General features: G+C 36.8%; 2 protein-coding genes across 4 annotated transcripts; both read right to left on the bottom strand.

Annotated features, from left to right (window-relative positions):
* Positions 1-10,235: 10,235 nt before the first annotated feature.
* On the bottom strand, positions 10,236-24,265 carry inka2 (inka box actin regulator 2). 2 transcript variants are annotated; one of them, XM_007548242.2, is made up of 2 exons: positions 23,824-24,265; positions 10,236-13,375 (listed from the first exon to the last, which is right to left on the bottom strand). In XM_007548242.2, exons 1-2 carry the CDS (start codon positions 23,893-23,895, stop codon positions 12,116-12,118), a joined length of 1,332 nt encoding a protein of 443 aa, XP_007548304.1. In that variant the 5' UTR covers positions 23,896-24,265; the 3' UTR covers positions 10,236-12,115. The 2 variants fall into 2 exon arrangements, with proteins under 2 accessions (XP_007548304.1, XP_016525319.1); XM_016669833.1 differs by lacking the exon at positions 23,824-24,265 and adding an exon at positions 14,737-15,153.
* Positions 24,266-30,373: 6,108 nt separating this feature from the next.
* LOC103135478 (potassium voltage-gated channel subfamily D member 3-like) lies at positions 30,374-119,167 on the bottom strand. Of its 2 annotated transcripts, XM_007548228.2 has the most exons (7): positions 118,562-119,164; positions 116,157-117,323; positions 47,514-47,676; positions 40,918-41,019; positions 36,529-36,621; positions 34,769-35,028; positions 30,374-33,729 (listed from the first exon to the last, which is right to left on the bottom strand). In XM_007548228.2, exons 2-7 carry the CDS (start codon positions 117,257-117,259, stop codon positions 33,492-33,494), a joined length of 1,959 nt encoding a protein of 652 aa, XP_007548290.1. In that variant the 5' UTR covers positions 117,260-117,323; positions 118,562-119,164; the 3' UTR covers positions 30,374-33,491. The 2 variants fall into 2 exon arrangements, with proteins under 2 accessions (XP_007548290.1, XP_016525314.1); XM_016669828.1 differs by lacking the exon at positions 36,529-36,621 and having other exon boundaries at positions 118,562-119,167.
* Between the last annotated feature and the right edge of the window lie 10,598 nt (positions 119,168-129,765).

Genomic DNA, 129,765 nt, shown 5'->3' with positions numbered 1-129,765 from the left:
TTTTTTTTTTTTTTTACATTTTGTTATAATTTTTTTTTTAGAAAGAATAAAATACAAGTGGCATGTCAGACTGTAAACACGATTCAAACTCAACTTCTTAATGTTCTTGCCTTATGATACCATCAGTTTTGTGAAGTGCGCCAGTTCACACAACATAATGCTGCCACCACCATACTGCGCCAGTGTTTCCATGCTTGCCATCTTACCACTTTTCCATTCCAGATGTGATGATGTGGCTTTTCGGGCAACTCCTCCAATCTGAGCTTCATCCAACCAGATCCTAGTCATGAATGCATTTTCAAACTATAATTCTGTATTTCATGCACCTTTTGGAGTGATGGCTTCTTCTTTATTGGTTGTCTTTTCACCTCATGTTTTGGTACAGAACTTGTTTTGTTCTGGGTAATGTGACTGTCTCACAGCCAGCATCTTCACAAGATCTTGTGTTTTTGTTCTGAGGTTGATATAGACACTTTTTATCAAAATGTCAAGAACTTAGATATCTTTCATGCTGTTCACACAACAGTTTGAACAGATGACATCTTCAGGTATTTAGAAATTGTTCCCAAGGACGAAACAGAATTTTGAAGATTCATAATTATCTTCCTCCTTTCTGATTTTTAACTTTTTTTTTAAACTGTAATCACTCAAAAATATGCAAAACAAAATCCTGAATCAGGTTAGTAATCATTTTACATACATTTTTTTTTTATTAAAAGGCTGCTACTTGACCTTTTATTTACCACTTCAAACAAATTCTCCCAGATTTGTCAAAAGAAGCCAAAAACACTTTCTAAAAGAATTTCCTGCCTTTTCACCACATTTTGACCACATGATAGAGTGGAACTGATCCACCCCTGGAGAGCTTCAGCCGTAACCCTATTTTGAATTTGCTAGACCAGTCAGCAGGGCGGCTGGACCACAGTGGTATTTTGAGGGTCCTCTCCAGCTGCAGCCGGTTCTGATCCTAGTTTCCGGTTCACCGCGCTTGGCGCTCTCTAATTGCCAGACCGCAAAATCTGCTCCGACTTTGGGCAAAGGGAGCCATGCTGAGCTGCTTCCCAAGGGTTAAAGTTGAAACTTGCATCTTTAATTTAAACTATACGATGGGGAACTAATTACAGAGTCTGGAAAAGGTCATGTAAAGGCCATTTTTATGCACGATGAACATGTTGCGGTTGTGTGTGAAAACATGCAGATTCTTCCCCCCCAAAAAACTGTCTTTGGTTCTAGATGTAGTGTCTGAATTTGAGTTAATAAAGTCATTAGAATATTTAAAATGGCGTAAAGTTACAGTCACACTATACTCATCATGCTTCTGTGTCCTGCTGCTCCTCCCCAGGGATTGTAGTAAACGTCTCATCTCATTCCATCACCCCTTTCTCCCTTTGCTCCCTCCTCTTCTTCCTCACATTCAGGCTAATATAAAGGGCAGATACGCTCCTGATTCTTCCCTTCCTGTCCTCCTCCGTCTGCTTGCAAATTCCTCTTAAGCTAAGCAGACTTCTGTGGGCAAAAGGAGTCAAAATCTGAAGGCAGCACTCTGTCAACTCCTTCATTTTTAGGGAAGTTAAAACATTTCAGACGATTTTGCATGTTCTCTAGTGATGCAACACAAAGCTCGAATTAGCGATATCGCCTCAGCCTGACTGTCTGCTGCTTCTGTCTGCAAGGACGGCTTTACTTTGAATCACTGAGGACAGAGAGCTTAGACAAACAAACATAATGCAGCAGGTCTCACGTACATAGAAACTGCTGGGAAATGAATGCTTAAGCACATTGTCTTAATGATTTAGGAAAATAAAGCAGTGTTACACAGGGCCTTGCAAATGATAAAAAGAGCTATTCTTTTAATTTATGTTTAAATAATAATCTGACTAATGTATTCCCACTAAGTACATGCTTTGTAGAACAACCCATTCTTCTCTGCAAAACAGCTCTGACGTTTAAGGTTATTTTTCTCATACGTTAGCCTGCAGCCTTTTTCTTCCTCTAACAGGTTTTCCTTCAGGATCATCCTATACTTAACTTCCTCCATTTACCAAACAACTCTGTCCCTGCTGCAGGATTTTGGACTGCAAACGTAACAGCTGTCCTTTCCTCTGTTGATCTCTGCAGCTCCTCCACAGTAGTCATTGGCTTCTCGATTGATTCTCTTAGCAATGCTCTCCTTGCTTTGAAGGCCACAACTTGGCATGTTTGAAGTAGTTCTATAATCCAAATTACTTTTTATTGGTCACATTTTGTTTTGTTGCCATAACTCAACTAAGACATAAAAGCAAAACTGAAAGCAAGATTCCTCAACTCTTTGTTTCCTTTAGTAGGACTTTTAGTAAAGTGGCATTTCTGATAAAGATAAAAACCTCAAACATTCCCATGTACTATAAAATAGCAAAAAAATGAAGAAATGATGGTTAAAAAAACAGAATCTTCACAAGTTTTCTTTACTTTTTGGAGGGTGAATGTTGCTTAGTGATTGCTTAGTGGATGTCTACAGATCTGCTAAACTGTGACCCCCTTTCAACCTGCATCTTCATCCATCTCGCCAGAGGAAGATCAAACTTTAAAAAGCTAAAACAAGTAAATAAAAAATTCAGTTGCATTTCCCATACAAGTGTATTTATAGAATCATGGATTATTTATAGCCACTTCCCTGAAAGAGTGTATTGCATTACATTTTAATATTACAATGCAGAGTGGAGAGAGAGCGAAAGAGAGAGAGATTTAAAAGTGGCATTATGTTGTACCTGTTTAGAAGATAAAAACATGTATTTATGCTTTTATGTTTCTTCTATCCTACCCTGATTTGGTACATTTTTCCCTATAAAACATTTGGATACATCACTTAAGTCACATTTCACTCTGCACTTTTGTTTTTGCCTTGAGTCTTATCTTATTTTCTGTTCAAAGTCAAAAGGAATAGATGTGCTGAGAGTTAGCTGACGGGACTAGCTGTGACATTTCAGCCGTAACTACCAGAGCCCATCAGGCTTCTGCAGAGATATTCTGAGTGTTTTGTTTCGACTTGAGGCGACTGCGTGGACAGAATGATCTGAGAAAACAGACACAGAAAGGTAAAGAGCATTCAAAGGAAGAGAGTCAGGTAGAGATGGAAAGAAGATGGATGGAGAGACTGTGAGGCAGCGGGTCAGTGACAGAGCAGAGAGGAAAAGGACACATTAGTAGTGGAGAAGTTTGTTTAATGGTCCTGTAAAAGTACGGAAATCCTTTCCTCCTTTGCTCATTTATAAGTCAAAAGTTTTTTCCTTCTATTATTTATTGAAATCACATCTGTAGTAGATGGCAGATTCTGATGCAGGAGGCTGCATGAATCTGGGTCACTGTGAGTGAAAGTGCTGAGTCACTCTTACCACGGTAGCTCACACTAGATTTACACACTGCAGTTAGTTGATGTCCCTGTCAAAAACATATTTCATTTTCAAACTCCAAATGCTTTGAGGAAAAATAATACTGGTTTTCCTTTCAGAAAGCTGGCAGAAAATTCATGCATGAAATCCCAATGTTCCAGCTCCAGTGTGGAGGAAGTATCTTCTGGACTGAAAATTTGCAGAAATGAAACTTGACAGAAACAGACATGAGTTCAGTGAGTTTCTTCCTTAAAAGCACAAAGAGAACAAGGCAATAAAAAACCTGAGGTAGTTTATTTTAAACCTTCCCGAATGCAATTTGTGCTGAAATGCAGATTAATGTCTTAAAACATTTATATCATGTGCTGCTGCAGCAATTTGACTTTCGCTCATTACACTTTATGTTTTATTAATACTGTGGCATGGGTTATGTTATGAGAGGAAATGTCTGAATTTTGTGCAATAATCTTCATATATAGAATTGAACATGGCAGCAGTAACAGATAGAAATAAGCAGCCATGAAATAGAAAAAATAATCAGGAAATTTTGAAGTAACACCTTTTTCTTTTTTTTTTTAAATACAGAAATCACTGGCATAGTTTAAGTATTTCTATGATTGTATGAGACTGATGGACTTTATTTAGTGTAATTAGACAGGAAATAAGGAGAGGAGCAGTAAGAGTCTCAAGGTCAGGATTTAAACCCTTTGGGCCCCATTTAAGGACTTCCTTAAATCCATGATGTCCTTAACTGGAGCAAAAAAAACTGTAGCTTTTGCTGCAGTTTATTACAAAGACAATAAAAAGTTCTATGCAGGCTATAGAGGCATTAGCCGACTGCTGCACAGCAGCTTTCTGTGTGTTTATATTATTTTCAAGTTTACACTATAGATCGTAGAGTGTTTGAAAGAATGTAGAATTGGTAATTCATTTATTTTTTTAAAACAAATTTTTTCTCCTGCAAAGTTTAAGCTCCAATAATAAAACCATGCAGCAGTTTCCTATTTTGGATGCACCAAAGGAAATGACTTTCCGTCTTCCTCAGACCTTCAGATGGGAAACACATTAACTGAAGGAGCAATGTTTGACATCCGGCTTCTCTTCGTCCCACTACTTTCTTTAAAAACTGCCTGGAGGAAGGTGACAGATGTGGATGTGGAGAGACAGCAAGGACAGTCTGGTTGGCTAAGTTCACTGGGACTGATTGAAATGTCAGACAGATGAGATGAAATTAAAACAAAATGGCTAAAAGAGCACATCTGAGTATGTAAGCTTTAAATTAGATTTACATGCATATGTTATTATATGCATGTAAAACTCATTTATATTAACATAACCCAGATAAACTGACTGCTGCAGATGACTTGTGTTGAGCAGCAGCATGCAATCTTAAATAACTGTGTGACTGTGAGTCAAAACTAGAGATTTGGGTTTAATCTGGATTAATGATGAGGAAGAGCCCCCACTGGGTTACAGTTTATGACTTAATGATAGCAGAGCCCCCTGAGGTGCTCTCTCATCTTCTTCTTCTCTTTGTAAGTGTGTGAAATTAATAGAGAAGATGGTAAAGAAGAGGGCAATGTGTGTACTCAATCTGTGCTTGTGTTTAAATGGGTGTTTGTACAACTAAGCATTTCATGAGAGCAGTGGCCTGCCGAGAAAAGATTGGCTAAATGTACAAGGTTCAACTATTTACCATCAGAAGGCTTTAAGAAAAAGCCTTCTGTCATGGAAATGAATTTGAGACTGTGGCCTCAGAGCCGTCTCCAGGGTCACCTCCAGTCTGATTAAATGTGCTACATTGTGGATGGAGGGATTTTTCCCTCTGACTGTGACTGGCAGGAGTAAAACTAGCTCCTGGTAAAGGATGCCAAATTATCTGACACAGTTGAGGGAAGAAATCTGCGCTGCGGCTCTGCAGGTGCTCCGATTTGGAGTAGCTGCTTCGAGCCGAGCTCCCGAATCTGCACAGGGATAATGAAATGTTGTGTTTCTGTCAGTGTGGGAGGCCACAGGCTTCATGCTGTGTGCTGTTGACTCAACTAGAACAAGTTAATTTATTGCTGTCATTTCTGCTCGCTGTTACACTGTTGTGTGGTTGGTATTTCCACCTACCACAGCAGGGATCAGCAGCTCCAGCTTTAGCATCCACCTGGGATTTTAAACTGGATAAAGCAGGAAGATGTAAAAAGCACTGCATGATTTAGATACTGCGGGCTGGCAAAAGTTTTCATAGCCATCAAAAATTTTATCAACAAGTATAAGGAAACTGATGAAAGCTTTTCAGCATATATGTATTAGAACAGTCTTTTAATGCAATTTTACAAAACGTTTTTTGGGTCTCTACCAGCATAGTACATCTAGATGACTTGCTACAGTTCTTCCCTTAAATTTAGGCCTGAACTTTCACTTGGCCATTGCAACACACAAATAATGGATTGGTCTAAACCAGTGGTCCTCAATCTTAGTTTTCAGGGTCCAATATTCCTTGGTAGAGTGTTCAAGTAACAGCAATAGTCAAATCCCAATAAAATACGTGGAAATTAAATTGTAGCTCGAATGATAACGTGTGGCAGGACATACTTTTATGAAAATAGGGTATGTCTTTTCCTATATTTATATATGAGTAGCTCTCTTCTATAGGGCGAAGAACAGATGTTGGACATTAATTAACTATAGATCACTGAGCAATTTTTGAAATATCAAATTATTTCCTTGTGTTTCCAGTCTTTAGAATTTTATTTTCCTTTTACTTTGTGTGTGTATGATTTAAAAATGACTTTTCTTTCTTTCTTTTTATTTTTTACAGATAGCACCTTTAATGTTTGATGTTAATTCTTAATCCGTGCTGTACATTAAGCAGAGGGATCAGCCTGTCAGTGTTTGTGTTTTCACCCCCCATGCAGACACCATGTTCAGAAAACAGCAGGAGGCAGCTGCTGAGAGCCCTGAAACAACAGCCTGACGGCACTTCTGTCAGTCAGCTGCAGGAACGTCTCACCACATTTGTACAAGCACGCTTGAATTCCTTGGATTGAGAAAAGACTGGCAGCCAGGGAGAAGATCAAAGCGTGGAAACATTTCTGTCTGCTGGGTTCACCTGTCAGAGGACCTAAAGACATCAATCACACGCAGCTTCAGAGGAGGGTGGTCTGCAGGGAGCTCTGTGCTGCAGTCTTGACTTCAAAAAAAAAAATAAATAAAAAAAAAAAAAATTGGCGGTTCGTTCAGTCAAGATAAAATATTCAGCACTGCTGGAATCAGACTTTTACGTTAGGAAGCTTTTTCCGCTCACTGAGATCATTCGATAAGATTGTATTTGCAATAAATCATAAATGGCAGGCAAAATATCAGCACTGTTCCAGCAAACAATGCAGAAACACTTTTTATTAGTGCAGCTCAGCAATAAAGATGGACGATTTGAACCCTGACTTTAATTAAACTAAGACATATAAAACCAGTTTTACTGCTGTTAAAACCACCTTCAGACTTACTGTATTACTCCAGATGTTTTTACCCTACAAGAATCTCATCAAAGCTACTTAAATTCTGTTTTATCAATTATTTCATCACTGCAAGTAATTGAAAAGTTAAACATTGTTTTGGTAGAGAAAAAAGGGACACTGTTAGCCAATGAAAGTGGCATCTTTGCTTTATTTTTTGTCTTGTAACATCTCTGCTTTTCATCTTCTCATGAGCCAGGGTTATGAGAAGATAACCCTGGCTGATGAGAATCTTATGTTTGTGCTGTTGCGCTTTTTATACATTAGCAGACTAGCAGAGTGTGAGACTAATGGTGCTTCACTGCAGAGCAGCCAGATGTTAAATCCCAAATAATTCTCCCAGGATTTAACTCTTGCATTTATCTCCCGGACAAATCTGTCCCTACTTTGTGGCTTTAAGACATAGTCTTTCATTTCTAAATGTCTGTGGGGGTGTTCATGTGCGACTACACATGACCTCTGGTTTCTGCACAGTTTTAGCCTGGCTGCTGAGCGTGCACATATGAAGTGGTCTCGTGTTTCTTGTGGGAACCTGCAGAAAGCTGCGCTGGGCGACGGTTGTGGACTTTTAGCTGCCGCCGATTATAAAAAGTGAAACGTGAGCGCATTCCTGAGGGCCAATACAGAGCCCTGCGGCTGCACAGCTGAGGGTTTATTGAAAGATGAGCACTGAGTAGGAAATTAGCCTGCAGTGGGATCCAAAGGTGCATGTTCAAACACCACAGTCCCTTATCAGCTTCCTTTACTAATACAGAGATCCTTTGTTTTCCTGCAAACATTACACATTTTAACCAGGCTTTGAACCCAAGCAGATTCTGAGTCAAGCCATGACCCTGTCTTAATGCTTCGCAAAGCTGCAGACCTTCAGACTTTTAAAGTTGCGTTCAGGAATTATTTGTGCCCCAGATTTGTGAAAGGGAGTACAGAGTTGTGAGTTTGTGGGAGTGTGACAGCTGACAATCTGGGCCCTCGGAGAGGAGGGAGGGAGGGAGGAGCAGGAGGAGGATGTGGTCAGAGAGCGTCCACTGCTGGGATCCCTGGGGAAACTGAGCCATAGGAGACGAGTGTACATTCACAGCTGCTGTGGAGAGCACAGAAACACACATGGAGATTATAATTATCCCAATCCACATGAAGCCGGTGTCTTTATTATTTTTTTTTTTATTTAAAATGCTCATTGACCTGTTAGCAGAGTTATATAAATCACTTAAATCTTCCAGGAAACAGAGGGAAAACTGGGAAATCTTTTTATAACACCACATGCGGTTTATAAACTCTATTTGAATGTGTTTGGCTGTAAGGATGAAATTAATCAAACAATTTTAATGTGTCACAATTCCTCGCTAATAAAATAAGCGTTAACAGTTTATCTGACGGGGTGTGCATAAGACTGACTTGATACTATCATGAACATGACATAACACCTGTCATGAACATAAAGAAGTCTTTATGAATGTTTATGACAGTTGTCATGAAGTGCCATTTGGTAAATAATGACACTTTTAATGCAAAGTTGCTCTAAAAGTTGCATTAAAAGTCCATTAAAAGTGCCAACTTTGCATGATTTCATAAATTATGATAATCTAATGCAAAGTTGGCATTTTTAATGGACTTTCAATGCAACCTTTAGAGGAACTTTGCATTAAAAGTGTCATTATTTACCGAATGACACTTCATGAAAACTGTCATGAACATTCATAAAGACTTCTTTATGTTCATGACAGGTGTTATGTCATGTTTCTTCCACTCGAGTGTTTGATGGTTATAATCCTATGAAGATAGTCATACATATCTCACACAAAAACATAACTGTCTGAGAAAAAACAACTAAAAATAGTAAATTGCCCAAATTGTAATATATATATATATATTTTTACAAAAAAAAAAATAAACAAATGGACTGTAAATGTTCTGGAAGAACCCATAATAAATTACTCTGCAGATGAAATTAAACCCAGGAAGTTAGGCTTTTCTGTTCTAATCTCATGATCTTAGCATTTGCCATGTCTTGTTTTGACAAAGTGCTCAGCGTAGAAATATAAACTGACTGTTGTGGTTTGATGTGTATCTCGTAAAAAGCATCTTCGGGATTGGATGTCATGACGTGGCTGTGATGAACTGCCAGACTGCAGAGTTCATGTTGCTGTTTTATTTATTAAAGTCACTGATGGGGTTGTGGGACAGATTTAGAATCAGTTTAGTGCACAGTTGATGCTCGGCCTGTGACTGACATGCTGGCTTTTACTCGCGATGAGCCTGTTAGTCACGCAGCAGCGCCGTTCTGCAGAGCGGACGCAGGCTAAGAGCTGCAGATAGCAGGAGATATGTCAGGACTTCACATTAGTTACTTGGAAATGTGAGCTTTCCCAGGATAGATCACAAAAATATGCACATATTTTTTGAACTGATGTGCAAAAGGAATCTTTGCAAAACTTGAATTAAATATTAGCTCTAGGGCATTAATCAGGGGAACACCCAAGATCTTCATTAGAACTCTGTAAACGTTATAGAGATTCTCAGCTCAGGGAGGAGAATTTGTAGCTTTGTTTTTCACAAATGTGGCCTTTATGGCAAAATATCATAAATAAATTCATTGTTGAAAGAGAATCTTAAGGAATCCTATTTGCATTTTGGCACAGAGCATGTTTAACATGCATAATGGTGAAACAAGGTAGTGGCAGAATCATTTGTGTGGAAGTACTTTTGGTCACAAGGGACAGAGAAGTTGGTCAGAGTTTACGAGAAGATTGAGCTAAAGACATGGCAATACTTCTTCAAGAAACTGTAAAAATTGTAAATATAAACTGTGTGTGAAAACAGTAAATTTACTGTATGATTTAATATTTTTATACCTTAATCTTGAATATATTTTTTTCTGCAGGTGTTTGATGTAATATGTATTGTTCTTGCACTGACTGCAGCTTTAAATTTGATCTCAAACGTAAAACTTTTACCACACTTAAATTTATGTCATGCTGATCTCATCCATTGTGTTGTCCCAACCCAAACCTGGCAGTTATGTTTTGTCAACATGAGCAACATTGTTGAACTCCAGCCATGCATAACAAAATAATGATTGACTGTAAAACTGAAAAGACATTTAAAAAGCCATTATGTCTTGGCTTCTGTATGGAATTGTAACATGTAATTAAACAAATGTTAGTTTATATAACTTCTTTCCTGATTGTCATAATATTAAAAGACACAGGAAAAACAAACAATATAACTTTTTTATCTTGCCGTTTTTTGTATATGTAGTAAAGGTGTGAAATTGCTGAAAATACCTCAGAAGAGAGCATAGGTTACTTTTAAGTTTTGCTGTCATAATTCTATCTAAGCAAAAAAGTAAAAACACAGAGAAATATTTATTTCTGTAAAGCAGATTTAATTTAAGAAAGTCAGAGACAGATTTACAGCACACAGGACACATAAACACTATAAACGGTTCGCAGAACCCCGGTGAAAAATACCAACAATATCACAAAAAAATTACACGGAAGAACATTTTTACCAAGAAGAAACAAATGTTCCAATTACAAAGACAAACTGAGTGATTTAACAGTTCAGACTGCTGTGTCTTGTTTTAGCTAAATCTGTATGTGTCTGTGTGAGTGTTGGACCCTCTGAATGAGCAGAATGTATTGACCTGAATACTGAGACAATACGCCATATGGATCTTCTGGCCAAGACACTCAAAAGACCTCTTAGGCCTAATCCCTGCTGGCTGAAATGGTTTGTCTGTTACCCCATTTAAGACACACAGAAATAAAATATTCTTCTTCTACAATAAGTGAAGAACGTCAGATTGTCCTTGCATAACAGTGGTCCTCCATTATCAGCAGAGTGTTGTGAGTGAGAGTGGGCAGTGTGGTCTGTAATCCTGAGGGGGGTTGTGAAAAAAGCTGTTGATGCTATTTATGAAAAGTAATATCTGTAAATCCGAGTACTGTGGCATTCTTTACATGCAATGTTGTGACCGTATTTTAAATACTCATATCTGCACAGAATAATGAAAATCATGCAATGGCATATTACAGTAAGTGCTTCTTATTGCCGCTGTTTGTTTGGTGACAGCTATGTACAAATATCTATACATCAGGTACGTTGACCTCAAATCGCTTGGATGGCTGCTGGTCATTTTTTCCAACCATCTATTATTTCATCTCTGTTACAGTTCAGCATGTGTGCAACATGTAACACCACCATTATAATCCCGATCATTCATAAAGCTTTGGGATTAAACAAGCTTGTTCTGCAACTTTTTCAAGCCACAGACATGATTTCAGTAACAGCTGGGTACCAGATGGCCGCCGGTTAGGCAGTGTTCACAATTGGCTGTGCCATCTTTCACCTCCTCCCCCTTACTGTGAGACAACGCTGTCAGCAAAACTGAAAAGAAAAGTGATTCTGTCCATTATGAAATTAAGCTCAGCAGTATTTATTTAGTGCAGACTTTGAATTGAACATGCATCATATTGTGTCTGTCTGAGCAAAGTTAGATCCAAGGAAGAGTTTACTAACATATATTTGAGACTGATTGAAGTGTGGCAGTGTCTACTTGTATTTTTTCAGTTTTTAATTCCTGAGCAGAGTGAACGAGGCTGGTCCAGTTAAACCTGACTTTCCAAGGCCTTTTTGGAAACAAAAGGAAGCTCAGGACTCTTTAGTGGCAGTGCAATCAGTCGAAGCTGTAAACAGCTTCACATATGGAAACTGTAGCAATGCAATTTGACTCCTGGTGGTTGCTGTATATAGATGCAGAGAAGTAATGTGAGTCATGTCGGAGAGTGTAACAATGAAAAAAATGTCTGTTGTAGCTTTTATAAAGTTTCTGGTGACATTCTGAGAAGGATGTTTATGTCAAAAGTACCATCTTCTGGGACAACCAGACAATCCGTGTGCACACGTGTGAAGAGATCTGAAAAATACAAAACTTAAGCATAAATCCTGAAAAAGACTCAGACACACTGCAGCACATTTTCAGTCACTCGTAGAACACAAGGTTCTCAGATTGTCATACAAATGTTCGAGACTCACTGTTGGACCTGATAATCTCTGAGTTGCAAGAGGGACATATGCTGGAGGTGTTGGAAGTGTACCAGATCATTTCTGAAAGATGTAATTATACCCCAGCCTCTTATTCATCCATCCATTCACTCCTTCCATCAGAGCCGCTCGTACCCCCAGCACCTGTCTCCTAGTCAGTCTGGCAACATTGGCAGCCTTTTGGCTCGAGACTCACTGTTAGACCCACACAGCTGTGTTATAGTCAAACAAGGGTTGCCTTTTCTCCAGACCCATCTCTGGCTGCCTCCTGTCTAGATAAATGCCTGGGAATGGTTGCTGGTAGAACTGGGGGAAGGGCTGGTACGGTTGCTGTTTTCTTTCGGCTTCGGCTAGATGCGGACAGGGCCTCCCTTTGCCCTGCTGTCCGTTTGCCCAGAAGGGCAGATAAAAGCTGCCTTTTGACGCCTTAGGAGCCGCTTTTTTAGGCCTTTTGAAAAGGTCACCCTCAGACAGCTCTGGAGCCATCCAGCCAGGCCTCTCTTTGAGGAGTTTGTCCCTGTCGGGCCGAACGCTGCGCAGGAACTTCTTGAAGATGTTTGTGGTAAGCGAGAACTTCTTGCAGATTTCCTGCGAGCGGCTGAGGCGAAGAGGGTGGGCTGGTGTGTCGGGTCTATCCTCTCCTCCTTCTGTTGTCCTTTCCTCTCTTCTCTTCCTCCTTGCCTCGTGTTCTCCGTCCTCTCTCTCCACCTCAGGCAGGTCAAGCCAGTTGCCTACAAGATCTGCAAATACATTGTCGCCAAGCACCAGGGGCTGACGGTTGCGGCTGCGGCTCATGAGCGATGATGTCCAGTCGCTGGCATCGTCTGCGCTGTCCTGGGAGTAGTCGCTGTCCAAAGAAGGTCCCTCTTTGGAGAGGCTGTACAGGATCCCAGGCAGATCCACCACCTGAGCATGACGAGGAGCCTGGGAATGAGGGTATTGCTCTGGCGGTGGGTTTCCCACCATTGGTCCATAGAAGTCTACCTGAGGGGCAGTGTAGCCAGACCACCTTTTGGGTATTGACTCAATGTTGTTTTCACTTCTTGTGCTTGTACCACTTCTTTGACTTTCGCTCTCACTCTCACTCTCCAGACTGGAAGCTGAAGAAGAGAAGAATCCCATGCTGCTTCTGTTTCTTGATGAAGTCTGATCATCCCTACTTAGGGAGTTTCTGCTGTCCAAGGACAGCCTAAGACTTGGCACCGGACTGGTGCTGGGTTCCTCTGGCATGGTTGGTCTTTGGACGGACTCGTGCTTTTCACTTAGACCCAAAGCTGATGCAGCTGATAGCTGAGCGGTAGTTGAAGCAGGATGTGGGATTCCCCGGTTAATCGGGCGTCCTGAAATGTCTAGGCTTTCCAGCGCTGTCTGGACCTGAAGGAGCTTGAGTTCTTGGAGAGCTCCCATCATTGAATTCATCTGAGCGTGGAGGCCATCTCCAGCTTCTCTCATAGACAGCTGCAAGAAAAGAGAGCAAAGAAGAAATAACGATGAGAGGTTAAAAACAGCAAAGACTTTACTTCAACTTTTAGTAGCTACAGAGCCTTGGCATAGGATTTCTACCTCTTTAACCATTTCTCATTTTGTCACATTACAATGACAAACCTTAGCACCAATTCACACATAAGCCATGGTCATCTGTGGCAATCTTTTCTTTGACAGGGAAGCTGACTAACATTAGTAGGTTGATGGTAGATGGTTTGAGCAAACTCCTGGTTTTCTCAAGTAAGTATCTGTCAGAAATTTAATACTAGTGTATAGAGGTACAACAACTCTAAACATACAGCTAGAGCTTTATTTTATAGTAGTGATGGTGTCCTAGCACTATTACAGGATACTTTATATTGGACATTAAAGTTTATTGTTGTAATGTGACAAAATCTAAAAAGGTTCAAGGCATGTAAATATTTTGACTATCTTACAGAGTAAAAACCGAGGTAAGAAAAATAAAAACATGCTCTGATTTTAATCAATAAACATAAAAAAAGTTGTTAGACATTATAAACAGGCTTATTAAATACTAAGCGTACAAGGTTTTGAAACCATCAGATCAACCCAGTGCTCCTCATTTCCAGTTAAAATGTGTGGTCATGTGACCTAGTTTTGGATGACGATATCCCATATGGCCTCCGTATGAGAGGACCCAACCAGTGACAGCTGCAAAACGCAGCAGTTTCTTTGTTCTTCCTCAATTTCTTTATCTTCATTTTCTTTTTCTCTCCTTCCATCTGTTTGACCACATATTCGCTTGCTAATTTGAGCCACCTTTGTTCCCTCTAATCCTGCACTAATAATATACTTTTATCCTGCTCTCTCTCTCTTCCTGCTCTCATGTGCTTCTGCCATGTGACTTGGACTAACCGTCTTCTCCTGAAGGCAGATAAAAAAAACCCAGAGGCAACACTCTGACCTGTGTCTTAACTTGCAAGCATGAGATTCTACAAACTTCCTCAGCGAGTTTGAATTTTCCCTTAAACTGTTGACACAACAGGTTTATATTAACATTGTGAACATGCATGCACTGCTGAAAGTAGCAACTTGATGATGACTCAGCCTGCAGGTAAGCATGCCCTACTTATTAAAAATAATAAAACGTTGGTGGGAAGAAGAAGGTAAGAATGCAAAGAATTGCAACAACATGCCAAACTGTGTGGGAAAAGTCAATGTGAAACTTCTGAAGCATGCCTACAAACTGTCATCCGCATCAACCAAACTGCCAAAGTAATTACTATGACTGACAGATATGGGAGATAAGTAGCTATTGTGAATGCAAGTAACTGAACAAATTCTAAACTTAAGCTTAGAAAACCCCGCCTTACCTCACCAGACAGCAGATACAGATAGCCCTGTCAGCCTACACCTCTGCCAGTCAGTCAGTGTTGCTCACCATTCAAACTGATCAGTCTGCCCCCATATATAGTCATCCCCATCCAAAACAGAGACACCGTTGGGCTTCACAGCCAATCAGCTCTGCCTGTCTAGACTATAATCCCCATTCAGAGGGCAATGGAAGTGGTGATCAGTCAGGCAGAAATGGATTGACAATGAGATGGGGTGGAAGAGCGACAGCAAGTGAGAGGGGTGGTGAGAGTCAGCCGGGTGATCAGCAACAGAGAGAGGTGGGGCTGATGGGAAAGGATTCCTCACCATATGTTTGGATGTTCAAGGGAAAACTGTTGATGGATTCAATTATGGATGACACCATAAGAACACCAGGGATGTGGTAGGGGGTTAATATGGGAACAACAACACCAGGCTGCTATAGACAGAGTGGAAAGAAAGAGAAAAACCTAAAGGACATGGAGAGGGGGAGAGGCGGTCGGTGACATAGCTTCTAATTTAATGGGAAAATGGCTTAAAAAAGTAAAAAAAAAAGAAAAGAACTGTCATAAAGTTGCCTCATCCATAAGTTAGCTGGTTTTCTAACTGTAGATCTGTAATCTTACATTCGTCTTGCAAAATGACAACAAAAACGAGGTTAGATTTAAAAAATATCGACATTTCATTTTAATTTTCAACATAGAGCAAAGATTTCTTGCTTTCTCACAACTCATATGTGTTTATTCTTCTGGGTTCAAAAAATGCTGCCACACACCTTGTTAATTTTACCAGCAAGTTGACTGCAACTGAGTTCATTATTTATGAACATTATGAATATTATCAATTTAAAATAGCTTTGTGAAAAAGAGCAAAGAGAAAAGAAGCCTGTACCAGAAAAGTTAGAAAAATTACTATCATTACAATCATTGTTATGTGCATTTTAAAAACTGTAATAAGCATGTAAATCTTCTTGTTTTTTAACCTCAGCTTGACACTTAAACAATGTAAAGACCCGGTTTAAACGCCTGCCCTCTGGCATATGACACATGAGTGGGTGCATGAAACACCTCGAAGATCAGATAATAAGGCCATTAATGCACATGCTGAGAATAAAAGCCTTCCAGCTTCCTGCTGGCTCTCTGAATTAGGCAGTAAAGGTACATGTAATTAGCACAATCAGGCTGTCTCTTGTCTCCCTGCCTTCTACATATGGCTGACTTATTTGCCATAATTGTCTGTGTCCTGGGAGAGGCAGAGAATCAGCAGATAATCATGGTTTACTTTACTCCACATCAAACATCAACAAGACGAAACACAAGATGACAGAAGCAGCTCTGTTACGTTGGATCCAAGGCAGAAACGAGCCTTTAGTAAAGTTTATATAGGGAGCAGGGATTACTGCACTCTGAGCTGCCGGTGAAACCACTTAAATTTATTAAATCTGTTTTGGAAATATTATCTCAAAAGCCAACTGTTCTCAGGCAGTCTAAAATAACCTCACCTGTCTGGAAGTGCAAACTGGAACACTCCCATACAGCCATAGCATTATCCCCAAAATGCAAGCATTACCTACAAAAATACAGCCATTGTTTACTGGCAACTCTATTCCCAGGGAATATTAATGATTCATGCTGAACTCTGGGGAACAAATAAAAAAAATAAGCCCCATTATGCTGACTAACTCTGGGCGCTCCTCTGCTGCCACTTCAGAGCTGAACTTTCTGGCCCAAATATGTCAGACTTTTCAACCTGCATTCTTATATTTGCTCAAGAGGCTAAAAAGGCAACTTTAGAATAATATCCTGCAGCAGTTTCTAGTTTTGGCATGAATGTCACAGACATTTTCAGAAGCCCTTATGATTACAATGTGTGAATCAGCTAAGGGGCCTATTAGGAACAAGACATAGAAGACCTGACACAACCTACAGAAGCTGCTGTAGTAGAAAAAGACGCAGAAATATGTCAAAGCTTATTAAATAAGAGAAGTGGAATGAAATTGGGCTGCAGGAAATCTCACCCAGAAATGCCTGCATCATTAAGACAGTCTTGCAAAGTTTAGCTAAGCCTTCTTTATGTGCTTAAGCCTCCAAGTATTTCAGTGATTTAATCCATCAAGCATATATTTCAATGAGAAGATCTCTTTTTAGAAGCCCAGTCAAGCCAGTCAACCCCCACGTTTTTCTTCTGGCTGCAGTGGAGTCGACCAAGCGCACATAATTGCCAATCAAGAGCAGAATGCTTCAGTGTTTAAGGACAAAGACCGCCAGAGTTAAATTAGTGCAGAATGAAAGCTTATTAAGAACTTCTGAGCCATTTTATCTAAGAGAACAGTGTAATCTTTATTGTTTTTTGGTAAGAAGTTGGAATATGTGTACAGATGCATCAAATTCCTGCATGTGGTAAGAATGCAGGAAGTAGAAACAAAGCAATGCTCTTCCTCTCATACTGAGCTTCAAACATGCTCAAGCTTGTCCCATTTCATTGAACTCTGTGTCTTCTCTTAAACCAGAATGACTGCATGAAAATTCACTGTTAGTGGAAAACAGAATGAAAAATAAACAGAATTCTTGTTTTTGGCTTCGAAATAGAGACTTTTTACTGCTGTTGCCTGGTATTGGCTGGAGGTTGGGTAAACAGAGGAGACCCTCCAGAGGCCGAGGTCATCAGCCCCAAATAGGTCTTCCTGTTTGCAAGGAGCTGACCAGCAACCACATATTTAATGTTCTCAACCCTCCCTCCAGACCCAACCAAAATTTAAAAAAATGAATGGTGAGGCTGTGTGGGTCACAAACAGGAATGGACTGTCCGTCTGCGGGATACAGAGAAGGTCTCTGTGGCTGTGGAGGGGCCTGAGGTTATGATGATGAAGCACAGCGGCAGAGCTGAACAGCATTGAGTGAAATAAAATAAATGACTGTGCTCAGGATAATGAATGCCTTTTTGGTGATGAAGGCTTTTAGAGTGACTCTGGTCAAAATGCCTTCAGGGGCCATCAGTCAGGACAGAAACAAGCATGAATCATTTGAGCAACAGAACATCGGACATAAATGTCTCTTGCACGATGTCATGACAAATTTTTGTTAGGAATAGATGGTGTTCAACGCTCACTCCTGCAGGGAGTGAGCGTTGAACAAAGAATCTTTTTTATTTTAAATATCTACTTCTTGTAGTTTCAAAAAGATTTTAACCAGTGTCTGGCACAGATGCTCAATTAGAAGAGTTAAATCTGGGGAGTTCAAACCCAATCGGCATTTTCACATGCATCAAAGACCCTGGGTATTGCTGCTTCTACACTTTTTCCTTCCTTGGGCCAATTTTATAGATACTTCACTTTTAGAAATGCTCTGCAGTCATCTATTTATCCCAGCTTCACTCTTGTCAGAGTCCTTACACTTTCTCATTCTTCTTGCTTCTAGCACATCAAGTTTGAGGGCAAGATGTTAAATTGGTGCCAGATACGTCCCACCTTTTAACAGGTGCCTAATCATGAACAAAGCTGGAACCTTAGCTATTACTCGGTTTGATCCCATTCATTTATGTAAAAATAGTAGTTGCAGCCAAGTATCACAGAAAATCACAGAGGAGGAAAATCTGAAAAGCTCTGTAAGTGAAACGTAAATATAATCTCAGCAGCCATTGCAGTGTCTGTTTTTGTCTTAGTAGGTGCTGATTATGCATCATATTAATCTTACTCTGCACTAATATAATCAATTACATATTTGATATTCAATTTAAGTTCAGTTGTTACCTTTAAAAACAAACCAGAAACATTCATGTTGATGTAACTCAACTCAATGTTTATCTGGGGATCTGTCCACAGTAACTGGGACACAGGCTCATCCTGATGCCTTTTTAAAATGTGCCTTTCTTAAAGCAGTGAACACCTCCACTCTACCTGGCTAGAAATGAACCAAAGGAAGGCTAGAAAGTCACAACAACTATCCCTTTAAAATAAATCAGTTCAGACCCAATCTAAAATTGCATCTAGAACCTGCCGCCCAACACTTAGACTCTGTGATGGTGTTCTCAGAAACAGGGAGGTGGTTTAACGACTTGTTTCCTGTGAGAGCTCGTTTATAGCATCAGAAGTGACGCTGCTGCTGTGGGAGGCTGGCGATGATTAGGATCCGTATCATCCTCTTTGGCAGATAATATGTGGGGAGCAGGGACAGAGTGGGACTCTATCTGTTGTCTTTCTTGGCTGCAAATCTTCACTGGAAGCATCAGTCCCTACGTAGACCTTTGATGGCGCTTCAGTTGACGTCAGCGGTGTGTGTGTGTGGGCTGTAAAATTCCTCAGCCCCCCTCTCACATCAAAAGGAGTGCAAAATCACAGAAGCACTTTCTGAAGAGCATGGATGTGACTGCTGATGACTTTCAGCTTCACTTTTCCAGACGTTAGGAAGCTATTACTGCTGTTCAATTTGTACTAAATGGGCCAGCGTACCAAAAAAAGATATTCACAAATACACAAAGTGTTTGATGTTTGTTATTTTGTATCATAATACAAATACATTTGTAACACTCCTTTAAAATCAAATGAAGAGAAAAATCCAGGAGATGAACCATCGTCATGCTCAGAGAAGTTGACGATGTTTTACTTTGGATATAGAGGCAGGAGGTTGTGTGCCTGCAGAGATTTTCATGGGTAAAACAAATACTCAGAAAAGAACATGTAAAGGATTTCAGGCCAGAGTAACCAGGGTAGAAATGTAAGGCAGTGAGAAAACAAATGCCGTTCATTCGGCCAATGTAACATTTTTGCTCAGTAGACTGCTGTAGGCATTTCTTTTCCGTGTGATTGATCTTTATCAGCTTATGAGTGAGTAATCGTTGGTGAAAATACTTTCACTAACAAAGTATTTTGCAGCAGTGGAGGGAAGTATGGTTCACTGCAAATGGTAGCAAGGCCTAAGGGGAGCACCACAGGCACTTCAAAAACGTTACAAGTTCTCTATGGCTCATTTGTAAGTGCAGTCAGTGGGAAAGAGGCATCCTGCTGTGCCGTGTACAGTAATAGCACTGTAGGAAATAAGTGCCATTTACTGCACTTGGTGACTTTGAAGATTTATTTTTTTTAAACTAATCTGGACTTTACTGGATTATCTTTAAGTTAAATCTCAAAATATGTAAACTGGTCACATTTGAACTTGGTGCTACTTCGATTTAGAATATAGTCTAAGATTTATTAAACTGTGTCAAAAACACAAAGATAGAACAATTTAAGTTTTTTTTAGCACAAGGACCACCTTAGAGTGAGACAAGTCTAAAACTCTTTATAAACCTTGAATTACCATTTCAAACTACAAATACTTTAGTCACTCCACGACTTTACTGATTCAGTTGATTTTTCCATTCATATTTATTGTTGCTTTCCGTGATCATGCAGCACTTCCAACTTAATAGCTGAACAATTTTAGATTTTCTGCAGGCCAGTACTAAGCAGTATGGCGATGCAAACATGTACAAGGAATACTGCACTAAACCTCAATGACATCAGAAACCACAAGAAATGAAAGAAGGACGAACTGGACTTAATTATGCACCATGTGTGGCCACAGCAGCAGCATAATTACCCACTCGACTCCCTCAAGAAAAAGAGCTGAACTGTGGCACGTCTTGGGTACGGCCATTCAAGTTTGTGAGCCATGAAAAAAAAACAGGTTATGTACGCTGGCCCGCAGTGATAAACATGCTTTGTTACAGGCTTGTGGCTCCGTCTCAAACACAATGATCACCCAGGCAAACCTCGCAGCTGCCACCGAGAGCTGGGCCAATTTTAGCCGAGGGGAAGGAAAGGCAGAACAGGAGCCACGAGGGAGGAACAAAACAAACGGGCTTAGAGTTAAACCACTACCTTGCTTTGTGAAATGTTTTCTGATTCAACGCCCAAACATGGCGAAGGTGAGACTTTCCAGAAGGTTCCACAGGTTTTCTGCTGGTGTTTCTCTTCGATTAATGACTTTGTGTTTGTTGGCTTTGTGTTGAATTCCAGTGATAGTTGGCTTAGAAATTCCCCTCCGGTATGACAGGAAAAAAAGATGATAATGACTATAAATCTACCTCAGCAGTCCTGATAGTGGAAAGCCTTGATCTGTGTTTCTGTGTCTTCAGTAGTGTTGTTAGACAGGTGTAAACCCCACGTTTAGACAACATGAGTCAAAAATATGTCAGTGTTTGTATTTTTTATCTTTGAGTAGGCAGGAAGGGCTTATGCTTTATTTTTTTGAATGACTCTTTGTCTGCTATAAGAATCATGATTCATGCATGCGTTTGAAAATGTCTCACTGCTGTCTGCACAATGAATAAGAGCCTAGTTAAAAGAACAAAGTGATATTGACAGACTTTTCTCAAGAAGAAAGAAGAGCGACGACGACACATTCCTGACAAGAAAATGGATTTGTAGGAAAAAGGTTGTTGGCAGCTTGACTGAGTTAAGAAGTTAGGAAAAAAATAGCCATAAACCCTGTCGGTGTTAGGGTCAGATGTCTGAGGATGACCTGACTCTGACCTACACAGACTGGTACTGCTGACCCTTTACAACATTAAAGCGCTTTTATCTAAAGCTAAAGCTGTGAGTTTCACAGGGTTCAGCAGGACTTTAAATGCCATTCTCACATTTTTATCTGGTATTTGAAACTGCAGACTTTACTATGCTCACTTTACAGCATGGCAGAATAGATCAATGTACCTGCTCAATAATGGAAAAAAAAATTGCTTATTAATAGAGGCTTTGGTCTATGCTGAATTTATTAAACCTAATTACTGAGTTTAGAAACACAATGGACTTCTTGTTCTTAAGGAAGTGTCAAAATGATTTTAATAACAGTATTTTATGATTAATAAATTAATTGTGTCTGTTTACAACTAAAACTATACAAAATAAATGAATGTTCAGGTATGTATCATTAAATTTAAAAGGTATTTGTCCATGTTTTGGTATGTTTGACACCTTGATTAAGCTTTGATATGTTTGTCTTCACACTTTTTTGCTATTTCCATTCATTTTCACACAATATGCCTGTACAGGAGGATTTTATAGTCAGTCACTCAATAAAATCTGCTATATTTCTATACGTATATAACTTTTATCAATTAACACTACATGATCACCTGAACTGTATGGTTTTGTATTGTTATGTGGACAGAAATGAACTGAACACAGGTTGCTGTGCAGACTGTTCCAGCTTAAAATAAAAACTCTGCCTTGAGAATATTACAGCAATTTCTTGGATTCTGCTTAATGTTTTCCAGGATGGATATATCACTCCCTGCTGCTTTCTGCTGACAACATCTCATCCCCTCCCCACATTAAAAAGAGAGTATAAAGGGAGAGTCAGTAATGAGCTGAAACTAATTGACCATTCAGTCTGATTAACAGGGTGCTTCCTTAAATTGTGCAACCCCCTTATTGAGAAATAAACTGCATCGTCTTCCTCAGCATTAGAAATGATACTCTTGTATTGCAGTGCAATCAAATGAAGCTGTTTTGCAAGAACGAGAACATAATCAAGCTGAGAGGCGTATCATTTAGTGGTGAATTTTGCCCAAATCAAAAACTGCTTTCTGGTTTCATGCCTTGTCAGGAACCAGCGTGCTTCAGATGTGTCCCTAACCTTCTCAGGTAAACAGGGAATCTTCAAAAACATGCAGGCAGTGGATCCAGATGGATCAGGATGAGGTAACACTGGTTTAACTGGCAATGATTTTGCAATGACTTGCTAAAATGTGTCAAATAAATGCATAATGCTTTAATATTGCATAACAGTGGCGCAGTGCAATAATTCACTATCCATGTGAGCTGTAAGTCTGTTATCAGATTTTTTGACATGTATTTTGCAGTCAGAGCACAGATTCCTTCTCGTTCGAGTATTAGATGGAGACCAGTCGCTGTGGAGGAAACACTCCCAAACCTGGCATAGACACCCTTTATTTTCTGAACAACAGATTGCACCCCACATGGTCTGCTTACTGGGGGACACTGCCTCGGTTTTTAACCGGCTTCTGCTCTCTGTTCTTCTCGTTTGATCCTCTGCATGCCACGACACTTTTTTTCCACAATGTTACCGAACTGGGATGCGACAGCAATGACACAACACGTCACTCTGGCATCAGCGCCACCTCAAGTGCCACTTCACAGACATGGGACTAATTTGGAGCCGCCAGTCCTGAAGATTAAACTTAAAAAAAAAAAACAAAAAAAAAAACAACATAAAAAAACACACACAGCCATCCAAGGATTTTCAGGAGGCTGGTGGCCGACCCAAGAGGAGAGAAAGAGAGAGAGAAAAAAATCTGTCTTTGCTTTGAAGTGGATTCCAAATGAAATCTGTGCCAGTTAATGCTCCTTTGAATCTGACTCCACAGCACATCCCTGCCAGATGATTCTGGACGCAAGGGTTCCCCTCACAGATTTTTATATCAAAACGAGGAAAGAGTTAGCAAAACTCGAGCTGAGATCAAACACGTCGGGTCGCCAGTGGACAGATGTTAACATATTGAATAATGGAGTCTAATAAATTCAAATCAGGACATGAGGTTGTGATGAAACTCAACACGACTGCCAGTTGTACTCACACCTCTGAACTCGCAGGAAATCAATCACATTTACTACAACATGTGTGAACAGCATGAAAGATATTTTAAACGTTCAAGAATTTATAAACCCTTGCAGGGTAAAAACGACTCCTGCTGACTGGGAAGAAGGGGCAACACAGAGCTCATTAGGGCTTGAAACATCTGCCCCAGATGTGCAGACAATGAGCGGGGATGTGTGCACATGTCTCTGATGTTCTCACTGCCTTAAGCATGCAGGTTAATGCATTCATAAAGCTTACATGCAATAGGTGCACATGCTAAATCAAATAAAAACAATAGCAGCCAAAGAAACATAAGAGTTTGATATGCAGAACTGTTTCAGGATACAGTCTGCAACAAGGCAAAAATATTTAATCTCAAATTATGATTTAAAGACAAATTATTAAACTGTCACGTCTTCTTAATGACATGTAAGTTAAAATAGCTCAGTTGTGAAAAAAAAAAAAACGAAAAAGAGAAACACCAGAGGTGTATTAACCAGAACCTACCAGTTCCTGCTTGAGTCTTCTCAGACACGCGTCCATGTTTCTGGATTCCGGTTTGGAGTTCTGCTCTTCCATTTGACTTATTTTTGTTATTTTTAATTTCAAAGTGTCAGATAAAATGCTTCACCAGCTCGAACATGACTGAGAGGACCTATTTCCCTGTGCAGAGATATTTGAAATCAGCAGCGGACTGTCTGGAATAAAAGAAAAAAAAATGCGCAAATCCTGCTGAGGAATGCGCGTAATGACGCGATGGCCGCTGATGACGAAAATGTGTTTACTCCAAAAAATGATAATGAGGTCCGTCCGTGTTATGGCTGCGATGGTCCGTTCCTCCTCTCCCGCTGTAAAGCTGATGGTCTCCCTCTGCCAATCTCTGTGTATCTCCTGTTTCTGTTTCTCCTCCTCCTCCTCTCATATTTTACCATTCAAGACAGCCGCTTACGTTACCCATCCGGTTCCCTCCAATGAGAAAGCCTCTGAGAGCAGAGCGAATCTCATTCAAACCAGGATGAACCAGAAATCCATCATTTATCACTGGCGAGCAGATTTATCCGCTGTAGCTTAAACAGATTTTAGGGAGCTTTGAGTAGAAAAATCAAAACCTCTGGAAATATTTCAGTCAAATATGATATAAATATAAATATGCTATGTAATTATAGATTTACAGAGTCTGCTGACTCTGTTGGTGTAGGAAATTAAAGGAGGATGTTTCCATAATAACTGTGCCATAAAAGGAGCTATAGGGACAGTTTCCTGGCCACCTTCTCTGCAGACTCTAAAGGGAAACACCTGATCCTGGAGCTTTTGTTTCACTGGCTTGGATTTGAGATTTTATTGGCGGGGAAGAAAGAATTGTATATGCAAGACAGGCAGTCTGGAAGATATTTATATTCCTCCAGTCAGCTGAAAAGATTGCATGGGCAGCATATTAATTATCCCCTATTAAACATCTCGAAGAGATGTTTAATAGGGGAGCTGACCTGTCTGGTTTACCCTGAAAAATGCTGACAGGGAAAAAATGCCTAAATAATCCAACCAGGTAAAATACACTGCCATGCAAACATTAAAAGCCTCTTTTCATCTGAAACCCAAGGTAACACTGGAGGAGCAGCAGAGATTCACAGCTCAGGTGGGTGAATTTAATAATGATTCTATGAATCTCTTCTTCTCTTTGGAAAAGTGGCAAGAGGAAAACAATTACCTTGAGAAATTCAATTTACAGTTTAAAACAAATCAAGCAGGGCAGACAGCATACAGTCATTTTTATACAGAACATAGTCAAGTTATATGGGTCTGACATACTATTCTAAATGTCATATTTACATTTGCTGTAAGTGGAAAAGCCTCACAATTAACAGAAATAGATGCTTTCAAGCAATCTCAATGTAATTAATCTATAGAATGTGTTTCATGTAGTGACAGAGTTCCTGACATAATTCATTGAATGGGTCTGTGCATGTGGAAGAAAGTGCTCTGGCCAAAACAGAGCAGTATTGAACTTCCTATATTGTGAAACACAATGTGTGGCACAAACTCAAGTCAACACATCACCCTCCAAACAACATCCCTGTTGTGAAACATGGTGGTTGTTGCATCATGCTGAGGGGATGCTATTCTTTAGCAAGGAAGGAGAATATGGTAAGATCTCATAGGAAGATGGATGCAGCTAAACACAGGATAATCCTGGAAGAAAACCTGTGAAAGGGTTTTCTTCCTGCAGAATAATGACACATTTATTATCATTAATCTCTTCATTGTCATTATATTAATTAAAGTATATTTATTTTTAAGCAAAGCTCAGCGAATGTCTAAACCTAAATCCAAATGGGAATTGGATGAAAAAGTTAGGTTTCTAGGTGTGGTAAGCAGGGAAAGACATTTCTCAAAAGATTTGTGCTGAAATTACAGCGACTTAGTTCTGTAGTATTGACACCTGGGGGCTAAGTAACTTTTCAGATCTACATATGTATTATTATTATTTTTTTACATTATTAAATATATTCTGGGTGTGAATCACAATTCACACTAAATATTATATAAAGTTTACTCTGCCCCTCATTTCTTATCTTATTTTTCAGTTTTGTCAAAGAATTCACTCTTGGCTGCATGGAGTGTCTGTTTTATGTGCCCCCTGAAAGTAAAATGCTGAATGACGTTTCACAGGTGAACTAAAGAATGAGGGATACTCTCAGCTTTCAGCCCTCCTGTCCTGATTTTTGTCATCTGGAAGTTTTAAAATTCAGCCCAACCATCCAGATGGACCGACCAATAAAGACGTCCTGAACCTGCTGCGCAGATGGGGAATAAACACAACAGCTTTAACTGGTTTTGATTCTGTCAGCCATCATAAAACTTTAAAAGTTTTAAGCTGACATTTTTCTCTTCATTAAACTGTATCCACGTCATTTTATTTGTGGTTAGCAATTTTTTACAATCACTAGGCCATCCTAATGACACTTATTAAGACATTACAAACAGATAAAGAGATCACTAAAGTTTAAACAAAGTGGTGACCCTTTTAGAGAGAGGGTGCAGAAACGAGCAGCAAGCTTTCTAGAAAAATAAAAGTAGCTTATAGAGGAAAGACGTGTGCTCTATGCAGGTGAATAGAACGAGATTGTGATCAGCACATAACCTACTTACTGCAAAGCTGCAGGAAAGCACAGTCTTCCAGAAACAGGAAGCATTTTTTTCCACTTTATTTATTCTAACTTTGAACCCAATTCCTTCAGGAAATATTACAAGAGAAAGACATGAACAATGTTTACAACATATATCAGATAACAATTTTCTTCTAAACAACTAATTTCCCTTTTCCCCTGAGCTAAAAAGGGTCAAAAATAAACTCTGTTGATGAAGCAATATTGAGTAAGTGTTTATTTAAGCAAAGGTCTTGAACTATAATGATACTCAGGTAATCAAATATTCAACATCTGTTAGTTGAATGACACAGAAAACTGAAGTATTTTTGATTTCTTGTTCATCAAAGGTCTTTTCTCCCATTTGCAGATTGAATTTGGTTAACCACTGACGAATGTTTATAATATAAAACTCTGAATAAATGGTTCTGACTGGTATTAAAAGTTCATCCCCTTCAAAAAATAAATGCTGGAGGTGTTAAAACTGAGGTGAGGCTTGGTGTTTTCTTTAAGTCAGCACTGAGATGGTGACACATCTCAGTGTTGACTCTTCAGACAAGTTTCACTGTGATTCACAGGATAGATTCAGCCTTACTGAGACCCCAACCTGCAGCTGTTTCTTGTCCAGGATCTTTCCCCTTTGCTTCCTCCCAGCTGTCAGCATGTCCACCGCCCTGGATAAGGAAACATGCTTTCAGATCGCTCAGCGTTGATACCGGGACAGAGTGAGCAGCAGCACCAACTGTCTGACTTGAGACGACTTTGTAATCCTTATTGTGACTCATTCAGAGTAAGAGTTTTGTGTTCAGGCCAAAACTGGATTAAGAAGTGACAAAGCTTCATTATACTTTACAATGAAACCATACTGTTGGAGGAGAGTCTGCATTCTTTAAGTCATTATACCTTTGTACACCCACACACATCCTGTGTGTTTTGGCATTAAACAAAACTAAAGAAGTAATTTAAAACCAGTAGCTACTCGTTTCTTCACTGTAAATGCAATTGGGTATCACCTCTGAGTATAATGCATTTAGCTAAAGTAAATCACTGCATGCTGATTAACTGATCAGTTTGAGAAGTTCAATTTGAGATTCTTCAATATATTCTATGTTATGTCATTTCTTTTCACTTCACACATTTTAGAGAGAAGCCATAATAAAGCGTATCCTCTATGAACAGGATGACGTATGTTCATACTTTGAACATGAGTATCAAATACTGAATTGACGTAATGTCTGACTTATTGACTGATTGACTTATTTTACCAGGGATAAAACCACACTACAGAGAAAAAGTTGAGGTCTTTTTAGCTTTGAGGCCTGACCGGCTTTTTTAGAGACGTTTGTAGTGAAAGGGTTTGTAATTGTGATTATTTGTGTGATACATAATTTAAGTTTAAAGACAATAAAGTTTCTCTGGTAATCTTTTGAATAAGACGTATGTAACTTTTCAATTTTTTTTATTACTAATTCCCAGAATTCCTTCTGATTGATTATTGCATTGTCATATACTCTTCTGAAATTGAAAATAGCAATTGCGACGTTTTCAGATTTAACTCTGTAGAGTCAGGTATTAGTTGTTTATTCCAATCAGTCAACAATCTGAATCTCAACTATATGAATGGTTCTTTCTACCAAAGCTGTTATTGTGCTGCCATCTAAAGGTTTATTTTACTCACTACAAATCTCACAATAAACCAATTGTTCCATTTTTTTTAGCATAAACTTACTTAATTTTATATCCAGTCTTTAAAGCTGGTTACATGTCTGTCCCTCTTATAACCCTTATAGAAGTGCCAGTTTCCAATGATTATGTCAAAAGACAGATGTTTGCTGGAAGAAAATATGGTTTTATAATTTTATCTCGAATAAATTCTAATATAACTTGAGACAGAACAGTCAAATAATAAATAACAAATATGTTTAGACTATTCAACATAAAACACATAAAGATCAAAACAAATTACATTCCATATTTTCTTCCAGTTGCCAAACTTATTTTTACATTATGTGTATATAATGACAGATTATACAGCAAATGCCTAAAACAGAAGACCATGTTTTCTCTATCTGATGTGCTCCTTGAGCTGCTTCTCCTTGGCAATAAAACGGATTTGATTAAAGCAGCTTGATATGTGCGTGTTTGCCTCTAAGCTGACCTAACTGTGTTTGAGTCATCTCCTCCTGCGTGCGATGACGTCTGCCAGACAGCCACTAATAACAGGGTTCGGGCTGCACAGAGATCATCGGAGTCACACATGTGGTTGAGAGAGAGCGTAGTCAATGCACCTGGTCCAGCACATGAAAGAGTTTCAGAAACATAACGTGCCTCGGACCTGGTGCATCATATCAGCCAGGTACGAGTTACTGCAGTTACATTTTTCTTCTGTTTGTAAGTTCATCTGCTCTGTTTCCGGAGAGTGTTAGTCATTCTTAATGTGTAAAAAGCTTTCAAATAAACTAAAGTCCTCATCCAGCTTTTTTTTGAGACAATTATGATCATTTTTAAACTTTCTCAGTAGGGCTTAAATGAGTTTATATTTCTGCCTACTTCATTTTCAAACAAATAATTATCAGAAAATGTATAATATGGTATTTAAATTGTGAATGTGAGTCATTTTGGATGCAGGTGAGCTGGTAAGGGGGATTTGGAACAGCTGTGGAGGAAAGCAAAACAGGGAGAGGGGAGAGAAAGTGAATAATCAGCACACAGGAATCTGAACTAAACACAAAGGAACATGATGACAAAGACATTTGAACAGGATCTCTTCTAGACTAGATTAGCTGGATTTATTGGTTGAATTCATCAAAGTCAGAACACAAATAATGTTTTTATTTGGATGGGATTATCAACTTTAATCGTATATGACAATGAAACATATAATTCCACTATGTCAAGCTCTGTGAACTGCTGAAAGAATGTGACAGGCGAAGAAGATCGAGGTTTGATTTCTGTGACAGATTTTAATTTTTCTCTGGCACTTCAAAGCTGTTATAACAAACAAACAAACAAACAGACACAATCCTGTATGCACATCAAAAGGACAGAAAAGTTAAGTTTGAAAGGAAAAATTGTAAGAAAAACACAAACAGGAGTGCCAAGACTTTTAAAAAGTGACCAAATGATGCATTTAAAGGTTAATCTATCAGAGAAGGAAGAATATTATTAGTCACTTTAACATGAGGACGGCACTTTTCCCTTAAACTGTTGAAAGTGATGCAAGATGTTACAAAAAGCCTTAATATGAAGATTTTGTTCCAGTTGTGATTGTTTATAAATGTCATGTCTCAACTGACCCTTAATATTTTAAATGTTAACAGTGTCAAAAAAAAAAAAACATATTTAAAGGACTTTTAATATTGTTCAAAGTGGCAGAAGAACTTTGGGTAACACTTTATTTGAAGGGGGTTGAATAAGACTGACATGACACTGTCATAAACATGACATAACACCTGTCATGAACATGAATAAGCCTTCATGAATATTTATGACTGTTGTCATAAAGCGTCATTCGGTAAATTATGACACTTTTAATACAAAGTTGACATTATTCAAAATGTCTTTGTTATGACAACTTGACATTAACCAAGAAATCATTACTGACATAAATTTGTTATAAAAGTATTACTGATTGCACTTTAAAAATCAGGTAATTTTATGTTATTAAAGGTAAAGTTTAAACAGTAATGATTTCTTGGTTAATGTCAAGTTGTCATAACAAAGACATTTTGAATAATGTCAACTTTGTATTAAAAGTGTCATAATTTACCAAATGACGCTTTATGACAACAGTCATAAATATTCATGAAGGCTTATTCATGTTCATGACAGGTGTTATGTCATGTTTATGACAGTGTCATGACAGTCTTATTCAACCCCCTTCAAATAAAGTGTTACCGAACTTTGCTTTGTTTTTTGTTTTTTTGTTTTGTACAGAAGATAGAAAAGTGATCAATTTTGGCACAAACACAGAAAAGTAACATAAAATACACCAACACTGCAAAAACACATTCACTTCATGATTGATTCAATACATTAAATAATTCAAGCAGCATTTGCTACTGCAAACCAAGCAAACTTAAAGGTGAATTAACACACTTTTTGAAACAAATAACTGCATCACAGTTGGCAAATATTCACAAATTAGCTTAAACAACAGCTCAAATGGTCATCATTATGCAGCATGTTGATATAGAAAAATCCAGGAATTTTCAGTCATTTTCTGCCTGTGTTGTAATACTTCTATAAAGACTCTCAGATTATAAATCAGTCTCTTTATAAGTTTGATATTGTTAAAACAAATTCTCCCTCCTCCAGGGTTATTTATTGGCTTTTTGCAGCATAACCAGGATTGATATCTTTTACCTGTTGCACTTGGAGAATTTCTTATTAACAAGTTGAAATTAGAGGAAAGTTAGGTGCAGGCAAGGAGTGAATTTTAACTTGAGTCTCCTCTTGCAGTTGTAAGGTTTCACATTCAATCTTTTAGCTGTTTAGCTGCTGTAGAAGGAAAAAAAAAATCCTAACCCAGACCAGTAAATAACACATTGGGCTTTAACATAAACATCTATGTTATAGTTTTGCATGGCAAAAAGTTCTTGCAGTGACACAAATGTTCAGCTTTTGTGATGAGGAGTCATCCTGTGAGCACGTGTAAACTTGTGAAAGTGTTGTAATTCTCTGATCAGTCTAATCAATAGCATGATTGCCACAGAAGAGGGGAAGATAAGTGCTTGAAACCATCGTCTTACTGTGTTACCAATTGTTACCGCCACCAAACAGCATATTCCTTCATTCCTCTGCCTTAAAATATTGCTACATATATGAATAATTGAAAGAAATGTTGTCTGAAACTGTAGTGTGAGAAGTGCACCAGTAATCAAGAAGACTTCACGACATCCATGAGTGTCCAAAAGCACCAGAACCATCTCCTCTTTGAAGGTTTGCTACAAAAATGTGCTGCCACCGGCGCAGATCTCATCAAACACCATCAGCAAGTGGGGGTAAGTGCATCTTCACACAGTAATACCTACTACTGCTACAAATTATTTGGGAAACTTGTAAAATCAACGAAAGCCACCACAATTACTGTAATGTGGAAGCATCTTGACGATCCATTCGTGCGGGGGCTTGCCATCCAGAGAAGTGGACTTTCTTCCAAACCTCCTGAAAGTACTGTCATGAATAAAGAGTGTTATTGAAATGTCCTCCATGTCTAATCCCTCCTGCAGCCCAGGCACATTTTGGTGATCTCTGTATTGTAAAGCATGATGGAGAACAAAGCCCACAAGGTAAATGGCTCGACAGCAAAAAGCCATCGAAGTGAAATAAAATCTAAGCACTAATTAGTCAAGAATACTTCATTAATAGTCATGACTTTGACCAAAATTAGACATCCAGCATGAGACAGAGAACTGAACAGCTACTCTGTGGACAGTCTTGAAACTTAAGAGCTTCTCAAGTTTTTAGCACATTAGAGAAACATGTTACAAAAGAAATGCTGAAGTCACAAAATGCATCCTTTGTGTCACTGCAAAAAATGAAAAAAAAAAAAGTCTGAATGTTTTTGGTGGTTGTTCTTATCTGTTTATGACATAAACTTGCTTGTTAAAAGGTACTGAAAAAAAATCCTACAGAAGTAATAATAAACCTTTTGGTGTCCAGAATTTCCTTTTAAATGTTTTAGAAATGTTTTTTTTCCCTTTGGTTTAAGTTGAATCATATTAATAGATCTGTAATCTGAATTTGAAATATTTATGTAAGCGTATAAACCACATAAACATGTGCTTCTCTTTCAAAACTCCATACATCATTAATTATTTTAGATCTACAGTGTTTATTTGAATGACTAATTGCAACCACAGCATTATAAAACTTTAAAATGTTTGTGCCCAATATCCACCTCAATCCTATTTTTTTTTTTAAATATATAAAACTTTCATCAAAAAGAGTTATGCTGTTGAGGAAAGGTATTGTCCCTTTTATGGATTTCTTCAGTATTTTCTGTGCCACTTCAAGACCTCACTGACTCGCCATAATGGATGTAAAAAAGATGTTTTCTTTCAGAAATTATGCAGCTTTAAACTCAATCTCACTCTGGAGCGGGATTATTAAAAAAAACAAACAAAAAAAACAACAAAATTAAAGCTTTTGTGTGGCCTAGTCAACATCCAAACTTAAATCCAATTGAGATGCTCCAGTGTAGTTGAATTAAAATATGTCTTAAATGAACAACAGGTTGAAGTTTCTCTACAGCGATGTAATAGACTCAAAGCTTTATAGCGGTTGTTGCTGCCAAGGCTGAATCTAACAGTAAATAGACTAAGGTGGCAATTGCTTTTCATATTTACTCATGTTATCTTTGTAAAATTTGATTAAAATAACAAAAATTTGAGGAAACTGGTTAAGGGGATGAACACTTTTTCCCCATCAGTGTTTACTGTTACACTTTCTTGGACATTTCCTTGAGTTTGAAGAATTTAGAGCCCAATCTAAGGCAACTAAGACAGTCAGCAGCTTTGGGCAATGTGAATTGAAAGAATAAAGAAAACTTCTAATACATCTCTGAGGCCAAAAGTACTTTAACACAACAACACAGAGCACAAACAAGAGCAATAAAATTACAATAAACACAATCAACATCTTTATCTGTCTTTAATATTTAAAGTCAAATATCATTGTGATGATTTCATTTTAAACTTAGCTTGTGTCAGCCTGTGCTGAGGCTCTAACTGCACAACTTTTGTTCTTTTTCTTTTCTTTTTTTTTACCAGTAAGACATCTGATTTAAGAAACTATTAGAAATGCATCAAGTCTCTCCGTATCTACAGTACATACACAAAATGACAAGTGCGACATTCTCAGTTCAAATTTCTAAAGTCCACGAGTGATTTCTCCTCAGTTCTGGAGCACAGCTCTTTGATCGCCGACCCTGTGAGCAGGGGACACAGTGCATTCAACAACAGCTGTTGTGTTACCTCCTCTGTCCCTTCTCTGCCTCCTGCTGAGTGACATCAGCCCAGCTGGGAATCACAAAGCTGAGACTTTGACGATGTTGGTACCAGCGGAGCTTGTTGTGGTCTGGATGCTGGGAGCCGCTGGGTGACCCAGAGGCGGCGGCGGCCTTCTCTGCGGTGGCCCGTGGAGGCCGTCAGCGTCAGGGGCCAAAGCGGGAGGCCTAGGGAGGCTGATGATGGCCGTAGTGATGCGGCCGCTTTTGCAGTTGACCCTTTTGCTCTCGTCAGTTCTCAGATTGAGGTTTGAGCGGCTTTTAGAGAAGAAAGAAAAAGAGACCATGAGTGGCTGTTCAAGAGTTCAGTTAGAAAATTAAAGTTAAAATTTTTGTTGAACTTTAAATGACATGTGTTTGATAAATAAACAAAAAAAAAATAATAATCTAAAAACTCACATAAACTTGGTATAGATACTAGTCATGGAATATATATGTAAAATTTTCAACTGCTTGTTGAATTTATCTCATCAAGTGGTTTTTCCATCCAAACTTAAAGTTCTTGACGTGAATTCAAAGACATTTATCTGTCTTTCATAGCCTGTCATTTTTTTATGTGTAGAACTTTTTGTGTCGTATTTATTGCTGCTTCAAGTAAAATCTCTTTTTTGTTGAAAAATAAGTTTTTAATCTCAATGAGGTTTTATACTGGTAACATAAAGCTTAAATAATCTATTTTTAAACCTCTCATATTAGGAGAACATCCTATTTTCTATTTCCGTATTTTCAAGGTGCTGTTGTTTCCAGATGTTTTAGAATCAACATTCAGTAAGGTTGCAATATAAGCAGCTAAACAGTGTCCTCTAGTGGATTGATTTGCAATTACAACCCTTCACTTATCTTTTGGAGTAAAGACCTAATATTCATTCTTTCACCTACCCAGATATGCATTTATGGTTAACATAAATCCTGTTTATAAAATTAATGGCACTCTAAACCTATTCTATAGAATTAAAGGCACAAAATAAATGTGAACACTGACACATAAGTTCTGTCACAACTCCGGTATAAATAAATTACAGATATTCAAATATTTAAAAATGTCCTTACTAATGTTCTCAATTTAGCATCTCTTTGAAATATGCATTACCTATGCAACTTTATAATAATGTATTATGACCAATTATTGTTGTTGCATAAATAAACTTTCAATGGAGTGAATAAAAAATAAAAAATAACCCTCAAATTTATGAAAGTGAGGTCTTTGTGGCCAGTTACCACAAGTGACACAGTTGACTCAACATCCTCAGACCTAAAACCCTGCTGAAACTTTCAAGCTTTTTCTGCTCAATTTCACCTGCTTGTGTGTGACAGTGGGTCAGCGCTCTGTATGTGAAGAGCGCTGAGCTCCTGCAGCGGGCCCCGGTGTGATGGGACTGGGTTCGCAAGGGGCAGGTTGGCATTGGGCAGTGGAGTATTTTTCTTTCCACTTGCGCCACAGCAGGTCACCGCAGGACTGTTGTGGCTGGCTATTGAGGGACTGTGTGATGGATAGGTCTGCAGTGCTGTTTCCAAACAGTTCTGCTCGTACACCTGCTCATCCACAAACTCATGGGCCTGAAAAAGACACAACGGTTCCAGAAAAAAAAAAAAAAAACGGAGCACAATGTTAAATGCAGTTTATTTTCAAATGGAAACTTTTAGAATGACTCTCCTCTAAAAATATTTTTTTAGCTTACTATTTTGGCTGTTTGTCATAAAGCGTAAAAAGTGATTGCCCCCTTACAGATCTCTTCTGTTTTTGTTTGTGTCACTCTTGGTCACCACACCTGCAATCTTCTGCACTGGATTATGGCTGAAGAACTGGTTTAATTCAGCCACAATTTGAGCATGAACAGCTAATTTCAGTTTAGGCCAAATGTCTCCATGAGATTTTTATCTGGACTTTGAACAGGCTACTCCACAATCATCCTGTGGCTGTTTTTTTGTTCATCCAGAATGTGACTTTCTAGTTATTGCCTCATATTCTGTCTTAAGGTTTTCTGCTAGAGACCAAAATTCATGATTCCTTCGATTATGACAATTCTATAGGTTTTGAAAAATTAAGCTTACATCACAAAAATGTGGTTAATCACATTAATGATAACTAATTCATTATGTAACAAGAGTGGCATTATATTCACACTAGGCTGGTTGGGGGAAACTATTTATGTTAATAAGAAAAATTGTAAATTAAGTACTGCATTTTCTATTCACATGGGCAGTTGTTGGATATCAGAATGTGCTTAATGATGGGAAGCATTAAAATGGCAAAACAGAAGACATTTCTATGGAGGAAAATATTTTTTTACATCATTGTTTAATGTTTTAAAATGTGGTTTGTGAAAGTCATAAAGATAGCTTACTTTCAGTGATAACAACTAGTCTTTTAGTATGAAAGACCTATAATATATTGATACTGGCCTCTTCCAGTTTGTTTCTGTCATTTACTCTCCAGATTTAATTGAAGGAGGACTCCAGACTACTGCTCACACAATATGTAAGTTAGCGTACATCTTATGCAGCTAAAGACCTCCTGAATTAAAAAACTTTGTTGGTTTTCTATTCTTCTCCCTCAGTAACCGTTGATAACATGCATATTCCGCACATTTCTCGCTGCACAGCATAAGTTCCTACTACCTTTTCTTCTCCGACAGCCCCGCTGTGTCACATGTTCACTGTCAAACTGACATGTAAACATTTTAAAGTATTTCTCCCAACGCTTCCTTTTCTGCTTCTGACTGACTTCGACACTCAGATTCAGTGAGTGGGTTAACTGTACTGTCAAAGTGATAGACGTATCTAACGGCAGCAAAACTCCCTCAAGTCTTTTTTTAGATCTACGCTCCCAGCGTCAGTCAATGTCAACACTTCCAACAAGGTACCATTACATGAACAAAAAGTGTTCATTGCCTGTCACAGCGAGAAGAGTCTGCAGCGCAGCTGAACTGTATGCCTTTTTTTTTTTTTAATATTAAATATGTACTTCCAGCTTAAATAGTTAACAACCTGTTTCTGAACAAGATGTGAATAAACACTTGAGTGAGTGTTTAAAGTGAAACAGAGAGGCGTTCTCACTGTAGTTTTCTCCAGACAGTGCAGCAGGTGGTGGTGTTGGCTCTCTAACAGGGAGGTGGACTTTATCAGCTTCTGCTCATCTTCTTCTGAACCCTGAGTAACAACACACAGACAGCTATCTTATCAAAATGAGTCAAATGACATGCCACAGTCTGGATAATGTTCCTAAGAAGAGGCTTTAATAATTGCTCAATCAAAAATATGTAGAAAGGAAAATTACGCTTTCTTTGATTCCTTTAACTTGTTAAACCTTTTGTCTTTTCATAATGAGCAATAATTGTACTGATGTAAATAATTACTTTTCTGCTTGATGGGCATTGATGCTTTAGCCATAAATATTACTTTTTTGAGTTTTTTTAAAATACTTACTTACCTCTGTGTTTCCTGTGATCCAGTTACTTGAAAAAAAAACCCATCAAAACAATTTCCACTTTTATTTTATTGAACAAAAGGCATTAATTCTAAAAAGGTGTTATTGTCAGCTTTCTCGCTAAATTATTGATGTTCCCACTGAGTGTTATTACATGTTACATTCAGCTGAATAGCTACTGAAGTCTAAAAGAGAGGAAAATAACTGTTGGAATGGCTGATGGAAATTTCTCCAAACAGCACTTGTTTTTGAGTCAGCATCTCTAATAAAGCTTAGCCTCAAAGTAATCAGATTTGGCAAAAAACGAAAAGAGAAAATAAATTAATTATCTACTTGCAGCTTTCATTGTTACTCAGGAGGATTTGGGTAGGAGGCTTTGCAGTCCAAGGACTCTTATTCACATTCCAGGAACATGAACAATACAGTGATGTGGGCTGCAGAACAAAACAATTTCTGATCAAGTGATGATTTGTGGCGCTGTCCTCCAAACACAAAGGTTTAAGGCTCGACGCTCCATCTACAATATCATCCAGATCACAGGAAAAGGATAATATCTGTTGCTGGTAACTGTTTGGATTTTCACTCTGTTTACTGGTCAACTTTTTCAAAACTCTTTTCATTTTATGGAATGGAAACTATTTGTGGTGGACTGAGTGCCCCATCTGCTCAAAAGTTCCACTGTGAAAGCTGGTGAAGTAAAGGTTTATTTCATTTTTATGATCTGTTCAGTTTGGCAGTCAAGTTAGCCAAGCGGTGATCATCCTCTCTGTCAACTGTCTATTTGAAAGTCAAATAATCCTTGTTCTTGTTGAAGAGGACAAAAAAAATAACTTCAAATAAAGTCCCAAATGATGGCTGCAGGGAAAATAATTTTCTTTCTGAAAAAGAAGAATCCAAAAAAGCAAACACAAAACTAGCTTCACAGACGAAATGTCATTCATGGTACTTTCAAAACCTGTTTACAACCTGCTGACAGCGAATAATAAAGCTTTTCATCTTCCTGTATTTGTTTGTTTGCACGTGTGTGTGTCTGTGTGTGTGTGTGTGTGTGTATACAGAGGACTATTCTGTCAAAACCAAGTTATTCTCAATCCTGTTAACTGATTTGGCTCTTTAATAACAAGGCATCTGAGCATTGAACCATCAGCTGTAGCTTGCTGCAGGAGACAAACAAACAAAAAATATCTAATTAAATTTGAGTAAATATTTTATAAAATTGGCCAGCTTTTTTATTATTTCCATCATTGTGAAAATTTATGAATTTAATTTGATATACAGTAACTGGATAAGTTGCTGTGTTTTTCCCAGTTGTGGTAAATCTCTGTTAACTAACTCCACCACAAAGTGGAAGTTATGTGCTTAGCTGCCTTGAGGGTTTTAAGATTATGTTTCAAAGTATAACATATGCCGTAAAAAAACAAAAAAGAGTAATAAAAAGCTCAAATATGGAATCATATTTGCAGATAATAGTTGGTCCAAACAGATAATAGTTGGTCCAAAGAATTGTAAATAAAGAGGGCTTCAACAAAGATTTGTATTTCAAGAGTACATACATATTAAAGCTAAATTTAGGCTAATTTGCAAAGATCTATGGAGAAAAAAATGTTAGTCTCTAAATATACACGACTGGTAGAGATGAAAATGATGATAAGATAGCAGAAAAAGGTGGTTCAACAAACTTTTGACTCTGGTCATCAGTTGCTTGAAATAGGATAGCAGTCTTAAACTGGCCTAAATTACACACTTTAAATTTTTTAAATGGGCCATACATGTTATAGTTTAGTGGTAACTTTAAGAATTAGTCAAGTCAAGAGATAAATGAATAAAGGAGTTTCACCAAAAAGGAGCTTCTGCTTTCACCTCTAATTGAGACAAACAGGGAGCATGTTTGGTTAACATTAGATCAGCAAAAAGATTGCAGCTCTTAAAATATCTAATCACTACTCCTCTCTGCTGCCCTGAAACATCACAATGATCTGCCTGCTTCCAAAACAAAGAAAAAAAAAACATCCATCATGATGTCATTCGAACTTGCTCAGAAACAAACATGCTTGTAGCATTTGATCCATCAGCAGCCAGGCTCGAAATGTGAACACAAAGGCAACTGTGTCACTTCGATATGAAAAGCAAATATTATGGTATCAGCATTCAAATGGATAAAGCTGTAATGGCCTCCTAGAGAGGTCATCATCCAGCCTGACAGCATAATCGATAAATCCCCCTCTGTGAAAATGAGCTCCTGATTTGTGTAACCAATAAACGGCTGTCAAAGTATGAAATTACCCGAATGCAAACAGACCTGCAGTGAACTTCTAATCTAACTATAAGCTGTGAGAGAACCAGTCATTTTGTCATATATTCCACCCTCACTTCTACCCCAGACCCATGAAGCGCCACTGACTGACTGTCAGCGGCGACACCACTGTAATTTGATGCACCAGGACGCTGGCAGCCACATCACAGACCCACACAGAGGGACGGGCTGGTTTGCTCAGCACTCACAGATGGGATTTATATGATAATTCCAACCACTTCCAGACACCCAGGAGCTTTCACACTGGACTCGATTAGATCCAAATGGATTTTGGTAGCCATCTGCAAATCACAGAGTATGTCACTGAAAGCAGGAGTGATGCACTGGATGGGAAGGATATGGGCAATTTGCTCATGCATTACCAAACACATTTTCTTTCCATGGTGGTTGTGAGGTTTTTTTTTTTTTAAGCTAAACATAAAAGTGGAAAGGAGCAGGGCTGAACATCTGCTGTACCAAAAAAACAGGTTGCCTGATATGTGCAGGTGGATACCGATGCATTTAAAAGCATATGGAGGAAATAGTTTGACAGCTGAAAAAACAGACCTTGAGGGCCGGTGTCCTGCAACTTTTAGATCCTTCTACACAAAGCATTCTGCATGCTTTCTAAAGTTTACTTAACTTTAGTAGTTGATATTAATTAATTTTATTCAGGATTATCATCATAAGGAGAGTTGAATACAAATGCATGCTACAGTTTACAGATTTTATTAAAACATAGCCAAACCAGACACCCACCCACTCTTAGCTCCAAATATTTTGCACAGCATCCTGATTGCAAATTCATGGTGGAAGTTTTTCTTGTTAGTTTTACCGTCAACAAAATAATCAAATATTAAAACTGTGTACTGTCTTCAAGCTACAGTGTTCCTTCATCCTTCTGGCTCACAGGAAAAAGCAGTTTTTTCTTTCCTTCTCGTTGTTGGTTCAGTGTTTCTCAGAGCAGGCTGTAATCACGGTGAACATTTTGGAAGCAACACTGTAAATTATGACTGACAAGCTAATAGCTCTTCGCTTACACCAAAGGATTTTTATTTTTTTTTACCCGAGTCTGAGAAAGCAGAGTGCTCATGTTTCGGGAAAGAACAGGGTCGAAACAAAAGCTCCACTCTTTCCAGTATCACCCTGTTCAGTCACAGATTTATTTTCACATTTTCTATAACCTTTTATTGTGCTAATCATTTAATTATCATCAAGAGCTCCTCAACAAGCAACACAAAGCAAATCCTATTCTCATAGGTCCACACAAGGGAATTAAATCAACTCTCTGAAAGACAACAAGGAAAGGCACTCAGTGTGATTATGCCGATAACACAGACTGCAGAGGATTATACACATAACTCCCTTACTATCAGCCAAGCCCAGTTTGACGACAAGAATTTAATGACTTCTGATTCTGCTGCTCTTTTATAGCCTCTAAATTACTTTTAAATTACTCTTTGGTTAATTGTGGCAATAATTGTTGGTGTTTTGCTTGTGTATTTGTTTGTAGTTCATATGTGAAGCTGTTGCCTCCAAGCGATTGAGTTGCAATGGACTGAAATAATTAGCAGAGGGTTGTTTAACCAGGAACAATAATATTAATGTATAAAATGGAAATACAATCTGCTGGCACAGCACATCAGCTTTAATGAAAACATCTGAAAATGCCTTTTCTTTCTTTCTTTCTGTTTCTGTGTCAAAGAGCATCGGAGGGTTTTCTCACCGTCAGCTCCAGCAGCTCGTTGAGGAGTCCGTTGTGCTTGCTCTGGAGGAAGGCGTTGGCGCTGCCAGACTTGGCTATTCTTATCCTGGCCAGTCTGGCTTTCTGGAAGTGGGAAGAGAAGGAGGTCAGATTGTCAGATAAGGTGGACGGGAGGTCGTGGAAGATGACTAAGGCTTTATTTAATGAAAAGAGTCTGCCAACTATTCACCAAAACTGCATAGTAATTTTCGCAGCTGTCCAAGAAGTGCTGCTTGCTTTTCGTTGGGGTTTTTCTTCTTTTAATGTGATGAAAGCCGTCTCTGTGTCTGGAGGGGAATGCTCACTAACATCCTTCAAAAAGTATGTGGTATCAAACATAATTCATCCATATGGGATTGCTGAACATTTAGTTTTGGGTCCATGGACATTTTTATGTTGCTGTAACAGCATCCTTTTGCTACTTTTCACTTTTCTACAGACACAGAGACCTTGCAGCAGGGATTAACTTCCATTAAAACCACAAGAGTAAGAGTGATGTTGGGCCCTGAGGCCTGGCTTATCCAAAATGAGTTTTAGAGAATGTCTTTGTGCAAAGCAAAAGAGAGAAAAAGAAAGTTCCCTCACATGGCAAACTCTAAATAATTTTTGAATGGGATGTATTCTGGGATTTCACTAAGTTATAGCAATGTGTTGCCACTGAAAATCGTCTTAAACGTCTGAAACGGAAAACTTCAGTGAGTGAGGTCAGCTTATCAAAACACAGACTTAAACTGAAAGAGAAGCGTTCATGTTCCTAAAGTAATATATTATATTTTCATCCAATTAATATTCTGCAACTTCTAACAACTAACAACTTCTAACAACAATTTCATGGGAAGAAATACATTTTCACGGCACTGTGAATGTATTTTACTACTTTCGTTTCTGTCCTCTTATTGAAAATGTTTGAAGAAAATCCTAACATTAAAAGTTTGTCATTTTGAGTCTGTCGTATCTATGGATTTACCAGAAGATAAACGTGTTTCAAAGTGCCGATGTGACAACAGAACAAAGCAAAGGAAACAGACAAGAAAGAAAATATCTCTTGTTCCATAGACTTAGACGATCGATTCTTACTTTCTGCTATTATTGTCTTATTTTATTGATAATATTGTGTTTTGATGGCAATATATCATGCGCCAATTCAATGCCAAGTCTTAATATGCATCATATACATGTGGATTGTTTTCATGAAAATTTGGACCAGGATTATTACCAGGAAACAGTGGATCAACGTTTTACACTGGTTAGACTTTATACTGTTTGTTTCAGTGATACATACATCAGCCAAGAACAACTTCAAGTGGTTTTCTCAAAATGAAGAGACATTTCTCCACTGCAAGAAACTAAAAGTGATTATTAATCACAAGATGATAAAACTTTGAGATATTTGCCTGGGAAAATGTAACAGATGAACATGTTTTAAAGATCAGTGGGGCCTGTCTTCAATTAAGTTTGATCAACAGTACTGGCATAGTTAGGCTAGTTAATCCACGCTTGGAAGAGCTTTCTGTGGCTACATATGCAGATGGACTATGATAGCACAAGAAGTATCACTTGTAAATGACATAATACATTTAAAATCCTATTAAAGATTCATCCATGTTATTCCAGTGTAAAAATGAGAGAAAACAAAAACCACACAAAAGCATGTAGAGTAGGAACATTCATTGTTAGTTTTTGGAGCTCAGCAGACATTGATGCGAAACAGAAACTGTTTCTGAAATCCACAACCAGAAGAGCAGTACATAATTTGTTGTTGATTATGTATATGCACCAAAGCTTGGAAAGCTTCTGTTACTGATGAGCCACGACACACATTTTGCAGCAATTTATGATCAAGTCATGTAATTTTTGAAAATTTGCAAACTAAGTGCTGCTAAAAAGTCCTCATCAAATCCTCGGTTCCACTCAGTTTGACATTAGGAAAGCTGGAGCTCCATCTGTGCTGCATCAGGTAGCAAGTCAGAGTGGAGATTGGAACTTGGACTTGATTTGATTCTTTTTTTTTTTTTTTCTTTTGCACTTTTGGCGCAATTTACAATTTCTCTGAATTGCTTTGTGAAGCTAACAAGAAACCACAAAGCTTTAGGGAATTAAAACAAATCTTGTTTGTTTCACAACTATTCTAGGTTATCTGTTTTTTCAGATGCTAGCAGACTATTTATCTTAAGGAGGAAATCACAAGAAAAAGACACTTCTACACACTTGGTGTGGTGCTTAAAATATTTAATTATCCCACTCCATCTGCTGATGAGGACATCACAAATTGATGTTATTTTTCTCCACATTCAAACATATTACTTTAATTCTTAAGGGGAGAAAAATCTGCATTTAACTTTTTGCATAGATCTTCCTGGTTCTGAGGGAAGAAGATAAACCTGTTTTAAAGTGCTGGTGTGATAACAGAACAAAGCAAAGGAGACAGACAGGAAATGAGAGGAATAGCGTGGGCCATTTTTTAAAATGAAGAGGATATTAGGGTGACTTCCTCCCCAGCTCGTGGACGCGTGAGTTGAGTGATTTCTTTAACCTTGTCCTGCTTGCCCCTTCGTTCCACTATAAACGTATTTCGAAAGTGGGAGACAGACGGAGCAATTTCTTCTTCCAAGACGTGAATCAAAAGTAATGAAATAAGTTTGGATGCCTCAGAAGTTGCCAGTCAAACCCTGGATTCTGTGAAGATGTGTGGAAAGCTTCGACCTGATATGTAATGTGTGTTTCTGCGTGCGTGACATGTGAAAATAACGTAATGAAGCAAGATGAATCATTCTTTCTTTGTTCATGTAGCTAAAAGCATATGATGTTGAAAGTGAAAACTGTTTTTTTGCACACTGTTTTTTTTTTCTTGATCAAAAGCATCGCCTGAAACAAAAAAAGAGAAATATTATGAAATAAAAATTAACTCTGATGGGTAAGTGTGAGATGTTTGGATTTGATTGTAATGATGTTTTTCTGAGCGCCCACTGAACCAGTGATCTCAGAAGAAAAACCTTCCTAATAAACATCTGAAGTAAGTTCAAAGGCAGGCTGAAGTATTGAGGGATGAATGTGTCATATAAAGTCCCTGAATGGGTATTACAGAAGCATCAATGTAATCCACTGTCCACTATGCATGATTTATTTTCCAGTTGAGAAATTAACATCTATTTTTTATAAACCCAACAGCCAGATTTTCTCAAAATTCTCAATAAGTAAGAGTCTTTAAATTCCCAAAAGACAAAATAAACCATTTGGTTTGTAAAATAGGGAAACCAAAACAAAACAAAAATCTTACATTTTTAACGTTTATATAACATTTTAGCTAAGGTAAAAATGATTCCTAATCTAAAATGTTAGTCAGCCCTAAGCACTTTGGGAACTGACAAAAGAAATACTTCAAGAAAAATGTTACTTTTATTTATCCATGTAAGTATTTCAACCACAGAAAGATAATACTCAAATAAAGCTGTGGCTTATCACAGTAAATAATCATTTTGTCTTGCTGATCTTAATGAAAGTATGTACATCCAGCTTTAATAACACACAGGATGGTTTATTATATGTTGTATGTAATATTATTTATCAAATTAGATTCTATTTATTCTGGCAACAATTAATTTTTAATTACTTTCTGTAGATTTGTCACTTATCTACATAAGCTGCTCTGGGTTCATTTTTTTTAAGTAGCTCTCATTTAATTGACGTTGTTTATTGATCACAATTCATCATCATTTCGTCTGACCTCTAATGAAATAGAAAGGCAGCCTCTCTCACCAGACACCCATACGAGCATTATTTAAATATATGCTTTCCACAAGTTGCTTTTCAGTCTCTGAGTATAAATGCCACATGATTGATTACGAAGACATTCATGGCTGAAAAGGTTATTTTACATAAATCAGTATACGGTCTGTTAAAGGTAAGATTCTGGAGATCGATTTAGGTGATTATGCTTGATTTGGTTGACCGAACAGAAAAAGCCTGAACTTTCAGCTACATTATCACCAATCGCAGACCTGAAGTCGAGCATCTTGGCTGCTGACTTTGGAAATGCTGACCTCTTACTTAGAACTACTCTATTCCCTCTTCTCTTAAGCCAGTGTTATGGCTCTCCGTCATTCTTTGTGTGATTTCTTTGTCCTCTCTCTGTCTCATTTTTCCCTCTTTTTCAACTTCCTTCCTCTTCCTCTCCTTATCCTGTAGTCTTCTTGGTTTGCCCTCACGTTTCCCGTCTTTTTATTATTATTTTTTCTCTCCTGCTCAACAACCTGCCAGGTTGCAGTGTAGCTCCTCTTGACTTTGCTGTCCCATTAGGAGCGTGACCTCAATCCATTTACTGCTTCGACACTCACCATCACTCTGATGGTGAGTGCTGCACGACTGATTTATGCATGAATAAAAGAAGCTTTTCTGCAAGCTCTTTTATACTTATTGGTAAATTAGGACCAAATATCAGGGTTTGTTTTCATGGGCAGTTAGGTCCTCAGCAGGTTACTAAATATGAAGAAAGGATAATATGCTGTGCACTAAGCCACACACTGTCACAGTTAGCAGACAATCACTGTCATTAAGCTCAATTTGAAATTTTCTGAAAGACAACAATTACTATGTGAAAAGAGCTTTTTGTGAAGTAAAATTTCTAGATGAATTCGTAATTGTAAAAGGTGCCTGAAGCAGAGAGTTGTCATAAAAGAATGAAGACAAACAGGAGGATGGAGAGGCCAGGAGAGCTGCAGTAAAGGAGGACAGAAAGAAAGACGGACAGAGTTAGATCCCCCATCTCCCTCTTTTCTGTCCTCAGTCTGTTTCTTTAAATCGTGACGCAGACAAAATACAGGTGACATGTCAGGGGAATGTTTGCTCATGTGTGAATAAAAACAGCTTACAAAAACCCAGTAATTTGTTAGTGACCTGTTAACATTTTGAAGTTGTGAGCTTTCACCAGATAAGTATACGGTCACAACAGAAAATACAGAGCACTCCAGATGAGTGACTCATGCTTCATGTTTTTCTCAGCATCTGAAAGTGCTCTACTGGGAAAATAAAGTAAAACCAAACAAACACACACACAAAAAAGGCAAGCAAACAGACAAATAAATAAAAGAGGCAATACTACATTGTTTAACGTGTTAAGTGAGATCAGGAGTTGCAGACTCCTGATTTAGCAGATGAAAACTGTGATCACAACTGAACTGAAGCTCAAAGTGCAACTACTTAATTCATTGCCAAAAACACTGTTAAATTCAATTTGTCCAAGGGACCAATTATTTACACTTTCTCTGCTGGAACACATATTCATAGGAAATTGATTTAGTGTTATATCTTCAGTTCAGGGGCCATCACCAGTTGTTACAGGGACACTGGCCCCTGTCTAGAACGGCCCATGCTGGTCCTCCTCCATCAATCTCAGCCCCCTGGCCTTCACCAGCAGCATGAGGGAATACATTGGGGATCTGTACTGAACACTGCTCACTGCTGGGGTGATATATTGTACAATAATTTAACCTGCCTTGACTTACCCGTACTATAGAGGAGTGCACTACCTTGCTCTTATTTTGCTTGTCAATAAACATTGTTTATAGTTATCACAGAAAACAAATATGAGATATTTGTGTTCACGAACTTGAAAAAGTATTAACATTTGTGTGTTTTCTTATTTCTTCCCTTCATCTTCACTTCCAGTCAGATAAATTATACTTTGAGTCGACCCTTATTTATTTACCCATGTATTTATTTATTTATTTATTTATTTTTTATTTAAAACTAGTTGAAAAACAAGTAACCTGCAGGATAAGAGTAAACGTGCATTCTTAACTTAGAACAAAATAATAATCCTATTGCTACTTTTCTGTTTGAAAAAGAGCAGGATGAAGTGAACACTTATTTATTCCAATCTCCTCTCTCAATTAATGGAATGTATCGCTTACAGACTCTGTAATTATCGGAAATATATAATTAAAAACACGTTGTGGTATTCATATACCATTTCAATTTCTATGCTAAAGGACAACCAATAAATTACCGTGTTGGGAGCCACAGGCTCAGTTCACCTTCACATTATTGAGATGTAAGGGAGGTCAGTGCATTATGTTTGAAGAGGTTCAAATCAGAGCATTCATTAATGTGGACTCAAATCAGACATTCCTCTTGTCAATTAGCTATCAGTGGCCGCTCCCCAACTTAATAGCACTCTTATCTAGCCTTGTGGAAAGGTCAAGCCTACAGGGGAACTGTGGTGAGTGGCTGAGTAATATTTAGCACTTCGAACTAAAGTGTGCATCTGTCTATGTGTCTGAAAGAAAAGAATTGTGCATCTGTACGGCTTTTAAATTAGTTTCCATGTGACAAGAAACAAACAAATTTGCAGTCATTGGACTATACCGAATTATTCTGAAGGTCTGACGTTTGTGATTAGTTTTTAAACACACAATGTTTATATATATATAAAAAAATTATAATCTCAATCTTCCATTTAATCTTATGAGCTCAATAGATATTTCATCCCAATCCTTTATTTTTTCTAAAATTCACAACCTGCCTTCCCTTTAAATTAGGTAACATGGCTGCATACACTTTTTAGAGACGGCAAGCTTCACCTTCTGAGCTCGACGTTTGTCTGCCCGCTGGTTCTGGTGGTAGATGCGGCTAAAGTTGGACACGATGACAGGGACGGGAAGAGCAATCACCAGCACGCCGCTCAGGGAGCAGATGGAGCCAAAGATCTTTCCAGCAATTGTCTTCGGGACCATGTCTCCGTAGCTAAAGGGAAATGAGAAGAATTCAATTTAAAGCGCATACAAAGATGTGAAGGAAGTGTTTTTCCCTCATAGATTTCTTTTGTTTCTGTTTTCCTGTTAACCAATACGTTTTATTGTTGCACAAAGATAAATTGAGTAAATATCACATATAGATTTAATTGAGTAAAAGAAAAAAATCCTTCCAAACAAAGTTGGACAAAGGTGAAAAAGCAATTGCCCCTAACAAATAGCTGGTTTTGCCGCCCTTGGCAGCAACAATCGCCATCAAGCATTTGCAATGATTAACATAAGTATTTTACAATGAAATGTTTGGCCGGCTCTGTTTTACAGAAATCTTTTAAAGCAGCCACATGGAGAGTTTTTGCTCATGATCAGCCTGCTTATGGTAACATTACAGCACTTCAATTGGATTTAAGTCTGGAATTTGACTAGACCACTCCAAAACCTTTTTGTTGCGGATCATTCTTCTGCTGCTCAATTCTATGCTACTGTATGTTCTTATACTGAAATGCTATGCTAGTTTTATACCAGATGAAATTAGACACACACTTTCCAAAAGATTATGCTTTAGTCTCCTCAAAAATAAAAGAAAAATTTCCCTAAATCTTTGTATGCAAATGAAAAACGAGCCTTTGTGTTCCTTTTGGTCAGGGCTTATTTCACCAAGAAACTCTCATTTCTTTCTTATTGTTGAACAATCAGAAGGAGGCCAGACCCTGACCTTAACTAAGGTAAGTGAGGCCTGCAGTGCAGTAGATGTTACTCTGGGTTATTTGGTGACCTCAAGTATGAGTCATGGATGAACTGGAGTAATTCTGGTAGACCCACCACTCCTGGAGGGTTCAACTGTGTTCTATGTTTTCTCCACTTGTGGATAATGGCTCTTGCTGTTCTTTGCAGGAGTCTCAAAGCCTAAAAAATGAGTTTGTAACCCTTTCCAATCTGAATTTGAGTACTTTTTTTAAATGTTTTTGAATTTGTTTAGTTCAGGTCATAATAGGTTTGCTTCTTGAATTGTTTTAATCTATTTTGTGTTGTTTGACAGGTTTAATATGAGTTTTTTTCTTTTTCTACCTAGGGCTAGTTTGGATGTTTGTCTGGATGTTTTTCTTAAGTGTGACATAAAAAGCAAAGACAAAAAAACATGGAATATGTTTTCACAATCCTATAGATTTATGGCTTCATACAAATTTAGTGTCTTTCCATCCCTCCTCACAGACAGACGTGGTTATAGTTTACTGTGTCTTTTTTTCTCTGAACACAGCTCTGATGGAGAATCAGAAAACTCTTTGTATCTAAGCAGATATAAAAAGCAGTATTACAGTGCAGGGGCAACACATCCTCACATTATGGGCTCTGTCTCTGCTAATGCAGATAACAGAAATTCATGCTGTTCCTCCTCATCAGAGGTACAAGAAAGGAACAACGAAAGCAGCAGTGACAGAAAATGCAGTGACAGAAAATGCAACCTCAATCCATCAATTTCTAATCCAGACAGGCAGCCATGTTGAAGATTAATTGCATAATACCTGATAATGCCATCAAAGACACAAACACCGAAGCCACTTGTGGGCTTGGAATCTTATCACATCTTTTTAATATAAAGATAACTTTATCAACATTTTTATCTTTCAGTTAAAATCTAAGTTTACTGTTTTCTTGTTGCCAAATTTACATGAAACATGCCACCACACAATTACGCTGCGGACACAATTTCCCGCTCCACATTTTCATTTCAGACTACAAAGGCTGAATTATCCCAGCACCTAATGCAGTGGGGTTTTCTGAGAACAAATTCTAATTTGAATCATAAGTTATGAGACTGCACTCATGGGCAGGAATGCAAAACAGTTTCCGAGTTTGAGACAGTTTCGATTTTGAAGATCTATCCCCGGTACTTTTCTGAGCTGTTTGTCATAACAAAACCCTACAGACCATAGACATATATAACACTTTCACAGATCACATATATGTATAAACAGAAATGTTTCTCTTTTTTAATCTATATATGTAATTTGACTGACAAACAAAATCCTCAGGTTTATCATAAATGTATAGCTTGTTGTCCCCATGAGGAAAATTTGTCATGGACATCATGCGCTAAACAAAATTTCTACCACAACTAAATACACTACAAAGAAAAAAAAAAAAGACATGTTGAACCATAGTATGGTAAAATATATGTATTATTTTGCATAGGTTTTGCCCTTTTCAGACAAATACTCCTGACAAGTTAGTCAAGACAGAACTAGAAAACAACAGTAAGTTCTGCTCCTCCACAGAAAGCATAGTCACCTTGATGACAATCATCTGGTTCTGTGTTTGGATGACAGATTGATGCTTGTGAGCAGAAATGAGTGGAAATGCTGCTCCGTGTTCTATTCGCTCGAAGTCAGTACTCCATTTAAAGCTGCAATTGAGCTCTGAAAGACATTTTGCAGATGTAACATTACTGAGTCATACAGTTTGCACGGTTTGCACCAACATATGCATGTTTATTTTTTTTATTTATTTTTTTTTAAAGAGGAGGTTATTAAGCTCAAGTAATATGGTCACAGTCTGGCTCCCTCCTGGAAATAAGAAACAAACACACAATGCAAACAAAACAAGAGCACAACACAGTTGTATTTCATTCAATATCACAGATTTTCAAGCATTTTGTTTAGATAACCTGATATATTGTTTTAATTCTTCAAAATGAAAATGCTTTAACTACATTATGAGTTATAATCTCCATGGAATCTGAGGAAAGATCTATATCTTCATTAGTTTAGCACAAGAGTTTCAATTTCACACTTCCATATTAATTCAGTCAGGGTGAAAACTTCAGCAACACTCAAAATATGAGGAAACAATCTTATTGCCACAAGCTGAAACAACTAAAGCTGGTTTTCACATGGAGTGGTTCCTAGCACTTTGAGTGATGCTGGAGTTTTAACCTTTGACCCTCTCCATGCACCTTCCATCCATGAAGTCTCTAACTTCGTCAGGGATGTTAGAACCGCTACAATTTCCTATTAACATTTTTTTCTCCCTGTTTTGTCAGTTCAAATTTTGGGAGAGTTAAAAAATAAAATCCTACAGTTTATCTCTCCAGAAAATAATCCATACTTTATATTACTAAATAAATATGTTTCAGTTAACAATGAAGCAACTTTGCTCCAAAATATCTCCCATTCACATGTCTGTAGCCAACCATGTTGAATTAAAATTGTGAGAACAACACATTAGTAACTGCTAACTTTGGCAAAAACCTTAAAAGCATTAGCTCAAATTAATGAGGTAAAAGTGGTAGTCCTGCAGTTTAAATCACAGTGCTATATTTAACGAGAAATACTTTAGAAACTTGCAGCATAAAATAGGATTGCATTCCATGTGGTCTAACGAACAAATGTGTTCAAAGTGATAAAAATGTAATTATTTAGTCGTAAGCTTGAATGTCTTTGTGTTTGGACGTATTCGCTGCTCCGGGATGTGAGTTCTGCCTTATGTCAGCTTCATAGAAGCCAATGGGTGACTCTGAACTCTGCCATTGCCCTAAATGGAACATAACAATATTATGTCTTTATTTTATTCAGTTTATCCTTCAATTGAAGAATTAAAAAATACGTTCTGAAACTACATGCTACTAAATGTCTGACATTAAATGCATGAAATCGACAACAATTACTTACGGGATAAAAGGACAAAGACAAACCATCACTCAATGTATTACCCGGGTAGTAGTGCTGGATTGCAATATGATAAATCTTTCAAATGCATACACTAAAAAAATGTGAGCATGCCATAAGGACTACCATAATCAAACACATCGATTTATGTCTTTGTTTTAAATAGCTTACAGGGTTTTCACTGAAAATTTAAAAAAAAGTTGTTTCAGAGGCAGTGTCTGCAAAATGGGTAAGCGACAACATATACACTGATTTTTGTGAAGTGCAAAATGTAAAACTAGATGTAATACATCACAACTGAAAATGTTGTTTTGTTTAAAGTGGGCAAACCGCAGCTGAGCAGGGGAAAGATGTAAGAACTGTGCAGCATGTCTGCACACGGGAATGAATATAAAGCAGATAGTTGAAAAATACAATGCATGCTCTGTGTGTTTTTTGTAGGGCAAAATAAAGGTTAACAAATATTCACACTTACAGTTTTCAGCTTTTTCAGAGCTGGTTGTCTCTCTCATACATCATCCTCTCAACAACATTGAACCTTAATCTAACTTGTTTTATTCATCCTTTTTTAAAATAAACTCTCAGTAGTTTAGACCACTTTCAGCAGCCCTCAGCGGCAGGTTAGTTTGCCCTTCGTGTTAGCTGTCCCCTGCTGATGTAGCCCGGCCTCTAATTTAAACAGGAGCTCACACAGGTTATGATGGATGGTGCTTTCTTTGCAGTGGCAGCAGGTCACACAAACTCATATCAGACATTTCTCATATGCCTTTCAGTGTAATAACAGACATCAGATTGTTTCTTGCTGTTTCTTTTCTGTTTAATCCCATTTCACCCCTGTTTTCCTTCATTCTCCCTCTGGTTTTTGTCGTTATCACCCCATCCCCTGCTTCCTCTCCTTAGAATAAACAAAGGTCAGACAGTGTGTCTGAAGATCAGCTCTACAACTTCTGCACACCTGCAGTCCCCCAGGACAAGACGGTCAACCAAGTGCTCTTTTTCACTTTCTAGTAATTTAGAGGAGCAGATTAGTTTAAGGTTCAGGGATGAGAGTTAAAAAGGAGGTCAGAAAATGACAAAACTGAGGGTGTAACAAATAACAACTTTGACACAGGTTAGGCATTTGTCTGCAACGCTGCTCTTCTTACAGTTTTCTTCTTCTTCTTATATTTAAACATTCAGTTTAAATATAAGAATGAACACATACACAGTGGATAACAAACCCAATCCTAGTAAACACTTTGGATTTGTTCCAAAACAAATAGTTACCATCGGTCAGCAAGCCTTTTAGTGTTTTCAGTGAGCTGGCTTGTTTTGTTTGACCAAATGTTCAAGTACCTTTGAGAGCGGACTGGCATTCTCCAAACTCCACAATTGAATCTACAATGACATCAATCAACAGTGATTCAAGCATCACATTGTTGGCCACAAAGGTTCAAGGCAGATTATGTAAGCACAATAACAACATTTTGCAGGCCTGCAGTACCAAACAACAAACATATGTTTATGTGACCAAACTTAACGAGGTTTGAAGCTTTGCAAATGTACAGAGCATACATACATACATCGCTAAAACTGATTTCAAATTCATGGGAAAAGTGTAATTTTTTTTTTTCAGCAAACAGCCAATGCTTGATCAAAAAACACTTGAGAAAATGTGTTGAACTGTTACCTATTTGTGGCCTGTTAGTTTATAATGAATTGCAACAGATGGACAACAGAGACCTTTGTAATGAAAGCACTCATGAATAATAATATATGCAAATGTGGTCCAAGGGCAATATGTATGGTTGGTTTGTGCCCTTTGCTTTCCTCTATCAAAATCTAACCTTGTTCAGACTTTTTTAATATAAAGAAAATAAATCTTACTTTACAATTAGATTTCCCCCAAAAGTATAAATAAAAATAAATAATAATAATTCAACACTTCTCTTTCAGTTGGTTTTGTGTCAGTATTGTGTACGATTAACGTAATTGTGATTTTCTGAAATTGTTTCATGTGATAAGTTAGCATGAGGTTCTGTCTCGTTTTGCAGGTGCCATAAGCAGACTTTGTTCCCCTAATTTTTATTTTTTTTATATATATATTGTGACCCAACAAACATTTTTTTTGTTGTTTTTGAGCCTGTAAAGTTTTTGAGTGAGTCATAAACAAAAGCACAAACAGTGAATTAAGAGATTTTAAGCATAAACATACATATCACAGAGTATTTTTTCAAGTAAAGTGAAACTTTGTATACCTTTATATTAAATGGAGTACATTTTTATAAAAAATAAACAAATAAAATAAAGATTTATTTAATTAATAGAAAAACAACCATAAGATAAAAAAAAAGCATGACTGGATGAATATGATGGTAAACCTTGTTAGGCGTTTGGTTAATGGACAGCCACATCTTTTTGTTATTTTCCTTTTTTTTCTCCTCTCCAGCTATGTTGCTATGTCAGTGCACCATTTAACTGCTCTCCTGACATTTCACTGAACATCTGTTGTTTATCTGTCCTATTGTCTGTATACTAATTAGAAAAGGTTAACAAACAATAAGGCAAATCAATTAACTGTTAGGAGATGCTCCCTCCTAACCTCCTTCTTTATTAATTACACTACTGTGTGAGAAAGTTTATAACTTTATGACATTTCACCTTGCAGCTGTCACTTTTTGTCTGAAATGGTCTCTACCATTATGTGCAGATGCAAATTTAAATATATTCTCATGCTAATTTCAGCCTTGAGTTTTGTTGAATGACTACATAAATAGTGTAGAAGGTTCTAAGTAAATGAATACCATAATAACATAATCTGTGCTTAGCATGCAATGAGTTTTGAGGAGTTTTGAGGAATATAGATAAATAAAAACATTAAAATTCATGTACACGAATGGTGAATAACATTTTAAATTTTTAAATTCTCTCGTTGCATGCTGGGACGGCAGCTCATGGACTCAGGAGGTGTAAAATGTTAGACTTTGAACTGTCAAAATCAATACTGTGTTGTTTTTCTATCCCCAAATGTATACCAATAGAGATAAAAGATCTCATAGGTATTACAGCTGCAAAGAGTTTGTCTACACATCATAATCCAAGATAGCAAAATATCTTAAAACTGCAGTAATATTGCAATATGGACACAGTTTTAATAAATCAGACCTAAGGTAGCTTTCGGTCCAATGATGTGTGTATGGTTTGCTCATGGCAGATTAATATCTGATTTTGCCATGGATATATCACATTTATGGATTAAATCTGTATTTTAATCACAGTCTCCATTGTTCTACCAGCTGTGTTAGGGATCATTAAGCATTAGGACTGTGAACAACACATTTGGGAGAGAAGTTATTGGTGCAACACTAAAACACTTTGCTCATGCAACAGGATGGCACGGTATGTTATTATCATGGTAGATATTCCACATTTGCCCAAGTAATTAACCAAAATACCAGGTATAATGCACCTACATCACCTTTGTAACCCTTTCTGTGTCTTTGTCTGGTGACCACAACCAGTAATAAGTAAAGGCACTGCTACAGAACACCGGCAAAATCTGAAACCTGTGGTTTTAGAAATTACATTATAAATACACTGAATGTGGTGCAGTTAATGCATATCTGAGAACATGTTGAAATATTAAGAGTCAGATAATTTCTCTTCATCACAATATTTAAATGAAAACATCGGTAACTATTCATAAAGTAATATATATCTTCTTTTAACCAAATATATGTATTTGTTTAAATGCCTGGAAAGAAGCGGACTTTTGATTAGCATTGTGCAACAATGTTTCACACAGCAGGTTGTCGACTCTGTTAATGAGGGGACGGACCTTAGAAGAGCAAGAGGTGAGAATCATTTTGTGTTGGAACTAATTCAATCACACACAAAAAATAACCATGTGCCTTGTTTACTGCGCAAAAACCTTTCTGCTTTGTTATTTATTTGAAAATCATGTTGCTGCAAAGAGAAACATATTGAATTTCCTAAAATCACAGCCATAATGATGTGTGACACATTTTAAGGCATATGAAGTGTCAAATATTATTACAGTGAAAAAGCCATGGAGACATCTTAGAAAATGTCATCTTTCATCAGCTGACAGAGAAGAGAGCAAACCGTGGAATCATTTGTCTCGTCATCTGGCAGCCTGGAGTCAGGCTCAGCAACAATAACAACTAACCCCGTGGTCACATCGCCATCGCTTCATAATAAAACTTCAGTTTTCTGAGTCACTGCTGCTTGAAGCGTACAGCCTTTCTGCTATATAAAAATTTTCCTCAAAGAATATAAGAGGTGTCCCTTTGGTTTGATGTGGGGAGGGTAAAACAAATGCACTTGATACATTTCTATCACATGAAGTCATAGAAATGCATAAAGGGACTGTAAAGATTTCAATAAATAAAGGGAAACATATATTCTAATGTTTTAACATAATCATTTGCTTGCTTTACACTTGCCAACAGATTAAATGGTTAATCTTACTGAGGTAACTAATAGTATGAGATTATTTCAATTCTTTAATTAGCTGCAATAATTAAAGCCATACATAATAATCAGTGTTTAAAACAGATTGTTTGGTAGGTTGTTGTACGTGCACCACCATAGATGTTAATAACTGTTGCATTTGATACCTCATAGAAGTAGGAACTAAGATCTGGAGATGATATTACTCCTATCTAGAGCATGCTTTCTGCAAATAGAGAAACCAGTTGAATTTGCTTATTTTGGTGCAAATTACTACGATGAATACAAATGTTTTTTCCCTATTTTAATGCATTTAACCACTAAAGAACCACATTCACAGGCAGAAGACTGAACATCAGTTTATGTCAGTGGAGATGTGCAAAATAAAAGGTATAGCTGCAACTTTCATTATGTTTTTTTATGTTCAGCAGCCGTACTGGATAGTGAATATGACTGAAGTCAAATTTCCTAGTCTAAATTTTGACTTCAGGGTACCATCTTGGTCTATGATTGTTGTTGGAGTACAAATACACCATTAATTACAAAACAAATTAACATTATAGCAGTTTTCACTGTCAATATTGTTTTCTGTTCACAGCTGCCTGTAATAGAAGTATTTTTGGAATAATGTGGCAAGAAGGTAAAAAAAACTGTTGTTTTTAAAAATATGGTTGCAACAATTTCACCCACAGGGAATTTAAATCCCATGAAGATTAATAAAGATTTTAAAATTAATTTGTAAGAATAAGCAGATTTCAAAAGACACAAATGAAAATATGTAATTTCTAAGTAAAAATAAAAAAATAAATGCCTGATGTAACCAGTTTAAAATCTCAAATTATTTATACAGTGTCTAATAATTAGGTAAACTTCCCCTTTGTGAAATTCACTTATTAAAAAACAAAATGACTGAATTCCACCCAAATTCACACAGAAACAAACCATTGGCTATATCTAAATTTTTGTCCTTAAGATGTAACAGTCTATGACAAAGTCTCAGTCCGTCAAACCTTCATTGTAACCTTTTGCAAGCATTTTAAATTCACAGTCATGTGTAATGTGTCATTTTTGGATTATTTTACACGTCCTCTGTAGTCACAGATAATAATCCCTACTTAATGACCTGAAACAAACTGAAATTCCCAATATTTTTCCTGGTCTTCAACAATGTCCATATTTACAGTCAAGTATAGATATGTGGAATATAGTCACAAAGTAATAAAAACAAAAAAATTCTAACTCAAGACAGGTTCAGTAAAAGTAAGCTCATTCAAAAGTGTTATAACAAAGAATAAATTGTTAATTAATATTAAAGAACTAAGACACAATAAATAATTTTCCAGGTTTGCTAGTTCAAGGTAATGATAGAGAAAAAAGACAGTAATGTATGAACAAACTACAGCAAACAGGCAATTAAAAAATCAAGTTACTTTAGAAATGTAGTTTATTATGTGCAACCATGGTCATATTTGTCCCAACATTCAAAGACCATTAGAAAAGATAACAGGAAAAAAGTCAAACTGAAATGATGTGGTTTTTGAACGAAACTTTATATTTTGTAGTGTAATATTTAACTGACTTTTCTCAGTTTGAGTAAGTAATTGAAAGAGAAGTTGCAAGATCTCATAAGTTTTTGGTCTATTTAACTGCTTTATGTAAGTAATGATGATTTGCATCATTTGCATGAAAAACCCATTTGCAAAGAGGGTTTGAGCAACAGCCTATAATTTATCTTGCAAATATTTACAAAGCGAGGACAGAAGGCTGTGTTTGTTATAATCCCTCCTCTCTTCAGTCTAAGGGGTGAGAAAACAGGAGGCTTGTAAGTCTAGCGATTATACAGCTTATTCAGTGGAGCTTTATGCAAAAAAAAAAAAAAAACATCTTAAAAATAGAAAGTCAGAGAAAACTCTTGTCTGGGCAGGTAGAAGCTTTTAAGAAGCTCAGCAGTCACTGCTGAATTGGTTTTACCTGTCAAGATTCTCATTGTGTCGAGAACGCAGTGGAGAGGAAATTCTGTATCACCAAAAAGGTCAAAGAGTAAAAGTGACAGCTGAATATATATATATATATATATATTTTGACAAGTAAGGCCATGATCATTAAAACCAACTTTTCATGCCTGATCAGTTTTTTTTAAGAGTGATTCTCAGCAATAGACTGGTCTCAAACCTACAGTAACAGCTCCAAATGCACACAGAACACCACCTGTTTTGTCTTCCCTCTTGTCTAATTATGTTGTTTTTCACTCAAAATGGTTGCAGTTGTGCTCCAGCAACGATGGTTTCCTACTGTTCCATATCAGAGTGCTTAACCTTGATGTCAGCAGCCTCTGCAGGAAACAATTTCAGTGTCTTTTCTCACCAGCTTACAAGCTCATCCCAGACGTTTGTTTTGAAATCAATTTGTTCCACTACACACCAGGATGACCCACAGTTTTTGCCAGTGAGTCCAGCCTGGCCCTCTTCTGGCTCTGGATATACCTGGTGAGACATTGTTATGCCTGGGCTTGTCCACAAAGATAAGGCCTGTTTCTGGGACTAAAGTCAGTAAATCAACAAACTTATTATGCTCCAAAATTGCACTTGCAGAGTTGTAAAGGGGGCTAGTGCCTATATTCATTGGCACATCCAGTCGCCAGTCCATTGCAGAACTTGCTTTCCAACATTTGTAAATAAAAATACTGCAAAATCCTTTTGCAATCAACTAGTTTCAGATGCCACCCACATAGTAAATAGTCCACCTATTTTAAGGAGGTTTGAAGGACAGTTGGGTTACAAAACAATCTCCCAGCTCTGAACATCTCAAAAGGCTCTGTTCAGTCCATAATCTGAAAATGGAAAGCATATTACAGAATTGTTTTAAACCTCAAAAACAGGCGTGGCAGACAGAGCTTGAAGCTAGGAGTCTCGTGGTAACTCTGGAGGAGTTGCAGCAATTCATAGCTCAACTGGAAAGATCAGATAAGGTGAAAAATATCAAAGCGGGTCTTTTTGAAAGGAGGAAATACACCATCTGTTCAGGTTAAAACAGGGATGGCAGTTTCATTATTTGGAAATGTAATTCTTCAGCAGTTTGATCAAAGTTAAAAGGAAGATAGATGAAGGTAAAGACAGGGAGATCCTAGGGGAAAAAAATCAACTGAAAGAAAAGGTGTCTGAACATCAGTTACATATACCTTCCTGGCTTAAATTGATATGTTTTTCATTTGGAAGACCAGTTATGGTCTTCCAAATGAAGACCATAACTGTATAGTCCAGTTATATAGTGTATAGTCCAGTTATACACTGCTTTGTGTTGGGCACATTAGTGTTGGAATGACAAAAATATAAAAACATGAATACTTTTGGAAGCCACTATACGTCTCTCACAATTGCAAAAGAAACCAGTGCACGGACGCTGGTCAAAATTTCCTCCAAACTTTTCTTCTAAATACGTTGGCGGTAAAGATAACTCCCTTCTAACATGAGGAGACTTCAAGCAGAACCAGAATCTGACAAGCTTTCCATTTCCCTCTGCTGACTCGAGAAGTAAAGGAACATTAAAAGGACACAAAAAGTACATGCATTTCCAATTTCCGCTCCTCCCAGATGGAGCCTAACTCTGAATCATCCTTCTCTGTTCTGTACCTCTTTCCAGTCATGGTTGCGCATGCTTCCTCATAGAGTCTCTCCATTCTTTCAGATGTGTTTCATTGACAATTTCAGCTACACAATCATCAGAAGTAATGAAGCATAGCATCCTGAGGATGTGACAGGAAATTCATATTTGTTTTTGCGTACCCGTCTGCTGCAGAGATGCAGTGACATTTGCAGCAGAACATTCAAAAACAATAGCATATTATTGGTGGGCCATGCAAAAGGATTTATATGTCATTTTTCAGACTGTGATTAAACAAAACACCACCATGACAAAGTACTAACTATGCTAAACCTCTCTAAAAATAATGAGCTTCTTTCCCTATATCATTCATATGGCTGTGCTCTAAATCACAATCTTCCTGATGGTGAACAGAACGTAAGCTACATCATATGACTACAGGGAATAGCAGACATGCTAATAAGACCCTAATGACAGAAATTCTGAATGCTAGAAATATTTCATGATGAAATATGGAGTAAAACTCATTAAATTCTTGCAAAGACTCAATATTTTAATAAAAAGCTAATACATCAGTGTGCCAATATTTTAAATAATTTCTGTGAAACATCATAATTATGGTTATCTCCTTTTATCATTTCATTCAGGTAGAATATTCACTTCAAAAAATAATCTAACTTGTCTGATCATAAATAAAAATGACACAAAAAAGAGCAAAACGTCTGCTGCTTTCTGAAAGGCCCATTTATGTCGATATTGCAAAAAGACTAGGGAAGAAGATTGTACATTTAAGGTGGAGTAGCTTTAAAGGAACAATGTCCAAGGGTTTTAAAATCAGCTTGAGGAAACCGAGTCTAGCTCCGGTTTGGCTGACCTGAAGGTCGGAGTTCCTGGGTAAGTATTTACAAGTCTGATGTACTATCAGGAACTTGACCATGAAAAGCTGTTAAAGTTAACACCTAATTTATACACCAAGTGGTAAAAACGCACTGGTAACCAGTGAGACGTGAAAACAAGAGTGATACATGTCCTTCTATTGACTTCAATCAGGAGTCTAGTCCAAGTTGTGAAGTAAAATTATGCGGATAAATTGGATGGCAAACACGTCTGTTCAAAGCTTAACAAAGGGTAATTATTACTTAGGTTTTCCTTAAAGTCTGACAGATAATTTATGGGTTTCCAAGTCGTTAAACAAGCAGAACACCTGGATGTCATTCACATCAAAGTGGTCAGAGACTTTAAATTTATGCATAGTGTATTCAATGGGGACTTGACATTAAAGGGTGGGTGAATCTGTTTGGCATGATGACAGAAGGTTCTAGTTGAAAGGTAACTATTGAGGAGTGCCAGAAATATCTTACCACTCTACTGTTGATTCTAAATAAATTTACTTCTGCTCTGGCAGGAAAACTCCTGCCTGAGCAGAAGTCTCATTTCTGGCCAGACTGCTTGAAAAAGCAGTTGGTAGCCACTAGACAATACTAAATGATTAAAGCATTTAGGATCACATTTTTTTCTAGCTTGCAGAAGATCAGTGTCTGGAACACCATTAAGGTTTTCCAGCTGTTTCCTTGTGATAGCAGCCCTTATAGCTCATCTTTTTCAACAAGACAACTCTCTGTTTGCTTGTGAACATGAAAGGCATTTACCACACGTGTTACCACTATGCCATTGGTTGAAACTTGATATCTAGGCAGTGGGAAACTATGATGGACTGTATTGGTTTATCAAGATCACAGTTAAAATGCAATCATGATACACAATGAAGCTGCAAATCACAGCTAGATGAACATTAGGAATAACAGTTCTATTCTACTTTTGGCTCATACACACAAGGAATGTTTCCACAGTTAGAAATTATCTTCCCAGAGCCAAGCTGCTACAGATAGATGCTCACGGTGAACATCAGAGAGTGTGGCATCAGGGGGTTTCTATGTTGGACAAGACTGCCATAATTGCAGTCAAAGATTTCACCCAGAACCAATTAGTTTCTTATGTCTGCTTCGATTCTGTTTCTGTTCCCATTGACCTTAATCACCATTACCAGAGGTGTGTCTAAAACGAAGGAGCTAAGGTTCTTGATAGTTTGTGCTTGAATTTTCTCCAACTATGATGTGATTGAATGCCACACAATTAGCAGAGGATCTGGGGAACTTGCCTCCTGTGTCATATCAGGGGCAAGGAAATGAAAATGTGCCAATTAATAAGCAGGAAGTCCTGTACTGTCATTCTCTCCCTAATGGGCCAATCTGGTATTCTGTAAATGAGCTCCAGCACTGCAGCTACAAACTCTGCACTGACTATGCAGTTGGATAGTGGATCACACCAACAAATTACTTCGATTCTCTTTTAGGTAGGTCAAATTTAAGAGCATTTAGAAGGTCAAAATATTGATACTGAACAAAGTTTGTTGTGTGTTACTCCAGTTAAGAAATGTGGACTCCTCCAGTACAGTTAAATTGAGCTCTAGTCCATTCCAATTGCAAAGCAGAATAGCAGAGTGTCCTTTCTGCAGTACTATTTCTCGCCATTGATAACCATTTTAGGTTTATAAAAGGAAAACATTATATTGAATCATTTTTCTCACAAAACTGATTCTTTGAATGTGCGATAGAAAAACAAAGAGCTGCTCTGAGAGTTAACCCCACTCAATCCAATATCAACATGTTAAAGTACCCTCAGATCTCAGAGATATTTATTGAGAGAAGCATTTCACCATGGTTACAAATTAAACCTAATGTGATAGCAGAGCCAGCCCTTCTTTAAAATGGCCTCATAGGTTGGTTGTTCATGCAGGGAATTTTGATCTACAATTATTTTTTCAAACATCAGACATTGCAGTGGTACAATTATTTGCACCATGATCTCACAAAGATAATATATTCAATATGAATTTTAATTGAGCAGAAGTCTCTAGGAAGACTTTTGAATTTTGTCCTTGCTTAATTTTGGATTTCCTCTGCCTTCCTCAGACTGTGAAAACGTGCATGTTGTGTCTTATTACAGTGCATCTGGAAAGTATTTACAGTGTTTCACTTTTCCACATTTTGCTACTTTACAGCCTTATTCCAAATTGTATCAGATCAATGTCTTTCTTCAAAATTGTACTCACAAATGCCACCATTATGACAAGGTGGAAAAAAAGATTATTGGGTGTTTTCCAAAACCTACAAAACTACATTATGTAAGTATTAATAACCTTTGCCATGAAGCTCAAACTTTAACTATCTCCACTGATTGTCCTTGATATGTTTCTACAATTAATTTGATTGTGGTAAATAGAACTGATTGGACTAGATTTGCAAAGACATACACCTATATGTCCCACAGATGACAGTGCATGTCAGAGCGCAAACACCAAGCATGAAATCAAAGGAATTGTCTGGAGATCGTGGAGACAGGATTGTTTTCAGGCACAAATCTGGGACAACCATCTCTGCAGCATCCCACCAATCAGGCCTGTATGGTAGAGCAGCCAGATGAAAGCCACTCCTTAATAAAAGGCACACGGCTTTTGAAGCTTTTTACCAAAACTGAGATTATTATCAAGCAGTGTTTCACATGTATGTGTTATTACTTTCTGTGGCACTTGAACTAGAAAATCACGTATTTTTAACTAAAGAAATTAAAACTCAGATTGAAACACTCGGAAGACTATTTCTATTTTATTTGTTTTGGACGGCTGGGTCTGTGAGAGGAAGATTGGGGATGTGAGGCAGCATTTCAGGGGCATTGAAGTGGAGATGAGTCTGTGCAGAATCAGTTGGAAGAAAATGTGCAAAAAGTGTGTGACATAATTTTGTCAGTGGAGTTTTATACAATTTTGCATTTGACAGTCACGATTAATGTGATGTTCTGCAGCATGATGAATTGATATGGGTTTAAAGGCTGTCAAAGAGGGACATGACCTTACCCATAATAGACAATTGTTACAGTACTTATTTTTAACAAGCATAGTATCAAAATAAGATTGGAAAAAAAAAATTGTGCAGAGACTTTGTAAATGTGAGAAACTGTATTTCACGTCTTCTACGTGTTTGTGTGAATAATCTTTTGTTGTGATAACATCACTTTAATATCTGAGAGTAGTGATTCTCATTTAGCATCTTTTGTACTGCCATGTTGCCATATTACAATTTTGTGGGCAAGCCCACTGAAACGATCAATAATTGCAGGACAGGTTTTCTAGTTTCACTTTTTTTCTTATGCTAGGATTGACCAGCACAGACTCAGCTCCATAATTCACATAAGGAGCTTGTCCTGCAGTCATTAACCCACCCAAATCTACAGTCAATTTTGATAAAGGAAGCAAACTATCTTTAATTTACAAGTCTTGGGCTTTTTAAATTACACTTTCATAAATAAAATTAGATTTTATTAAAGCTCATCGTGGTTATAAAATCTACAAAGCAGAATTTCATTTTGTTGTGTGGATAAGACATTTCATGTCTTTTATGTGATGACGCCTTTAACGATTGTTTGGTTTTGGCTTGTTGGGAATAATTTACCACAGAGTGCTCAGTGCAAACATTTGGTACCAGTGTTTCCTGTTATTGCTCTGCTGCTCTCTTCCAACCAAGAAGGAAGTGTGTCTCAGTTGTTGCTGTGTATAAATGACATCAACTTTTGTGAATTTGTATTGAGAACCATGATTTCAAAATCAGGCTGTTGTAGGAAGTGAAGCTAATTGCTTAATATCAAACATGATGGAACAACAGTTAAAAATTTCAAGTGATGTTTTATGAAAGTATATTTTAGTTTGAATTGTAAAAACTATGCTCTGTGTATGTATTTTTTTTTTTTGTGATGACTAAGCTTGTAGAACAAACACTATAAATGGAGAACTACCTGCTCACTATTCCATGTTTTTAACAGCTTACTCCAGACCTCAATTTGTCAGTACACAGTTCAGTGGTAATCCAGTCACACACCTGTGCTGACATCCTCCACACGTGTCCGCCTATATTTACTGTACACCCCTTACCCTCCAGTCAGCTGTCTTTCCATCTTGCTCCATTAGAAAGCATGAAATGAGAAAAGAAATGAAAAAGCTTTCTCTGGGATCTTTTTAAAAAGCCTCCTAAGTAGGTTACGTGAGAAAGTAGGCTGCCTGAAAGACTCAAGAGACCCAAGGAGCTACTGTTGTATCACTCAAGAGGAGAGGCATCCCACTTCAGGAGTCCACACAAAGGCAGGAGGGATGGCAAAGGCTAGTTGTGATATTTGTGAGGCAGCGTGTTGAGCAAAATTGGCCTAAAATGCACCCTGCAGTACAGGTGTCATTCAGAAAGGACACGTTGCCTTTATATTATACACTAGAAATAAACTAATGGCACCTCCAAAACAGCAGATACATTTGACTATTTACTAAAACTAGTGAATCAGTTATCCTAAACTCAGCTATGACAAACAATCACTCTGAACTCGACCTTAAAGAAACAAAACATTTGTGCCACTTAATTTTCTTTTTTTAATTGAGGATATTTAACTTAACCAAAAGCATTTCTCCATTTCATCATAACACATAATGACACCAAATTAAATCACAGGAAGGCATGAAATTCACATTAATCTGTTCTATTTCTGTGAGGGGCAATAAGCAACCTAATACATCACAGAACCGCAAAAAAAAAAAAAAAATGCATATTTATTCAGAATAACCTATGATTCAAACCACACAAGATGCTCATCCTCCAAAGACTTTTTTACTGAAAATATATTTTCCTGCCCTGACCGAGTAAATGATTAAAAATGTAGCCACATCTAAAAGATAGCTTGCACTTGTAGGTATTTATTTACACATGTAAGATGAATGGGTACATTTAGGGATTTTCTTGATTATACTCTATTGCTTGTGGTCAGAAATTATCAATCCAGGTTTAATTTAAAAAAAATATTCTAAGAAAGTACCTTAAAACTACCACTATGCAATAAAATAAAAATACCTTTCTAATCTCTTCGCAACCTTCATGGCCTGTTAGAGCATGACTGGATCATGGTGAATTAATAAAATAAGTACTTCAGCATGAAGGCAATCATTTACTTCCTGCACTTGTCTAATCCTTAAAAGATGCTTTCCTGCAGTCTCATTAATCCTCTTGCCACATTCTACCACAGTGGCACGACTCACGAGGCCAAAACTTGGGATGACTCACTTAGGCCACAACAGGATAACACTATGAATTAGAACACAACAATCAAAGTGTTGCCACTTTGTTTCAATGAACCATTTAAATCTGCAGAGCTCTCCCATTTTTGGCGGTTTTCTAGGCCTCTATCATAAAGATCAGCCTCTCTCTGGACACAATACGCAAAATCTGAACTTAGATTAATCAGCATCATGCGCAGGTTTGGTGATTCATGGTGAGGGACTCTATGCTCAGTGGTATTAAAAGATGAACTAAAAAATACTTTTTCCTATCTCATAATTGAAGATCCTAAGTTATGTTCCTTCTGGATAATTTGATATTTCAAGTATCTAGGACTAGTGAGCAGGAAATCTAAAATGTCAGTTTATTTAGTTTGCCTGTCACAATAAACAGATTATAATAAGGACAAATGCCTTTGTAGCATTGCGGTTAGGTCAGTTTTAAGAAAACAAGGACTACAACTTTATATTAAATTTTTATGAGCCCCTGCTTTTGCTTTCTAATTGACTCCTTCCCTTCCTGTTCCTCCTATTCTTTCCAGCAGTAAATGCAATTTTATGGTTTTCTTTGACGGCCTAACATTAGTAAATAGTAGATTTAAAGAGCAGTCTGAAAGCCGCACAATATTTTTCACTGTACAAGCCTCCAGTGCCGCTGGGCCTGAACACAATTTGGAGGTGACCGAAGTTCTGCCCATAAAGGTGACCTAATGTAGCAACAAATGCATTACCATTCCTATGTGCCTGAGGGCTATTTATTGGTACAAAGGGGATGTTGATTGGATGTTACAGCTGCTGACAACAGTTCAGCTGGAGAGTGGACCTTTTCTTTTGTTTGAAAGCCCCCAGTCAAGCCGGGACACACTTTGACTTGAGAACGCTGATAGTGCTGCCATCAGTGTGTCATAAGGTCAGAGGTTTGGCATGAAGCTAGTGGGTCCACTCCCACTTGAAATGATTCTCCTATTATGCCTCTGCGGCCACCAGACTCATCCATGCTTCAACTGTAATCTTAGTCCTAAAGAGGCCTGCAGGGAAAATCAAGCTTATCGACAGGATTTTTTAGGACACACTCTTTATTCTATAAGCCACACAAGCAAAACTCAGCAAGCCAGGACAGATTTGGTTTAATGAGATATACTTAAGGCTTGGAGAGAAAGATGGAATCTAATTAAATGATAACAGCATACACTGTTTTACCACTTTTTATAAGGGACATTTCACAGCTAATTACAAACAGCAATCAAACAATGACTCTACAGAAAAGGTGTTTTTATGTAATTTTTTTTTCAAACAGTGGTTTTGTTCAACAAAACCATTGTTTGTGTTACATTAAATAATAAAACAATAGGAAAAATAGATAATGTTTTTTTACTAGTAAAAATAGATTTAATAACCCTCTCACTTTTGGACTCCATAATTTGGTCCAGAATATGAAAAAAAAAAAAATCATACATCATTTCAAACCAAAATGCAAAATACTTGTAAAGCACATTCCCCCCTAGAGAATGTATAAAAGTTTGTTTCTTCATACATATAAAGATATTTCTAGGATATCAATAGCAGTGTTCCTCTGCTATATATTTCAGCTGCTTTCTACTACTGCAGCTTAATAAAGACACATGCCTAACCCTGAGCTATCTGTTCAGCTCATTCAAAACTCCAATGACTGTCTTGCCTCTGATGTTTCTAATTAGGGAATCTGAGCTACAGGAACTTTGATTTTCCTTATTGGTTCAGTAAAGCATACCCCTAGGCTGACTAAATTATGGAAGGCTAATAAACAGAGTCAGTTTCCTTCCATACTTTGAACATTCAGGAAAAACAGAGTCTGTGAACAAAAAAATGAAAATTAAAAAAACATATTAGTATTCTGAAACAGTGTAAATTATACAAGTTTGGGTGCATTTGACTGGATCCCAACTTATTTTTTTTTTAAATTGTCACTGTTTAATATTCATCTCTACAAAACCTTGAGATGAGGATTTTGAATGTGATATAATTATTTTTTAAAAAGCTTTTCAAAATGTTTTATATATATATATATATATATATATATATATATAAACTGCATCACATTGTCTTTTCTGAAAATGTCCTTCACTGAGATTTAAACTTTTAAACTTTAGAAACAGTGTTGCAACTATTCCCCTCTTTTTTTTTCTCCTGGTAAGTTTTGTCCTGACCTTATAGTTAATATAATTTGCTTAAGTCCTTTCATTGTTTTTTTTATTAAGATCAAAATCAATACAATTAAAATTAATAAGCTCCCATTTGTTCTTGACTGAAGTGAAGACCAAAAGAGAATCAGTTCATTAGTCAAACTCAGTGCATTCTTTTATATTACAAGGTGTGATTATTATGAGTGTTAATGTCACCTATAAGCTCTGCTGCAATGTTTTTGAAGTGATCAACGGTACAAAGGTGAAGCTCTGACTGATGGGACTTTGGATAGAACTAATGAGCTAAATATTTTTAATAATTTTCTTGCTTAGCATCCTCATCTGCTGCAACCACACAGACAACCTTTACGTCATCTACAGCCATTAAAGCACTGAAACACCCTCTGGTTGCTTTCTCAACTATCTCTATTCACCGTTCGAAGCTCATAAAGCTGCGGAAAAAGACCTTTCAATCACTGTCACAGTCCTGTCTGTCTGATGTGCACTGACGTGTCAGCTTACACTTGTGTTTTGTTTTTAGGAGCAGAGACACAGTGATATAGAAGTTTTCTAATCTTCTTACAGAATAACATTTCCTCTTCTATGCAGTGGTGTATTTCTGCCAGAGAAATGGATTTTACACAGCTGGACTGACAAACACTACAGGTGAAGTTGGTGTCAAACTCAGCTTCCTAACAGCCTGTATGGATCGGGAAAACGGGAGTTAGTCTTCCAACACCTAAAGCTGTGCACCCACATAGCCTTAATGATAGTGGGTTTCTCTAATAACATGTTCTTAGAGTCTTTAAGATAATGTTATTCTCTCAGTGTTTCATTTATGTACACATATATAAATCTACTGAGTCGCAGCAATTTCACCCTCGGGTTAAGGCTGAAGATCCCTCTATTCAGACTTTGTACAATGTAGATCAAGCAGATAATAAAGTAAGATCCGTGTTCGTATATTGAGTTATTAAGACTTCTACCTCAAATATTGTAAAACCTACCCTTAAAATTATGTTTGTGTTCTACCTTGAAACTATATTTATGCACTTAACTTAAATGCCTTTTAAACAACTACTCTTTCCTCCTGTTTATATCACTTACTGGATTCATTCATGCATAGTACCTAAGACTGTAAGCTGCCAGAAGTTACACATGTTCCATGTAATTAATATGTTTGCTTAAAACACCTAGTCATGCTCACTGTTTAAGAAGTCGGTGAGTTAAACAAGTGCACCCAAAAAAGAGAATGATGTTATTTTAATCATTTGTTTTTATAATGCTAAAAAATATTCTGAGAGAGAAAGAGGCAAATATTTGGGGAAAATATCTGAGCAAGATGTGTCAAATCTTAATGTAGAAATATATTCTTTAGGAAGAGCAGAGCATATTTATGAAGATGCAGAATTTTGAGATTGAGCAGTGCACCATTTGAGGCAGAAATGTTCATTTTCAAAATTATTTTCAATATAAGAGAAGGATTTCTGATTTTCAAACAAAGTTAGTAAGTCAGAAGGCTATTGGAACACTTTTCTTTAAAATTAAAGGAATTAATTATGAAAACTTTTAATTAAACCAAATAATAAACATTGAAGGTTTCATTGGTGTTTGTAAGTCAAAACCTTGTTTTTCATCCTTCAAATCAAACATTTTCACTTTCAAAAGCATTTTAAAAACAAGTTCCACTTTCATGGCCAAAACAAATGACAAAATTACGAGTTCCTCTTAGCAAGAAAACGTGAATTAGAAAAGTTGAAGTTCAGATCTTTCTTGAATGAAAAATGTGGAAAAACACCTACATTAAAGCAACAACACGACTTTTTTCAGCTGATATTTCTTATATATAGAAGAAAAACATAAGCAAGCTCAGTGACAGCAGAACAAGAACTTTGCTATCAATTTCAGGTTTACATTAAGTAAACCTTAATTTGTGCATATTGCTCTACATATTGCTTTCTGTTTGTGCATATTGCTCTACATGTCAAGACTTTAAACAGACACTATTTACTCTGCTGGCCCGGAGCAAACAGCTGTGCAGATGTGATAGGTTTTAAATATTAGGCAGCTAAGCATCCAGAGCTACCTGAATAAATTATTTTTGACATTTTCAATGAGGGGGATAATGTAGGGAATCTCGGTCACAGCAAATTACTATTTACCTTTTTTGGTTACATGAAACTTTATTTCCCCCCCCAAACATCTCAAGTCACTTTTAAGGGTGTTATGTGAAAACTCAGCTGTGTGAATTTTACCATGTCTTGACTTTGTCTCTCACCTTGTATTTCATTTCAGCCTCTTTATCTCCCAGTCTCATCACCTCAATCCCCCAGTCTTTCCTTTAAGCCCCTCCATCTGCTAGAAGAAATGTGACCAGTATGTAATAACATGGGAATGGGAATTAGTCAAGAGGGAAAGATGATCTGATCCATGGTTCAAACAAATACAGGCTCAGACCTTTTCAGGTCTACTGAACTTACTTGTCCCATGCTATTTCATAAGTCTTTGGTGAATTTAGCCTCCAAGAAGATGAAAGAAAAGAAGAAAATGCAGACTGTGGTATTAATTATTATGTGGCAAAATCTTTGACATGCAGGTGCAACTCAGTAAAATGGAATGTAATCAAAAAGTCAATTTGCTTCTGTAATTCAGTTTAAAAGTGGGGTACATTTCAGGTGTTTATTTATCTTGTGTTTAAGTTGAGTTTACAGTTGTCCAGCAGAGACTATTTGGTAAGTCACAAACATTAATTGCTAAAGAAGCTGGCAGTTCAAATAAGTGTGTATATAAGAATAATATTGGAAAGTTGAGTGGAAGGAAAATGTAGAAAAAGGAGCACAAGAAAAAAGAATAACATATTGCATGTTAAGGAAAAAAAGTGCATGATTATGATTTGTGAATACTGAAACATTGTTTTTTTTTGCATTTTTATTGGACTGAATTGAGTATGTCTGTTCAGGAAATTGTTAAGTATTTTTTAAACAGTTATCAAAGTCCTTAAAATACAATTTATAACAGCAACTGAAAAAAAAAGATAAGTAAAACAACTTTGGTTTCATCTTTAGAAACAGCTGAGGTGGGGCTGCTGTGGCGCAGGGGCTTAGCACAAGCCACATATGGAGGCCTTAGTCTTTGACATGGCTGTCACAGGTTCAATTCCTGGCCTGGTAACCTTTAAAACATGTCTTTTCCCCTCTCTCATTACCCACCTTCCTGTCAATTCACTATCAGATAAAGGCCACTAAAGACAAAAAAAAAAAAGGAAGAAATGGCTGAGGTTTAGACCAATATTCAGTTGAGTAAACAAACTGTAAAACTGGTCAGATTAAAAAACTGAGAGCAGAAATAACAAAATATGGTGATAAATCAGTCCTATAACAGCTGAAGTTTTACTGAAGTCAAACAGAGAAATCATGGGACCTAAATAGAGTAAAAAAATAAAAATCAATGCATTTTAATGTCTCATCAAAATAAGGAAAAGGTTGCACATGTGTATGCAAGGCATTTCCTCACAGTTAAAAATAAAACCAAAAGCAAGGCACATCAAAACTTTGCCGTTATCCATTCTTCTGAAGCTGCACACTCCCCCTCATTCGATGTGTCTTCTATCATCCCCCAGCTTTCATCTCCTCGGTGCTGGTGTTGGTGTGAGAGAACAGAACGTGCCTGTTCTATTCAAAGCCCTCCACCCACCGTGGTTCTCTGCAGGAGAGTTTATAGCCCAACATACCCTCACATTTCACTCAGGCTTTGAGGCCCGAGCTCCCGACCTTTCAGTGTGACCTCAACCTTTAGCGGTACGCAGACTACAGAGAGATTAACTTCCAAACGCAGGTGTTGTCGGTGAGAGCAGGATGTGGTTTAGAGAAAGGGAGAGATATATTTTGTGCTCTTAATCCAGAAGTAAAGAAATGTTACATGTTTCCAAGTATTTGTCTCAAAATGTTGTTGATGGTTTCTGAAAGCTAGATCTGGAAAACAACACAACTGTTCTTACACTTGATTGGTGCAGTGTTTCTGGGAGCCATTAACCTAGTACAGGTTGTAGTTATTAAATACATCTAACAATGACCAAAATAAACACTTAAAAGTTGAAAAACTAAACCATGTACCATTCATTGTATGTATAGTGAATGGCCTGCATTTACATAGCTCTTTATCAAGTCCAAGGACTCCAAGGTGCTTTTTACATCACAGTCAGTCATTCATCCATTCACACACACAATGGAAACCTTTCACTTGTTTTCAAACCATTCAATGTCTGTTAGTTGCTGAAGTTCAAACTGAGCACCAGAAATAAAGTAAGTCTTTGTGATATTACCTAGACTGGATGATCTGAATATTTCGAAACTGCTTTTAGTGGGATTTTCTTAGTAAATAAACTCTTGTAGTCTTCACATTTAACAGATTTTAATCTAAGAAAGCACAGTTGAGATGTCCATGATAGCTACATTCAAATCAGAATTCATCAAACTGTTTTTGTACCATGACAAATATTTTTAACATCTTGTGCAGCTTATTTTACACCTTTGAACACTAAGTAGTTTTGTAAAACTGCCATTTTAAAGAAGAGCTTTTTAAGTTCAAAAGTTTAAATCGTGATGATAGGGCAAATTCTTTGTTTAATATATATTATAAGAGTGTCTGGCTGGGAAATTAAGGTTGTAAATTCAGAATTTTGGTATAACAATTGCAGCTCAGAATAACTAACAAGTGCTCTAGATAAGTGACTCAAATCTAATTTAAATAAGTGGGAAACCACTAATTTAAAACCAGTGACACAATGTAAAGTTGTTAATGTTGCCAAAGTGGATTTACATAACCAGCTGTTAAATGTTGCATTTGTTGATTTGTTTTCCATCTATAGACACATGGACAATACTGAAATCTAATAAGTCTTTCAACCTTTGTCACTACATATTGGCACTGAGTGCAATTCACCTGCAACAAGCCCCTGTAATCTACAAATCACCTTTGTTTTGCTGTCTGGGGGCGTCTTTTGTGTCCAGCTGTCAGAAGTCAAGAGCGAGATCGAACGCAGCGCGGGTGGAGGCACTGCAGACTCCACCAATTACATTCAGCCACTTAGTGGTGCCTCTCCCAATGCTGGACGTGTGAAAACCCAGCATCACAGCGCCCGGAGATCAAAGCTGGATTGGACGGAAAGAAACAGGATGAACTTTTCTTTTATACACAGGGAAAAGGAAATAGATCTGAGAACATAATGTACAGAAGACATAGAAGTCAAAATGAAAAATTCCTTAAATTTAATTTTATCAGTCCACTTCTTTTCTGAATTCAATTCATCTTCTGTTAATACCAACATATATCTGTGGAATTTTAGCATCCATTACATTTCTCAGAGAAGCAACTTCTTCTAATACACTTTAAAGCCCTTTGAATTGCCTTGTTGCTGAAAATGTGCTATATAAATAAAATTACCTTACCTTACCTTTACCTTACCTTACTTGTAGTTTAAATGTTACAATAAATACCCTCAGTTTTGCACTACAATGGGAAACCACAAAAGGCCTAAACAACAAAAGTATTGGAGCATTAACTGTAAAGGCATTAGCATAAACAAAGCAAGCAAACAAAAATGATTATTTGGTTATAATAAAAACTCTTGTTATACAGTCAACCTGATCTTACCCTATTCAATCAATTTTTATAAGAACACATTTTTCTTTTTAATTTAGGAGAAACTAATTACGTTTGATTTCCACAGACTATGAAATCTAAAAGCTAGATAAAATAATTACTATCCTGAATTTAATTTCACATTGATCCTCATAATTTGTCCTTTCACAAAGACATCTGTTGCATCCTTTACCTCCCTCTAAATATGCCCTAATTTAAATATTCAAAGATAAAATTGCCATAATCAGTCAGTTGAACTGCAAATGCAATGTCTTGCAAAAGTATTTAACTGTTTAACTTGTCATGTTTCAGCCAAATTTCAACATGTTATATTGAGTTTTTGTTTAATCATGAAAGTAGAGCAAAGTTTAAAACAATAATATATTATCCATCAATATTCCAAGTTTGCAACATCTTGCAGAAAACTGTTAAAATTATAACATCCAAAAGGGAAAAGCTCCCAGCATACCAAAACATGGCTGCCCAACAAAACCGACAGGCCAGGCAAGGACAAAATTATTCACAAAAGCAGCCAAAAGGCTCATGGGAGACTCTTCCAAAATTGAACTTCCTGGCTTACAATAGAAATCCTACATGTGGCGGAAAATTAACACTGCGCCATGTGTCAACATAAAGAAACTACCCACATTGTTAAACATTATCGTGTTGTGGAAACTTTTTTGTCAGCATGGACATTGAGCTTGGTCAATTATGATGGATGCAGCTGAAACAGAACAGCTGTGAGACTAAACCAGTTAGAGGATCCAAACGACTTGAGACTGGGGGTGGAAGTTCACCTTCCAGCAGGACAACACTAACCATACAGGAAGAGCTACAATGGAAAGATTTCTGTCAAAGCTTGTAGATGGCTCAGTCAAAGCCCAAACCTAAATCCAAAAACTTAACAATCTGTGCCAAGACTTGAAAAACATTTATTAACTGAAATTATCCACCCAATTTGACTGAGCTTGAGTTATTTTGGAAAGAAGCAGAAAAGGGATTTTGTCTAGATGTAGACAGATCATAGAAAATTACCCCAGAAGATTTAAACCTGTTATTGCACCAAAATGTGGCTCAACAGAGTATTGACTCAAAATGGCCTGAATACAAATTCACATCACGCTTTTCAGATTTTCTTTAGTAAAAACATGAAAACTATGAGTCATTTTCTTTCCACTCTATGAATACATAATAGTCTTTGTTAATATTACTGTACACCAACTTAATACAATGCGATCAGTTGCTTCACCATTATTGAGCATATAAAAGATTTGACAACTTGAAAGTTTTTATATCTAAACAAACATGAAAATGTATTTCAATCTTTGGTGAAAAATGTAATGCCATAAAAAAAAAGTTGCAATAAATGTGTACTTCATGTTGTTCACGTTGTTCTGAAGCGGAAGCATTTTATTTTCTTTTACTATTCAGTTTTCTGTGTGAACTTTGTTACCTTTGAAGAAACTTTTTGAAGGCATTTTACTGATTTATAATGATCCGTCAAGGTCACGTTCTTTATTCTAATGAAATATTTTTACTCTAACAGAGAAGGGATAGAAGTGTTTTAAGCTATTGAGCTGGATGTTCATCACTCATGAGAAAGCAAAAAGTATTTTTACATTTTCTCTTCAGTCTCTGTTAGATCCACTGTAAATTTTACCAACGAAACTGTATCAAACTTTTTAAACAATCCACTACACGCAGTTTGAAATGAGTACATACAATATGTTACTATAATACACTGTCAAACATTCTTTGTCTATTTTTTTTTGTCTTAAACCTAAGAACTAATACACATTGAATTTGCATATTTGCATGCAGCAAAATAATGGCATTTAGAACATCAGTTTTCAAGATGCTATAGAATTTAAACTTGATTCTGAAATTATAATTCTCAAACTTGCCTGGTATTCATTTTGCAGTAAACTACTTTATACTTATTTCTGAGTAAAGATATATATTGAAGTGATGCTACTTTTACTTTGGCTCAATCTTTGGCTAATTTACCAACCTCTGGTTAGAACACAGTGGTTTCCTTTCGAGCATTCAGGAGAAAATATCGGAGATGTTTAAACTGTCCTTATTAATCAAGTTCAGTCTGTGCACACTTTTTGCAGCTTTTTTCGCATTTAAAGCTCATGCAGCTGTGTGAAACTGCAGGAAGCACAAGTAAGAGAAAACACGATTAGGAACCTAGTTTCACGTCTGATGTGATTACATGGAGTTTGTGAATTCTGACTGCACACAGTTTAAGGATTCAAGGATGAATGCACATTAAAGTCAGACCACACTGAACTCAGTCCTCATGGAGGCTCCCGGAGGGCCACGGAGCAGTGCGATCAGGCTCTCATCTGGCTCAGCTTCCGCCTGCAGCTCAGGGAACTGAAGCTTTGTTTTAACAGCATGATGGCACGTGTGTGCTGCAGAACCAAAGAGTTAAACTCACTTTAACAGATGGCCTACTTATCTGCAGTCTTTTAATTAATACCAGCGAGGTATGTTGATGAAAAAATGTTGTATCTTTGTGCAGGTCATTAATAGTTTTGAAATTGTTCTTATTTCAGCAATTTTTAAATAATTTAATATTTTTTTAGTCAATTCATTCCTTCAAGGAACAACCTTTCACATCATTTACAATGGCATGGGAAATATTTTGTTTAACTTTGAGTATCTAGAGTATTATTTCCTCCTTTAAAAAAGAAAAAAATAGCTCAACAGCATCAGATTGTGAGGTTCTGAGAACATCATTCTTTTAACATTTTCCACAAAAAAGAGAAGAAAAAACAATCTCCTCAACATGATGCTGCTACCACAATGGTTAAATCTGTTCCCCCATGCAGGACTCAAGGCAAACCAGAGAGGGGATTTCTTAGTCCTTCTTCAATACGTCAACAGCCTTGCTTCTCTTCTATGAGGTCATGTTTGTGAGAAGCACATCCAGTTTTTAGTCCCATTGTGTTAATAGATTCTCACATCTGACACCTACATATTTAATGTTGAAATTGGTTATTGAAGTACTTAACACAAAACCCCCCTGAATGACAGTGAATTACAGACACACAGAAACTAGTCTTCTTGACCTTGGATTATAGAAAAATATTGTACCCAATGCAATGTTTGTTTGGGTTGTGATTTACCTTAGACTATAAATTGTAGTTGTAAAGATTATTTTGAGACAAGTAGAACATACATCGAGTTTATAAATATGTACTATTCATGTAAGAGAAAAATAAATGTAAATAGAGGGCAAAAAAAATACATACACTGAATATAATGCAATATAAAATCAGGGAAAAAATGGTCATAGATTACTATAAAGACAACATGCATAATTTACCAGAAAGCAGTACTGGTGTTTCTGTTCTTCATTTAAAATGCACAATGTTTTAAGCCTCACATACTGAGGAAGTGTGCTCCATAGCACTGAAAGGCCTGGATACTAAAAGCTGTTTTTTCCTTTCCCATAACAGATGTTGTAAAACTAAGTCATGCAGTGGCAAGAAGCACAAAAGAATAATTTAATGTACTGTTCTCAGGAATATTCTGTTAGACAGGAGACACTAGAAAAGGGATGTTTTATCACATAAATTATTTTATCTTTAGTTATAAATTTTACAACATATTATCCCAAAACTAGTCACTTTAACACATTCTCAGTTTCTTTTTTTTTTCTTTTTTTTGTGCAGGAAGATTTTTGTTCTGAGATAAGACTTTTGCTCGTTAATTCTCCGTCTCATATCATGCACAATTGAACTAACTGCATGTATTTATGTAAGGAAACTTTAGCATCCCAGGTGGTGTGATCTCAAGGACTTATGGGTAATGTGGTGGATTAGTGTAGCTGAAATCTTGTTGGAGTAATCTTTTTGTTTGCTTAGTTTATAAGGTGTGCATATATGCTCTTCTGCTGGATCTGTTATGATAGCGCGGTGTTGAGAATCGTCATACTGTGAGTGAGGAAGGTATCACAAATAGGAAAATTCCTGCCTGGGCCAACCTGTTTTTCAGATCCTTGAGAATTTAAGAAAGCGTTGTGAGGAACAATCTATTTTCTAGAAATATTCATCTCAGTCGTTTGTATGACAACTCATCCAATTCTGTTGTGAATTGAGAGATCAACTAAATACATTTGTGTTAAAGTTTCACCTTCAAATACCCCTTTTCAGAACTGTTATTTCTTTAATAAATAATATAAACTGAATGACATATTGTCTAAGCAATGCATTGCTGTCTCACCAGTTAAAAGTGCATAGTGTGATAAAGATCAAGAACGGTGTATGTAAAAAAACGCATAATGCAAACTAAATGATGACTATAGCCACTCGGTTATGATCTTGCCCAAATCAAATTTTACTTTAGATTTTGGACTGACTTGGGTTTATGTTATTTGCAGTGTTGTCATCTCAGCACAGCTCATCTGAGTTGGGATGTAACACAACCTTTGAGCAAGAAATAAACAGTCGGGCTGGAAGTCAGCTCTATCTGCTCTTTATCAATTTCAGTCAAGCACTGTTTTATTTGTCCTTTACTGTGTTTTTAAAACCTAACTTAATTAGCTGAAATTGCTGTTGCAGTGCTTTCTGCCATCATTAGTTGCAAACCCTGATTGCATTTGATCTCTTCTTTGTTTCATTACACTTTATGACCAATTTGCTCTGTTTATTTTGTCTTTGTAAGATCACACTGAAGGCACGTTTATGTCCGGACAATAACGAGCTGCAGAAGAACTGTGGATTCTGGTTTCAGAAGAACTGATATGCTTTATCTGAAAAAAATAATTGACATCCTTAACCCTGAAATAATGGAGGAATATTCAATTTGACAAAAAACAAAAAAAAACAAAACAAAACAAAACAAAAAAAACAAACAACTTCTGATACATGAAGGATACACAATGAGCCCTGAACTATGTACATCAGTCTGAAGGCAGAGCAGGAAAAATCCCTAAAGCCTGCTGGCATCTGCCATACTATTCATTTAATGAGTTTTTTTATGATATACAGGCATATTTTCACCCTTAACTCAATCTGTATTCAAAGGAATGTTCACAATTAGAACTGTGGGTTTCTAAGAAAACATTAATCAATAATTATGTTATTTATGAAGCTGTGAGTGCAGAGCCTCCAGGATGCCACCTGTTAGCACAGGTGTAGATATTTATCACTGATGCTGACATATAAACACAATCATTAATACCCTCCCTGAATGGCTCCCGTAATGTAAAATATTAGGCATTGCTGCATGTGTCTTTTTTTCTCAAGAATAACATCAAGTTAAATTTTTGACACATGTTGCATTAAGATTATATTGCAGTGCCTTGAATATGTATTTTTCCCTCTTGAACTTTATCACATTTTGTCAAAATGTAACCTCAAACTTCAGTGAATTACAATGGGTTTTTATGTTATCAGCAAAAAGTAGTGTGCATAATTGTGAAGCAAATATACATGGTTTTATGTTAAAAATTTAATTAAGTTTAGTGTACATTTATATTGTGCTTTTCCTGAGTGAATATAAGATTTTCATGAATATGATTTTAACTAAACAATTCCATTATACATTTTTTTTTTTTAGTTTTAGGTATGAAGTTTAAACCAGTGTTAGTTTTCCAGGAAACATGAAAGGTCAAAAATAATTATTTTTGTCTTATCTAACCAAAGCACATTTTTCTAAATCATTCTGTCATTTACATGTCTTGTGGAAAATTGCAAAAATTACTTGTCAGGAACATATATACTTACAGCATATACATCGGTACACTTCCCAATAAAATCTTAGCCGTCCTTGCACAGCGTGGACAGAGTCAGTACGGCTCACAGAATACACACAGTATGCCCAAAATATGTAGGAATTTTAACTCTCATTTAGATGTGTTGTTCCATGACAAAACGTGGAAAAGTTAAAGGTGTATTTTTCTGTCCAATTCCTTCCTGCATCTAAAGCTACCTGGCAAGATGAGGAAAGAAATACTACGCTAATTCCTCATCAGGAACTCCTTGTGGAGATCTTAGTTTCTTTAAAAGTCAGTGTTGGTTATTTGTTGCTTTATATAGGATCATATACTGTAATTTGTGAAGTGCTGAATGTCAGAGTTAATGTGTCTCTAAGTGTCAGTTGCTTCATCTTTTCACCTATTTGCTCTGTGACTTTGCCATGAGTGTGTGATTATGATTTATTTGTTTTCCAGAGTTGATGCATTATTAGATGGAGTAAAATTGGGAATTAATGTAGAACAGAAGAGGGAGGGAGAAAATGACAGAAAAATGGAGACAGACTTTTGGTTAGAAGGATAAGTCCTTTTGGAAGCTTCTTTCTTTCATTGTGGTTATTCTGTGGATGAGTTACACAACCATCAACCACTTAATCATTATTGCAAAAAATATCCTGCTGTTTCTCATCACTGGGTGCAGGTGCTTCAGTATCAGTAAACCAAAGATGTTTTGAAGCACAGAGGAAAGATGAAGTGTTCATATATCACTCTGATTTAATTAATATTGGTAAGACATGCAGAGAAAAAACACCTTCACTTTTGAGCTCTGACTCCATGAAATTCAATGTTATTGGTTTATTGGATTCATAATATCAAGTCAAAAACTAGGCAGGAAATCCTGTATGGAGAAATAAGCCAGCAGAAGCTTTGACCGGTTTCTGTAAAATTCCACATATGTTTGCTAATTTCTTCTTCAAAAAGGACAATGGTATTTGTTTTGGCACTGAAGATAACCGAGCCAAAACGACCAAAGTGACAATGCTTTCCAGAAAAAGCACAGAGCAAAACAGCCCATCTATTGTATTGAAGACAGTGGAGGAACACATTCCTGACAGCTCAAGGGAACAAAACATTACTCTGCCACTTCATTTGAGGAGACAAAGACAGAAGAGGAACAGCCAAAGGAGACTATTTAAAAGGAATCAGCTTGTCTCTATGGTGACTCTTCACTCTGAGCAGCTGCACTGGTTCCTTCTTTACAGTCTTTCTGGTTAGATTTTTAAGAGGGAACTACTGATAATTCAGGAGTCACAGTAAAAACCATTAATACCCAAAATGCACTGATCTACCCTGATTTAAGGAAGACCTGTGCTTGTTAACACAAATAGTGAATCAGCCAATCACGTAGCAGTAACTCAATGCATTTGCCCTCTTGATATAGTGAAGATGGCTTGATGAAGTTCAAATTGAGCATCGGAAGCTAGAAGCAAAAGCCAGATGGCAAAGCTTTTTTTTTTTTGCCTAAAAAGTCATCTAAAAATGATACATTCCTCATATTTTGTATATTCAGAATAGCTTTTCTCCTTAACTAAATTTATGTTATCTTAATTTTCCCTAAGCACCAACAGCTTTCAGTTTCCATAAGGAGAAATATCCAAAGAAAGTAAAGACTCTATTGAGATGTGAAACATCTGAGACATGACGGAAATGCAAAGCAAACTTTAAAGTTTGGAACCAGCTTTTCTCCTGCTGTGTTTGTAACAGTTCAGACAAATGCATCACCATCAAGAACTGCGGTTTATGAGAGCTGCTATACTTCTCAGGCTTTAAAAATACTGAACTTCCTTTGAGCTCAAGTTATTATTCCACAACAAGAAATAACCAACCAGATTAGAAGTTCTGTGGACACAGACATGAAAAAGTCAGTAAAGTATTGTCCAATTTTATATATAAAGGACTAAGACTTCTTCCCTGCAGAAATTGCTTTTGCCACATGTATAGCACCTTGAATAAAATGACCTTTGACATAAAAAGGACATTTCATTACCACGTTACTGTAGTCTTAGGAGAGTCTGTGCCCTCTAACAGAATTGATTTAGAGGCATTTTAAAGGTCAAACAGCTACAAACTGTAGAGATTGTTTGAATGCCATTCAAGAGCTGCAACTCTCAGTGTCTACACACAACTTAACGATCCCCGCTTTCAAGGTCACAGACAGCTGGTGTCTGTCTCTAGTGGTCATTGAGCAAGAGGCAGACAACTCCCTGGACAGGTCACTAATCCATTAAAGGGCAACTTAGGACTAACAGCCATGCACACCCTCACACGTAGGAGCAATTTCGAGAAACCAGTTAATCTAAGAGCTGTGCTTTTAGACTGAACATGCAAACTCCATGTGAAAAAATCTCAGGCCAGGATTCGAACCCAGGAGCTTCTAGATGCAAGTGTGCCACTGTGCAATTCCATCTTAAATAATGTTAAATTAATTTAACCAATGATGTGTTTTTGTCGACTCTGTCATCTTTCAATCACCATAAAATCAGAGTGCATATAAGGTATCAACATTTATGTAATTGTGCAGTACAGCATGGGTCACATGAATATATGAAATTCATGACATCCACTAAGCCACCTTAGCTGTTCTGCATGCTTAGAAAAACTGGAAATTTTGCCATCTTAATGTTCCCATTGGAATACTGAAATCAGTAAATGATATAACGTCGATTGCTTAAAAGAAATTATGTAAAAGATGTAAATGACTGCTTTCTGGACATCTGTTCAGTCAGCAGTCTTCCCCATTATTGTGTAGCCTACTCACCACAGAGTGAGGACTGCTTAAAGGCTCAGGAAAACTTTGAAAGTTTTTTGAGTCTAAGAGCTGATTAGGGTGAAACACCATGCATTTCAATCAGTTACATTTCTTACAGTCTTCTAATGTTCTTTGGGTTTTCATTATATGTAAGCCATGTTCATTAAAATTACAAGAAAGGCTTGGAATACATTCCTATGTGTAATGATTCCATATAATATATGAGTTTCACTTTCTGAGATGAAAGTGAAACTCACTTTCATCAAAAGTGCAAAAGAGCTATTGCACTTTTGCTTTATACTTCACTTTTGAAGATGAACTAGAAAAGGCTTTCAAACATCCATCTGTGTGTAATCTATGTCATGTTTCACTTGATGAAACATTTAATCTATCATCACTATGTTTTGGAGACAGATTAAATAGTGTTTCATCAAGTGTATGTTATTATTTAATGTGATAAAGGTCCTGAAATAAACAGGCTTTTAGGTAATAATCTAATTTATTGAATGGGTCTGCACATGTAAAATATAACAAAAGACTGCTACAGGTAAAAGATTTTGCTATTCACTGTTACTCAGCCTATGCATCTAAAAAATCTTGGTATTTTACCTTAGAAGCTGCAAAAACGAGTGCTGAACTTTACACCTACCAACAACAAATAAATGTTGTTGTTTAGTTAATTTTTGGCTAACTACAAGTTTTTGACTTTTTAGTTAGTCAAAAACGAATTAGTTAGTTTTTGACTAACTAATGATTATTCAAAAACTGATTAGTTTTTGAATGATTAGTTTTTCTAATCATTCAAAAACTACATTAATCCATTCACACACACACACATGAACTCATACAAGTCATTTCAGTCAATACAATACTTTCTCTACAACATCAGCAGACCCACACATTAAAAATTTATTTGTGCCACAAGACACAAAGACTTGCAATCAGACCCCTGTAAATGTGGAGATTGAAAGGCTGAAGAAGTCACAGCATTTTTGATTTACAGGTTTGTAGTTTTTTTTTATTAACAGAACAGCATTATGAGACAGAAGTGATCCTGAACTATATATTCTCTTAATATTTTAAGCAGAGTTTTCAACAAAACATTCTGTTAAAAGTGAAACCCTCTGAGTTCACAAAAAGTAAAAATAAAACTATATCCTAAGTACATCGCAAAAAAGGGACATTTAAAAACGAACATTATCTCAGGAATGAAGCAGATAAAAGATGCAGGTGGTGTTAATTCTACACTTTTTCTACACCAATAATGAAACAAATTAAAAGTCAATTTCAAAAAAGAATCACAAATTTGTTCATATTAATTGAATGTATTTTTTTTGTACCATCATGAGTAACTGTAACTGTATAGAGAACTGAATTGACACAGGCCACTTATTTAAATGGGTTTATAGATTCTACAGTAAAAAGACGTTTTTAGCTCTGTTAGTTTATTAGCCACAGAGGAATACCAGTACATGTAACAGTGATCAGTTCTCCTGACTTTAGTAAAAATTTCAAATCGGGTGCAGTCTTCTTGTTCTGTTTTTATAAGATGCATCAGAGCAACAATAACACAACAGTTTGCAATGTATTGGTTAGAATTTGAAGAGTGATAAACTTAACTGCATTTAATTTAATATGATGAGAGCAAATCAGATTGAACTAAACAATAAGACAGTGTTGATTATAGTAATTGGATTCATGGAAGAGTGCACTAAATTGGATGTTGTTTGCTTTTGACTAGTAAATGATAAACCAAATTAGTCAGTTTACACAGTTTAAATGTTATTCCACATACAAACAACAGTAAAATAGCATTTTGTTGCCAGGGGCTGATTTTTACAGTGTAACATCAAACCTTAAAATACAAACAAGGGATTTGAACACCCATGAAGCTAAGTATCCAAACCATCAGTATTTTGTTGTGGTTGTTCTGCTTCAGGGAAAATCTTTCAAAAACAAACATTCTTGTTTTGCTAAATATTTGAACTTTCATGCTATAAAATGAGAAAGTTTTCACATAGATTCATTTTTGTCACACAGCAACCTTTTTAAATACATCCTAATGCTTTATAAAAACTACAAAGAGAGAGAAAAGGAGAAAGAAGAGCATTATCACTCATATCAAGGTTCCCTCAGTTACTCTAGTTTGAATGAAAAGAAAACAAAATTGGACAAAAAAATACAAAAAGGATTGATACTGTGCTATTTTTATGCCTTCAAACTAAAAACATCGATTTCACCTTTTTATGAAAATTCATATGAAGAAGAGGCATCTATCAAACAGAAAACGTATTGCTCCAATGTATTGCTGCTTCCATCATTCTAAATCAATTTTTCAATTGTAAAGGAACAGCTTAAATAAAACACACAGGACTGCTCCCTCCGGAGGATTGAAACAAAAAAACAAAGAAATCAATAGTGGCAGGCATGGGCATTTGAGGACGACTAAGAGGTAAACAAATCCATGCTTTCTCCTGAAAAGTCTTATAAAAGATTTACAACAGTAATTTGAAGGTGAAGAAAAATATGTTTTTTGTAACACACGAGCATCAACAACAGAAAGCTGGGTCCTGTATAACAAAGGTATTGTCATTGGTTTTCAAAGAAGAGGAGACATTTTAAACATCGCCTTTTTAGCACCTACAGTGAGACCAGATATTTACCTTCATTTTGGGATGACAACATAGCACACACCTGTCTGTAAGTCTGCTAAGGTAATAGCAAAGCATATTGTTTTCTCAACAATGCTTCTGTAAAGGGAATATGTCTACTTCATGTGCACATTTTTCACTTGCCAAGAGGTTCACACATAAGCTTGAGGTGAGGTGACCCACACATCTGGGTAGGATGTACCTGTGAGCCTCCCTTTGTAGGTTTTCCAGATTCGCCTGAATGGAAGGAGACCCTGTGGAAGATCTGAAGGCTGAAGGGCCCATATATCACTTCTGGCTGGAGAACACTTTGGGGTTACCATATAATGAGCTACAGAGTGTACCTGGGCAGAGAGAAGACGTTATTATCTGGGACTCGATCTTGGATAAGTGGCGGACAACTGATGGATGCATGTGGTGATGGATTTTTATCCACTTCTTGGCAGAACAGAAAACAGACGTAATAAGCACTTTTGCTACAAACATCCTATATACAGGAAATATAGGTGAGCTCCATGGAAGAAAACACTGATGTGTAGGATAGCTTTTTGTCAAAATGATGCACTGCAGGTTGATGTTTTTCAACTGGCATCATGAGAAAAGAAGAATACAGTCAGATTAAGCGACCTGGTTTTCATGTCTGGGACTGATTAAAAAGCAACAATCTGGTCTTATACTATTGTCATTTGCAACCTTTAACACAGACAAGGAATAAGCCTGTGCAATAACATTAAAGTGAAAATAGTTTCAGAGAAAGAGAGATATCTTAATGCCGCTGTTATTCAAAGTTTTCCACCTGAAATTACAATCCGTTCGATTTAAGTTTTGATGGGAACGAAATCATAGTAACTTCTGTGCGATGAACAGTTAAATGAATGATTCATCTCTGACTGTTTTAGATCAATATAAACAATTTTTCATTCCAATTTATAATGACGGTATAGCTCATGCAACAGCCATTTATTGTAAAAGAATTTACATTTATAATTGATTTATGCAGCCATTCTGTTTCACATCCATCACAACTATACAGTTTTATGCAGCGAGACAAAAGTCCATCACTGTCCCATAATGCACAACAACCTGTTTTATTTTATTGCCTGTTTGGTGTTGAAATTGATATATTGGTCACTCACTGCAAAAATGATTATGCTCTTCAGAGTAAATCAAATCTGTCCATTCAAGCTGCTGATTATTGTAAAGTGCTTAGAAAGCAGGAAAGATCCTAAAAAAAAATAAAAAAAATTGATGGTCCAATTTGCTTAGCTGATTTCCCTAGTTGGTCACATTTAGTGATCGTGTCTCATTTTATGCACTCAGTCATCCAATTACTTCAACCAAGCATTTATTTTCTGTCTTTTTTCCAAGTCACCTTTCATTTCATGTGGTTCTGAAAATACAGACTAACCGAAGAAATCTGAGTAATGTATGTAAAATAGAATAAAAAAAAAAAAGTTTGTTGAGGTTGTGAATCAACCTAAAATGAGCAGAAATCAGTGATGCAGACACATGCAATTTTGAATAAAATGCAGTCATTTAAAATATTTTTTTCCCAGAGAATACTTTTTAAATTTGCATCCCTAGAATAAAATATACAGCATTTTCTGTTTTCTCATCTGAGAAAGAATAAAGCTACACACTCTGCAGGAAACGTAGACGTCTTGTTTATGTGAGCTACTGAAGATTAACACGATGGTGCTGCTGTCAGGCTACTGGGTTTAACCTGAGCATAAAATTACTTATGTAATGTATATTAAAGCATTGACAGTAAATAATCAAGCAGGACACACAAAGAAACATGCTTATAACATTAAAGTTGTGAGGTTATTCTGATTGACTTAGTTGTTCAAAAGACTTCTCCATTCCTAAAGCTCCATTATTCAGCTACAATATGTATTTTTGAAACTGAATCAACCTTTTCGAAGTGTGGATATCAATCCATCAGACCCTTCATAGAGCTCCACACAACGGCCACCTTAACCCTGAGATGTCTGCATAATTGGCATCCAGAGCAGCTGATTCACTGCAGCTGAGATGTGTCATGTTGACGTGTCCACTGCTTGGCAGGATAATGATTCTGAATGGAGCCTTTCATGGGTGCTTAGACCCTGTTATAAAAGCAATGAGTCTGTTTACTCATCTCTCAAGGCGAGAGAGAAGGCACGAGTACATTTTCTATAGCTTGGGTCTGTTTTTTTTTTTTTTTTTTAGATTATAGAAGAATGATTTTGGCATTTCTTATGAAACTTTGAGCAGATGTGGAACATAGGCCGATAGAGGACAGAGCTCTGTAAGTGCATCACACTTTAATCAAACACTCAGTACGGCTGTGGAGGTTCTGGGCGCTGTCCAATGTAGGTGACGCTCAACATTCAACAAATCCTTCATGGTGTGAAAGACAGTTTTAATTAAATTTGACAAAACATTGAGTCTGCGAAAGCAACGTTTTAATTAATTGATATAATACAAATGTATTTATTTTCCCCATTTTTCTGCAGATATATAGTCAGCAACCTAAATCTTAGCTTTATTAGTCTACTGAACATTTATCTGAACATGTTTACCCTTGCAGGGTGTTGTGGGATGCTGGTGTCTATCTCTATCTAGCAAGAGGCAGGCTAATCCAAGGACAACTGAACATGACTCCAAAAATTGAGGACTTTGTCTTTGAGCAGATTTGCACACTGCAGTCTGGCTTTATGTATTGCTTTTTGAAGTAACGACTTCTTCCTCACTGATTGGCTTTTAAGCCTATATCAGTAGACAACTTGTTTCACTGTGGATAATGACTTTCTCCTCCCTGCCAGCATCTACACAAGGTCTTTTTTTTTTTTCTAGGGTTGATGCATATATTTCACATCAAAACACGTCCATCTTGGGGACATGATGGAGTGGGTGCACTGTTAAGGAAGTGCACCCACTTCCTTAACAGTATATTGGCTGGAAATTCACATAATTTTGTACTTCACTAAATTTGTTTGAACATATTAAATTAATGACCAGAAGCTAACAAAGCTACTACATGTCATATGGCCTTTCCCAAATTGTTTGAAACCATATCAGTCTTAGTATATTTAAACTTTTGACTTAGAAAATAATAATAATTAAAAAAAACAGTTCTCTAATATTGCTGACTGCTATAATCCATTTAGAAAAATAGAAAACAAATGCAGCACATTTCACAAATAGAAAAAAAAATGTAGCACATTTAAAGACGTGTCAACTAAAAATAAAAAGGAAGTAGCACAACATGACGGAAAATCAAACGTTTATCTGTTCAATACATCTGCAGAGAAGCAAACCCTGACCACTCAACTAAATCATACAAATTAAACAACTGCAAAACACCAATGTCTGAGTGAGACAGCATTTCTAAGTGATTTTTCTGTGAAATGATTTACGACTTACAACACTAACATCAAAACAACCTCCAACATCATCTATTCTTCAGTCTAACATTAGGTTAGCGGTAATGAACACTAACCGTCTGACTTTATCAGGCACAGCATCAATCTCGGAAACCTATGTGCCGTTTTGATGTGCCTTTCCTCTTCCTGTACATGTTGCACTGTCACTGTTGGCTCCACTTTGGACTCAGACTTTTTTTTTTATTAAACACAGCTGGAGACATTAAACAGAAAAATCAGGTCAGGTAGTCTGACTGTGTTCTTCCTGGCCTTTTATGGTCGGCCTTAATAACTGCAGTTTGTGACGTTAGGCATTACGTCAACTCAGACATCCGACTTCTACACTGTCAACAATTAGCATGCTTTTGTGATTGTTAATATTGTATTTGTACATATGCATACCTACACATGCATACATACATATATGTACACGGTCTTACCTAAATGCGCATACATAAATATACCTCATAAAAACCTTACAGCCTCCCTCCTTCAAAAACAAACAAGAAAAACAAACCTTCCAGAATAGAGAAAATATTATGAGTACTATGGGGTGTACAAGTGCATACATCTAAGTATTTCAAATAACACCTGTAATAATTTTGTGAGAAAAACTCTTTTAAGTGACCTTAAGAAACTAAACCACTAAGGTGAAAGCTGAAGCTTAAAAGGGCCTTCTCCACTACATATTTAGAGGAGAAATACTCCATCTAGCTGTAAATTTGACTCTAAGCAAAAAAGTCAGATTCTACCTGCTCCATCTCAAATCACAGTTATCCACCAGAACACCCAAATATCTTTTTAATCTCCCCCTCAACTTCTTTGTAAAATCAAAAAAAATGTTTAAGCAATTATTTCCCCTGTTAAAAGTTCATAATCTTTTTTCTCTTGTTGATTTTCAAAATCAAGCAATTCTTTCCCCATAACACCACCAAATCTTTCACTAGCTCCTTAAATATAAAGTTTTGCCAATCACAGACAGACTTAACGATTGCAAAGTTATTCCAGTATTTCTACTGATGTTGGTACTCAGAGTTTTTCTAGAAGGATTAAGTGTATAAGATGAGTAGGAATAGAGTGCAGCCTCCAGCAGTGCTCCTGCTGCTAACCATCTGCTCAGGCAGACAACCTGTCAGTTTCACAAACTGTGGTCTATTGTGAGGTGGTCAATGATCCAGGCAGCTGTGAACACACACACTTCTATTTTCTAGGAATTCTGACTGGGAAAAAAAAAATCAAACCACAGGAATATAATCTTGAGAGGAATTGGACTTTCAAAAGCAGAGCAAGACTGATGAAACAGGAAAATTACTTATTGTAAACCAAGAATGCAACATGCTTATTTGTTACTTTGATGAGACTAAAACATACCTTTCAGACCCTCTCTGGTGGGTCATGTTAGCAAAGCCTACTGAGGGTCTACTTACAAGGATTTAGTTGCCATAACAAGACAAGGCTTCTCCCAAGGTACTATAATCTCCTCAGACTCAATTGTAGATGAAGGAAGTTTAATCCCAGATGTCTGTAACATTTCAAGAACCTTGGGCTTACACCATCTTTGCCTGCAGCGTTCTTTTTCACTGCTGCTTCTTTACCTGACTGCTGAAGACAGACAGTTGGGATGATGAGACATAAGGGGTTTCAGTGTTTCATACACTTGAGGAGGTTGTGGTGGTCTATGATTGTGGTGCAACAGGAAACTGTACGGGGTGTCGAGTTTTTGGTGTCCGTTGCTGCAAGAAATAAGAATGCTGAGCACAAACAAGCCTCACTAACTCTGTCTAAGTTTCTATAACCCTAATCCCCCTTAACCTTGAAAGCTGTGATCTTCTTCATCCCTGACCACACACCCTGCACGTTATTCTGCTGGAGATTGCCCTCCAGCTTTTCCCTGTACACCTCTTTGCTTGCTCTCAGCTTGAGCTTAGACAAATTCTTCAATAACTCTCGGTCTCCCTCCCTGGAAGCTTTCATCTTCATGTTCAACATTTTTTTTCAGCCCCTCTTTCAAACAACTAGAGTCTCATATCTCATTGAATATGTCTTTGCAAACTTGTTCATCTCGCTGCTGCACTGCTGCTGCTTTGACAGCTTTTTTAGGAGCCGTTGTCATGCTGAAAGGTGAGCTTCTGTCCGCTCCACATTCCCCAAGAGGCTGAAAGTAATTTTTTTCTTGAGAAATGGGCCCGTCTTAAACAGCATTAACTGTTCCATCAATTGTGAACAGTTTGGAACAGCAAAAATAAAATATATCCCTCCAGCATGATGCTACTATCACTGTGATTCTTCCTAAAGACGATGCATTCTGAAGTTCAAAATAGAATAACAGTAACAATTAACCTTCTCACCTATTTGTAAAGTAACAATCACAAATGTCTTTATTTGTATAGTAATCCAAGCACATGTACATTGACAATAAAGACATTCTGCTTCTGAGCATTGCCATATTATGGAGCCTTGCTAAGGTTTGTTTGTTTGTTTTTTTTTCTCCATCCACTTTCCTAACAAATCTGGTAAGTATTCCTGTCCTACTGAAAACAAAGCTTTCTATTAGCATGATGCTGCCACCACCATTTGATCAGGGAGGATGGTGTGTTCAGGGAACTCATTTCCCATCACACATTACTTTTTGCTTTTAGGCTAGAAAGTTAAAATTCCGTCTCAGCTAGAGTTGTGCTTTAAATTCATGTTGTTTCTTACATGATGAACTTTAAGTGAGAACAGGTCACCTTGATGTTATTCTGCAGTATTTGAGTTTGGAATTAACACAATATACAAAAAAGCTTTCTTCAGTAGCTAACTTTGGATTTTCCATGCAGGAAAACACCATAATATTTTGCGAGTGATGGCTGCTCTGTGTTCGTACTCGGGCAGAAGACACAGGTCAATACACTCTGGCTGTTTCTGCAGTGTTTGTTAGGACCTGATATTGATTTGTATGTTTCTTTCCTCACTTTGTACTGGACCATAATACTTTGAGCCTCACTTTAAATGTAAGAATATTAACTGATGGCTTATTAGGAAAAAAAATAAAAAAACAAAACAAAAAAAAAACAGATGTAAGGCATGTCAGCATATACATCTATATATATGGTTTTAAATTTGACTTTGGACAAAGTATAATAAATGCAAGAGAACCAAGAAAACTAGCTCATGTTGGCATGGTGAACTTCAGATTGTTTAGGTAACGAATTATGAGCCTGAATTAGTTAATTTTCACCTGGTTGAGCTGAATTTAGAACTAAATTGTTATGGATGATCAGACACAAATGACATGAAGAGGCTATCTAAGTCTCATCTGTGTAACATACATGGCCTGTGGCAAACTGGAACTTCCTTTGGCTTTCTATCAATAATTCATCAGTCTGGCTAGTCGTCCATAAAGACATTTCTGTCAACAAATTCTTCTACCAGGGCGGTGAACGTCTGCAGCTCCTCCAGGATTACCATGGGTTTGTTGGTTGCTTCTTAAATTAGTGCTCTCTATGCTTGGCTTTTCAGTTTTGGAGCCATGTCTAGAATTTTAGTTGTTCTCCATTTTCTCATGATGGATGGAAAACAGCTTTGTGAGATGTTCAAAACTTGAGATATAGCTTCATAATCTACTTTAAACGTCACCCAAACTTTATCCATCACTTGTCTGCTGTGCTCCGGTATCTTTACAATGCTGTTTGTTCCTTACTGTTCTCTGAAAAAACATTTGAGGTCTTCACATAACAGTTTCATTTATACTGACATTAAAAACTTGATAGAAACGCTGGATTTCAGGAGTTAAAATGGCAAAAGAGGCTAAATATAAATGCATGGCAGACTTTTCCGGTTTTTATGTATATTTTTTTCTTCTGTATCATAATTGCATAATGTTTTGCATTGGTCTATCAATTAAATCCTAAAAGATACACTGATGTTTGTGTTTATAACATTACCAAATTTGAAAAGGTTAAAGGAGTGTGGACTTGTTTGCAGGTTGCTGTTAATCTTCTTTGATGAGGTCCATTAATAGCAAAGTCTTTATTCATAAACTATTCATGAAATATTTACTTTAACTGACCCCAACCAATAACTAGAGAAGAGATAACAATTATAACAACTATGACAACATAAAACACTTATAGGATATTTTTCAACAGCATCACTTACTTTCATCCCAGAATCTGTAGGATTACAGATAGAAAGGTTGATAATTAGTTTTGTTTTTTTGTTTTTTTTCATTTTCTGGAATACATTTAGATTATTTTTGCTAATATCAGTAAGCCACCTTCAGTTGGATTTTATCATTTATTGGTGGTTTTATTTGTACAGCAGACGGCAATTTAGTTAAGGCAATTGAAGAGGAACAGTTAATCTGTCCTGTACTGATAACTAAGCTTATATTTGCATAGGATAATATTTCTTCCTTCTAAAATGAATTGCAGCCAAACAAAGACTTGTATGACTTTTAAGGAAAAGCTTTCTTCTTATGATTTCAGAAAAACTGACACTTAGACTTTTCTCACATCTCCCGGACACTGCCTGCATATAAATTGCACCTTTTATGTGAGAGTAAATAGAAAACATGAGATGGTAGCCTAAAGGCACATTTCCACCACTGGTGGTGAAAAGCATAAACATGTGTGCTGGTGTTATTAATATATAATGTTAGCTGGGCTCTAATATTTCAGCGTTAAATAGGAGACTCAGACTGATGCTAAGGCAGGGATACATTCATGCACATTTATTCTGAACATCTTCAGATTGAAGGCCACAAAAATAAAATCTTTCATTCTGCTTCTCCTATTCAGTTGTTCAGCTCTGGAGCAGAGTACACCGAAGCAGACGGGGTTCACACTTCTAAAAACATAAGGTTAATAAAAAAGTACAGATATTTTAAAGAAAACCAAAGTTACTACTCAAGAATGGAAGTGAGAGTGAAAACAGGTAAGGCTAAACTTGACCAAATTGGCAGTCGGCAAACAAGAAAACATCCAGAAGAACTCAGAATCAGGGTCCATGCAATATGTAGATTGAGAAAGGTAAGTAAAAGAATCAAGTATCACCACTAAACACACAGAACTGAAATAAAATACCTCTTAACACTATCTGTTTATTGTCATCTAAAGAAAATGATTTTTTTTTTTTGCTAGTAATCAATTGGAAAGTCATGTCACATAAAATACATGTGTTGAAGAAAAAATATTACTGAGTATTTTAAGTTGGCTTACCTAGTTTAAATCCTACTCACTTTCATTGGTGTCCTTGTGACAGTTGAAGGGAAAACAACATTTAAGGTAAAATCAAAAAAGGTAAAGAAATTATAGTCATTCTCTTCAATTTACAGGGGATGAATCTACCTTCTGCTCAAAGGCGTCTTTTGGTTGGTTTCTTTTGTTTCATGAGTAAAACAAGTTATTTTGTGTTTACATGCAATTACATCACTTTCTTTTCCCTAAATAAATTAAAAATAACATTAGATAAGTTTCTGAACATTTCATGATAAAGAACTAAAAACTTAATGTCCTTATTTTTTTTTTACATTACTACAGGTGTGAAAACTGTGGCCTGGAGGACCAAAGACAGCAACAACTAAGAAAAACAAACTCATAAGACCAAAGATATTATTTTTAGAAGGATGAACCCAATAAAAGACCACAACACTCACATTTCATTTTCAAGGCACATGCAATTAACCTTGGCTGTGCTCTCAGACACTGTTTCACTTTCCCTATCTGAATCCTCCTTCACAGCACATTGAAGGTTATTAGTACATTTTCTTTACCTTTCTCTGTGCCAAATCTTTTGCCAGCTGTGTGGTGAGATAAGGGTCGAGCATCTAAAAATAACAGTCTCTTTCTGTGCACAGAGCATCTCATGTCATTCAAGGTGCTTCTTTGTGCCTGGATACAAACATCTTGAGATAGTGTGTTGAAAACTATACCAGATAGCATTGCATCTTCTCTCCTCATTGCTGACTGGCTATTTTTTCCTCTTTGCTTCATGTTTCTCACTACTGTTGATGTTGTGCTTTTCTGTCATACTGTAGAAAATCTTCCTATTTCCTACTTTTGTCACATCGTTAGGACATTATAATTGTAAACGGAAAATTTTAACATAAGTGTTTCTTCAATTCTAGATGTTCACTGAACAATAATACTTAAACATCAGGGTTTGAATCAAAGATGTGATAAATAGTAGAAAAATCAGATGCAGAAATTTGAATAACTAACATTTTAGTGGATTAGAACTAGTTTAACAATTAGGCATGTGTGTCCCCACATGCATACTAAGGCTATAAGTGCATCTCTATGATATCATTATAAACCAACGGTGCAAGTGAGTAGTTTGGTTTTTGATGGTTAAACTACAGTTTCAGCCCCTGAGAGGCTCTTTGTTTACAAATGTTATTTCAGTGAACACTTGTAAAGTTTGAACACCAACCTCACTGTTTTCCTGCAGCATTTTGGCATTCATTCACACTAATAGTGTGTGCAATACACTTTTCATTTTGGAGCAACTCCAACAAACCATTATGTTGTTTTTTTTCCCCTGCAAGAGAAGAATCACACATGATGTGTGTGATCAATGTGGATCTTTCAAGCAAGGAATCTGTTACGCCTTTGTGTGCTATGTTCAACTTTGATCGTGATGTACACAGAAAATGTGCTTGGATTCATGCTTATGCGCAGTTCCATACATCTGGAATAGTCTGCCTGAAAACAGCTTTTGATTTTAACCTGTTGTACATGTCGCCTTAAAAATTATGCATGTCTTTGTAAATAACATCCCAGACTACAGATGAGGAAATTACAGTGGCAGTTGTGTGATTCAATTATATCGTCAGTGAATAACTACAAATATAAACTGAAAGATAAATCAAAACTTTTTAAAACTTTAGCAAGGTGGTCATGTACAAAGCCAACCATCGCTGTTTTGGTAACTCACAGATTTTCAACTGTAAAACATATATTGACAATTGATGTTCTAGCACTCAACTATATTTTTGGTTAATGTGAGTGACTAACTGTAAAGAGTGAAAAATATGAAGTGTTTTTATAATATTCTTAGGGAAAATATTAAACATAGAAACATAAGCTTAGGTGCATAATAGAACTGGGATGCACCAGGAATCTGTGCTGGGAGTCCCACTTATACTCCCCTGACAACTAAACATAGGAATCAGCTCTCTCCTTAGAAGAGTGGGTATAAATAAACAAAACTGCTTGTTTTTACAGAAATATTGAATTCTACACACAAGAGAGATTCTGTGTGCTTGATGTGCAGAACGATCAGAGACACTGGCAGCGCCTGATTAAAGCAGAGATGTTTTTAAGTGAGCTAACATGAAACAAAAAGTCAACCCAGTTGTCTTCACACTGTTTTTATAACACAGGAGCAAAGAAGACATATTTTTAAGACACACTTGTTTCCAAAAATTGTTCTAATGGCTGATTACTGTCATGTTTTCTACAGTTTTCAAAAATAGTACAGAAAAAAAATTGCACAAAAAAAAAAAANGCTGGAAATTCACATAATTTTGTACTTCACTAAATTTGTTTGAACATATTAAATTAATGACCAGAAGCTAACAAAGCTACTACATGTCATATGGCCTTTCCCAAATTGTTTGAAACCATATCAGTCTTAGTATATTTAAACTTTTGACTTAGAAAATAATAATAATTAAAAAAAAAGTTCTCTAATATTGCTGACTGCTATAGTCCATTTAGAAAAATAGAAAACAAATGCAGCACATTTCACAAATAGAAAAAAAAATGTAGCACATTTAAAGACGTGTCAACTAAAAATAAAAAGGAAGTAGCACAACATGACGGAAAATCAAACGTTTATCTGTTCAGCACATTTGCAGAGAAGCAAACCCTGACCACTCAACTAAATCATACAAATTAAACAACTGCAAAACACCAATGTCTGAGTGAGACAGCATTTCTAAGTGATTTTTCTGTGAAATGATTTACGACTTACAACACTAACATCAAAACAACCTCCAACATCATCTATTCTTCAGTCTAACATTAGGTTAGCGGTAATGAACACTAACCGTCTGACTTTATCAGGCACAGCATCAATCTCGGAAACCTATGTGCCGTTTTGATGTGCCTTTCCTCTTCCTGTACGCGTTGCACTGTCACTGTTGGCTCCACTTTGGACTCAGACTTTTTTTTTTATTAAACACAGCTGGAGACATTAAACAGAAAAATCAGGTCAGGTAGTCTGACTGTGTTCTTCCTGGCCTTTTATGGTCAGCCTTAATAACTGCAGTTTGTGACGTTAGGCATTACGTCAACTCAGACATCCGACTTCTACACTGTCAACAATTAGCATGCTTTTGTGATTGTTAATATTGTATTTGTACATATGCATACCTACACATGCATACATACATATATGTACACGGTCTTACCTAAATGCGCATACCTAAATATACCTTATAAAAACCTTACAGCCTCCCTCCTTCAAAAACAAACAAGAAAAACAAACCTTCCAGAATAGAGAAAATATTATGAGTACTATGGGGTGTACAAGTGCATACATCTAAGTATTTCAAATAACACCTGTAATAATTTTGTGAGAAAAACTCTTTTAAGTGACCTTAAGAAACTAAACCACTAAGGTGAAAGCTGAAGCTTAAAAGGGCCTTCTCCACTACATATTTAGAGGAGAAATACTCCATCTAGCTGTAAATTTGACTCTAAGCCAAAAAGTCAGATTCTACCTGCTCCATCTCAAATCACAGTTATCCACCAGAACACCCAAATATCTTTTTAATCTCCCCCTCAACTTCTTTGTAAAATCAAAAAAAATGTTTAAGCAATTATTTCCCCTGTTAAAAGTTCATAATCTTTTTTCTCTTGTTGATTTTCAAAATCAAGCAATTCTTTCCCCATAACACCACCAAATCTTTCACTAGCTCCTTAAATATAAAGTTTTGCCAATCCCAGACAGACTTAACGATTGCAAAGTTATTCCAGTATTTCTACTGATGTTTGTACTCAGAGTTTTTCTAGAAGGATGAAGTGTATAAGATGAGTAGGAATAGAGTGCAGCCTCCAGCAGTGCTCCTGCTGCTAACCATCTGCTCAGGCAGACAACCTGTCAATCTCACAAACTGTGGTCTGTTGTGAGGTGGTCAATGATCCAGGCAGCTGTGAACACACACACTTCTATTTTCTAGGAATTCTGACTGGGAAAAAAAAAATCAAACCACAGGAATATAATCTTGAGAGGAATTGGACTTTCAAAAGCAGAGCAAGACTGATGAAACAGGAAAATTACTTATTGTAAACCAAGAATGCAACATGCTTATTTGTTACTTTGATGAGACTAAAACATACCTTTCAGAACCTCTCTGGTGGGTCATGTTAGCAAAGCCTACTGAGGGTCTACTTACAAGGATTTAGTTGCCATAACAAGACAAGGCTTCTCCCAAGGTACTATAATCTCCTCAGACTCAATTGTAGATGAAGGAAGTTTAATCCCAGATGTCTGTAACATTTCAAGAACCTTGGGCTTACACCATCTTTGCCTGCAGCGTTCTTTTTCACTGCTGCTTCTTTACCTGACTGCTGAAGACAGACAGTTGGGATGATGAGACATAAGGGGTTTCAGTGTTTCATACACTTGAGGAGGTTGTGGTGGTCTATGATTGTGGTGCAACAGGAAACTGTACGGGGTGTCGAGTTTTTGGTGTCCGTTGCTGCAAGAAATAAGAATGCTGAGCACAAACAAGCCTCACTAACTCTGTCTAAGTTTCTATAACCCTAATCCCCCTTAACCTTGAAAGCTGTGATCTTCTTCATCCCTGACCACACACCCTGCACGTTATTCTGCTGGAGATTGCCCTCCAGCTTTTCCCTGTACACCTCTTTGCTTGCTCTCAGCTTGAGCTTAGACAAATTCTTCAATAACTCTCGGTCTCCCTCCCTGGAAGCTTTCATCTTCATGTTCAACATTTTTTTTCAGCCCCTCTTTCAAACAACTAGAGTCTCATATCTCATTGAATATGTCTTTGCAAACTTGTTCATCTCGCTGCTGCACTGCTGCTGCTTTGACAGCTTTTTTAGGAGCCGTTGTCATGCTGAAAGGTGAGCTTCTGTCCGCTCCACATTCCCCAAGAGGCTGAAAGTAATTTTTTTCTTGAGAAATGGGCCCGTCTTAAACAGCATTAACTGTTCCATCAATTGTGAACAGTTTGGAACAGCAAAAATAAAATATATCCCTCCAGCATGATGCTACTATCACTGTGATTCTTCCTAAAGACGATGCATTCTGAAGTTCAAAATAGAATAACAGTAACAATTAACCTTCTCACCTATTTGTAAAGTAACAATCACAAATGTCTTTATTTGTATAGTAATCCAAGCACATGTACATTGACAATAAAGACATTCTGCTTCTGAGCATTGCCATATTATGGAGCCTTGCTAAGGTTTGTTTGTTTGTTTTTTTTTCTCCATCCACTTTCCTAACAAATCTGGTAAGTATTCCTGTCCTACTGAAAACAAAGCTTTCTATTAGCATGATGCTGCCACCACCATTTGATCAGGGAGGATGGTGTGTTCAGGGAACTCATTTCCCATCACACATTACTTTTTGCTTTTAGGCTAGAAAGTTAAAATTCCGTCTCAGCTAGAGTTGTGCTTTAAATTCATGTTGTTTCTTACATGATGAACTTTAAGTGAGAACAGGTCACCTTGATGTTATTCTGCAGTATTTGAGTTTGGAATTAACACAATATACAAAAAAGCTTTCTTCAGTAGCTAACTTTGGATTTTCCATGCAGGAAAACACCATAATATTTTGCGAGTGATGGCTGCTCTGTGTTCGTACTCGGGCAGAAGACACAGGTCAATACACTCTGGCTGTTTCTGCAGTGTTTGTTAGGACCTGATATTGATTTGTATGTTTCTTTCCTCACTTTGTACTGGACCATAATACTTTGAGCCTCACTTTAAATGTAAGAATATTAACTGATGGCTTATTAGGAAAAAAAATAAAAAAACAAAACAAAAAAAAAACAGATGTAAGGCATGTCAGCATATACATCTATATATATGGTTTTAAATTTGACTTTGGACAAAGTATAATAAATGCAAGAGAACCAAGAAAACTAGCTCATGTTGGCATGGTGAACTTCAGATTGTTTAGGTAACGAATTATGAGCCTGAATTAGTTAATTTTCACCTGGTTGAGCTGAATTTAGAACTAAATTGTTATGGATGATCAGACACAAATGACATGAAGAGGCTATCTAAGTCTCATCTGTGTAACATACATGGCCTGTGGCAAACTGGAACTTCCTTTGGCTTTCTATCAATAATTCATCAGTCTGGCTAGTCGTCCATAAAGACATTTCTGTCAACAAATTCTTCTACCAGGGCGGTGAACGTCTGCAGCTCCTCCAGGATTACCATGGGTTTGTTGGTTGCTTCTTAAATTAGTGCTCTCTATGCTTGGCTTTTCAGTTTTGGAGCCATGTCTAGAATTTTAGTTGTTCTCCATTTTCTCATGATGGATGGAAAACAGCTTTGTGAGATGTTCAAAACTTGAGATATAGCTTCATAATCTACTTTAAACGTCACCCAAACTTTATCCATCACTTGTCTGCTGTGCTCCGGTATCTTTACAATGCTGTTTGTTCCTTACTGTTCTCTGAAAAAACATTTGAGGTCTTCACATAACAGTTTCATTTATACTGACATTAAAAACTTGATAGAAACGCTGGATTTCAGGAGTTAAAATGGCAAAAGAGGCTAAATATAAATGCATGGCAGACTTTTCCGGTTTTTATGTATATTTTTTTCTTCTGTATCATAATTGCATAATGTTTTGCATTGGTCTATCAATTAAATCCTAAAAGATACACTGATGTTTGTGTTTATAACATTACCAAATTTGAAAAGGTTAAAGGAGTGTGGACTTGTTTGCAGGTTGCTGTTAATCTTCTTTGATGAGGTCCATTAATAGCAAAGTCTTTATTCATAAACTATTCATGAAATATATACTTTAACTGACCCCAACCAATAACTAGAGAAGAGATAATTATAACAACTATGACAACATAAAACACTTATTGGATATTTTTCAACAGCATCCCTTACTTTCATCCCAGAATCTGTAGGATTACAGATAGAAAGGTTGATAATTAGTTTTGTTTTTTTGTTTTTTTTCATTTTCTGGAATACATTTAGATTATTTTTGCTAATATCAGTAAGCCACCTTCAGTTGGATTTTATCATTTATTGGTGGTTTTATTTGTACAGCAGACGGCAATTTAGTTAAGGCAATTGAAGAGGAACAGTTAATCTGTCCTGTACTGATAACTAAGCTTATATTTGCATAGGATAATATTTCTTCCTTCTAAAATGAATTGCAGCCAAACAAAGACTTGTATGACTTTTAAGGAAAAGCTTTCTTCTTATGATTTCAGAAAAACTGACACTTAGACTTTTCTCACATCTCCCGGACACTGCCTGCATATAAATTGCACCTTTTATGTGAGAGTAAATAGAAAACATGAGATGGTAGCCTAAAGGCACATTTCCACCACTGGTGGTGAAAAGCATAAACATGTGTGCTGGTGTTATTAATATATAATGTTAGCTGGGCTCTAATATTTCAGCGTTAAATAGGAGACTCAGACTGATGCTAAGGCAGGGATACATTCATGCACATTTATTCTGAACATCTTCAGATTGAAGGCCACAAAAATAAAATCTTTCATTCTGCTTCTCCTATTCAGTTGTTCAGCTCTGGAGCAGAGTACACCGAAGCAGACGGGGTTCACACTTCTAAAAACATAAGGTTAATAAAAAAGTACAGATATTTTAAAGAAAACCAAAGTTACTACTCAAGAATGGAAGTGAGAGTGAAAACAGGTAAGGCTAAACTTGACCAAATTGGCAGTCGGCAAACAAGAAAACATCCAGAAGAACTCAGAATCAGGGTCCATGCAATATGTAGATTGAGAAAGGTAAGTAAAAGAATCAAGTATCACCACTAAACACACAGAACTGAAATAAAATACCTCTTAACACTATCTGTTTATTGTCATCTAAAGAAAATGATTTTTTTTTTTTGCTAGTAATCAATTGGAAAGTCATGTCACATAAAATACATGTGTTGAAGAAAAAATATTACTGAGTATTTTAAGTTGGCTTACCTAGTTTAAATCCTACTCACTTTCATTGGTGTCCTTGTGACAGTTGAAGGGAAAACAACATTTAAGGTAAAATCAAAAAAGGTAAAGAAATTATAGTCATTCTCTTCAATTTACAGGGGATGAATCTACCTTCTGCTCAAAGGCGTCTTTTGGTTGGTTTCTTTTGTTTCATGAGTAAAACAAGTTATTTTGTGTTTACATGCAATTACATCACTTTCTTTTCCCTAAATAAATTAAAAATAACATTAGATAAGTTTCTGAACATTTCATGATAAAGAACTAAAAACTTAATGTCCTTATTTTTTTTTTACATTACTACAGGTGTGAAAACTGTGGCCTGGAGGACCAAAGACAGCAACAACTAAGAAAAACAAACTCATAAGACCAAAGATATTATTTTTGGAAGGATGAACCCAATAAAAGACCACAACACACATTTCATTTTCAAGGCACATGCAATTAACCTTGGCTGTGCTCTCAGACACTGTTTCACTTTCCCTATCTGAATCCTCCTTCACAGCACATTGAAGGTTATTAGTACATTTTCTTTACCTTTCTCTGTGCCAAATCTTTTGCCAGCTGTGTGGTGAGATAAGGGTCGAGCATCTAAAAATAAGTCTCTTTCTGTGCACAGAGCATCTCATGTCATTCAAGGTGCTTCTTTGTGCCTGGATACAAACATCTTGAGATAGTGTGTTGAAAACTATACCAGATAGCATTGCATCTTCTCTCCTCATTGCTGACTGGCTATTTTTTCCTCTTTGCTTCATGTTTCTCACTACTGTTGATGTTGTGCTTTTCTGTCATACTGTAGAAAATCTTCCTATTTCCTACTTTTGTCACATCGTTAGGACATTATAATTGTAAATGGAAAATTTTAACATAAGTGTTTCTTCAATTCTAGATGTTCACTGAACAATAATACTTAAACATCAGGGTTTGAATCAAAGATGTGATAAATAGTAGAAAAATCAGATGCAGAAATTTGAATAACTAACATTTTAGTGGATTAGAACTAGTTTAACAATTAGGCATGTGTGTCCCCACATGCATACTAAGGCTATAAGTGCATCTCTATGATATCATTATAAACCAACGGTGCAAGTGAGTAGTTTGGTTTTTGATGGTTAAACTACAGTTTCAGCCCCTGAGAGGCTCTTTGTTTACAAATGTTATTTCAGTGAACACTTGTAAAGTTTGAACATCAACCTCACTGTTTTCCTGCAGCATTTTGGCATTCATTCACATTAATAGTGTGTGCAATACACTTTTCATTTTGGAGCAACTCCAACAAACCATTATGTTGTTTTTTTTCCCCTGCAAGAGAAGAATCACACATGATGTGTGTGATCAATGTGGATCTTTCAAGCAAGGAATCTGTTACGCCTTTGTGTGCTATGTTCAACTTTGATCGTGATGTACACAGAAAATGTGCTTGGATTCATGCTTATGCGCAGTTCCATATATCTGGAATAGTCTGCCTGAAAACAGCTTTTGATTTTAACCTGTTGTACATGTCGCTTTAAAATTCATGCATGTCTTTGTAAATAACATCCCAGACTACAGATGAGGAAATTACAGTGGCAGTTGTGTGATTCAATTATATCGTCAGTGAATAACTACAAATATAAACTGAAAGATAAATCAAAACTTTCTAAAACTTTAGCAAGGTGGTCATGTACAAAGCCAACCATCGCTGTTTTGGTAACTCACAGATTTTCAACTGTAAAACATATATTGACAATTGATGTTCTAGCACTCAACTATATTTTTGGTTAATGTGAGTGACTAACTGTAAAGAGTGAAAAATATGAAGTGTTTTTATAATATTCTTAGGGAAAATATTAAACATAGAAACATAAGCTTAGGTGCATAATAGAACTGGGATGCACCAGGAATCTGTCCTGGGAGTCCCACTTATACTCCCCTGACAACTAAACATAGGAATCAGCTCTCTCCTTAGAAGAGTGGGTATAAATAAACAAAACTGCTTGTTTTTACAGAAATATTGAATTCTACACACAAGAGAGATTCTGTGTGCTTGATGTGCAGAACGATCAGAGACACTGGCAGCGCCTGATTAAAGCAGAGATGTTTTTAAGTGAGCTAACATGAAACAAAAAGTCAACCCAGTTGTCTTCACACTGTTTTTATAACACAGGAGCAAAGAAGACATATTTTTAAGACACACTTGTTTCCAAAAATTGTTCTAATGGCTGATTACTGTCATGTTTTCTACAGTTTTCAAAAATAGTACAGAAAAAAATTGCACAAAAAAAAAAAATTAAAAAAAAAAAAAAAAAACTTCTTAAGCAGTTAAGGCAATTTGTGAAAATGTTTTTACCGACTAGATGGTACAAAATACCAAATATAAGTGTCAAGCTAATGTTTATGTATAAAACTGTTATTTTGACACATTTGTCCATTATAAAACGCTCTGAACCCATTAGCAGCTTCATATAAACATTTATTTTTGCTTTGTTTGATGGTAAGTGTGCCCCTCTGAGACTCCTGAGATCCAAGTCTGGCTTGCTGGTTGTTTTCTAGGTCAGACACAGACTGTTCAGTTTTGTTTCTTCGTAACTTAAGATGCAGCAGAAAACATCACAAAAAAAACCAAGCATTTTAGGATGCTTTATTGATAGTAGTGTCCTCATGAATCTAACTATTTATGGGAGTTCTTAAGTTATTTTTTTAAAATAAATTTCAGGTCTAAAAGGCCCTTTTTGACTCTCTGATATTCAGTTGCTTGACAAATAAAAATATCAAAACCTCTCTTTGATCACGTCAGTTAAAAACTCAAATGTAAGTGATTATTTTGACCCAATTGTAAAACACACCAACAAAGTTGCACAATTGTTCAGAGAGAATACACTAATCACTTCATTCTGCTTTCATTTGCAACATTCTCACCATGAGTGAATTGAGCTGAACAGGGGTTCTCAGACTTAATGTTCAACAGTTCAACTCTGATTTCTTGATGAAATAGAAGATATGAAACAGCCACTGATGATGATTTTAATTAAAGTTGTTTGACATACAAGTTTAGAAAGTTGTACTTTAAGTCTTCAATTGTTTGTGACCTAAAGCTGTCCTGTTTTTTGACAATAAAACATTTGAAAAAACTCTCATTTTTTAAAGAAATTGTAATTTAATCTCGATTAACCCAATTAGTCTATCCTTAAATGCTTAAAGTAGCTTTTTACACACAAGGAAAAAAAAAAAAAACACTGAACCTAAGATGCATCAAGACAGAGTACCATTTAAGTATCTGAGGTTAAAGTTACCATTACCCAGAGACAACTATAATAAAGGAAAGGGAAAAAAAAATGCTTTTGCTTGTATTCAGTAAATGGCATTTTATAGCGTCCTGTAATTTTTTTATTATCAAAATTGAATGCACATATTGCACTAGTCTGTTGTGAAGACCGTGATCTCTTCTGCCACCATCTGTTGAGGCAGCAGCATCAGACGAGGAGCCAAAACATTAAAAAACTAATCAACTGGAAATGATGGTGCAAAGGATTTTTCATAAAATCAAGAAAATTATGGACCATTTTAACAACCCTGAATATAATTTTCATTAAATCTAAAAACAGTTTTCTAATTTTAAAATAACAAACATTGTTTTTTATACTATGAAAACCTCACTTGTGAACACACAATTCATCATATTTCATTCACATTACAAAGTTTGCAATAACACTGTGATTCTGTTCCACCTTTCTCTGCTCTAAAACAGGGATAACTTTTATAAAGCTGCAGTAATGTTCAAGCAGCATCTAAAACATTTTTCAGCTTCATCGTTGATTTATAAGGAGCTTACAGCTACAAATAGGAATCACTCAGACCTTGCCCTGTTGCGGATCCACATTGGAAAGTTTGCAGAAATTTCAAGCTGGTATTAGATCTTTTGAGATACGTCTTTGATAACTTGGCCAGTAACATGTTTTGTTTGCAGTTTGTGTGGAAAGATAAAAACTTTGCAAAACCAATACACAGATTGGTAGGCAACTTGTTATTCAGTGGTTGCCCAAGTAAACTTCGACATGTGGTGGAGAAGGCTGCCAAGTTTATACAACCATATTTACAACACTTAGCAGGGCACTTCCTGACAGAATGTTGGCTTGCTAGAAAGAGTTGTACTGGGACTCAATGCTGAACTAGCAACACATGGCTGAATTATCCAGTTGCTTATGCACCTTACATGAAAGTTTAGATATCATTGACAAACACAATACAATCATGATGGGTGATTATTTGGGAATGCATCTCCAAGTGTGAAATTATGACACAATTTATATGGCCAACTAAAATTATAACCCATCAGTATTTGACTTATTTTGAATTATCATGTTTTTCCAGGCACAAATTAGTAATCATTACTAAAGCTGGACACGGTACGTGATTGCCCTGGCATGTTCTCATTTTTACAAAATCAAAAACCAAATAAATCAAACTCTTGTTTACATAAAGTCTTGTGTCCAAGATAATCCATTACTAAGGAACTCAAGGTTTTAAAAACTGACAATCTCAACCATTACTCATGTTTTCTCAGTAACTGTAACTCATTTTTATCAGTAATCATTACTCATGGGAAACAAACAGTATTTGGTACCCTAGGCTAAGGCCACCCCAAATATAAAGTTCAAAGAAGTCAATTTTGCATAATATACCCCTTTAAACACCAGATCCTCCTAATTTTTAAAGTTACCATTAAGGACTTTTTCACACAATGCAGATTAATTAAAGGTCCTACTGGTGAAATCAAAGTCCAATTAATACCTACACACAAGAAGGTACTTAAATGGTATAATTAAAAGATAATGATGATTCAGAGGTCCACGAAGTACGTGTTTGCTGAAATCCTTTTGCCTGAAAGATAACATTGAAAACTGAGACAGGTGAGTGCTAGACTCCTTGTGCTCCTATCTCAGCTTGTCAGTGTGACTGCCTTCCTATAGATATGCCACAGTTCCAGCAGAATCAACCCAGTTTGATCATTTGAAGAAGTGTCTTCATTTTTCATTCACAAGCTGTGCTGACGCTTCACCTTGACAAAGAACTGACAAAAACACTGCTGCATCTGTCACGCTGTGCAAACACAAACACAGTGTTGTTGCAGTATTAGGCAGTTGCTCCACCATCCATTTAAAGATGAACATATTAATTGGTCATTTATGTGTTTTGGCATAAGGTGCATGTTGTCTACATGGCAAACTGGCGTAGAAGTTTGGTCACTTTACAGCAACCACATAAGAAACAGCCGGAGAGAGCCGAGGTCATTAAGCTTCCCAGACACCTTTGCACATTTAATTCCTTTTAAATTAGTTTAGGTGTTAAATGAACCTGTGTTGGAGCTAAATTAAATTCCAAAGCTATCATTAAAAAGGTTTCTATTAAGGAGCCCCGGGTTGGGAAATTGGCTCCAAGAGTATTGTGGCCCGATAAAGGCAAGAATATTTCTAATTTCCAACCCCCTGCACTCACTTTGACCCCATGGGGTTCAGCAACACAACAAAATACCCCATTAATTCCATCTGAAAGCTGGCTGCTTATAGAAAAACTCCACAATCTGTAACCTCTGATGATTTGTGTGAAAGAACATTACCACTTACAAAACGCTGCACTGCTTTCCAGTTCTACTTCAGCTTGGCACCAGGAACCTGAATTATTAACAAAATGATGCATGCTACTCCAAAATTAATTACTAGGCTGAATGTTATCCAAAGCTTCACTAATGTTACCAATAATCCATTATTAACTGTAAATACAACTGCCAGCAATGAGATTCCAGAATGTAATGATTTGTTTGCCTTGTGAGCATATCAAAGGATAACACACTAACTATCTGCTGCATTTACAATGAGGTACCACACAGAACATGAAAACAAAACCCCCCACTTTAAATGTGTTCATCTGAAAAATGGAAAACATAGACTCAGTTGCTAAAGGTGTTTGGTTCTGTTGTGTTTTAATCACTTTGTTTACCTTCATGAATGATGAGCTAAGAATAAAACAAAGTACAACAATTTTAGATTATTTGTTCCTGAAAGAAGCTTCTAAAACAAAACAAACTGAAAAACAGCTAAAAGTAATAATGTTTTTTTTTTTATCCTGATAATTAAAACAAGGAAACAAACATATTCTTATTGAACGTAATAAAATTAATACCGTTTTTTTCCATTAGAAACATACTATTAATAGAATGTTAATCCACTGTAGTCCCTCTACTCCTAAAATATACATTTTGAAGTCGTTGTGCAGTTAGAGCTCACAAAATCATGGCTGGCTCTACAAAATCAACAGTAAGCTATAATGTTTAATACTGTTTAAGACTTTTATTTAAAAACAAATTTAGTAAGAATAAGCAACATCTCATGCAAGTGTCTTCAGGAGAGACAGACCAGGAACTTGCAGCTCTAAACAAGGTAATACTGCAGTTATTAAACAGATAATAATTGCTCCAGTCACAACATGTGCCATGCCAACATCTGTGTTTAGACTTGATCTTGCAACTTTTTCCAGTGCAATATTGTGTGTCACAATCGTTCAAGTAAACATCCCATAAAATGCAACATGACCTTTCAGGCTTAGGATACTTTAAATGTGATATGCACCTGATTCAGGGCCACATTTGTGTTGTTTAAAAAGTCTGACATCTGCTTGCTATTGACAAGCAAGACAGGACCACTTTTACCTGCTTATGAAAGTAAACTGTGTGATGGCGAGTCTAACCATCGCTGCACCGTGCACAGAACTTCTGTGAACCTGAAGCCCAACTCGTCTGACTTCTCTCCCCTGCCTCCGGCCCCTGGGCCCAGTCCACTTTGTGTAATAGAGATGTTGAGGAGAGAACGCAGAGGGGAGAGAGCTAAAAGTCTCTCTGAAGAAAGAAGCAGATTATATATAGCCACTGATTAAGGCAGAGATGGGAACATGACCTACATGCATAACAACATTTTCTCTCACTTACTGCTACAGAACAAGCCTCCGTCCAGGACCAGGACTCCACAACTGGGAGAATAACTCTAATTATAACACCGGAGTCGAATTTCAATGCACACCTCATTAATATTTCTCTCATTATTGGGTTAATAATGTTTTTAGAGGTGCGAGCGAGTTGGGAGAGGCTGAAGACTGCCACTGAACCTTTGTTTTTAGTGCACCTGTAACACAGGTAAAAATGACCACTGTCATCTTTTGTGTCTGGATCATGCATCAGATTATAGCAGAAACTGCTAACTCCCTTTCACACATAAAGCCAGCTTTCTAAAAATAGCTTCTCCACTGGAAGACTCACAGGGGACGAGGGGGAGAATGGGGAGAACAAGACAGTAAGAGAGAGTGAGAGAGGTTTTTCTCCTTCCTCATCATCAGATCCTGTCCTCATCATGCCAGCGACCGGGTATCCGGCTGGCTCTGACAGCGCCGGCGTCGGCAGGCAGCCTGGGAGAGCGGACCTCGCTGAGATTGAATCCAGGTCTTTTTATCAACCACCTGAGGTTGATTTAACACCCTTTTTCCTGGACAGTGAAAGAGGCTGATTACAGAGTCAGACATTCCTTCTCCCCCCCTCAGTTCCCTCAGCTGCTGCCCATTACCGGAGCTGCTGCTGCGCTGCGCCGCTTAGGCTCATACAGACACCGAGAAGAGACACAGAGGCAGGTCAAGAAGTCCAGACATGATCAGGGGAAATCATTATGTGTGAGCGTAAATGTAACTTTAGATGTTGAATCATTTTTTACTATTACTGTTGCACAACAGACTGACAATTTATTAGATTAAATGAGGCACATCAAGGGTAAGCCTTCTCATTTATACGTGCTCTAATAAAGATAACAGGCCCAGATGTCACTTAAGTGATTTCCATAGCTGTTTTCATCCAGCTGAAAAGCGGATGTTAAATTAAAAAAGTGATTTTGTGTTGAGTTTTAACGGCTTTGTCATGCAGTCTGCATTTACATGTATATATATGTATATATGTATATATATATTTGCTACAGCAGAGTTTTTGTTCCCATGCTGCCTAAAGACAAACACTTTTTCTTACTGTTTGCTTGGTAGTGTGACAAGAAGCGACAAGTATGTTGAGGTGAGTTCCTTGATTTTTAAGGCAAGTTTTATTTTAAAGTTAAAAAAAATACTTTTCTTCTACAACGTAAACTTTTTTCACTGTAGGCTTAAACCAACGAGGAACCACTTTTTAAGTATCAGGTTCTCCATTAGATATTTTCTCATTCAATCCTGTAATATCTCCATGAACAACACCAGCCTTTTCTTCCTGAAGTCCCAGATTTGCATGTACAACAGTTGTGAATCGCCTTTGTTCCAGAATAATTTCTCTATGCATGTGTAATTTCCCAGCCCACTATCAAAAGTCAGTTCAGAAATTAATTATTTATATATCAGAAATATCTTTCCATTCATGTGGGGATTCTAGCTGGGCTATTCCAAAACATTAAAATTCCTTCCAGTCCAAAGAAACATTCTGTCAAACTCAAAATATGACTTTAAAGGATGGTGGTAAGAAAACAAGAAACAAGGACAAAATCAAGCATTGGTGAAAAATGGAAGAACACAAGCAAGAGAGGGAGAAAGAAAAAAGTCATGGACACAAGGAACTGGACCTGTAATGAAGGAGTGAAGGGATGTAGGACACAAAAAGGGAAAGAAAGAAAGGCAAACTCAGGACAATCAGAAGAGATGTAGAACATAAGGATGAGAGAGAGAGAGAGAAAGAAAGAAGGAAAGCAAAAAGGAAGCAGCATCTATACAATGACTTTCTTTTCTTTTCAGACATACCATACCGAGCAGAAGTCCTCAACCCTGTCCTTCATTTTTTACATGCTTCCCTGCTGCTGCACACCTGACTTAAATGAATAGGTGATTTAAAGGCAGCAACAGAAAGCAGGCGAAGGAGGTAACACAAATATTTGAATCAGTTGTGCCGGAGATTCAGAAACATCTAAAACACGCAGGACACTGGGCCCCGAGGACCAGGCTTAGGGACCACAGATATAGAGAATTTACATGTGCCAGATTTGATTAAATCTAGACAGCATCCACATCGCTGTAACCACAACTTGTGTTTGTATGACCTTCAATCACCCGTGTTATTGGTGTACAGGTGCGTGGGTGTGTAGATGCGTGTGTGGGTGGGTGTTTGAGGGTACGTGTAGAAGTAGGTGTGGGTGTTTGTGAGCAAGTTTGTCACTTGGAGGCAACACGGTTGTTAGAGAGGTTAGAACAATAAAAAGCCTGTACCGCTCAGCAGCCAGGAGCAGCAAAGGGCAGCCGGACATGACTCTGGAAGGCAGCAGCCGCCCCAGGAAGACAAACACACCCCCACCTACCGCTCCACAGACCAAACGGACCGGTGCCCACACATATCCCCAAAATTACTTTCTTCCTCATTACTTTTACAGAACTGTAATACACTGAAATCAAATTCCAAACTAGTCCATATTTTTCAGAGCATGTAGAGAACGTAAAAATCCACAAACTTCTGGATAGCTAATTGAAATTTGTCTCAGAAAGTGTCACAAATTTGTGTGTAAATGCACACACTGAGGAACCAGATTTTTCCTTTAATTTTTTTATTTTTACTGTCAAGAAAAAAGTAAGTTTGTGCATGACAATCCAGGGCACTGTCTCTGCTTGTTCTAAAGATTTTGTTTGAGGCTCATGCAGTTAGTTTCAACAATTAGAAATGTATCCCTCTACAAAGTTGTTTTTGCTGGGATACTATTGTTCTAAAACAATTTAATTTAATGTGGAGTTCCCATTTGTTTGATAAGTTCTCACACTTTTTTGATGTTTGTCTGTTTTATATCTTTCAATTTCAAATCATTGCAAAATCAACCAGATGCGGCAACAATTATGCTCCCCCATGAAAAAACTATGTTCATACTTACAAGTAATTCCTGGCAAAGGTCATTTGAAATACTTGCATTTTAGGGATTTTGATTTCCTTAAATACAAAAGAAAGTAACATCATAAAACTAATTAAAAGCAGTCAAAATTCCAAGTTAATGATTGAGCTAACTATTAGTAGACATTGATTTGTATTATAAACTGAAGATGTGACAAATTTACGAAGACCAGTATATATTGGAATACAAAGAAATAATAACTTCAACTTGAGATTTCTATTTTTTTCACTCGGAGAAAAGACATTATGAGATAAATGGGATAAAACGCCTCAATCATCATATAAAAAAAAAATCCTTCATGGCTTTTATGTGCATTGACAGATGGACTTTTCATGACCTCATCACCTGAGCATGTGTTTCAACAGCAAGTGAAAGGATTGACGGGGAAATCCCATTCAAGACCATTGAGCCTTTTCAGAGGTAACATACTTGTTAACTTGCTTTTGCAATTACATGCACACTAAAAACCTTTACTGAACATTATACAGCCTGAAAGGGATCAAGCAGCACATATCTTTCTAGGTTAAAAGCAATTTAAATGGTTTTAATTTAGTCAAATGTAGGTAGTTTAATGGATCATAAGTTACACAGAATAAGCTTCTTTCTAGGGAGGAAGAAAAATGAGCTGCTACAGCACAAAATTCTGACCTCTGTAAATTTTAAAATGGTACCTTATTTCTTATCAGGTACCATATTGGAATACAAAGAATTCCAATATGGAATTCTGACATTAAAGGCCAACAGTTTTTGTGCTTGCCAGGTAAAAATTTCCAGACAGGCAATTTTGACGTTTTAATTTGTAGAATAAAAGCTTCCCAAAGGAGAATTTATCCTTGCTGTTATTGCCTTGTGGATCTTACTACATGTTAAAAAGGCAAGTGACAATCTATGTCAGGTGTGGCCATGTTCTAAGATTGTTTTAAGATTGTCATGCAAAGCAAGACAGGATGTAAAACAGAAAGATCAGCAAGGTTGACTCTGCTGTTCATTTTTATAGACACTTATAGTGCTGAATGCAACCAAGAAAATGGAATGTATTCCAAACTTCTACATACACTTTCAAAAGATTCAAAGTAAAACTTACAAGTTCAGACTATGTCATTACAACTGTACATGGCTGATGTTATGTTTTTAGTCTTTGTTTGTTTCCACTCACTGAAATCCACTACAGGACAATAGAGAAGAACCTCAGTAGGTGTTGTGGTATGTCTGAAACACCAACATACATTAGCAATCTTATATGATGTCTGACCAGTGCTTGACCATAACTCATTTAGTCATAAGGTGAATCTGACTAACATGCAATAACAAGCGGATGAGGATAAGTATTTATCTCCTTTAATGCCATGTTCCATTAACCCCAAAACCTCAAAATTGTTTTGAGGGAATAATCTCAAAACCATTTTAACTGTTTTCTAGATGGAAGTAGCAAATAGGATTAGCTAATTATTGTGCTTAGCGACCACACTGATAGGTTTTGACAATCATCCACAGTGCAAACCAATAACAAGCAGCAAAATGTGCCAACCAACAGATGTTTATTTCTGTAAGTGTGGCAGATTCCATAAGAAGTGACAAAGATGCAAATATACGACGCACAGACTCCAACTGCAATCTCTTTTAATTCATATCAGATTTTGAGGTCAGAGTTGGAGCCAATACCCCCAGGCTTTGAGAAACAGGAAAAAGAAAGAAATTTTGTAAACATCTTAAAAATGAAGTAGAGATCATACTCTGAAACCACGGGGGCAGAATGACTGAGCGAGAGAGCATGAACCAAGTTTACCAAAGCAACTGCCAGACTCTGTCAAAGTGTGCTGGGAAAGAGATCATAGCACTGCATGAAGTGGAGAAGATTTCAACGTGTGAAGTCTCTGTTCAATTTTAAAACCGGATCACACTCTGGAAGAAGATGGAAGGAGACACTCTGCTGTTATAGATAAAACATTCGGAGATCCGTTTCTCACCGCTGACCCTGAGCAGCTATCTACAGCAGAACATGGCATCTGTCTTCCTTTTAAATACATTTTGTCTGGATCATTACATAAAGGTTCATAATTGTTTACAATGAATTATAACTTTATTTTTTCAAAGTAATCGTGTATTAGATTTTGATGATAAACTGTGTTAAACTACATAACCAGCACAACAGCTGCATCACATTTAAACACGTGTGAGTTTAAAGTATTTGTGATAGCTGTGTCCTTGGTTGGTGATGAGGATCGCATTGTCCAAGCTGTAGACTCCCAGTGCTGCTGCCTTTTGTGTGTCTCACATAATGGCTCTGTGCTCAAAACACAATGTTCAGGTTTAAAATTTACATAATGCTTTCACCTTGGCATTTCTGTCTTTTTGTATCTATGATACAAAAGATAATACTTGCAGTACACCACACACACACACACACACACACACACACACACGCACACAAATACAGTCACACACGTCAGGGTCAGGCAACCTGTTCAGCTCAAACACATTACACAAACTAATAAGAGCTATTTTGGTCACACGTCCAGCTTTTCAACTGGTTTTTCTTTGCTTTTTGTTTTCGATTTGTACAAAAAGAACAAAATTGACACACTGAGCACATGTAAAGAAGTGAAAGCCGTTTTCCACAAGTCGAAAATAATTGATGTAATGCTAGAAGAGAGTTTCTGGTCTGCCAGTGATACATGTCATCCTAACAGGAAGAATATACTTGGCTCAGAAAAAAAAAAAACACACACTCTGACCATCGGATCATTTTGTATGTTGTTATGGGTCAAATAAAATGGAGTGTGGCAGCCCACACATTGTCCTGTCCACAAGTCTCAGGGCAGCTCATTTTTTATAATGAACACCTAAGAAAGCCATCTCTCTCCTTTTCTCTAAAAAAAACATTTTAACAATACTTTAAGCCTCCATGCAGCAGCAAACAACCATTCTCAATGTACTGTTGGTGTTATAATGATCTTGACAGAGTATGCAGTTTCACTCTCCTATTTTATCCTCATAAGTGTTTTTTTGCTCCAACAAGGTACCCCAGCCGACCTTGATTATTTGTACATGTGAGTCAGAGCAAGCGAAGCTCTTCGTTTTCTTCTCTTAATAAAATACACTCTGCAATTTGACAAGACTCCCACAAAAAGAGGAATAAGATCGATATTTTTCTGAGTTAAAGAAAATCTCATAAATTTTTAAGAGGCTCCTCTTAAGTTTTTGGCTTTTTTTTTCTTATATTCATTCTCTGTTTGTTTTCATCTAAGTGTCTGCTGCCAAAGTGCAACATGCAGCTTTATCCCCCAGCAAGAAATGTAAATTACACCCCAGTTATTAAGTTCTACAATTTTAAAAGCTACTGAGCACTCTCATAAACATTAAATTAAACCTTGTAGAATCAAATGGCAAGAAATGCTTTAGTTAGAATTGGAAGCCATTTGTTTCATGTTCTTAAAAGCCATTTGTCACAATGTGACCTTTGGTTAAATTGAAAAGTATCTGGGGAGTGAGAAATTTGATTTCCAAGAAGAGTGATGTTGAACTGATACATTTTTTAAAACTGATCTTGTCCACTAACAAACTGGTTATCTACGATCATGGCTGCTGAAGGGGGGCCAAAAGGGACAGAGTAGGCAAAGAGGGACATAATTTGGCCCCTCAAACATAAAATCGTTCTACATTTATCTTAAATAAATGTAGAAATATATATATATTTTTTTCATAATTTCCAGATCAAACTAGAAATTTTAAAATAAATTACAATTATTCTTGTTTCGGTCATCAAACAGATTGTACATTAAGAAGAGCTTGTTAACTTGAATGCACAATGTGCATGCACAGATACAAACAAGATTTAACATCTAATTAACTAAATTAAGCATAACTGGCCACAAACGTGACTGCAATATGCAAACTAAGTGCTTCCAAATTGATGCTCTTACTTGTAGAACAAGTAGTAACAGGTATTAATGGAATCAAATACACCAGTAATGGCTGGTGGGATGTTTGTGAAGAAGTAGCACTTGTACAGAGTTGATGCATCCAAAGCATTAAAATATTCTGTCCCACAGTCATGGGGGACATGTTATCATTGGCTTTATATAATGCCTATCATAATATGTTTGGATTTCAATTAGAAAGTAAGTGAGCAAGTTTTATTTATTCATCACCTGATGCAACTGATGATTATGCTAATGACAAGACACTTAACCCACAACTTATTTTTTGTTTAATAGTTTGCATTTTTGTGTTTTGAATGGGTGCATATGTAAAGGCATGAACTTTGGGATGCTTAGATTGGACAGAAAGACTTTTGTGTTTGCGATTGTAAATCTCAAGACTTTTTTCATGATTCAGTAAATAAAAACAATGATTTCTTGCACTCATTTAAGCCATTTGGGACTCTGAAATGAGTTGCAAGAGCGTCAAGGCATTTTTATCTCTGTTTACATTTTCCACAATGCTAGAGTGTACAATTGATTCTTTAGGAAATTATAATTTCTGTTCAAACCCTTTCCTTCTTCTGAGCCCAACGACAGAAACCCTTTAAATGAACTATAAATTCACCTTGCCATTGATGTCATAGATTCTGAGTGAGCATGAGGGAGCGATTAGGAGCAGTGAGAAATCATTTTAAAGGTGACCGAGGATTTCTCAAGGGACACCACCTTCAGACATACAGAGGAGAACTCTCACTTTGTATTACAGTGGAGCAGCTTACGCAGAAACCAGCTTTGCACAAAATGCAGCAGCGAAAGATAATATTTCACCACAAAATATAAAATCTTTCGCTTCATCTTGCTTCCAGATCAAACAACTGAAGCCAAAGAAAATCTTGAGATCTCATCTGATAAATCTTAACACCAGCTTTAGTAGGCTCTTTTTATTATAAGCATGTTTAGAGAGTATTCAACTACTGCCTGATTAAATAAAACAAACACCAAACAACTGCAGACAACACACACTGGAACTCATAAATAAGCTGTGAAGTACTATAGTACAGAGGCAGGCTGCCTCAGCACTCATTTAAAAGTCAAACTGGTTTTCATTAATAATTCAGTCAGTTGAAAAACTCAAAACAAACTCATCTAGTGAGTTTATTTAACTCATAAATAGTAATTTGATTTGTAAATACTGTGCGTATCTGTGTTCTACTTACCCTAATGTGGTCATGGTGACAATGGTGTACCAGAACGAAGCTGGGATGCTGGTAAACTTGCTGGAGCTGGAGCCCTTCTCTGCATAAAACATGACCGTAGCGAAGATGATGATGGCCATGGTGAGCGAGAAGAGGAGAAAGCCCAGCTCCGAGGCACAGCTCTTCAACGTATAGCCCAGGATTCGAAGCCCCTGGGAGTGGCGGGAAAACTTGAAGATGCGAAACACTCGGAAAACCCGCAGAGTCACAAAGGCGCCACTCACGTCCTCGTTGTTGGTCATCACAAGGCCAATGTAATATGGCAAGATGGCCACCACGTCGATAATGCTCATCACAGAGCGCATGAAGCGGTAACGGCTGGGCGCGGCAAACAGGCGCAGCAGGTACTCCACCGTGAATATCATGACGCATGCAGTGTCTATGCAGAAGAACGCGACGGTGTAACGTTCACCGCATGGCATGTCTTTTTGGTTGGTGGTAGTACCACAGGGGACAGTCTCCACCACATTGGTGATGACTGAGATGGCAATGAAGAAGCCGGTGACATAGTAGAAGACCAGAGCCAAGGTGGAGGTGTGGGGATTCTCAAAGGCGCGCCACATAGTCTCTCTGAAGTTCAAGTTGGGCTGCTTCAGATCTTTGTTTTCCTCCTGGTCGTCCTGCAGCCGCTCCAAGTTCTCCCTCTTCCTGTCCTTGTACTCTTCATAGCAACAGTCACCGATGATCTCAGGTATGATTCCGAAGAAGATCAACTCCTCGTCGTAGGCCGAGATGCACTCATGACGGGGGTAGTGGAGCTTTCCTGTTCGGTAGAAGTTAAGGATGCTCCTGAAGGCATCAGGGTCTCGATCAAAAAAGTACTCCTTTGTTTCCTCATTGTAGAAGAAGTCCTTCTCTGAGCTGCCCAGCAGAGTGTCGGGGTATCGATCCAACGTTGTTCTCCATGTTTGAAAGCGCCGTCCGCTGACATTAAGGATTATCAGCTCATCTTGTTTTCTGCTGTTGTCTCTCGGAGCAATGGGCATGGGACAGTTGGCCACAGGCATCCAGCCAATGGCCGCAGCCCTGGCAAAAGGAAGCCATGCAGCTACTCCGGTTGCCATTACGAAGCAGAAGGTTGGACAAAGGCTTCGTTTAGATGTGACTGCTCTCAAAAAGAACTGGCATCTAAAGAACATTTGTACAGAAGAAAAGAAACAAAAAAGGTAAAAATCAGCAGCTGCACAACTGAGAAAATGATGATTGCAGGTCAAAGCTTGCTGCTGCAAAGCTTGTATACTGAGCTTAAAATCAGTTCACTCTATAAAATGTCTGACCACTCAGCACACTTTTGTTCAAATCTAAAAGAAAAAGTTAGGACTATACCCACCATGACATCTACAATTCTAATTCTTTGAAAAATTTATAAAATCTAATTTTGTAAGCATTTTAAACCATGATGACTAATTACCTACCACTGGTCATTTGATATTGTGTAGGTTTGTGATGACATAGGATTAGTTCAGAAATATTAAGATGTTTCTGGTCAGTGACCATGACAGAACCAGCTGGTTTTCAAAAGCTTGAGTTTTATCAAAACAGGTGAAATTTCACATTCACAGCTGCAAAAACATCAGTAACTCAGTGTGCTTCACCTATCTAGAATCTTTTTATCATATGAAACTCATACGCCATAAGAGTTTTACTGTTTGCATAACTTATATTAAAAAAGTTTTTTTTTTTGTTTTGTTTTTTTTGTTTTTTTACTTCTCAATTGCATCATTAATTTATGCGCATGTGTCACATTACAAGGCTCTACGATGTTGGTTTTTTTTATTTTTTATTTTATTTATTTAGTTATTTATTTATTTTTCAGAAATGGGATTAATACGGTTAATTCAGTTTCTATAATCTTTTTGTCTGGCACATGGCTGGGTCCCGGGTCTGTGACAAAAGCAGCTAAACGGCAAGAGTCGAAGATAAGGCGTCCCAATCATGGTCTTGTTTTACTTCTAGTAGCTTCGGCTTCCAAGACAAGGAACTACAAATATAGTTCTCTCAATCAGCTCAGCAAAATTTAAACTAATAAATATCAACCTGTTCGCCCCGAGCTGCACCATTACTATTTAGCAGCGCAGAATAGGGAACTGAATCAAACCTGTTGAATAGGAACAAGGGAACCTGCTGAAGATTTAAACAAGCAGCAACGTGGTTATTGGGTGCTTACGTTTTTAATTCGGCACAGATATATATTAGACTAAAATGCATTTTAGATCAGTCATATCAGTTTCTGCATTTTTCCTTTGACTAACAAAGCATTTTCATCCAAGACGCAAACAAATAACTTCTCCAACTATTTCAGAATTTGCTCGTCTGAAATATTGAATATTTTAAAATTTAGATTTTCAAAAAATAAACGTACTCACCAAAAAGGAGATGAACTCCCTTCAAAGTCGAAACATGGAGAGTTTTAATGAACACCGAGTCCGCAGGTGTCAGAGAGAGAGAGAGAGAGAGAGAGAGAGAGAAAGCAGGAGCCCGCCTCCATCCAACGAGCAGCGCGTCTCCTCCAGGATGGATGGATCGATAAACTCCCGTGGACACGTTTCCGAAGCGGAGCAATCAGTGCTTGGATCGCTCAAAGAAGAAACGGTCTGGTCCGAGATAATGCGAGTGTTACCTGGCGGACTCTACATGGTGGCTCCTTTGTTCTGCCGTCAGTGTTTGGAAAGTGAAATGTGATGGAGAGGAGCGGCGCGCCTCCTTCTCTCCTGCTCGGAGCACAATGCGCGCCTCGCTCACTGAGGCAGCTCCGTGTCAGTCCTGCTTCTCCTCCTCTCTGCCTCATTTTACTCATCTCAGACAGACCAAGCTGTCACTCAAAGCTGCTCCAACACTGTACTGTTGCTTTTCGGATATGTTATAGCCTATTAGAAATAATACGCCACATTCATTCAGAGTTAAATATCCAGTGTTTCAGGGTGCTGATGATGAGCCTATGTTAAGCTGAATACTCAATAAGTAGCCAATATATACTGTATATATATTTTATTTACCAATATTCAGGGAACTTTAATTTTTATTTAAATAATTGGTGGTTTATCTTGTCATGTGGACTGAAAATACAATTTATGCATTTTTCTTCATTCTTCCTTTTTTCTGACTGTATAAATTTAAAAAAATTAAACAAACATGTTTGAGGGGGAAATACAAGTGATTAATGTTGAAGCTCTATGCAAGTATCTTGCCTTTCCCAAGCTTAAGATCTGCAATTTTTTTTCCCTGTACATCTACAAACACTGAAATACTTTAAAATGCTATGGATTCATTTATTTCCCTTTGCTTTGATGTTGTTTATCTTAAAAGGCAGAGAGGTTCTTGAGAGGTCTGTGAGATAATGATAGTTAACACTAGAAATCCTCTGCTGCATCTGATCTGTGAGACTCACTTCAGGCAACACTTTGTAACCAGGAGTAAACAGAACCCTTGGTACAGATCTCTATTTTATTCAGCTAGTATATATAATACATATGTATATATAAAAAATATATTTGTTTATTATTATTTGAGCATGTGTTTTTCAGACTAAGTGGGATTCACCTGTGAAGGTGGCAGAGAACGACAAAGAGAATTTGTGGGATTTCCAAATTCAACTGGACAAGATGGTAATGGCCAACCAGCCGAACATTGTAAGCATTGATAAGCATCAGAAGACAGCTGTTGTGATCAATGTGGCCAATCCAAAAGATGGAAACATTAGGAGAAAGGAACATGCGAACCTGTAAAAATACCGCAGGGTCAGATAGAACCTAGACAGAACCTGGCAGGTAGAAGCCACTGCAGTCCCAGAAAAGTGTCAAGAGCTATCTTATATTAGTTTTTTCATCTGTTGAAGAAAGAAAATCAAGTTATCATGTTGAACATTTCCCATAATTCTTGGGGATTATCCAGATGTGTTCTGCAGAATCCAGGGCAGCTCTTTGCATACTTAGATCTCTACCATAGATATTTATTTTGCCCAGTGTCATTGTTATTGTGGAAACTGAGGCAAGTCGGGCCTTCAGTGATTTCTTCTGTGTAAAGTTATGAAGGAGTCAAAAACAATAATATTAATACATTTTATTTAGAAGTGCCTTTTAAAGCACCAACGGCACTGTACAGATCAAGCAACGTAACAAAAAAGGCTAATTAATAACGGTAAACATAAACAATTGAAAGGTATGTAATTACAGTGAACAGATATTGTAGGTCTTGAGTTCTGATTCAAACAGAGGTAGAGAATCAGTGTAGCTAATGTTTGCAGGGAGAGAATTCGAGAGTTTGGGAGCAAAGTGGAAAAGTTCTGCATCCCATGATACCATGAAATGAAGAGAGGAGGAACATCCAACCCTGTGGGAGGAGGTAGAAATATGAAGAAGATCAGAAACGTCAGGAGGAGCAAGGTTACGAATAATCTTGAATGTAGAATTTTGAAATGTATTCTGAATCTGACAGGGAGCCAGTGGAGCTAAGATTGGGGTGATGTGGTGAAAAGATGGTTTTTCAGTAATAATGCAAGCAGCTGAAGTCTGTACCTCCTGAAGCTTATGGAGGGATTTTTGAAGAAGACCAAAGAACAGAGAGGTCCAGTAGTTGATCCAGGAGGTGACAAGGTTATGGACAAGAAGACTAGATGTGGAGTGTGAGGAAAAGAGAGGGACGTAGAGCATTAATAATGCGGAGATGGAAAAAAGCAGAATGGCTAGTGTTGTTGTTGTGCGAGGTGAAAGGTAGGGTGTTGTTGAGGATGACACATGGACTCCTTACCTTAGCTGAGGGGGAGAGTGTAGAGCCATCAAGTGAAAGGGAAACACTGTCAGCTTGGATAATTCAGATTTGATTTCTACAAAGAGGATCTCAGTTTTGCTGTTATTCAGTTAAAAGAAGTTGAAGGTAAACCCAGATTGTATTTCAGATAAGCAGGGGGAAAGGAAAGTAGGAGAGAGTGGGGAATTTGGTTTAGAAGAATGACAGAGATGTGTGTCATCTGCACGGCAGTGAAAAATAATACTAGAAATCATTTCCTAGAGGAAGAAGGTAAATCACAAAGAGTAGGTTTCCCAGGACAGAGCCGTGAGGCACTTCGATTGCAACAGGGGAAGGATGGGAACTAAAGAACCTGAGATGAACAAACCAGCAATGTAAGAATGAAACCAGTCAAGGAGAGTATGAGTGATGTCAAGGAAAGATAATCAGTGCAGAAGGATGCAATAAGAAATTGTATCAAAGATGATTTTAATGATTTATCTGAGGGCGTTTTCGGTACTGCGGTGGTGAACGGAAACCAGACTAGAATTGTTCATCTGGTTATTATGTGTTAAATTGGAGTAAACTTAAGAGACAATTGTCTTTTGAGTACTTTGAAGAGAAAAAATAGATTAGATATGGAGCAAAGATTATTGTAATTGTTGGGATCTGAGCCAGGTTTCTTCTATCTAAGAGTGATCAGATCTTTTTTTTTAAAAAAATAAAACTAAATAGTACAAGTTAAATGCTATTAAACATGGAAAAATGATTTCAATATTATTTTTATACGTGGTACACAAATAATAAGTTTATCTCTTCCAATTTTTTCATTATACCTCTATTATGAATGTATAATTAAACTTCTTAATTTACTGTAAATTCAATATTTGTTGCTTGTGATGCATTTTAATACTTAAAATAATAAGGAACACTTAAATATCACCCTGCATATCAAAATCCTTTTTTATTTTGTTAGCTGCTCATATAAAAGTAACATCAGTAGCCATGATGTGTTGTAATATGTAATATGATTTAAGCTAATTATAAGTTATGCTAATGACAGCAGGTATGTTACACACTTTCTAGAATAGTTTAGGAATGATGAAGCATCAGGTGATGACAGGTTGGTATGGAAAATATGCGATCAGCGATATTAGAGATGCTTGGAAGTTGAACACTGGAAAATGGCTGACAAAGAGGGAAGATCTCAAAGGAAAGCAAGGTGACATTTTAGGAGAGTAAAATTATTGAATCTTGTGAACTTTCTTATTAAAAACCTGTATTTTATTAATATAGGAGTTTGTTAAAAAAGTGCAGGGTAAAGGCAACCTGAGAATAGAAAATATTGATAATAATTTTGAAGGAGATGAGGAAATGATCAATTATCTGAAGATCATCAGCCGAACAGTTGGAGGAGGCAAAACCAGAGGAATAAATTAAATCCTGGGTGTGACCTTTAATGTATGTGGGAAAGTCAGTGAGCTGACCAAATCCAAAGGTTTCCAGACATGATAGGAAGTCTCTGGTGAGGGGAAGGTTATTATTTTCCAGATGCAAATTGAAATGTCCCACGAGTATCACATTTGGTGCGAGAGAAAAAAGGTGAATATAAATAAACTCCAGAAACCCCACCATGGCATAAGTATCCATGGGATATAAATGCTATGGTGGGATTTTAGCTGGTGAAACTGAAGCAACAAATGTGGATAACAGCATTTTCTATGATTATATTTTCCCCATAGGGCCCGGTAGGACCTAATAAATTAAATTGTCATTTAAAAACATATTTTTGTGTTTACTCAAGCTGTTTTTGTCTGGAATTAAAATCCACATCTTTATAAATGATCTGAAATATGTCAGTGTGACAAATTAGCAAAAAGCTTTGAGAGGGCAAACACTTTTTCACAGCATCATTCCCAATAAGATATAAGTTTCATTGATGTTTGTGTGCAAACTTACAGAGGAATTTATACATTGTGATTCCCTTCATTCTAGTTGTTGAACTAGTTGTTGAAACTGTTCAGTCCGACATGATATCAAATTAAATCTGGAGCATCAGAAGGAAATGCACAGAGAAAAAGAAGCGAAAAATCCTCAACTTACAATGAACTAAAACTGCATTTTTAAAGGAATTTAACTTTAAAAATGTAGTTATCTCATCAACTATATGAATCAGTTTTTTTTGGTTGTTAAATTGAAACTAAATAAATAGGAATATCTGTAGTATTTCTAGTTATCTTTTATAAAGGAAATAGCTTTGCAAATGATTTTTAGATGAAAGAAAAAGTTGCACACACACACACACCCACGCGCACACAGCTACCCACACACATATAATTTTTAATGGCCAACAATTTAAACAGTATTTTCAAGTGAGGCTAATTTTGTTCCCAGTGTCTCTCTTCTCTCCAGGAAGAATCATGTAAGCACCTTTTCTAAATGTCACACACAAAGCAACATGTTGAAGACTAGCACACTGCTTTGTTTACTCTTTTTTTTTTGCACATGCTGTAGACACACAAATTTGTATAACAGTAAATATAAGGGCTTATTAGTACTCTAAAATTGTTGATGTTCCTGATAAAAGTCTGTAAAAAAAACTTTATGAAAAGTAATGTTTTACAGTAATAAAACAATCTCACATTGAAAGATTTAGGGGGGGAAAATTTCCACCTTTAACCTCTTATACCCTCAGGGGGTATAAATAAATGTAAACTTAACATTTTGGGCAAAACCTTTATGCGGAATAGTTTTTGAAAGATCAAAGCCTCTTTTAGCGGATAATAAAAAATAAAAAAAAATTTAAAGGCACGTGGAGCCTTTGTTTACAGAGCGAGCCGAGGTCCCGGCAGCTGGACCCACCGGTGGGTCCGTCGGTTAAGTTAGTTTATTCTTTGTTTCTTATGTTAATAAACAATTTTTTCTTTCACAAACACTTGTATGCCACAATTTATAGCACAACTAAAATGTCCTATGGAGTTAATGTAACTCATTTTAGACATTCAAAGAACTTTTAATTAGTGATTCATGCCTGAGTGAATCACTGTGATGTCAGTATGACAAGCCCATTGTAACAGCTTCCCTGCAAAATGTGAAGAGACTGTGCCAGGCAGATGTTTATTAGTTTTATTAAGGAACTGGAATAAACAAGGCCAGAAGATGAGCTCATGTGTAAGTGCATGGCAAGAAAATAAACAGACTTGCTGGGAAAGAGCTGGAGCATAGAGGAGAATCATGGGGACAACAAGTCATCGATAGCAGTAATACATTTATTACTGGTATATATTTAGATTTAAGTATTCATTTATATTTACATACGTTTGTTGCTTGCAAATAGGTTTTTTTAAGTACTAAGTTAACCTAACTTACTAAGTTTTCAATTGGATGTGAATTACAACAGCGTTTATTTGCTACCAGTGCTTGTTGGGTTGTTTATAATTAGTAATCCTGTTTCATAGCATCATATTTTAGCACAATCCCAGTAACAGCCAGACTAATTCCCTGCAGATCACAACCTTGCTAGGTCAGCTGTTCCTGTTTGTGCACATTGCATTGACCATGGCATGAGTTTTCTGCTAGGCTTACTTCTAATTATACCAGATTCATGCATGTGTCACTTAAAATGTGCTTAGACAATGCTGAAAGATTTCTTGTTCCTTGTTTTACAGCTGCTAATACAAATCACCAGTTATTATTGACTTAAAAAAGAGTTAAGGTAAGGTAAGGTAAGGTAAGGTAAGGTAAGGTAAGTAAGGTCATTTTATTTATACAGCACATTTTCAGCAACAAAACAATTCAAAGTGCTTAACTCTAAATGCAGATTTTTTATGTAAACAGCAAAACTGTTACAATATTATAAAAAAGAAATGCAGTTGAGACAACAGTTGTAAAAGAAATACATAGGTAGGATTTATCAAAATGATCTGTTGACAGGGCAACCATTAGTCATGCATTCATATATCCCCTGCATATAGAAGAATTGCAAGACTAAAGTCAATACTAAGAGGCAACCATAAAAATCCTTTGCAGTTTGATACAAGACATGTAGGGGACACAGCAAATTTATGTTCTGTTCAACCAAAAGGAAAAACATGGAACAAATGCTTTTCCTGGTGGAAAATGAACACTACATACCACCTTAAAAATTCCAGCATCAACCAGCATTATGTGGCAGTATTATGCTGTGGGGAGGCAGGGGAGGAAAAGCTGGTTAGAGTATGATGAGTGAATTTCACATTCAAATTCCGACCTAAATCTGGATACTTTGCCACATTTTTTGAGGTTTTTATTTGTTAAAAAAAAAACTACAAAAAAAACTACAAATAAAACTATGTTTTCATTTTAGTTTTACATTATTGCACTAATTTGTGTTAGTATAGTACATACAGTACAATCCAAATAAAATAGACTCAGTTTTAGGGTCAACATAATAAAATGTGGAAGAAGTTCAAGGCATATAATTACCTTTGCATGGCTCTGTAACAGAAAGAAGTTCAAATTAAGCTGTACCAGCTGTGAAACATCAACCCCAGATCTGAAGACAATTTCAAAATCTTTCTCCTCTTCGCAGTGCTGTGTGACCCCAAGGCAATGCAGCGCTTAGTGGTCATTTTCTATACCGATGAGAGGTCTGGTTGAAAATATCTGACATTCTAAAGTTTCTTTTAAGCAGTTGCTGAAGCACGGCAGGGGTCCAAATGTAGTTTTTAACTTCTTTCTCTTTATAAGAGAAAAGCATAAGCTTTAACCAGAATTTAATATTCAATTCCTCATATAATTTCTAAAACAGGCCTTCATCGTGAGTCTTTGAACCAAGTGGGGAGTAGGAATCAAAGGAAACCCTGTAGAGCCCAGTCAGCAGCGAGGAAGATGCAATGAGCCTCCTTCAATCTCACACTTCAATCCCAGGCATGTCAGTGTACACAGAGGCACCTCAGGGAACCACTGTGGCTGTATGAGGAGGGTCTTTGAATGGAGGGCCTTGTGTGTGGCCAGCAGACGTGGGAGAAATAAAGGGGGAGAGAAAGCGAGGCTGTGTGCCCTCAGAGTGCAGACAGGCAGGGTATTGATGGACTTCAGTACGTTCCGATGTTTGGACAAAGTTTTGGAACATTTTAATAAAATATGAACCAAATAAGTCTTCGTTTAGGTTCTCCTTTTGCTAACTTTTTGTTTTTTATTTCTATACATGAAATCATCTCACTAAGTTGTTGAAAAATGTTAGGTATATTTCCCCCCCTTTAAATCTGAGTCTTCTCTGCAGTGCAACGATTTTTTTTTCTTTCATGGAAGAAGAAGTGTTTGTTGGTTGATGCATAAACCCACTCTGACACCATTTCATTAAAGCAGCAGTCATGACTCACAAATTCACACTTCCCCAACATTTATTCTTACATCACTGCCTGCCCTCCTTTCCATTGACACAAAGACAAAGACAATTAGCGGATGCAGCCAAAAGCACGCTGAAACAACGAAGCGTGAAATTTTCATATTGCCGTCATCGTCTGCAGCAGAACAATTCCTTTATGTTGTGATTTTTTTAAGCACTTCACCTCAAAATGCCATACTTTTCTGTGTGCTATAGATATTTTTTTACAGCTTTTGCGACAGAAAGGTTTCCAAACATTCAATAGTGCATTATATTTTGAAAACTGAAACACTCTTAATGGAGGGAAATGATAAGGTAAAGTAGTTCTTTTAAATGTGTTTTTTTCCCCCCTCAATCCTAAATCATTAAAACACAGTCTTTGAAACATCGTTTTTTTTAAAGAATAAAGATAATAAAATAGAACCTCACCTCATTTGAGAAAATGATTTGTAAAGAAGACAAAAAGAGAAGGTACAGAATATTCATACAAAATGAATTATTGATAAGCTTGTGCTCATATAAAATGTTACTTGATACAGTTCTACTAACATTTAAATAGGTTGAGGTATTTTCCCAGCTAGTGCCCATCACCGAGTTATAGATTTGGATAATATATCCAGAGAAGACACCAGTTTTTATCTAATTCCTCAGATTGACTCTGACTGAAACGATGGATCTTGACATGAAGGCTGGAGCTACTGAGCCACCTCAATGATATGGGACACCAGGAGAAAACAAGCAGCTTACATAATTACCATGTTTATCTTCATGAATTAATACACGGGACTTTTTTTAAAAAATGTTTTTGTCTTACTTTGTTGCTTATCTCCTCATTTTATTCTGGTTTACTGACAACTTAGCAAAAACAGAAAGATTTTCCAAAGCTGTCAAAGTTGTATTGTTAATTTTAGATATTGCAAATGGATAATTCATTACCTGTTTTAAAATGTTCCCAACATTTTAAAAACATTTTCCCAAGGATATTTTTAATATTTCCTTCAATGTTTAATAATATTAAACAATGTCAGACTTCTGGAAAAAAAAATCTAGCACATGAAAAGAGAACAGACAAGCCTTTGAACGCAACTGACATTTAATCGTTCAAAACAAACCACATTAGCAGATATGTGAACACGAAAGCTGACAATTGTTTGATAAATCATTGCAGATGCAAATAATTCAGGTGCGTTCATAATTCACTCATGCAGAATCAGAAGGCTTTTTAGTCTTGGGAAATTAAATCTTATTTACGTCAAGTCATAGTGGGTTTAAAAGAAACTTTATTTGGCATCACAAATTACGATATGTACAGAAATCTGTTTCCAGATCCTTTTTTAAGGAAAATAATAACATAGATATTAGATTAGATTACATGAACTTTCTTAAAATGATTTAACAAGTCAAAATGTGAGGGACTGTGGTGACATGGAGTTGGATTTTTTTTCTCTCAAAGATAATTTATAGTCCTAAATCATTAAAACACAGTCTTTGAAACATCATTTATAGGAAAAAAAAACATTCACTTTAGAACAAGATACTGCAAAACTTCACTTTGTATAAATACATTGTATAAATGGAGGCTGAAGAACTTGCAGGAATTAAACTGATCAATCAGCAGCATCCATCTGTCCATGATAAAAAATACAATTTGGCATAAATTTATATGTTCTTACATTTGTGTGTCCTGTTACTGTTTGTCAAGTGGATGGCAGGCAAATTTTATAAATTTGATGGTTCTTTTGTTTTTTTTTTTTGTTGTTGTTTTTTTTTGTCCATGATAATATGAAATAGCTTTCTATCACTGCACATCTGCAATTAAAATTAATTAATTTTCTGTCCACTAGGATGTTTTAGATGATGAAGTTTGATTAGTATATCAGAAACGTTCAGGGTTATTTCTTTGTCACCATCCCATGTGTTTTCTATGGCTTTGTGAAGCAAAACTTTTGTTCTCTACATTTCAATTACAGCACAAAGTCCTCTGAGAAAACTGAATATTTTCAAGGTTTTAAAGCAGAGAAGCAAGTCAGTTGTTAATGTGCAGCACAAAGAAGGTTCCAGAGAAAGCATAACTTCAACTGCTTCATTTGCAACTTCTTTAATCAACAACAAATTCATTTGTCATAATGACTGAGGTTTTGCTGCTTAATGTCTCCTTTAATGTACGGTTCATTCAACTTTGTTCATTCAGAATTTTAATTAATTCCTTGTAATTAAAGCATATATTTTATGGCAGATTTTGAAGACAAACTACACGTGAAACAATAATATTTAATACACAGCAGGGTCACAGGCAAGCAAACCTGACTGAATACAACACACCGTTTTACACGGATTAATTTAAAATACATTCTAGCCTGTTCTCAAAAACCCACCTGTTTCTCATTCAGGGTATTAGGAAAAGAAATCCAGACTTTTACAAGTTTCAGGTAAAATTTTCAGATGAAGGAATGGGCCATAATCATATTTTAAAACAGCTACGGTTTATGTAAACATAAACAGCATGTGGATGCCCAAACATGACACCATTCAGAAAAGAACTCGGTTCTGTATTTCACAGATGAACGTTTTATTGGTGTTAGATGTATCATTATACATGGAGGAAAAAACTTAAAGCCTAAAAATGTCATCCCAACTGTAAAGTACAGGCATGGATGCATTATGTTGGATGGGTGGTTTGCTGCAGGAGGAACTAGTGCACTTCATAAAACAGATGGCTATTTAAAGTGGCAGTAGGAAGTTCTGTGATAATCTTGGACTTAGTCTGAAGATTTGAACAAACACTCCTTTCAGATCCCTCTCCCTCTCTCTCCTCCACAAATTATCCTTCTCCACAGGCTCCTTCTCCACAGGAGCCTGCCATGATCATGAAAGGTTGGTGGTTTTCCTGTAGCGTTAGGCTGTTTCTCTGCCATTAGTACAACTGCAACAAACAAGTAATCTTGGATTTGAATGATGGTGCCTGCTGTGAGGTAGAAGGGATGTAAGCACTATGTACACTGGCAAGACTGACACTGCTAAGACACTCCTCTTGACTCTGGCTGTCTGACTAGGAGCGGTGCATTTCTGCAGATGGCAGTAGAACCACTGGGAATGTACAAGATACCCCAAACTTACCTAGTCCTCTAACTCCCACCACAAACGTTTACACAAAGACAGAGCGAAGCAGCAATGTGTCAATTAGCGAGCCACGGAGAGAAGGCCTCAGCTCTACAGGCGAGCATCTTATGCAGGGCTTTCTTGAGTCCTGATTGGTTCCTCTCAAACCCATGAATCAATCAGGGCAAATTAGCACCAGATTTCTCACTGGACCTGTGGAGAAATAGAAAGCAAAAAGGGAGGGGAAGAAAAACACAAACAGTTTGCCAGACATGTAACAGTTACCTCCTGAAGTTTCAATGTAAGAACACAATACAGAGAATTTTAAGAAATCAGACACTAGTTGCGTTTCCATTAACCATAAAATTCCACAACTTG

Source organism: Poecilia formosa, unplaced genomic scaffold (assembly GCF_000485575.1).
Source record: "Poecilia formosa unplaced genomic scaffold, Poecilia_formosa-5.1.2 Scaffold2, whole genome shotgun sequence".
Taxonomy (NCBI): domain Eukaryota; kingdom Metazoa; phylum Chordata; class Actinopteri; order Cyprinodontiformes; family Poeciliidae; genus Poecilia; species Poecilia formosa.
Note: the sequence above shows the minus strand (reverse complement) of the source record. Positions and strands in the feature narration are given on the sequence as shown.

What these genes read in the sequence shown, in the direction of transcription:
- inka2 (XM_007548242.2), bottom strand. Translation starts at nt 23,895, where the DNA reads ATGGAAGAGCAGAACTCCAAACCGGAATCCAGAAACATGGACGCGTGT. An exon ending in GAAGACTCAAGCAGGAACTG is followed by an intron (nt 13,376 to 23,823) that starts GTAGGTTCTGGT and finishes CTTTTCTTGCAG; the next exon opens with CTGTCTATGAGAGAAGCTGG.
- LOC103135478 (XM_007548228.2), bottom strand. Translation starts at nt 117,259, where the DNA reads ATGGCAACCGGAGTAGCTGCATGGCTTCCTTTTGCCAGGGCTGCGGCC. An exon ending in ACAAACGTCGAGCTCAGAAG is followed by an intron (nt 41,020 to 47,513) that starts GTGAAGCTTGCC and finishes TCCCACTTCCAG; the next exon opens with AAAGCCAGACTGGCCAGGAT. An exon ending in ACGAGCTGCTGGAGCTGACG is followed by an intron (nt 36,622 to 40,917) that starts GTGAGAAAACCC and finishes GTTGTTACTCAG; the next exon opens with GGTTCAGAAGAAGATGAGCA.